Source organism: Sphaerodactylus townsendi, linkage group LG06, assembly GCF_021028975.2.
Source record: "Sphaerodactylus townsendi isolate TG3544 linkage group LG06, MPM_Stown_v2.3, whole genome shotgun sequence".
In the NCBI taxonomy this organism is placed as follows: domain Eukaryota; kingdom Metazoa; phylum Chordata; class Lepidosauria; order Squamata; family Sphaerodactylidae; genus Sphaerodactylus; species Sphaerodactylus townsendi.
This window is the reverse complement of record NC_059430.1, coordinates 39,143,056-39,286,491: the sequence shown is the minus strand read 5'-3', so window position 1 is coordinate 39,286,491 and position 143,436 is coordinate 39,143,056. Positions and strand designations below refer to the sequence as shown.

General features: G+C 43.8%; 4 protein-coding genes across 7 annotated transcripts; all 4 read left to right on the top strand.

Moving 5' to 3' along the window:
- The first annotated feature begins 21,533 nt into the window (after positions 1-21,533).
- Positions 21,534-33,335, top strand: CBX7 (chromobox 7). 2 transcript variants are annotated; one of them, XM_048499206.1, is made up of 6 exons: positions 21,552-22,397; positions 24,263-24,306; positions 28,600-28,665; positions 29,406-29,472; positions 30,653-30,998; positions 31,551-33,335. In XM_048499206.1, exons 1-6 carry the CDS (start codon positions 22,329-22,331, stop codon positions 31,706-31,708), a joined length of 750 nt encoding a protein of 249 aa, XP_048355163.1. In that variant the 5' UTR covers positions 21,552-22,328; the 3' UTR covers positions 31,709-33,335. The 2 variants fall into 2 exon arrangements, with proteins under 2 accessions (XP_048355164.1, XP_048355163.1); XM_048499207.1 differs by lacking the exon at positions 28,600-28,665 and having other exon boundaries at positions 21,534-22,397.
- Positions 33,336-51,047: 17,712 nt separating this feature from the next.
- On the top strand, positions 51,048-72,078 carry CBX6 (chromobox 6). Its single transcript, XM_048500240.1, has 5 exons — positions 51,048-51,484; positions 51,651-51,694; positions 51,924-51,989; positions 52,146-52,212; positions 61,229-72,078. Exons 1-5 carry the CDS (start codon positions 51,416-51,418, stop codon positions 62,201-62,203), a joined length of 1,221 nt encoding a protein of 406 aa, XP_048356197.1. The 5' UTR covers positions 51,048-51,415; the 3' UTR covers positions 62,204-72,078.
- Positions 72,079-84,568: 12,490 nt separating this feature from the next.
- Positions 84,569-119,386, top strand: NPTXR (neuronal pentraxin receptor). The gene is made up of 5 exons (XM_048500241.1): positions 84,569-85,436; positions 107,300-107,516; positions 110,076-110,320; positions 111,692-111,871; positions 113,640-119,386. The coding sequence occupies exons 1-5, from the start codon at positions 84,810-84,812 to the stop codon at positions 113,862-113,864; spliced, it is 1,494 nt and encodes a 497-aa protein (XP_048356198.1). The 5' UTR covers positions 84,569-84,809; the 3' UTR covers positions 113,865-119,386.
- A 9,531-nt stretch (positions 119,387-128,917) lies between these two features.
- Positions 128,918-141,048, top strand: DNAL4 (dynein axonemal light chain 4). 3 transcript variants are annotated; one of them, XM_048501886.1, is made up of 4 exons: positions 128,918-129,011; positions 134,624-134,814; positions 137,366-137,449; positions 140,019-141,048. In XM_048501886.1, the coding sequence occupies exons 2-4, from the start codon at positions 134,743-134,745 to the stop codon at positions 140,181-140,183; spliced, it is 321 nt and encodes a 106-aa protein (XP_048357843.1). In that variant the 5' UTR covers positions 128,918-129,011; positions 134,624-134,742; the 3' UTR covers positions 140,184-141,048. The 3 variants fall into 3 exon arrangements, with proteins under 3 accessions (XP_048357843.1, XP_048357841.1, XP_048357842.1); XM_048501884.1 differs by having other exon boundaries at positions 134,624-134,856; XM_048501885.1 differs by having other exon boundaries at positions 128,931-129,011; positions 134,630-134,856.
- The last annotated feature ends 2,388 nt before the right edge of the window (positions 141,049-143,436 follow it).

Below are 143,436 nucleotides of genomic sequence, written 5' to 3'. Positions count from 1 at the left end.
GAGAAAATGGCAGCTTTGGAGGGTGCAGCCTATGACATCATACCCCATTTAAGTTCCTCCCTTCCCCAAACCCTGCATTTCCTAGCCCAGAGTTGGCAATGGCAATCCTACCCCCCACCGTCGACTCTGCCGCGTCACCCCAGCACAGCTTCCACAAACCTTCCTCAGTGAGGAAGGGCTGCGGAGGCCACACTGGAGTGGCAGAGTCCGAGCAAGGAATCTTCTTTCTTTCTTTCTTTCTTTCTTTCTTTCTTTCTTTCTTTCTTTCTTTCTTTCTTTCTTTCTTTCTTTCTTTCTTTCTTTCTTTCTTTCTTTCTTTCTTTCTTTTTCTTTCTTTCTTCTCTCCATTTCTCTTCATTCCCTCCCTCCCTTCCTCCCTGTTGAAACAACTAGGGTGGCTCAGCACCCACTCTCTGTCCAGTCTCCCTTGCCCCACTGTGGAGGCCATGCTGGGGCAGCAGACACCAGGGGGCACAATTTCAATGTTTGCCCCAGGCGCCATCTTCTGTAGCTGTGCCCCTGCTGAGAGCTGGAGAAAGTCCAGGCAGGACTGAGTAGCTGTGGAGAGGGCTAGATCCCAGCAGCCTGACTACAGTCCGTCTCAAGGGAGTCCATGAAGGAAGCTGCTACACTGAAATGCAGGTGTTCAGTATTGAAGAATAAAGTTTGTTTGGATCTGAAGAAAAATGAGTCATTCTTTCACTTGGGAAGCAGGTGCCTAAGGCTTAACTATATTAACCAGTCCCAAGTATCCTGACACTGTTATTGTTACCTTGCAATTTGTCTGGCAGTGCTTTGCCCTGGTATGTCCAACCAAAGCCAAGTAAACAGCTCAGAGAAGACAAAGAACAAAGGAAGCGTTGGGCGATGGCTGCCTAGCAAGGTTTGGCAGTTTTAAGCACCACTAGATTCTCACAGGGGTAATTATTTTTTCAAAATTAACCATTAGTCCAGAAGTACTCTGAAGACTGTGATTAATTTCCAGTGGAAGAAAGCATTTGTATCCCTAGGTTAATGCCAGCTAATGTACTATAGGTTTTCCAGGCAAAACACAATGATGATCTATGTACCTTTGCAGATAGACACGGAATGAACAGAGCTAACACTGATTTTGGTTACTAAATGCAATAAGAGGCTGTAGGAAGGACAATGCTACCCCAGCCCTACAAGCTGCCTCTAGCCCACTTCTGGTTAGCCCCTTTGGCCACATGTGGGTTTTTTCCTCCATGGGCTGTCCAGAAAGCCTGGCCAGAGGCGTATCTAGGGAAAACGTCGCCTGGTGCAAAATCTGATTGTTCCAACCACACACCCACCCCCCTGGGCCTTCCCCCACTACAACCAAACAACTTTTTTGCACCAGGTAATCCGTTGTGACTGTCAGCCCCCTTGGCCTCCATAGGAGGGGCCAGTTCCACCCCACTGACCTTTTCTCGGGTGTTGTTTGACCTGTCCCTGCTCCCAGTGTTGGGGGGAGCTTTCAGAGGGGTGAATCTTCTTGACCCACAGCTTGGCTTTGTGATAAGTTGGCTATCCCTATCAGGAACGTAGGTATAGATTTTTTTAATGGGGGGTTTGGGGGCGTGGCCTCCCCAAGCCCCACCCCAGCCTCAGTACCTATAAAAGCAGCTCTCTGAGGCCAGGGATGGGAGTCTTCTGCCCTGCTCCCCTGCCCCCCACCACTGGCTGGGGGGTTGAACCTGAGAAACCCCCCCTTACCTGTGTCCTTGGTCCCTATCCCCTCGCCCTCCTCACCTCTCTTCTGCAACATCTTCCCCTCCTCCAAAACCTTTACCTGTGTCTGCTGGTTCCTTCTTTGCTGTCTTCCTCCTCTCCTTCCTCTCTACTTGGCTCTTTCTCTCCTCTGTCTCTCCTTCCTTCTCCTTGCACACACCCACCACCTGTGCTTCCAACCATCCTCCTTTTATCCCTGCCACTGCCCCACCTGACTCGTATCAGGCCCGCCCTCCAGTCATTGCTCCGCCGCCTCTCTGTTCTCCTTGTCCGGCTTGTTGCTGTGCCGGCTGGGCTCCTCTGGGCCCCATCTCTTTCTGGCTTAGGCTGGGGGTCCTGCAAGGAGCCCAACCCCTCCTACAGAGCTGCCACATCGAGCTGCGGTGCTCCTGGCCTCTCCTTCCTCTTGCCTGGGCCCTCTGTTCTCGCTGGGGCTGTCTCAGGGCTTGCCACGACTGCCACGCTGGTCTCCGGGGCAGGCTGGGTTGCTCCTCTTGGTAGTGGGTGTCTCTGGCTCCTCTCCTCCTCTGGCGGTGGGCCTTGCAGGGGCCCCAGGGCTGGGTGGCTGCTCCCAGCCCTGGAAACCAGGGGAGGAGGGGGTGGGGGTGATTTTCCACCCCATGTGACTAAACGGCTGCTGCCCAGGGACATTTGACCCCATATGTCCCCCTGGGTGGTACGCCCCTGAGCCTGGCCCGCCCACTCCCAAACCATGCAGGGCTGGGTAGGATTGACTTTGCATAGTAGGCAGGTGCAATGGAAGAATCACCATACTCTTGATTTTGTAACAGCAATATTGAGAAACTAAATGGCATTTCTGGTTGAACTGTTGGTTACACCAATAGCAGCAAGAACTAGACTGACTTTATTCAGGATAAAAATTTCCTTGTGAATTTAATCATAATTATGAAATTCAGGTTCTGTGGAATATTTTTTTCTTGGTCTTGAACTGCTGTAGCCTGTTGGGCCAGTCTCTTTCTCAGTGTATCTACCTCAGAGGGTTGTTGCTGTGAGGATAGTATGGTGGGGAAGAACCGAATACACTGTCCTGAACTCCTTGGGAAAAGGGCAGGATAATAACAGATGGATGGATGGATAGCTCCTGATAAAGGTCCTAGCAGAGGCTCAGAGTTAATAGCCCTCTACCATAGTAAAGGATTGAGCTCTGGTGAATGAATGGAAGGCCCAAAAAACGGGTTGTTGGAGGGAACCAAACTAAAACCAAGATCCCAAAGAGGTTAGAGCAAGAGGGGTTAATCTGTGACACTTCCTTGGCTCAGGATCAGCGAGACTTCAGAATCAAGCAACCAGCCAGATGGCTGTAGAGCAGGAACAAGGGCAGAGCCTGGGAATTCAGCGTGTGTAGGTGGGGTAGAAAGAGAACAGAACAAAATCTGTGGCACGAATTCAAAGGAAAAACTGAGGTCTAAAAATTAAGGTCTGTAAAACTCAGTGGGCAATTTTAAACTAAAGAGGCCACCTACATGTGGAGAAAACTAGGAATGTGTGTTGCATCTGAAGTGCCTTGCACTAGTCAGATGTCAGGGTTTGACCTGAACAGCTCCAGTTTTTATTTCCTCCCTCTGTCCCACCCCCATCCTAGGGAACTTTTTGTTCACACTTCAATTCTACTGAAGAGGAACAAGTTTCCTGGCAAACATTTAGCAACTACTGGAAGTAGGGGTGGGTAGCGTGGTGGCCAAGTTTGCAGATGACACCAAATTATGTAGGGTGGTGAGAACCATAAAGGATTGCGAAGAGCTCCAAGCGGACCTTGATAAATTAGGTGAGTGGGCTAAGAAATGGCAAATGCAGTTCAATGTAGCAAAATGTAAAGTGATGCACATAGGGGCAAAAAATCCAAACTTCACATACACGCTACAAGGGTCAGTGCTATCAGTCACAGACCAGGAAAGGGATTTGGGCGTCTTAGTTGATAGTTCCATGGGAATGTCACGGCACGGCAGCCGTGAAAAAGGCAAACTCTATGCTGGGGTTAATTAGGAAAGGAGTTGATAATAAAACTGCAAGGATTGTCATACCCTTATATAAAGCCGTGGTGTGACTGCGCTTGGAGTACTGTGTTCAGTTCTGGTCGCCACATCTCAAAAAGAATATCGAAGAGATAGAAAAAGTTCAAAGAAGGGCAACGAGGATGATTGAGGGACTGGAGCATCTTCCTTATGAGGAGAAGCTGCAGTGTTTGGGACTCTTTCGTTTGGAGAGGAGACGTCTGAGGGGGGATATGATTGAAGTCTATAAAATTATGCATGGGGTAGAAAATGTTGACAGAGAGAAATTTTTCTCTCTTTCTCACAATACTAGAACCAAGGGGCATTCATTGAAAATGCTGGGGGGAAGAATTAGGACTAATAAAAGGAAACACTTTTTCACGCAACGTGTGATTGGTGTTTGGAATATGCTGCCACAGGAGGTGGTGATGGCCACTAACCTGGATAGCTTTAAAAAAAGGCTTGGACAGATTTATGGAGGAGAAGTCAATCTATGGCTACCAATCTTGATCCTCCTTGATCTGAGATTGCAAATGCCTTAGCAGACCAGGTGCTCAGGAGCAGCAGCAACAGAAGGCCATTGCTTTCACATCCTACATGTGAGCTCCCAAAGGCACCTGGTGGGCCACTGTGAGTAGCAGAGTGCTGGACTAGATGGACTCTGGTCTGATCCAGCAGGCTAGTTCTTGTGTTCTTATGTTCTTGACTACAGGCTCAATTTTATTACATCTGGATTGTGTGTGACATTACACATCTAGGAGCATAGAAAGTGCCTGGGTTGTCACCTAATGTTGCTCATACCAGTCCCATGGTCCTTATCACTCATATTAATGGACCAGGGATTATCTACAACTGAAGTTGTATTCAGACAGCACAATAAACCATGTTTTTATCAAATCTTAGTGAACAGTGACTACTGAATGCAGATCACCTTAACAAGCCAGGTGTTTGTTGGCTGGCACCAAACCAGGATTTCAAAATAAAGTTTGAAGTTAGTTGAACCAGAGTTTGTAATTGTGGTTTGTTGGAATGCTGGAACTCATGAACAGCCACTGTTTGATGTGGAACCATCTCACAACTACTTGAGTGCAATAGGAAGATGCCCTTTTTGTTGGGAGGCAAGAGCCAAACAAATCTGAGCTTATCTGTAAACTAGGATTTGTTATGTCTGGTAGACTAAATAGAGTTGCAAACAGTTTAAACAAACTACAGTTTATCATCTCATCCAAATACCTTCTGAATGTTTATTGTGCTGATTTAATCAACCAACTTCTTTTTTTCACTGATAGTCCCTTATTCTTTTTCAAACTTCAAACTTAGCAAGTTTCTCATGTAGACAGGCACTGGTGGAACTAGGAGGGCCAGAAGGGGCAGATGACCCAGATGCCATTCGCCTGGATCACATGGAGTGCATTTTGGCCCCCTGCCCCTTGGCTAAACTCCCCCTGCCCTCCTGCCAAATTCCTCCCACTGCTGCCCCCGCAACCCCCCCCCCAAACCTTTTTTCCTTTTCTGAGCAGTGGCAGCCAGTAACACACTGGGGGTTGAGTTAAGGCTAGAGAAGCCTCCCCCCCCCCCCCAGTGTGTTGCCAGCCAGTGCCACTTGGAGGAGAAAAAAATTAGCGGGTTTAATTTTTTTGCAGTGGGGGAGTTTGGGGGGGGGGAGTTAGGCGGTGGGGCTGGGTGCCGTTTTGTGGCAGTGCACCACTCCATCTAGATACTGATCATGCTGAGAGCTTTTTAGTGATTTTAAAGATTTCTCTGCCGGATATTAATTTCTATCGATCCATTTGTCATCCAACAATTTCTCATCATGATGAATCTCTTCCCCTAATTATGTTGCCAAACTTGCTCTTCTCCATTTCCCCCACAAGATTATCTTCCCACCGCTTCTTCCTCAGACACCTGCAGTCTCGTTTGAAGGTTATGGGATGCAGTGAGGCATCCACAAAGACGTGTTGGAACGTGGAGGGGAATGAAAAGAGATGGAATCTACCTGTCAATTACTGTGATAAAGTATGATGAAAAAAAACCCAGTTTAATACTTAATGCACATAGACACGCAGCCAAGAATTTGGCAGTCTGAGGACCAGCTGCTTCCTACACAAATAGAAGGCATGCACGATGCATGAAAAGAGAATATTTTAACACCTCCATTTATTAGACAAGTAGGGAAACAAGATCATTTCCCCATTTTCAAAGTATCACGATTTTGCTCATGTGTACAGATCAAACCTTTTTTCCCCAGTCATTTACAGGACTGGAGGTCAAGTGACTCAGGATGAGACTGACAGAAGAAATGCTGATCCAATAAACAATAGCAAATGGAAGGCAGAGCAAGAACAAAAAACAGGACTGCAGAGAAGGAGACATTTAAGTTTGAGGGATCATGTGTATATTTATGAGGCGCGGGAGCCAAAATAAAGAGTTAAGTAATGGCTTTGAGGCAGATCAAGGCCAGATGAAAGGGCTGTGTGGGGGCCCTCTGCTAAGTCAGGATTCCCACCCAACCACCCAGCCCTTTTATGTATTCACCCTTTCTATCCACGCAGTCATAGATGGGCCTATGCGTTCATAGGCATGCAGCTGCCCACAAACACCCAGTTTTATACTCTTACGAAAACACCTACAGCTTGACACTCCTGAACTGAACACCCGCTCTGCATTAACACATCCCTTGCCACTGTCAGCAACTCACACCAATCATGTCATTCAAACAGCATGGGGAAAACCTAGCCACACACTCCCCTCGAGATTAGGGGGAGCTGCCGTATGGATCTTTCCAGTCTGGACGATTTGTGATTGTGTTGTCTGAACAAAGACACTGGGAACATAAAGGTTGGCAATAAAGGAAGAAACATGGATAGCGGAGTTTTTCTGTGACAGCAAGTTGCTTCCCAGAATTCCTAAGGTTCAATGTGTCTGTTTTTCAGTGGCAGTGTACTAAAGGGGGTGGTGGTGGTTAATCCTAAAGAAGTCTATGCAGAAATCCAGTCTAATTCAGTGGAGCTTACTCTCAAGAAACTGTCCTAAGAAAGTATTGGATTTGGAGAATTTATTTGCACTGCAAACAATACCCCCTTTGCAAGAGAAGAGTTGCAAACTCCACCCTGGCCTATTATGCATGTTCTACTCCCCCACACAGCGGCTCACTTTGCAGTGGAGGGTCCCAAGGGCTTTCTGTGCTTCACAGATTGCCCCTGCTGGAAAGCAAGCCAAGTGGAGTCACCATTTGGCCGGCCCACTGCTGATTTCCTCATTCACTTCGGCTCCCCCTGCCTCCCCCTGCCTCCTCTACCTTTGCAGGTGATTAGGAGGGCTTCTTTTTAACACTAAGCACAGGGACACTATTAGAGATATCCAAATAATGATTTCCTGTGTTAGATCTAGCATTATTTTGATCGATCTAATACGGTGCATGTGCTTTTAAAAAAGGCCTTTTTGATCGTCTACAAAGGTGGAAGTAGAGGCAGAGGCAGGGGGGAGCCAAAAATCTCAAAGGGAGGAATAACACAGGGCTATTTCTTTTGTCTTCCCTGTGAAGCAGGGAGAAAAGTCGCTCTTTGCCTGCTCTCACGAACAGCAGAGATTATTGGATCTGCTCTGCTGTGTGTGTGGGGGCGGGGGGCAGCGGGAGGCATCCATAACAGAAACTCTGCCATGAAGAGAATCTACCTTTTTTGTGGGGCAGAGCACCTATGTATAATAAGCCTCCTTCTCACTTGGGTCTGCTTCTCTGAGAAGAACACCTTCACGGATGATTGTGTGAAGCTAAGTTCAAAGAGAGAAGAGTGGCAAAAATATAAGTATGTTGATTTTAAAAAATGGTCTACAAGGTGATCACTCAATAGTAAGCTTCTAGAAATGACAAAAAACAGATAGAAAAAGAAATCCCATCAAAAATCAAGCTGATCAGGACTTATTATGATCCAGAAGAACGAGAGTGGTTAAATGCCAGTTAAAGGGGAAAGGTGTATGTATGGGAGAAAAGAGCCAGTTCAACTCTCTAAAAATTTAGAGAATCCATTTGTATCCCCTTTCTTTCCTTTCTTTCAGGGAGCTCAGGGCAAGTGGAATCCTGTCAGGGGAGATTTGTGGCAGAGTGGGATTTCCCCATGATTTTTCATGGTTTGCCCAGCTTGTTACTTCTAAAGATGTAAGCCAATGTTTTCCTAAGAACAGCGCAGGAAACAGCAAGGAAAGAACAGCAGTCTTCAAAGGACAAGAGTTGCCATCTTTTTTTTGCTAGTGAGGCTCATGTGCTTTGAACAGCTGCTATATTGGCAGAAATTCATTAGCTGAAGCTTGCTTCAACACTATACGTTGGACTGGGGCATCATCAGTATGCAGATGACACCCACTTATATCTGATGATGGATGGTCGGCCAGGTACTGCCCCAGATGCTTTAGGAGCTGCAATGGAATGAATGAGAGTCGATTAAGTTAAATTAAGATGGAGGTCATGTGGGTGAACTGAGGAGAATTAGATGGGGTGGGCAAACTGCCAGCTCTTGATGGTGTGCAATTGACTGGTGCACCAACCATCAGGAGCTTAGGTATGCTCCTGGACTCCTTTTTGACGATGGAGGCAGAGGTGGGATCCAGCAGGTTCTCACAGGTTCCCGAGAGTAGGTTACTAATTATTTGTGTGTGCCGGGAGGGGGTTACTAATGGTGATTTTGCCACGTGATTTTTGCCTTAGTTACGCCCCTCCTCTCCGCAGTAGCGCGCAGAACTTGAAGCAGTCTAGAAGGAGGTGCACCAGCGTGCGTGGCAGCCTGCGCCTGCGTGCATTTGTTTCCCGCCCAAGGACTGGCGCAGTGGCTGCGTCCTTGCCACAGCCCCGCCCAGGAAAGCCCGCCCCCGCCCCCGTCGTGCCCCGCCCAGCCCCATTGGCGCTACGCCACAGTTTGAATCCCACCACTGTGGGAACCTGTTACTAAAATTTTTGGATCCCACCGCTGGATGGAGGCCCAGGTGACACACACTACTCACAAGGCATTTTACCATCTGCACCAGGCAAAGCAGTTGGCCCCCTATTTGTCCCAGTCTGACCTAGCCAAAGTGATCCATGCAACAGGAATCTAGCTTGGACTACTGTAACTCACTTTTTGCAGGGCTACCCTTGGGATTGCTCTGGAAACTCCAACTGATCCAGAATGCAGTAGCGAGAGTCCTCACAGGGATCTCATGGTGGGTCCGTATTCAACCAGTGCTCTGCCAGCTGCACTGGCTCCAGGTAGAGTACCGAATCAAGCTCAAGGTCTTAGTACTGATGTACGAGGCCCTAAACTGTCTGAGGGCTGCATAGCTACAGGATAGCCTCCTGGCATATCCCCTGGAGATTGCTGAGCTCAGCAAATGGATACTTGTTGGAAGTCCCTGGCCCTAGAGAGATCCAAGTAGCTTTGACCAGGGCTTTTTTAGCCCTGGACCCAACCTGGTGGGACACTCTGACAAGCGTGTTCCAGGCCTTGTGGAATCTATTACAGTTCTAAAGGGCCTGCAAGACAAACATATGGTTGAGGAAGCTACAGTTGTCCCATCTGGCATCCCCCATCTATCTACCCATGTATCCTATGTCAATCCTTTCCATCTTGGGTCCCCCCCCCCCTATTTATGGGTTATACTGTTGTTATCTCCTCAGGATTTATTTTGTCACCATCTGGAATTATTTGTCAATTGTTCTATGCACGACGAGGGCGTGGCCAGACATTCCAGGGGACGGGGCATTCCTGGGTGGGGCTGTGGCAAGGACGCAGGGCGTGCGCGCCCCAGGTGCAGTTCCCCTTCGCCCTGCCTCTAGATTCAAATAATGACTGTTTAAAGTATTTTAAAAAGCAATATACCAAAAGGTAGTGTATTATTTCTTTTTTATATAATTATATTGATTGATTTTAAATAATAACATAAGGAGAGAAACCAAAAACTGTTTACCATTGTTAACATATTACAAACATATCTAAGAAAATGAAAAATCTTTACTTATAATACTTTCCCAACCTTTATAACAATGATAAAAAAATAGAATTACTATATATTGTATTATTTCATACAGTTCATACACATGTGGGGGGTGCCATGGGGGGCAGGGGGGCCGCAGGGGGCCCTGGGGGCGATTTTGCATCCCCCACTTGACGAGATTTGTTGTACCCAGGGACAGAGATTACCCCCTTGTCCCTAGTGGAGTTAACCATTAACAACCGGTTGTCCAAACTGAGAAAATTTTAGTAACTGGTTCTACCGAATAGGTGTGAATAGGCTGCATCCCACCTCTGGACTTCTCCAATCATCATACAGAGACTAACATATATTCATGCATTGTCTGAATAAGCCCCAAACCACTTCTACTAGGAAAAAAAATCCACAGCTTCTCAGAGCTGTAGCTCTTTTCCAGCCATGGACCTTTTCATACTCTATGACATAAAATTTTCACACGGGTGCCAGAGGTGGCCCTCGGAGCCCTCTCTGTGGGCACGCACACACAAAGTTCATCATGTGGGGGTGGAAAATCACCCCCCACACACACACACACATCTAGGCTGGCCTGGACCACTGAGCACAACATGCGCGCACCGTGGTGAGCAGGGAGAACTTGGCTGGTGGGCCTGGTGCCTGTGCTCCGGGTGGCTGCTGCCTGAGGGGGGGGGGGGCGCAGAGGAGGCAGAGATGTTAGAGAGGCACAGAGCGGTGTGCACGGGACTTGCTGGAGGCTAGAGCAGGCTGGCCCCTGCTCGAGCAGGTGGAGTGGAGGAAGAGGGAGCCAACCGGTTTTTTCTAAACTGAAACCTCAGCATTCAGGTTAAACTGCCAGGTTAGCACTTTGCGATAAATAAGTGAGGTTTGGGTTGCAATTTGGGCACTCGGTCTCAAAAAGGTTCTCCATCACTGGCCCTTTCCCCACTTTCCTTAAGCCCCACGCTACTCTCCTAAAGTAGCGCGGGGTTCAGCTGCCCTCCCCACTTCAGGGGCGGCGAGAATGCAGCCGCCCCGACACTGCTTCTCTCGTGCCCCCTCGACGTGCGGAATTTCTGGCGCCTTTTCAAATGGCGCCTTTCAACGACCCCGCACAGAGCGCGGGGTCGTGGGGAAGCCGGGGCGCGCACCAGGAATTGCACGTGCCAGGAATTGCCCGCAGCAACCCTCGGGCAAAGGTGAGTGGGGAAAGGGCCACTGCCCTATGTGAAAAATCAAAATGATAACCTTCTCCTCTCCTCTTTATATATATATATATAAAAATCACCCAAGTCCTTGGATGCAGAAAAATTGCACCCACTCTGGAATCTTCCTCCTGAAGCAACTACTACCCAACGAACAATGAAATGCATGTTTCATTTACAGAGGTACAAAGTGCCATCTAGTGGGTAACAAAATTAAGTTGTTTAGCATCAGATACAATTCCATTTTTAATGTCAAGAAATAATCTCAACATAGGTTTGCATTCTATAAGTCAGGATGCAGCTGGGATCTGTGTTGCAGTTGGTCATGGGCTGAAATATTTACATGAATAGTCTGTCTGCATTTAGTACACCCCTGCCAACTCATGCCAACTCATGTCAGACAAGCATGGCAAATAGGACTTCAGTCACAGACTGAACTACTCACAGGCCTGTCATATCCATTCCAGGAATAAGAACCAGGATATCAGAACCAGCATATCAGAAGGCATGAAGATAGGAATGGGAGAACTTCCAGTAGGTGAGGTTATAACAACTAATAGAGGCAGGAGTCAGTGGAGACCAAAGGAAGGCAGCAATTTTCAGCATTATGTACTCCTTTACATTAAGTTGGGCAGGTAACGGAATTTCTGCATATGCAGTTTGTCAATTCATGGTACTTCAGAAGATCAAAAAACACTTGCAAAGAGGTTTAAAGCACTAGTGTTGCACAGCAGTTCAACTTGGATCTGAGACACCCAAGTTCTAATGCCTACTCTGCCATGAAAGCTTGGTCGGTGACTTTGGGCCTGCAAGGACAGTTATAGGCAACACACTGTCAGTCTAACCTACCACAAAGGGGTGTTGTTACTAATATCTGATTAAACATAAGTTCACTGGCGTAATGCCCATTGGGCAAGGTGGGCAGCTGCCCAGGGCATCACCTTGTGGGGGGCATCAAAATGCTGGGTTCGTTTTTGGGTATTTTAGTGGTTTTCCATTTTTGGCCTGCAGGGGGCGCAGTTTTTAGGCTAGCGGCACCAAAATTTCGGCGTATCATCAGGAGACTGTCCTTATGCTACCCCCCAAGTTTGGTGAGAGTTTGTTCAGGGAGTCCAAAGTTATGGACTCCCAGGTACTCCTATCCCCATTGTTTCCACTGGGATCTAATAGAGATAGTTTGAGGGTCCATAACTTTGGACCCCTGAACCAAACTGCACCAAACTTGGGGGGTATCATTAGGGCAGTTTCCTGATGAGGTCTGAAAGTTTTGAGACTGTGCCTTCAGAAATGTGCGCCTCCTACAGCCTCGCAACCCCATTGACAGCAATGCAGAAAACCTTACAATGCAAAACAAAAGATTCTGCAAAGTACCCTAGGATGTTCCTGCAGGGGTGCATTTGATGTAGTTGTATTGGCACCTGTACCAGGGTATCATCTGGAGATGATGGCCCCCCCAGAGTTTGGTGCAGTTTGGTTCAGGGGGGCCAAAGTTATGGACCCTCAAAACTGTAGCCCCCATCTCCTATTGGAAACAGAAATTTTGGTGCTGATATGTCTAAAAATGCACCCCCTGCAGGCACCAATGTCCTGGTGCAAAAAATTTTTGTCGTGGTGGAGTGGTCGCCCATGGGGGGGGGGCATCCAACTCAGGTTTTGCCCAGGGCTACAGTTTGCCCAGGGCTGCCTCGTTACGCCCCTGCATAAGTTGCACCTTCCAAAATCCCCTCTTCTAAAAAAATTAAGATACAGCTGTCTTAAAACATCAAAAACCTGACCACCTTTGAGTTAGCCACAGAGAGATGCAGAGGTTTTGAAACACAGACAAAATAAAGCAGTTGATTTTATTGCTGCTGATTTTCTTGATTTTATTGGCGTTATTCGATTTGTTTTTTCTTTTTAGTTGTAATTTATTGTTTTCCTGTTTGGCATGTACACTGCTCTGAGCCCTCAAATTATTCAATTTGGTAAATTGAATAAATAATAATAACATCATTATGAGGACCAGCAGTGGCATAGTGGTTAAGAGCAGGTGTACTCTAATCTGGAGGAACCGAGTTTGATTTCCTGCTCTGTTGCTTGTGCTGTGGAGGCTTCTCTGAGGAATTCAGATTAGCCTGTGCACTCCAACACACCAGCTGGGTGACCTTGGGCTAGTCACAGTTGTTCTGAGCTCTCTCAGCCCCGCCTAACTCACAGGGTGTTTGTTGTGAGGGGGAAAGGAGTTTGTGAGCCCCTTTGAGTCTCCTTACAGGAGAGAAAGGGGGGGGGGATATAATTCCAAGTCTTCTTCTTCTTTTCTTCTTCTTCTATGAATTAGTAGCACACCTGTGCAGATAAGAGTCAAGGCGAGTGCTAAAGGCACCTGAAGACCAGCAATTTTTTTTTCAACCCTGGTGGGGTCCAACAACTGCACTGACATGTCATTAATAGCAACAAATACTTTAGCAAGGTTAACAAACAGGAAAACTTCAACTAAGAAGGGTGGGAGATAATAATTGGATTCTACGGAGCAACTCTTAAGGATTTTTTACGCTTATCAGTAAAGCAGTAAGAATGCCTTGGTGCCAGGACCTTCTTTTTCAGTGCTCTCTTTATTAAGAGTCAATATTATTCAAAGACCCTTCTTTTGGCTTCAGTCTGTTAGTATGACTTCCTTGCTCCAACATCTGTAATCCCCACCGTGCCCTTCCTGCTCTCACAGGTCTGCTCCTGGCTACAATTTGCTCACGGCCAAACTAGATAAATCTGACACGAGTCAAATTCCTAGCAGACAGATGTTATGTTGGGAAACTAACGTTCCCAATCTACCAGGGCCCAGGTCAACTTGGAAGCTGACAGTGTCGGGCTCCAGCTTTCCCTCCCATGCCCCATTCTAGAGCCAGTGGCTGTGGAGGAAATCCTATTTGTCTCACTAAGCAGCTCCTTGCAACAGGGCAAATTCTGTCTCCAAATAGCTTCTTGCCCATGACCCCCTTGATGTTTCATTGGGGTGTTTTACTAGTACACCCTTCTGTAATCATCCTGTTGAATGTGGGTAGCAGCTGGGAGCAGCTCCTCCTCTGAATGGAATTTCAGGAAACCTCAGACCTGCCGTTTTCTATCAGACTCCATGCTTCACTGGGCACAGCAATTTGCCTCTGACAGCCTAGGAAGTGCAAGGCCCCTGAGGCAGACAGGTGCACAGCAGACCCTCACTGGGAAGATCTTCTTCTGTTGGTTCCTGCAGATGATGGGCAAGACTGATGCTAAAGGAAACCAGTCAGACCTATGCTTTGTACAAAGGAAGGCTACGTCATTCCAAAATGTGTCACTCGCTATTACCTACTTATTATTTCAATATTTATTTTTAATGTTGTAAGCTGCCCAGACTACCCTGAATAAAGGAGGTAGAGAAATCTAATAATTAAATTAGTGCTTGCCAAAGATACCAAAGTGTTGCCAGCCAGAGGAAAAGTTAATAATGTAGTGGAAAAAGAAATTGTATCCTGCAAGAACAATGAATGCCATAGCACAAAGGGGATAGCTCTTTTTTGCTAGAGCGGGTATTGCCAATAGCAGAAACTAAACAGCAATGGTGAAGAAAAAGGAGGAAGAGTTTGGATTTATATTCCAATTTTCTCAATTGTAAGGTGTCAAAGTGGCTTACAAACGCCTTCCCTTCCCCTCCCCACAATGCACACCTTGTGAAGTAGGTGGGGCTGAGAGTTCTGAGAGAACTGACCCAGCAAACTTCATATAGAGGAGTGTGGAAACACACCTGTTTTGTCAGATTAGAGTCTACCACCCATGTGGAGGAGTGGGGAATGAAACCCAGTCTCCAAATTAGAGTCCACTGCTATTAACCACTGTATTATGCTGGCGCTTAATGGTTGAGGGCCCATGAGGGGAAACAAATAAAGGTGAGGTCAGTAGATTCCCACAGGAGATCAGGTCACTCCCTCAGCAGCTACACCACAGCTCATTACCCAGAACAACCCTCTAGGAAACAGCAGCTGATCATTATGTATGACCAGACTCACATAACATCAGGGAACTTTTCACTGCCAAACATTGTGGGGCTCGCTTCTGTTAGCAATTGCGACAGGAAGAGGGTCTTCAACCTTTCCTCCCATGTTTTCTCAAGCTGAAACAGCTGTGGGGAAGAGACTTGCTTGCCCCACCTTGGGCTCCACATGTATTGCCTGCAACACATGGAGCCCCAGTGTAGAGCAACTGGTTATCCTGCAACTGTTTCAGCTCAAAAAACTGTGTGGGGAGGAAAGTTCAAGACCTCCCTCATTCCATGCCACATTCATGAGCAGAAACCAGCAGTTGGGAATGAGAGTTGTCTGATGTTGTGCGGACCAAGAGTTGAGCAACTCTGACCACACTAACCCATCACATTTAGTTGAGCCCTAAGAGTGCCAGACCCTTGCATACATCAGGGATTAGAGTGTGATCCCACTTTGGGAAAGAAAAGTCACAACAAATGAATGCTTGGGTTGGTGGAGAATAATTACAGGGAAAGTAGGGGAAATGAATAGTTTGACAACAATGTCATCCAAATCCCCCAGAATAAATGAGTAGACAAATGACGGCCTTCATTCAGAAAAAGTCTAGTCTGGGTATGCTCTTTAATTCGGGGGTCAGCAACCTGTTATAATTAAAGAGTCTGCCCATGTGGAAATTTAGAGTAAGAGGCCAACAGAGAGCCAGTATAAGAAAGTTCATTTGCATAAGAAAGCTAATACCATTTAACATTCCCGATAATTGGTGAATAACAATCACCAGAGTGGTAAACTTTAACTGCAGTCAAAGCTCTGCTTACAGTCTGAGTTTGATCCTGACAGGAAGTCAGTTTCAGGTAGCCGGTTCAAGGTTGACTCAGCCTTCCATCCTTCTGAAGTTGGTAAAATGAGTACCCAACTTGCTAGGGGCAAAGCATAGATGACTGGGGAAGGCAATGGCAATCACCCCATAAACACAGTCTGCCTAGCAAACATTGTGATGTGACCTCACCCCTGGTTCAGTAATGACCTGGTGCTTGCACAGGGGACTACCTTTACCTTGTAATAATCCTTAACCTTCCTGTAGCCCAGACAATAGCTCTTGTGATTCCTTTCTTAGGAACTGGTTCACAGCAAGTCAAACAACAAGTACCCTGCATGATAGTTTTACTAGTGTACTAGCCTCATTCTGAGTATGATTTGCACTTGGATTTCTAGCAGCTGTTCACCTGTATCGCTTCCTGTCCTACACAGCATCTCTAAGAAGTTCTTCAGTCCCATAAAAAAACCTTTGCCTGCCATTTCCTTTACATACTGGTTATTCTGCCTCACGTCTATCCCTTAAGGATTTGATTTTTCTCTTTTTAAAGAGCCATATTTGGTCATACAGTCATAGGATGCAGACTTCTACTGTCATTAAAAGGTTAATTCATTCACACTTTTTATTGATTAGTAAAGGAGGTAAAGATCAAAGGCCACATTTGAGTATTTTTTAAATCTATGTTTTATATTAACTTTGGAAGACTCAGAAAAGCAAAGTGTTGGATGTCGGTCATAGTTCTAAAGAGTACTTATTAATTAGTAAATTATCTCATATTTTCTACTAGGTTTGCTAGGCCTCAGCCACTGAGCCATTGGCAGGGACTGGAGGGGCACTGATCTCCCTGTTTCAAGTGATTGTTTCGTTCTAGCTCATCTCCTAATGCTGGCTCACTGATCCCATGTGTTTGTTTCACTTTAACACTGTCCTTATTATCTGTTTTTTTCCTCCTTTGTTATACATTTATTGAGGAGATATATATCCTAAGCTAGGATTTTAAAAAATGAAAATACAGATGACATTTAAAAAAAACTAAACTACTGTAATACATTTTACATTGGTTTCCCTTGAAGTCAGTTTGGAGACTCCAGTTGTTACAGAATGCCACAGTTTGATTATCAAGAACAGGGCAGAATATGGATATTATGCATATGGACACTCTACTGTCACTCCTCCCAACAGTTACTGGGCTCAATTTAAGGTACTGACTATCACTTACAAAGCCTTCCATGCCTTTGGTCCCTCATACCTGCAAGACCACTTCTCTCCCTATGCTCCACCATGTCAAATTTGCTCATTTAAGCAGGGTCCTCTGCAGGTGCCATCCTGCAAATGGGAAAGATCAACAACTGCCCACACATGTGTGCTTTTTATGTGTGTCCCACACCTTAAAGAATGGGCTGCTTGAGGAAGACAGGAGGGGTCCAATACATTTGGCACTCCACAAACTGAATTGTTCAGGAGAATATTTTTATAAAGGTAATAGGGCTATGTTACACAGAAAAATACAGGAAGGTGCCTTTGTCAAAGAATGGAACTGTGGACTAGACAACTAGGTATATAGGTATCATTTATTGCAGTATGTATTCTCTTGGTCTTGTGGCATTGCATTTCTACTTATATAATATCATTTTCTACGTTCTTTAACATGCCAAGTTTAATACTTTGCTTTATTTCACAAGTCTTTTTCTTTCAGATTGCTGCCATCCTAATTCTACTGCATTGTTTACCAGATGTCTCATCCTGTTGACTGCACTGACTTATATCATGTAATCCACCTTATTATTTATTTTAAAAATTATACCCTGTATTTCTGCCCAGATTTGGGTCACCAAGGCAATAATCAGATTAAAAACATACACAATAAAAACACAAATTTAACACCATTAAAACCACCAAAACACATCATTAACACACTTAAAATACACATAAAGCAACACAGCAACCCCTCCAGACTTCACTGGTAGCAAAAGCTGCTTCAGGACAGTTCACGGGAATATTCCTTTACTGGCAATAATGGGGGTAGGGGACAGATGGTAACATGCCATGCCCTTGAGGGAAAGCTACCTTCCTCCACCCACAGGTCAGGAACTCATGCTACTGTTGTTACATCAAGTACAAAAAGGGCAATAAATTACATTAGCTGAGGAGGAAACAAGCGCCAATTTTTATGTTCCAGCTGCAATCTAGAAATTGCTGTAAACCCTCCTATCTGGCAAAGAGCCCACAAACAGTCATAAACGTTACAGCTACTCAGCAAAGGGAACACTTCCAAAACCCTGGAGTTTTCATACCAGCAACAGATTTCTAGCAGCATTATGTGCAAGTAGAAGAGCCCTCGGCACAATGGGAAGGAATCTGTACAGTGAACAGTTGCCATATAACATTACAGATACTACCCAGAGCAATCGCCACACCAAACGGTTTTTAGCAGCTGCCCCCTAATAATGTTCAAATTGGCCTGGAGAGGTGCACCTACCGGTTGGGAATGGAAAGAGTGCCATCTGGTGGACGCCGCAGCTTTTCACTGAATGCAGCTTTGAACTGGTGCCAGGACAGCTCATTACAAGAAAAGATTAACAGCAGCTATCAGCAGCTGTAGCACAATTATTTCTTCGGGTGCTTTCAAACTTGATGTCCACAGAGAGGCTTGCTCAGTTTTGCTGAGGGTGCTATCTACTCTGAATGCTGCTGCAACCGGTCCAGGGTGTATTGAGTCATTGATGCATCCTACATTGTGTTGCACTCAGCTTAACCAGCTGTGTTACATTTCAGTGGACTTTCATTATTAGGTTGGTTACAAAGATCCCGACGCTTCAGGATGAGTTCTTTCTGAGCCTGAGCAGCATGCTTTTCCTTCTCCCAAAGAAAAGCAGGTGTTTGAGTTAGAGAGGTCGGATCTAACAGATGGAGGCTCAAACCCCCACTTTGCCATGGAAGCTCACTGGATAACCTTGGGTTGGTCATTTTCTCTCAGCTTAACCCCCCCCCCCCTCCAAACAGGATTGCTGTTGTGAGGATAAAATGGAAGAGGGGGAAAATATTGTTATAAGTTACTCTGTCCCCCACTGGGAAGAAAAGCAAGGCAAATCTGCCTAAAATACCCCCCAGGAACCCAAAGAGAGCTGGTGTAGTGGTTAAAGTGTTTGACTAGGACCTGGGAAATCCAGGCTCAAATCCCCACTCACACCGCGGAAGCTTGATGGTGACCTTGAGCCAGTCACACACTCTCAGCCCTGGCCAGTATTAAGATTGGAGACCTCCAAGGAATACCAGGAACTGATGCGGAGGTAGGCAATGGCAAACCATCTCCAAAAGGTTCTTGCCATGAAAACCCTAAGGGATCACCATAACTCAGCTGGGGACTGGATGGCAAAAAAACAGGAGGAGATAAAGTTCCCTCAAGCATGAACAAAGTACATCCCAAGACCATGGTCTTTATGTGCCTGAATATAATATGGATTCAGCCCTGTGCTTGTGTCTAGGTTTGATACTGCATTGCTTGAATAGTCCCCTAAGATGAGGGAGAACAGGCACTCACACAGCTGAGGAAGGGCAGCTTAGCTCAGAGAAGGTCCAGGCTGGCTGCTATGCCTACAAGGGACCTCTTTCTCTCTCTCATATACACATCTCTCTAAAAGCACTTGCAAAATGGCATCTCTCCAAAACCCCATTATTCAAAGATAGCACAGCATGTAGTAGCATAGCATGCACACACACAATACATTAACATTTCACAACTATCACTAACATAGTCCTATGCAATGTTCAACAATCACTGCTATAACCTCACCCCAAACGAAAGCCTGGTTCCAAGTCAGGGGAAAAATTGCTAAGTAAATGCTCAGAGAACTACCTGAGGCCAAACAAAAAAGATCATGTGGATTTCTCAATTAAAAATTGCCCTTGAGCAAGTGAGGGGAGGGAACCAAATATAAGCTGCAGCCCAGTGAACGTACAGGAAGGCAGAATCTTGAGAAATAATGGACCAATGGGAATATGGAAGGAGATGGGCTTTTTTCAAAGTTCCAATATAAACAACACAACACAAGGGGTGTTGGGGTGGGGGGGACGGGACATTACTCTCATTTCCAACCAATGTTATCCAAAGTAGATTTTACCTTTGTAGTCAGGCTCTTAATAATGGCCATAACATGGCTTATACTTAAATGCTGTATATTTTCTCCCTCTTGTCCCCGACTGCAGGAACAATCGAGGGTAGATAATTGGGTTATCACTTTTGCACTTGTAACCCCCATGCTCAGAATAGGTTGACCCAGAAAGGGGTGGAGACTCAAAGCAGCAGGAGGCTGCAGAGCTCCTGTCGTTTGGAGGAGACAAGGCTACCCGACTCGGACCTTGATTTGTATAAGCCCTTAACACTTTGTTAAGGTAACCACAATGTTGTTGGGAACTAGTGGGAAGGTGGTTGTTTATTTTTGCTATGTTGTAAATGTTGGAGTTCATTGTTTCAGGGTTTTTGTGGTTGTAATGGGTGAGAGTTCTGGAAACCTTCATCATGTTGAATCCTGTTCATCAAGCCCTTGGAGCAGGGGTCCCCAAACTAAGGCCCGGGGGCCAAATGTGGCCCCCTGAAGGCATTTATCCGGCCCGCCAGGCATGACGGCGATGGCTCCATTCATGTGCAGTGGGGGCTCAAGGGAGAGGAGGAACCGGCCCCAACGGCTGTTGATTGCAGTTACATGATGGCACCCCCAAATCTCCATGAATTTTCTGACCCAGAGTTGGAAACCTTACATGTGGCAACGCCTGCTCCGCCCTTCCCTCTCGGCTACTCCATGTGTTGCTCTCAGGCTTTCTGTTCCGCCTCACTCCCATTGGCATCAGCCAGGCTGGTGAATCGCTCGCTGGCTGCTAGGGAGGAAAGAACCCAGGAAGATACCTGATCCTGGGTTAGATGGAATGTTTCATTGGGAAAGTTCTGCTTTTTTTTTTTACAGGGGAAGGTATTCCACAGCCTCCCCAACAATATTTGGAGCCCACCCTGTACTTGACATATTTTGGTCACTGTTCTAAAAATAGACCATGACAGAAAGGCTGAAAGGTGAAATCTTTACAATCATTTGTGGATAGGAATTTGTTCATAGTTTTTTTTAGTCCGGCCCTCCAACAGTCTGAGGGACAGTGAACTGGCCCCCTGTTTAAAAAGTTTGGGGACCCCTGCCTTGGAGTCTTCAGGAGCCAACCCACTTGCAAAGAAGAATTGGACTTGGCAATATCAGTAGACTGTAAATATAAGGACTTGAACATGCAACTTAATAGGACTGTAATGTGTTAAATGTTAAAAGTGGTATTTGTTAAGAAAGTAAACCATTTTGTTTTAAATTTAGTTTCTTTGAAACTCCAAGTACTGCCCCACAGAACTCACAAGCTGAGGTTACACACTCAACTGAGAAATTCTGAAAGTACAGATAGAAAACCATCACCTGATGAATTTGTGCCCAACACTTAGCCCTGCCAGAAAAGCAAAGATCTTGCGGTCCCGATAGCAGAAATAATTTCTGAATCTGATAGGTTCAGAAATAAATGGCGATTCGACTGGAGCTTGGGAGAACTGCATTTAGGCAGGGAAGGGACCTTGGTACACTACATCACCAGACAGTCCACCTTCCAAAGCTGTCACTTGCTCCAGAAGCGGAATAAATGTTTTAAAAACGAGTAAGCAATTTGTGAAGTTTGGAGTTGTAATTCTGGGGCTCTCCAGCCTCCACCTGGAGGTTGGCAAGCTTAAGCCCAGAACTCACGTCACCAGGTGTCACGGCAACATACAGACGTGCGCCCACGGAGCAGAGAAATGAAGATCGCGCCCTGCTGTGTGCAGGGGCGCCGGAATGCGAAGGCCTTGCATGAGAATGCTGCACACGATGTCCCGTTTCTGCTCAACTGCGCTGTCTCCCAGCCCCCTCCCACACTGCAAACCCCTCCGGGAAGAGGGTGCGCACAACCGAACCCCGCTAGAGCCCTTGTGCATCGCCGCCCTGCGTGTTTCCTCGCCCAGGAGGCCCGCTTCCCTCCCTTCGCAGCTCAGCGCGTAAAATCTTGCTGCGCGCTCCAGGGCTGATGCGTCCTGCGCCACCCGAGCCGGGGCTGCGAAAGGACCGGGCCGCTCCAGCAGCGCCTCCGCCCTCCGGCGCCCCGCAGTTGCTCCTAGTCCTAAATCAAACTGGGTTTTATTTTTGCCTTTATGAAGCGGGGGCTTGGGAGAGGGGGGGAGGTAAAGGTCCAGGCCCCGGGCCGGCTTCGCGCTCCTCGCGCCAAATAAAGCCGCTGCGGAGCACTGGAGCAGGTTGCTTGCCTCGGGAGGAGGAGGAGCCGCCGGGCCAGGTCTCGGGGCCGGCCGGGCGCTCGCGCGAGGGGGGCGGGGGCTCTCGCTCGCCGGGGAAAATGTTGCGCAGGTTCTAAAGTGGAACGGCGGCGGCGGCGTGACTGAGCGCGCGAGGGGCGTGTGTGTGTGCGTGTGCGCGAGGCAGAGTAAGCCCGAGCGAGCGTTGCAATAACAGCGGCGCAAAAAAAAAAAAAAAAACACCCGAAGAGTCCGCGGCACGCAGACGGACCCCGCGCTGAATCTGGGAACGGCCGCCTCCTCATTTCTCCCTGTATGGAGCTTTCCGCTATCGGGGAGCAGGTGTTTGCGGTGGAGAGCATCAGGAAGAAGCGCATAAGGAAGGTGGGTTTTGCTTTCTACCCCGCTTACGTTTCCTCTCTCAGGCTTGAAGCAGAGGTGTGGGAGGGGGCTCCGTTCTTTTCCTGAATGCTATCTGAGGTGTTCATCTGGGTATCCCAAAAAGGAGCACGTGGGCAGCTCCAAGCCTTGTTAGGGGGAAGTATGCAGGGACTACCTGCCCCATCTTCATTCCCCTCGGATCCTGTAAGAAACCTATCATCCCATAGCCTTCCCCCTCCATGCTACCACCATGCCGTGGTGCGAGTAGGGGGCGTGGTAGGTCGTAGCATCTTCCTGCCGGCAGGGGGCGGCAGTGGAGCCTCTCAACCTGAAGCCCTTGGAAGGCATGTGTAGGCTTGGCTGTCATGCTCCACAAGAGGCTTGAGAACGCACAGATAGTTATTATGCTAGCAGGTGATGGAGATCACGTTAGTATGTGACCAAATGTTGTATAACCTCCTCAAGATTCTTGAAATATGTTGATGTGGTAGTGAGTTGCAGGGGGTTTGCTTTGTAGTAAGGACAGCCAAGATCACAGAGAAGCTGACTTGCCCTGTAGGAACGTGGACTTGGTGCTCCAGAGGTTGCTACCTTGGCATGGTAAGAGAAGAGAGTTAAATGTGTGAGTTAAATTGGGAGATGTGCAACTTTAAAAGCCCCTTTCCATCAAGTGGAACTGTTTTCCCGCTTCTGCTCCTTAAAGTCACAGTGAATGTGGAAAAGAAAAATATGAATTATGTATATTAGAAGCTAGGTTAACTTTAGATAAATGGAGGCACCAAAGACATTAACACATTTTTGTTGGATACTGAAAGATCCATGTTTTCTTCCATTGTCTAACATTAATTTTTTGTCTGCCCTTATTAAGCCATAAATGTTGGGCGCACAGTTTTAATGTTTCATTTGCCTTTTGGATTGGAGCAGGGCTGAATAATAATATAGCCCCTTCATAAACATCAGCTAACCCATTGTTTGTGGTGGAAAATGCAGCTATTCATCTCCTTGCAAGGGAGTTCTTCAACTTGGACATGGAAGAGAAACACTTAATTTTCAGTCTGGTGACTCACATTCTCCTGAAATGTAAAATTGTACATATCAGCAGGGTAGTGGTGATGGAACAGCCGAGTATCTACAACTGTCCCAAGATCCTCTGTGCCTTTATGAAGCAACTTTTCCCTGATTTTAGAAATGTACACATTTCCATCCAGGAAATGCAGAAGAAGGCATCACTCTAAACATGCTGTGGATGATAATTATGGTTTAGCTACCTTAAAGTGGCATCTTAAGATGAGTTAAACCTTTCACTTCAGTTGACTGGAAAGGATACAGCTCTGCCTAGGATGTGATTGTTGAGTCCAGTATGTCCTTGTTGTTGTAGCTTTGCCCTGCTTTGCTTTAGAAGTTGCTGTTGCAGAACCAGATTGTAGCGTTGCTTCCTGCTAGTTAAAAACACTCATTCCCTAACCTTACTGGTTTGTTGGAAGGCTTCCCCACTGTGCCTTCCTTACTTCTCTGGGAATGATGAGATATGAAGCCACTGCAGCAGGAGCATCTTAAAGAGAGATGTTTTGTTAGAACCATCCCAAGGATTATTGCTGTTGTTAATCAGTCCTTCTTGTCATGCATGTGAATGTAGATAATTTCTTTGGGACTGTTTGGAAAAGGATCTGGAGGAAGAATGTATATTTCTGCACATAGAATTTAGGGGCTCAGTTCATTGAGGGAGAGGTTTCCATTTTGAAATGTTAGGAAGTGGGTGATTAATGTGATTGGCTACAGAAGCGCATGTTCTGCAGGTCTAGCCATTTCGCCTTTCTGTTGTGGGACTTGGTCAGTTGTTGATCATGTTTCTCTTCCTTTTTCTGTAGGGTAAAGTGGAGTACCTGGTGAAATGGAAAGGATGGCCCCCCAAGTAAGTTTTGGGGTATATATGCCAGCATGCTTGTGTTGATGATCTGTTTTCCATGTTCTGTATTTTCTGTGGCCCCCAGTGCTTTAAGGAACACTGCTTTTTATGTGTTCTCTCCCTTCCTTGTCCAAAAAAACAAGTAATTGTGTTCAGATAATAGAATCTGATTTCTTAAAGTTCCTCTTAAAACATTTGTCCTCGAGGCATTGTGGAAATGTAATTAGTTGATGAGCAAGATATTCTTTTTCTGCCTGGAACTCTAGGCATTTAAACTTTACCCCCACCCTCCAACCCCAAGTTTACTTCTGCACTGCTCCTGCTGAACCTGATATTAGTCTCCCTGAGCCTTTTGGACATATCCAAATACTCTGTGATTGCTCTATTAGAGTAACAGTTTTGGAACTACAGCATTGTGGAGCAATGGACCTCCAGCATCATACCGATATATTTTTAGCTGTGGTTCTCTTCTGTTTTCCCCATCCAAACTTTGGCTCAGGCAGAATCCACCCCCCCCCCCACCTCTTTCTTTTAAAGAGCAGAGGGGTTTAACTTGCAAGTTCAGTGGGGCATCCGACGTTGCTTAAACATCCACAGGATTTCAGCTTTGTGTTCGTAGCTACTAAACGCCCTCACTGGAGGTCACTGCATTTCATTAGGGAGTGAGCATGCCCTGCCTCTGCAGTCTCTACTAGGGTGAAAGATTAATATCGTTGTGAAGTCATTACTATATATTTCTGCCTCTCTAAAGAAAGCATTCCTGCTAATCTAGGCACACTGCCATCTGCGTTCTTCTGTCCCCATGGATTGCGCTGCAGCTATAGTGGCACATTTTAATACAGAAAGGGTCTGAAAGCTTGGTTACTTTGAATCCCGCCCTGGAGTTGTAGGCAAAGATCTGCAAGGTTAGAACAGTCTAAACCAACCTTCCTGTTCACACTCCGCCCTGCTCATCTGTGCCAGGAGTGTTTTTGTCCTTGGGAAAAGGAAGTGAGGCCTCCTGGCTTCACATTCTCTTAGCTATATGTACTGGGTTAATAACTGTGATATTGTCTTGCTCATCAGCTAAGCACTTCCTGCAAGAGGGTTTCAAGTTCAATTTTGGTATGATTACAAGTATGATCATTTTGATCTCCTCTAGGGAGTAAATACTGCACTGTTGTTTCTTAGGGCTTGTATCCCAATTCATATTATTCTTCAGAAATACTGCACTGTTCCAGTGCACAATGACATTAAAGTTTATCTTATCTTAAGTGCTCAGAAACATACCTGCCATCAGTTTGCTTGTTTTATTCCCCTTTTATTCCTTGCCCCAGTTAAAAATCCTCAAATTACAAGTAAGAGGTCTCAACTTCCTGCTTTCCTAGACATACCACAATAAACTAGAAGTGTTCCTAAAGCCTGGCTGTTGTGTTGCTTTAGAGCTCTTCTCTCTGGATTGGCGATAGTATTTAAAAAATGACTGGGCAGGTATATGTAATGTTCTGTTTGTGTCCTGCCCCTATACTTTCTGTCCATGGTTTCTATATATTTAGCAGACCCCTAACAAGGTTCATCATAGCGTATCATTGCTGCCCTTGATTTCAGACACATTTCTTAATTCATTCTCCGTCTTGATTTGTGTGGTTATCCAACTTGTGTCTGTGTCCACCCTTTCTTGATTTCCTCCCCAATTATTCTGCTTTCTCCTCTTGAGGAAGCAGGGCAAAATGGTCCCTTGCTGGAGAGCTGCTTGGCTTCGACTTTTCTTTTTCTCTTCCCTTCCTCTCCACCAACCCTTCTGGGTGCCTTTCCAAAAACCTGCCTGCAGGCCCCACCCAGCAGAGCTGGGAGCCAGGGATTTGAAGGGTTATGGCTCCGAGTCAGCTGCTAGCTTGTTTACAACTTGGGTTTGAAGGAGGAGAGGGAGGGGAAAGGAGGGAGGAGACCACGTGACCCATGTTTTCCAGAATGCGTGGTCTGCAGATCTGCTGTAGTCTGGCCTCTATGTGTTTGTGCGTTGTGTGTGTGTATCTGCGTATAGCGGGAGCGGCACTGTTTTTCTGTATGCAGTGTTTTCTCACTGCAGTCGAGCTAGAAGCTGAGCTGCAGAGGAATGGGCAACACCCACAGGGCATGGGTTTTTTTAAAAATTCTAATAAATTCCCTGTCCTTCTCTCCTCCTTATGCTCTTTCCCCAAGAGACTCTCGGCCTCCCTTTCACTCACTGCCTAAAACAGAAACCAAAATCCACTGCGGCAGGAAGGTAGAAAAGAAAAACACCATTTGCTCAATTCTTGTTTTTTGCTTGGATAACTTATATCTGTTGCCACATTAGGCAGAATGAAAAGGGGGGAGGGAGCGTGCCCATGAGAGGGCAGGATTGAGGGACCGTGGAAGCTGCCTAAGAATTAATAACAATGAAGCTGTGGCTATTTATAACCTTCCCCTGAGAGCGGGATATGAAAGGCAGCTTCTTTGAATAAGTGTACAATTTGCAGGGCAGTCCTAAACTGAGCCGCACCCGTCAAAGCCCATGGGCCTTAGGTTGCCCCGCAGATATCAAACCTAATATTTACTAAGCCTCAGGGCATGTTTAAAAATTTGCATTCATCCTCATGGGAGGCAAATCATTCCCATTTTATAGATGAAATGCTGAGGCAGTCACATGCCCAAGGCTATCCAATAAGCCCTGTGCTGTGTTGGTACTTGAGCGCAGACTAGATCTACAGACACTTATTAGTTTGTTAAAAATCATCAACCCAATGATTCATGATTTAGTAATAAGAAATGATTTAGTATTTTTGCTACAGAAGTCGTTCTTCTCTAGGATTTGATTTTTTTTCTTAAAGCATTGGCAGTATCTGTGCAGGAATCCAATTCTCAGAATTCTCCTTCCCAAAAGGCTAATGCTTGCTCTTTTTTCCCTGTAAATTTCTACATGGGCTTTTTCCCCTCTGGTGCATAGTTGTATAATTGCTGTATATTTACACTTGAACACACCGTGGCCAACTTTCCAAAGCTACTTTCAGAGAGGATTATTGTCTCTTTTCTGACTAATTCCCTTTTTATATTCTTTTTTGCACCCAACGTCTGTATTAACATATGTTAAAAAACCCTATGTGTATAGTTAATGAAAAAAAATCTTACAGAAACTCTGTTTAGATGTGACAATTGCAGTACATTCTTATGTAGAGTTATATTAGTCTAAGCCCACTGAATTCAATGGCTAAGACTACAGCAACTGCAAAGGATTGCATGGTTGAAGTGTTGGAGCTCAATTTGCTGATCAAGCTCTCATTGTCACCTGTGAACATCATCTTCAAGAAGCTGCATGTCTGTTGATACCTTTTGTAGGTCTTCAGATCAATACCAAACATTCAGACTCTGTTAACATTCTTTCTAAAACTCTTCACCAGTCAATTCCTAATTTATAGATATTGAAGATACTTGGAAAGTTGACCCTGCGTTTATCCCTCTCTTAGCTAAATGTCAACGTCCTATTTTCAGTAAATGGACAAGCTTGCTGAGAAAGCCAGTCTCTTGATGAGGAATCCGGGCTATGCTTTGTAGAAGCATCTTGGAGGGGCCAGAGAGGAGTGTTTTCATTCCTCTACATTGCATACAGTCATGATTACACATGTACCAAAAAGCTCTCATAATTGACAGTGTGGTGACCAGCAGGAGGCTGCAGATCTCTTGCTATTTCTGTACTGCATTTGGATTAGGGCTGTTCACACAATAAAAAGAATATTTGTCAGCCAGGCCACTAAACTACAGTGAAGCTGCATAAGTGAATACATAGGGATAAAACATGTTTTTGCTTCCGCATGAAGCGTCAGTTTAGAAGAGATGTAGGTCAAGAATAGAATGATAAATTTGATGTTCAGGAATGATGAGAACTCTGTTTCTGACTATGACGTTTTTTATCCTACTCATCCTCTGAGGACCTTGTGGGGATGTATATTGTTTTCTTCACCTATTTTATCTTTGCCATGACCCTGGGAGTTAGGTTAGGGTGTGAAATAATAGCTGGCTTGAGGTTACCAAATATGGTTCACAGCTGAATGAGGATTTCACCCTGGACCTCCCCAGTTCTAGTCCGGCTCAGCACCATGCTGGTTTTTGTTTGATCCTCTCATTTCACGTTTATTATTTTGGAAAAAGAGCATCAAGGCTAAAATTAAGAGTGCCCAGCTGCAGACTGGGTTGTGGTCTTCAGCTGATGTGGGAATAGGTGCCGGAATGTTGGCAATGCTAGTGGAGGCCCACTTTACTGGAAATTATTTATGATAGATTTCTTTTAATGTTCTCTGTTAGATACAGCACGTGGGAACCAGAGGATCACATTCTTGACCCTCGCCTGGTGATGGCTTATGAAGAGAAGTAAGAGTGTTTCCTCTTTTTCTCTTTGGGGAAGGTTAAAATAGCTTGCATCCATCAAACAGGTCTAATTGGGCTGTATTAGCACATAGATTTCTTTCCTACCTTGCCAAGGGCTGAATGACTTGTTATGCGAAGTATTCTATAGAGCAGACTCCTGGTTGAATTGAGATCCTTGCACTGTGGTTTAATTATCTGGGATCTTAGCCTAGCTTGTTCCCAGTGGCTCACTGACTTGCACATAAAAGGAACAATGATCCTATTCCTGGCTGCCTGGAAATTTTACTGGGGAGGTACGGACATTGCTATCTGATATCTTCCCAATCATACATAGTTGGAAGAAATGGTTACAATCACGTCCTTCTCTTGCCATTGCTCAACCTCTGAACTCTGTTCCATTGGCTTCAAATTGTGGACAGTGAGGAGATGTTAATGTGGTGATGTTGTGTCATGCTACTATCCTCCCAGTTACACATTCCTAGGAGATATAGTGTGAGGCATAATTTAGTTTGGTGGTTCTGTTTGCCCTTAATATGTGCTTTCGTCCTAAAATACCAGTACTTTATACCTTGTAATGACAGTGAGCATTCACTATACATGGTCTTGATCCTCTTTGTGAAAGGATCTTTTGAGCTTGATGTAAATGGTTAGGAGGCATTCATATAGTAGGTTTTAGGACTACCCTTGTGAATATACCCTGCTTGTTAACAAATGAAATCTCTAGATATCTTCTGTATTCTCAGGGAAGAACGAGAACGTGCCTCAGGTTACAGGAAGAGAGGCCCAAAACCGAAGCGCCTGTTGCTGCAGGTAACTATTGTTTGATGCCCTTTCTCATGCCCCACAGTAGATCCAATATTAGATATTGAAATGTGGTTTTCAGAACAGCAATTGCTTTCTGTAACCAAGCTCTGTCTTGGTGGGGTCTGAGTGTAGAACTGTGAATACATTTTTCTGCATTGGCATACATGATTAAGGCCAGCACTTATCTGCAATGATGTAGTGAGGGTGGTATGAGGGGGGGGGGGCTAGAGCCCTGGGCACCACTTGGGAGGCTCCCATGAGGGCGCATTTCCCCCCTCACAGCTGGACTCTCCCCCCCAAACTCCCTGTGGAAATCGGGTTAAGGGCGCAGTTAAAAGCAGGCCAGCAGGGCTTGCCCTGCCCCCAAACTTCGCATGGAGTTCAGGAGCAGGGCTGGTCCGTTTGATGCTGGGCTCAGCTCACCCGGGTCCAGCTTTGAGCCTGCAGTTTAAAGCTGGACCTGGGTGAGCTGAGCCCAGCATCAAATGGGCCTGCCCCACTGGCCAACATTTAACTGCGGCCCTTCCCTGAACTCCGCAGGGAGTTTGGAGGCAGGGCGCAGCTGTGAGGTGGTGGGTGCAGTTGTAAAGGAGGAGGTGGCACCCAGGGTGAGCCATTGGCCTTGCCCTGGGTGCCATTTTACACAGCCTACCCCCCACCCCCGGCTTATCTGCTTGTGTCAGTTCTCTGTTAGGGACTTTGCTTCCATTCAGATAATTCTTAAAATAATTTTTCATCTTGAGCTGTAAAACACACTGAACTAGTCCTTACATCAGGGTGGGTAAATTATGGTCCACGGCCCACATCTGGTCAAAGCAAGCTTTTCCTCCAACCATCAAGATGTTGGAGTAATGGACTAATGCTCCTGAAACTTGTTTAATACTTCAAGAGCACCTGAAGACCAATTGAGTAGGAGAAAGGACCACATCTGGGTTTCCTCCCACTTTTGAAGGCTCAAAGTTGGACATTGGCTCTTTCCATTTCTGGTGTTGCCGGTGCTGGAAACAGAAGTGTCAGTGTTCGACTCAGAGCTCTCTGAAGTGAACAGAGATCTTGCTGTGGCCTTCAGGATGAAAAAATTCCTCACCCCTGCCTAGGAAGATGTTGACCTAAGCCACTGCAGGTGTTTTTATATGCCCAGATACATCCTGGACTTTCTATGCTTTTTCCCCCTCCCTGTTTGCAGAGGCTGTATAGTATGGACTTGAGGAGTGCACACAAAGGAAAAGAGAAACTCTGCTTTTCTCTGTCACGGAGGTTTGGGGGAGGAGGAAACAACTTGGCAGGGACCAAGGGAGGGCAGGCAGAGCTTTCTGAGAAGAGGGTGGAAGGAGGGGTGCTGCCTTTCCCTCTTCGGAAGCAGAACAAGAACCAGAAGTACTTGCGCCTTTCACGGAAGAAGTTCACCCGCATGTCAAGCCTGGAGAACCGAAATCGCCGCCGGGAGTTTTTCTTGAAGGAACCAATGGCACTAGAGGACAGGCAGACCCCCAGTGACTGGGAGGAGACCACACAACCTGCCAACAAAGAGGGTAAGGCTTGATAACATAACCAGCTGTGGAGAGGGGAAATTTGTGCCATTACTAAAGAACTGGACAGCGCTCAAATTCTGTGCTGAGCCCCTTTCAAGGTCCCTAAAGGTTCTCGCTGCATGTTGACCCACCTGCCCTTGTCCCTTCCACCCTCCTCCCTTCAGCAGCTGTCAGTGGCATTCCCCACCTTTCAGGGTTTAATTATTGTCTCTCCTGAAGCTGGAAAAGAGGTTGGGCCTGCCAGGCAGCTTATTGTTCAAATGTAACTCAGTGGATCATTCCTGGTATGTGAGTATACCCATCCAGGTTAGGTGGAGCTTCTGAAGCAGCAGGTGCGTTGTACGAGTGGTCAGAATGTCCTTGCCACCTCTTCAATTCTCTTCCCTTCTTTTTTTCTGTATGTCCTTGCCCTGGTGTTGACTGTGCTAAATTAGGGGTGGTAAATTAGGGCCGCCTTTGTCAAGTGAGCAGGGGAAAGAAGCTTCAACAGGCAGTGGCTTCAGAGTTATCTCCCCTCCCTTCTCATATGTTGTTTCTTTCCTCTTCCCACAGTGAGCTCTGATACAGCAGAAGGCTCCCTTTCATGGAGCCCAGCCCAGCCCCCAAATGAAGTAACAGTGACGGACATCACAGCAAACTCCATTACTGTGACTTTCAGAGAAGCACAAATGGCAGAGGGATTCTTCCGAGATCGGAGCATCCAGTTTTGAAACTCCATTTTTATTTAATAATTTTCTGTTTTTCACATTTGGGGAATTCCCCTCTCCCTCCTATGTTTCTAATCAGAGGGTTTTTTTCTCCTTTATGGCAGGTGATTTAAATATATTCTGTAACAAAATCCGAAAATTTTCCTTCACAGATGTTTACAGAGGATTTTGATTTTGACTGTTGATGCCTCGTTGACTTAATTTTTTCCTGCTCCTCTTTCAAGTACTCAAAAACGACAAAAAAGGCAGTGTGGGGGTGCCTGTGTGTGTGTTTTTTTCTTCATTTGTTACTATAGATATATATATAGAGAGAAAGATTATATAGATATATTACTTGTCTGTTACTGCTTTGTGCGTTTTGGAAACTGAAGCTCTTTTCATTGGCAAAGATCTTTATTGCAGTGTACTGGAGAAGACGGTCCACTCCTTATATCAATAATGGTGAATCAGTGATTGAAATGAGACAATGCAAGTCCAGAAATAGGAAAGAGGCCAAATATCTCTCTATGCTCTTCTATATTTTCATAGTATATTTTTCTTTGTCAGACTACTTCCCTGGTCAGTTCCTTTCCCACAGATATTTGTGGACCCTTCTGCTTCAGGCAAGTGGTCCTTGTTCGATGCTTCCTCCCTTATTAGTACTGTAACTTGATGTGGCCTGCAAGTGTCCGTAGTGCTTCCACAAATGTTGCAGTTTGGAAAGTACGCATAGTTATCCTGGTTTGCTTGGTTGTGCACTCAGTGGGAACGCCTACATTGGTGCTTTCCCCACTCATGGTTTCTTATAAACAGGAATGCAAAAAGCTGTATGGCGCCGACTAGGTGCATTCATGCTGCCCCTTGCTCACCCTGTGTGTGGACCAGTGTTTTTCAAACTCTTCTTAGGAAACTTATGGTTTCTTGGAAGATTAGCAGGAGTTTCTCAGTGTTTGCTATTACCACCTGTCTCTGCAATGCACAAGCTAAAGAGTTTGTTGTGGAATGTCTTGATGGCTGTACTTGGGTTATGTGGAACCACAGTGAGGCTTGACAACGCAGGCTGTTGCGCTTTCAGAGTTTATAGCGTGCTGCATAATCATTTGCCACACCCAAGAGTTCTACAACAGACATGTAGTTTCTCATAGCTGAATGTGAAAAGGGTTCTCTTTGAGCATAAAGTTTGAAATCCGCTTGTGTAGGCTGTCAATTCAGTAATGTGTATCAGTATGCTGGAAGATAGAGGTCCACAGTGCAGTATGGAGTATGGGTGTTGGATACACATTAGAAAATTACATAGTGGACACCTGAAAATGAGCTGGCATACATGATACCTAAAGAAAATAATATATTATCTCCGCCAGCCGGCTAATGGAATAATGATGTCTAAATATTGAGCCACTACAGGTAGCAGGTAATGACTGATGGCTTTACGTATCTTTTTCCTTTTCTCTTTGAATTCTTAAGCTTTGACTAAAGGTAAAATTGTTCAGCAGCTGTAATTTTTGTGTGTGTAAATAATTGGAAGATTTTTGTGCTTAGGTGGCTGCTTCTTCAACCTGTTCTGCTTGGACATATCTTCCCACTGTGACTGTGATGGTGTGTATACAACTAAGAATTATTGGAAATCATCTTAGTCAGGAATCTCTCCTTTTTTAAAAAAAATGCCTGGCTCAAGATGAACAAGAAACAGGACATGTTCAAGTGCTGAGAACATTGCTATTGAGTTTTATTGTGGGAGGGGGATATTCATGAAATTTGCTTTATGCATCTGTGAGAGTCACCGCTCTTTTTTATGGGATGGAACTGGGGAGGTAGGATTGAGACACTTTTTGTGGGGGCAGAAGAACTTTAGCTGTTGGCTGAGAGCATAGACATGGGCCATGGCTTGAAATGGACACTGGCCAATTTATCCTATCTGGTCAAAGTAAGGAGTCAGAAATAATGGCAGAAGTGGAGTGTGATTATGAAAGATTTGTAAACTTCTGGTTCAGATTGACCCTTGAAGGAATATGCTTTCATTGATGATATTCTGCCAGTTATATTGTAGCCTTGGATACTTTAATCTTATACTAAGTGAGGGTGTCTTTTCTGTGAAGATCGCAAAATCTTTGCCAAGGAGAACCTGCTTGTAGTTCCATAGAGCCTTGTCTTGCACTTCAATGCCTTGAAATTTGTGCTGGACATCTTGTGATTTTTAAAAAGGAAATGTTGTATCTTCAATCTGTACAGGTATGTTCTTGTGTATTTGTGCTTCTTTTTAATTTCACTTAATCAGAAACTTCAGAAAACGTATATTCTTATGGAAGTTGCAGGCAAGAAGGTAGGAACAAGGGCTTCAATCCTAACCTTAATTACATGGGTATAAATCCCACAGAAATTAATGGGATTTGCTTCTGAGTAAAATGTTTAGGAATGGGGTACGAAACCAATGGAGCAAATGATGTTGGGATGCATGTTAGACTTCTTCCACTTGTTTTACTGACCTCAGCCTTCTTGCCAATGAAAATTAACTCCCCTCTTGTAAGTGTATGTTTTCTGAAACTATTCTTTTGGAGCATATAAAAGCATAATTTAACATTTTGTGGAGTCCAATCTACTTGCAGTTTTTTTTCTTTTTTGCTGCAAAGTTACAGATCTGGATAAACAATCCAGTTGTTTGATGTGGCCAATTCAGAGACAGTATCTGTCTCTCAAAGAGCAGACATTCTGCTGTAGATTGTCTCCTGCCCCAGTGCCGTGAAGGGGAGCACTGACTTTGCCAAATTGCTGTGCATACTAAAGGTGATTTGATTTCTTGTGGACTGGTTGGATAAAGAGGATTTCTTGAAATCTTTTCTGATAGAATCTGGTATATATCTAAAAGGTTGCAGAAAAGCATGATGTCCGGATTATCTGGATTCCTCACTATAGTGATACATGAAGTTGGCCTAGTGCTGAGCTCCATTAATGAAGAAAACAAGGATTGTTGTTCAGTAGTGTACAACATTTTTTTGCATGCAGAAGATTCTGGGTTCTGTTTTCTGAAATCTCTAGCAGGGGTCTGCAACCTGCATCTCTCCAGATGTTCATGGATTACAATTCCCATCAGCCCTTGCCATCATGGCCAATTGGGATGGCAGTTGCTGGGAAAGACCTTTCTGTGCATTAGACCTTGGAGAGCAGCTGCTAATCAAAGTAGCTAAATCTGTGCTAAAGACCCCTGTATAAGGCAACTTTACACATTCAAGTCGACAAGATATTTCTACCTTTTCTGTTAAAAAAAGTAGAGCCACAGCAAACTTTAAACTTTGTAAAGATTCAGACTCCCCTTCCCAATTAGGATTATGTTGTTAAGTTCTAACTCCCCTCTCCAAAAAAAAGTTAGAGCCACAAAATTCCTTCTGTTTAATTGGCTGGTGTTTCCACTGTGCAGATACTTTCTACAGCTGATTCTTCTGCAGGCATTTTTGCTGTTATGTGTTCACTTGCAGTCTGTTGTGGGTGTTTAGTATATTTATAATTCAGATTCAGCTGAATCAACCCTGGCGGTCAATGGGGTGACAAATGGGGAGCTAGATCACCCCCCCCCCCCAACATCCAAGTATATTTATAATGTCAAGATACTTCATTGAAATGAATAAATGGCCTCATTTTCAAAATATCAGATTCTGTATGAGGATAGAACATGTGTGAAGGATTGTTGATTCTGGGGTTGATCTGCTTGTTCTGAAGCAGTTAGCCAGTGCCAGTGCTTGAAATGCTTCTCTGGGCCATAGCAGCTCCTGCTATTAAAGATGTAATTACAGGGGCCAGCTGAAAAGCTGGCAATAATTAAGAAGCCAGCTGAGTGTGAAGGTTCTGATTCACAAAGATCTCATGATACTTTTCCATATCACAACCACATAGCACAGAATCCCCAACTGCCCCCCTCTTTGTTATCAATTTTGTAGGATTAAAACCCCCCCACTGTAGCTATGATTTCTAATTTTAGCAAGAGTATATAGTTTTCCCATTTTTTTGTCTAGTTAATTTTCAGCACACAGCAGAGAAGTTGTGAAAGGAAACATTTTATTTTGTCACCTGATTTCAGATGTGGTTCTGTTTCTTCCAAGGAGTCATACCTATGCTACAGATGTATGTAATTTTTGCCGTAATCGTAACTTTTCTGGCCAGCTCCCTCAAGAATTCAGGAGCAAGTAGTTTAATGAGGGTGCTGAAAGTGTCTAACTCATCTTTCAGTGAGAGCTATTTTTCCCTGGTCAGAGGGGATGACTGGTAAATCTGTCCAAATCTGATGTTCAGGTATGAACTCATTCTGTCCTGAAACTGTTGTTACATTTGTTTTTTTAATTTTGAAATGTCCTGTTGAGAGCTGATAAGATATAGGCCTTGTGTTCCTGCCGTTGTGTATTGTTAGTAATAATATGTGTTGTATAGAACCTTGTTTTCTCTCCCTTTCAAAGACGGTCATGAATATGAGTCTGAAATTGGAGTATATCTACCAGGTCTGCTTTTAGTGAAATGTACTGTTTCAAAGCAGAATTTAGTCATTTTGATAGTAAAGAAAGAGATGCCAGCATTCATTCATTTTCCCCCTGAATGGGGAAATTAAAGTTCAGTAAAGGTTACAGCTCAAAACTAATAGCAATTCTATTGTCAAATGGTATGAGAAGAAGTTTAAGCCCATTAGCTAAAATCTAAGGCCGCTTCCGCACGGCCCATTAATGGCGCCCTGGGGACGGGATAAACGCCGTCCCCAGGGAGCCATTCGCACAGGCGGCGCTGCTGCAACGCAGCAGTGCCGACCTGACTCCGCTCCCTCTCCCCCAGGGCGGCGTCAAGCCGCCCTGAAAAACAACCCTTTAAAGGGTTGTTTTTCCTTCAACAGCGTGTTCCCGGTGGCGCGGTGCGAACAGCACCGCCGGAAACACGCTGTTTCCCTTCCCCGTTCCACTCACTGTGTCCCCGTCGTCGGCCTGCTGGCCGTCGAAGCCCCGCCCACGCTGTCCTCCGACCCCTGGAGGTCGGAGGGCAGCGTGGGCGGGGCTGCGACGGCTAGCAGGCCGACGACGGGGACACGGTGAGTGGGACGGGGAAGGGGGAAGAGGCGGCTCCGTGCGGAGCCGCCTGCCGGCCTGTCTGGAGGCCGCCCGCATGCTTCCATTCGAACGGCCTCCGCCTCCACGCCGGCGAGAATTCTGCCGGCGTGGCGGCGCCTCCACAGCCGTGCGGAAACAGCCTAATACAGAACTGAGTGGTCACATAGATTGCAGCAGATTGTAAAATGCCCAATTAAATTGAGTAGAAACTGTTGATGTTGTTGATGTACGTAACTCAGTGGCCATAAGATTGACATGGTAACCTGCAGTTACTCCGAGATAGGCTGAGGGATTGCAGAGTGCTGATAGGTCCCAAGAAAATGCTTTCCAAAGCAATGCAACAGGGCTACATTTAAAAAAAAACAACAGATTTTACTAAGGTGAATAGCATATACATCATCCTTATAATTCTAGTGCATGGAATTCTGACAAGGTTTGAAATCCTCTGGTGCGTCTTGAACCCTACAGAGCAGGCACTTTGAGACTGCTGTCTGAAAGGGCCAGCTGGAAGACTGCTCATCTCTGCTAAACTATTGGCCATGGTAATTTCTCTCTCTCTTTCTCTGGCAAGGTACTTGTATCTTTCACAGCTGTATGATGGAAATCAACCTGTGTGACTTTCCTCTTCAGGGCATCTTGCAGGGGGGATAAGCTGCACCTGTTGAACTCTGGAGTGTCAGACAGCTACTAAACTGCTAGGAAAAGGGCTGCTGTTCTAGTTTTAGTATCCTCAATTCTTTATCTTGCAAGAGATATTAGAGGAGTTGTCCTTCTATTTTGCATCCCTTGCTAAATGCCTTACTGTACATATACTGAGTTCTTGATTTTGTTGTGCATTGTTGTGCGTTAATTTTTTTTAATGGCCCTTATCTGTTCCAGTGATTGTTACCATGGCAGGGTCTTAATTATGAGAAGAACCTACATGTGGAATATTTCCCCAAATATATTTTATAGTAAACTGTCACAAGTTCTAGATAGAAATATGTATGCTTGATTTACGAATTGAAGAATGAATTGTTGTATCGTAAAATACATTGAAAGTTTCTGGGAAGAGCCTTCTGTTGACCCCAGAAGGAAGTACCAATGTTTGCTGAAAGCAATCAGTTTACTAGGGCACTTTAGAGAATCTTGATCCTAAATGCATTTTGTAGAAGAAAGCTTCACGTTTAGAAACAGGCCTGTGCATGGGTGGTAAGATGGGGTTTGCCTTGGATTTGCTGCTAATACTCTCTTGAGCTAAAAGTATAATTTTGACTAGTTGACATCAGATGAAGCAAAGACTTACCAGGGGTGGGGGTGGGGCTTATTGTTGGTCAATATGCAATTGCAAAGGAATTGCATGGTCAGGAGGCAGACAGGTTAGTGAGGAAGTGACCAGTTTGGTCTTTTTAAATTGCAGTATTTCTTTAATATACCATTTATCCACATGCAGCACACATGTCATGATAGTAGAGTAGTAAGTAGATAGAGGACTTTTTGCAAAACTTTTGCTATTGTAGTGTGCATATATATGATTAGTAGATTCGTATGGCATAAAATTAAACTGTTGAACAAATTTAGATCACACGAAAAGAGCCCTTTGGTCATGGGATAGTACATTGGAATTAGAAGCTTTTTGACCTCAGACTGCTACAGAATTGAATTAATTTCTTTCCATATCTAGTAATACCTTTGTTATACTATCAGGGAGTGAATTGCTTTGCTTTGGGGAAAGTATGGCATTGTTATGTAGGTAATGTTTCAGACTTTCAGATCTGCAGTTCCCAAGCACATAGGAACTATATAAAGTTATGCTGGAGTAATTAGTCTAAAGCCAGTATTCTTTGAAAGAACTGTGCAACGCTTACAACAAATGAACTCATTTTTAAAAGAATGCTGAGCAGTTCTTTCTATGAGCCTTGTGTTCACACCATAATAGCTAGTTTTGCCTTGGACCTGGGGATCTTTTAGGATTATGTTGGATTGTGATGTATGTAAGGAGAAGGAATGTATAAAAATTATGCATGTTATTTCATTGACTTTAGTGGACTTGGTAGGGTCAAGCAGCTTATGATTGCACTATAAGCATATGGATGCTATATGTGTGTAGTATTCCCTGATAACTTGTATCAGAGAGAATTTGAGATTATTAATATTTCATGTGGCCACTGAATATATTGTGGGGAAGCACTGGCTTTAATCTATACAGGGAAGAACAGTGAATGGGGTACAGAAAAACAAAACGATGTAATGCTAGGAATGGGAAAATATTTCCCACGTACAACATGCTGCCCAGTCCTATGCATGTTTACTCAGAAATATGTCCCACTGTATTCAAGTGGGGCTTACACCTAGGTAAGGATCTATAGGATTGCAGACTTGGAAGTACAGTGTGCAACAGTACAGGCTGGAAGAATTTCCTCTGTATGCTCTGCAATCTGTTATATTCCAGGAACATGTTGTCTCAATGTGTGTCTTTGAGTCATAGGAAAGAGAAAGTAGGGAAATGTAGAGGTGGCACCCGAGTTCATTTTAGGAAGAGTTGGCTTTACAGTTTTTCTTTATGCAGTCTTGTTAACACTCTTCAGAAATGAATCTGCCTAGATGCAAAATGAATGGTGAATCAAAAAGTAAGTACAGAACAATAGACAGTTTGATACCTTGCTTGGCAATAGTGGGACAATAAGGTGGTGACAGCATCTGTAAAGAAACAGATGTGAGCTTTCCTTCCTTAATGGAAATGAATTCCCTTGGAAAAGGCAGCCCTTCTCTTTCTTATGTGATGTCTGAGAGTGTAGACGCAGTGTAAGTTCTCTGGTTCAAACAAAGTTTCACAAAGTAAGTATAGTCCCAAAACAAAATGACATCAGGAATCCGAACGTGGACTTTTTGCTTGCACAGAGAGACACTACCTAGCAGTTTCTCATAAAGAAGGGGAGAAAATGTAACTTCCCCATATTGTGGTTTCTGGCTTGCTTGATGACGACGGAATTCAGTTCTGGCCTGAAGCTGGGGAAGTAACAGAAATGGGTGGGGGTGGAACCAGGGTCCTTCGATAAAGCGGAGAGAAATGTAGAGGTAGTACCAAAGTTCATAGAAATTAAAGAGATTGTCCACCTAAGAATTTTTTTAAACTATTCTTATTTGACCAAAGCACTTCTAAGGCTATGTTGATACTGTTGTAGAATGAGTTATCATGTGACCAACATGAAAAGTGACAACATAGCTCCAGACCTAACACCACTGCTGTACCAGTGGGTGCATGTGCTGGTGGTGCAGATGGTATGAGCTGGCTGTGCATTTGGCTGGCCACTGTTTGCATATTTGCACTAATCCACACCATTTAAAAAATCTGTGGAAATGAACACAAAATGCTATTTTTCCCTCTTGCCATTCTAAAATTCTCTTCTTGAAACCGACAACATTTGGACAGTGTTGTGGGTTTCAAGAAGAGGACTTCAGAATTGTATTCTATTCTAGAAGAGAAATCTTCTGTCCTTCCCAATGATGATCTCATTGCACGAGCAATAAGTCATTTTTTACACAAATCCTTTTGGCCTTGGTCAAGGTGCAGCGTCAAGCACCTCTTTCACCGACATGTATTGCGTCTTTTCAGAGTACCCCCTTTCCCTAGCTGGGGGTGGCCAACCTATGGCACTCCAGATGTTCATGGACTACAATTCCCATCAGCCCCTGCCAGCATGGCCAAAGGGGCTGATGGGAATTGTAGTCCATGATCATATGGTGCGCCATAGGTTGGCCGCCCTAAATTGCACTTTAATATCATATTAAGGCTATGGGTCTAAAGCACTCATGAGTCGGATGGAAGAAATGTTTCACCTATTTCTTAAGGACTGTTGAATTCTTTAATGGGGAGGATGGACTGTCCTATAAGTAGGAAAATACTATGAAATTAAGGATTTAAAAATAAAATAAAATGGGGCATTAAAATTGTTGAATGAAGTATAAGAAGGATTATTTAGTGCCAAGTATCTACCACTGAGGAAGCCCAGGTTACGTTAACTGGGATTTGAGCTGTGGTCTTCCTCCTTTCCTGTTTGCACTGCTTGTTTTTGTGAGGACACCAGTCTGAATTAACTGCTTGGTGATGGGTTATTATTTTCTTTGGGAATGGAATTGGGCAGGATCGTTGTGATGGGTGGGAAAAAGAAACATATTTGGGGTGTTGCTTTTTAATTTTTCTTCTCCTTATTGGCATGTTATCTGAGTTGGTATCTTCTGGACATGGTGTCCAAGTTGTGTTTGCACATGAACGCTTCCTTTGCACAGAATGAGCTTCTAGGGTTTTTTTGTACAGACTAACTGAATGTATTTGGGGAGGGGGAGGGTGCGAGGGAGCAAATAGATTCCAAACAAAATGTCAAAAAAAGTTTTAATGCCTTTTTTTGAGTGTTTGCTGCAAACAGAGATTGTAATACAAATGAGTGGGCCAGAGCAAGTTCTAATTGACGCAATGTGCAGCTTTATTTTTGTACTGATCATGGTTTAAAAGACTGTACAGCATCTATTTATGTAGATGATTTATGTGGTCAATGTTACAAAACAAGATTATAAAAATATTAAATGAGAACTGACATTTAACTAAAGTTCTTCTTCCTGTCTTTATTTTGACCCTTTTTGTTCTCTGTTCTGTTGACTCGGTTTCCTGGACGCAACCAATTATTTCCTCTGTGTGTGTATGTATATATGTATGTAATTGCCACTCAATTCAACATCTTGAGGAATTATGTGTACAGATTACTTGGAGCCATATTAAAGTCCCTAGGTGTAGAGAAACAGTAGCAGGATTTGAAAGCTAAAAGAAAATAGCAGAATGTTAGATGTCTTTTTTCTTTCCTACTGTGTATACTGCTTTAGGAGAATCACACAAGCATACCTGAAAACTGCTTTTGGGAGACTAACTATGCAATCCTAAGAACCATTGAATAGACCCAAATGGAGTTAAAAAGTTCATTCAAGAAAACTAGAGCATTGGTTCAAGCATATAAGAAATGCAGTTCCTTCAGCCGCACAAAAAACCTTTTGGAAGTTAAGAAGGGCTGAAAAGTAACCTGTGGTGCAGCTATGGAGACATGTTCAAAAGTAATGTCAGAAGTCCAGTTGAGGGCATGTAAGCCCCAAAAAGACTCAAGTTGTTCTTTGGATTGTGACCCTGATCTCTGTACCTTCCAAATGGAAAAGCTTGATGGAATAAAAGATTTAACGGATGTTAAAAGAAAATGACTCCAGTAGGACCTTAAAGACTAACAGAAATTATTCCATGCAGGAGCTTTCATAATAAACTATTTCTTTCTGGTTTATATTGGAATAAGTTCTGTTTGTCTGTAAGGTGCTAATGGACTCTGGCTTTATTTTGCTTCTACAAACTAATGCAGCTATCCATCTGGAATAATTATAATGGGTGTTAAGTGGCTTGAGGCCACAGACTAGCTGTCTGAACTCATCTCCGCCTAATGTAACATGTGAACAGCAATATGGAAACATACGCTAAAATGGTAATAATGTGCCTGATGTAATATTAAACAAGCAGGTTCTAAATATAGGTTGTGTCTCCTGAACACATCATTTTGATGAAAGTTAATTCAGATTTGCCATCCTGCCAGGTCCTTCTCTGGATCCCCAGTGGCAGAAGTAAAATAGGTATGAACCAGGGCCTCTTCTGTTGTGGCACCCAGGCTCTGGAACTTGCTCAGTGCTAGCAAAAACATTTTTATTCTCCTGAGCCTTTTCATAGGTCACCCTGTCATGGAGATTTTGATGGACACTTCTTATCCCTCGGTTCTCTGATGGAGGTTCTATGTGTTGGTGAAATACATTCTTATGATTTTCTGTGGAGGAGGAAGGAGGTTAATGCTGTATTTCTGGTTTATCATGGTCTGTTTTTCATATTCTGCTGCTTTGGTTGTTGGTTGGGTTTTTGTGTTTAATATTCTGTTTAAAACTGAAAATGCAATAAATCCATTGTCAGCCACCTTGTAGATTTGTACCTAGTCCAGGATGGAACCTTTTTAAATAATTCAGATTTAATAGAGATGGTCTGAAAGTTTGCCATGTTATCAACAGGATATCCTTAGGTCTACTATGTAGTTAACCACATAGTGCGAGTGTGATGCATGAAACTTATTTGAATGAGGAAGTATGATAGAAGAAATGTGCTGTTTTTAAAGCAGAGATATCTGCAGTATCAGTCTACTGGAACAAGGCAACTAGCATGCCAAGAAATGCTGCAGAAGTTATGTAGTCAGATAATCTCAAGCAGCTGCAGTCCACACTTGAGGCTAAAGCTTTGGAAGCAATTAACCTTTATATTAATAGGATCTGGATTTCTCTGTCATCTGCTAATTTTGCCTCTTGATCTCCAGATGCTCCTAAACAGGCATATTACTCAAAAACACTGCAGTGTGGCCAGCCAGATGTGTCTGGGCGATAACACAATGGTGATAGCTTTTGCTCTGCGGTTTCCCACCACTACCACTGCATCAGGAATTCTGAGGGAGCCAGTCTGACCAGGTGCTGTTTAGCTGCCATGACTAATAGACCTACCCTCTATTAATTTCTGTAATCCTCCTCAGACTCCCTCTAAGCTAGTGGCCGTATCTAAATAGAACTTTCTGCTGAAACCTCTTCAAAATGGTACTGTTGTCTTTTTGTCACAAAAATTATTTTTTAAACCCAAGTCTATTCATAACCAAAGCAAGAACTGTGTCCCAAGACAAACAAGGGCTTTTTAAATTCATGGGTAGGAAATACATATAGGTAACGTATAGTCTCCCCATACACAGCAATGTATATTATCTGTATGTACTTAGTGGTGTCCCTTCCCCTCACTTCAGATTACTCTTATACTCCCTTTCAACTTGCAAGATGTGTCATAATAACCAATCTTTCCCAGAGCTTCACAGTATCTCTTTTTCTGCCCCAGCAATAAACTCCACCCTTCCTCATGCTTGCTGCTCTTAAGAGCTACCTACCCTTATTTCGTGGAATCACTCACAAGAATACTTTTCATGTAGATACATCTTAAAATCAGACTCTTAATATAACTTAGACTCAATCAAGGATTCAGCAGAGTGAAGGGATAGAATTCTGACATTGTAGAACACCCCAAACGGCTCCAAATGGGGGATGCTATTTTATAAAATATGCCCCAAGATGGAGGACAGGTTTCCTGCTTTAAAGAAGGCATGTCCCTATTTAGGAAACTATGGAAGATTTCTTCCAGACTTTACAACTTTAAGCCAATTCAAAGGTATATGAAATAGTCTTGCACAAAAAACCTTAATGAGTGCTAAAATTGAGCAGTTTAGCTCTGCCAATCCATTTTTATCTTGAACTTCCTTTAATTTTGCAAATGACCCTCATTTGTGTACGCACCATTTGTAATGTCTCACGTGGTACATGTGGGGCAGAAAAACCTGTTGCTTTTATTTCTAGGGAAAAGGAATTACTTGATATTGTTTCTGATGTGGTTAGATTTCATGAATGTTTATAGATCAAACACCCCTAAAGGAAATACTGAGACCCACAGTAGGAATTCCTTCTCTAGTAACAACAACAACTATGATGCTGAATTGGGTCTTTGCTTTTTGGCTGCCTGTCAGTATAATAAGGTTTATTGGAAAACATACCTACCAATGTGGTCATGATAACTCGATGGAAGAGACCATCTCCCCATACTTGGGTTTAGGCTGTGTTTTCCAAATAATTTGCTAGTTAGAGCTAAAAAATTGTCTCTGAATCCCCGGGAGCTAAAATAATGCAACATAATCTAGCAGTGAAATCATTTAATGTGGCAGGTGCACACCTTCAGTGCTATCTAGTCAGAAAAACTTAATTTTCTCTAGGCAATGAATGTCTGATCTGAGGATGACAGGTGATAATTAAAACAAAATACAAGACAGAAAGCTAGGAGAATGGCATGACCAACATCAAGGAAAAGTAGGGGGGGAGTTGATGTCCATGATAGAAATTAATGTAATATATGAAATTCCCCTGCCTCCCCTACCTTGTGTAAGCCATGCGTTACAATGTGCTGTGCATCCTTGGAAAAGGCTACAGGTAGATTTCACTTCAAAAAAACAATTGACTTTGGTTGTCATTAATACTTTTCTAGATGCCTCAAGAAGTCCTGTTGAACACACCCTCGTGAAAAATGGCAGAAGTGCTTTGCCCTGTGTTTGTCTTTTACAGACTAACTATTTGTGGTGGTAGTTTCTTATATGTGTAAAGTGCCATCAAATGGCTTCTGACTTATGGTGACCCAATGAATTAATGAGCTCTAAAACATCCTATCATTAATAGCCGTGCTCAGATCTTGCCAACTGAGGGCCACGGCTCCTTTGAGTGAGTCAATTCATATCTTCACTGAGTTAATCCATCTCTTTTCCTGCTGCCTTCAGTTCTTCATAACATCATTGTGTTTTCCAACAAGTCTTCTCATAATGTGACCAAAGTACAGTGTGGGGAAACAAATCCAGTTCTTCAGATTAGAGTCCACCTGCTCTTAACCACGCTGGCTCTCAAGCTGCAATAGCCTCCTATTTTGAAAAACTAAACAACTTCAGTTAGCACAAAACCAAATATTTTTTTAGAAGGAGCAGTCTACAGCAGCTATACCCATGCTCTTAAAATAAATGGAACTGCTAACTACATGACAAGCTACTTATTTAAAATACACAAGCAAAGGGATTGAGCGCTTTGTTTTACAAAATTTATGTCCAGCCTTTTCTGCCTTGCTGAGGCAAACCAAAGTTGCCAAAATCACATCTTAAATATATGAAAACCATTATGAAACACTCTTCTACGCAGCCGCTTGTGGAGTATGTTGCAGTAATCTAATCTAGATGTAAGCAGAACATGAACTACAATGGTGAGATCTTTTTTGCCCCAGGAAAGGTCACAGCTGGCTAATAAGTCAGCAGTGGTAAAAAGCACTCCAGGCTGCAGCTGTCACCTGCTTATTCGGCAGGAAACTTGAATTCAAGAGTACCATCAGACTACAGATCTATTCCTTTAAGGGGAGTGCAACTCCATCCGAAATCTTAACTTCCAGATCAAATCTGCTCACCAGCAGCATTTCTGCTTTATTGGGATTAAGCTTCAGTTTATTAGCTCGCATCCACTCCAAACTGTATGCAGGCACCAGTTCAAGGTTTCTACAGTCTCGCTGGGATCAGCAGGAAGCTGGGATGTAGCTACAGAAAATGTTACCCAAGGCTAGAACTGAAATTGCGCCCTCCCACCCTCACCAGACTCCACTGCCCCAGCCTGACCTCCACAATGGAGGGCAGTGGAGTTGCGTGTGCGTCCGCCAAGCTACCTTAATTGTTCTAACTGGAAGGAAAGAGAAATAATGCGTAGGAAGAGAAAGAAAGAAAAAGAATGGAGGGAATAAAGAAAGTAGGGAAGGACAAAAGAAAAAGGAGGGAATAGAAAGAAAGGAGGAAAAGAAGAGAAAGGAGGGAAGGAAGGAAGGAAGAGAAAGAATAGAGGGAAGGGGGAGAGAGAGAAAGGCCTTTGAGGTATTCCCCCATCCTCCCCCCCCAAAGGAAAGGCCTGAGCCCAGCTCCATTTGACTCAATTCTAACAGCTCCCCGTGCCTTCAATCACCAGGCACTTTCCAAAGGGTTGGCATGTTCAGTACCCAGAGCCTTCTTGCCACTTCCACCCTCTGGCCCGGGGTGAGTTTCAGCCTAGTGGCAGGGGCTCCACCCCCTCACCTTGCTTTTAGTGCACCTGCTGCCTGGGTCCACTGCTGACCGCCTGTACGCTCTGCTGCTTCCACTCTCCAGTTCAGCATGAGCTTCAGGCTAGTGGTGACAGCTCCACCTCCTCACCTCACTCTTGGGGCGCCTGCTGCCTGCGCCTACCATTAATCCCCAGCATGACTGGCCAAGCTGAAGGTAGGCCAGCAGTGGCTGCACTGTGGGCGAGTAGGTAGTGATGGGAGGGAGCCAGCAGTGCACAAAACAGGCGCCTGTATGCCTCTACCCCATTCAGTTGCTGAGTCCTGTGGCTGCAGCTTGGCTCACTGCTGTGCCCTCCCCTTGGGGCATCAGCAGAGGTTGGTAGGAGCAGCGGCTAGCAGTGCGGGGTGGGGTGCCAGAGGAGGAGGAGGCGACAGCAGGGACTGCAATGCTTAAGTGCCTTGCTCCTGGGGTTGGGAGGGAGTGGGGCTGGCAGCCAAATGTGCCCCCCCCCCAGTTGCACCCAGGGCTTGCACCCCTTCTGTTCCTCTTTACAGCACCTATGGCAGGAAGAATGAAACAGAGCAGAGTGAAACAACCCTGCCCCAATCTCTGGATGACCTCACCCAACAGTTTCATGTAGATATTGTAGAGCATAGGAGACCAAGAGCCTGAGCAACAGACCCCCACCTTCTGAAACCTACCCTTCAGGTGAGGCTGGAATCATTTCTAAACTCTGTCTCTGTAACAAACACTTCTGTTAAAATAAAAGCTACATCTGTAAGATATGACTTCTTGATGGTTATGCCTATGATGTGTGTACTGTAGCTAGCAAAAAGTTGCCGGCTTGTCTTGTTGAATAAGTGTACTCATTGGATTCCTAATAGAGTTAACCTGAAATTTCATATTCACTTTGAAAGCTTTATATGGAGACTTCATTCTACAGACATGAAACCTTTATATGATAATAGAGACTTCATTCTACAGATATGGGAGTTCCATCAACAAGGTATATCTCTGTGGTCTGGAAATTAACTTTGGGACAAAAGATAAGAGAGCTGCAGCTACATTCTATAACACTGGGTTTCTGGGGACAGGTGGACTGCAGTTATTGGTTAACATGGCTGATTTCTACTCTTCTGTTCCTGTCCTTTCATTTTGCCATTTGATGTGTTACTATTTGATGAAATGATAAAAAAATGATGTTAGACAAATATACCAAAGGATATCAATAGGAACATATAACATATTTGTATTTTAAAGGGCTTACAATTTTTAACTGATCCAGATTTAGCAAGTTAAGACAACAGCTATGTGTTCTCAATGGCTGTCCAAAGCTCTGGAGCGTGCCCACATACACACTTATTGGCTTGAGGCCTTATTCTAAATGCGCACATTAGCTGTAATCTAAATATCTTAAAATACACAGGTAATGTTGATAGCTGCCTTTAGATTGGCTACAATTCAAGGACTTGTACATTTTTGTGTTCTATGTAGCATTCAGCATAATTATTGTTAAATTGAAACCCTGTTATGTATCTATGTCCCAATAATACAAATATTCCAAAGAATGGAGACAAAAGTTGGTAAGACCTGCTGTTTATTTACTTCTTTGTTAGCCTCTTTCTCGTTGAGACTTCAAGTGGATTACAGAGTTATAAAAGACAATGCAATATACTGCATACTATGTATACTTCAAACTGTGAGCAATACAATAAAACTGAATTATACAAATTAAAGAACAATGAAATAGAAACAATAAAATACAGTTCACAATTCAATATAGTGCATACTATGTATACTTCAAACTATGAGCAATGCAATAAAACTGAATTATACAAATTAAAGAACGATGAAATAGAAACAATAAAATACAGTGCACAAACTGGACTTTACAGAGAACCAAGACCCAAAAAGCTGGATTTTGCATTTACAGGACATTCAGCAAATAAAAAGGCTGCCTGACAATTGCAAAGGTAATTAAAATTATTATGTATATAGAAAATGCCCTCCTGCAGAATTATTTTAATATACCCCTATGAACTATATGCAAATACCCTCTTGAATAGTTCTGTTTTGCACATTTTGTGAAATGACAGAGGTGTGGGATCCTTTTGTCTGATAGGCAGTTCCACAAGATGGTCACTACAGACAAAGACTAAGAACATGCTTTGCTCAGGTAAGTGAAGCTGTTTCCCTGGATTAAACTGAGATGCAGTCTTGTAGATAAGTGAGTCCTGGGCCTTGAAGGGGTTTGTATTTAGTAGGTGATAATGACCAGTACTTAGAACTGAACTGGTAATTGATGGAACAACTGTGGAAGAGATATAATATGCATACTCTGCCTGGATCCTGGTGGTAAACATATTCTGTGCCAGCTGAAGCTTCTAAGTAGTCTTCAAGGACAGCCTCATGTAGAACACTTTATAATAGTGTAACCTTGAGGATACCAGGGTACGGATCTATTCTTTATTCAGATGGATGAATCTTGCTACATCCCCATTTCAGTTTTTTTCCCCAACTCAGGACAGAATTTCAATGTGTGAATAATTTACACTTTGTTTCACTTATACTCCTGAGATGTCTTTGTGGAACTGAGCAGGTGACAGCCAAGGATATGGAGTGAGAGAGAAGAGAAATAACTGATTGTATCTATTCCCTATCAATGAAATGTCATAACAGTTTAAAATTCTATAGTAGCAACCTAGCTTCATTAAAAAGTAATTATAAGCTGTAGTGTCACACAAGTATTCAGTATATCAAGTGAGTTCAGTTTGACAGGTTGGGTGGGGAGAGAGTTTAAAAATAAAATAGAATTCACAGTGGGGGGGGGGGTTGTGCTTTGGAATGTTATTTGCAAAGCATACATTTTTGGACCTAGTTTGAAATGTGGAATATTTTCCAGATTTGTATTTAAGGGGCCATAGTGCTCATTTATTGTTTGGCATTTTACTTTTTTGATTTATTCTATGAATTCATTAAGTGAACCTATGAAGTCTGAAAAAAATGAAATAAGTTAAAATGACTAGAAAGCAAAATACAAGTAGTGGAAATTAGCAGAAACCATTTAAGACCAATATTTATGATTAGCAATAACATGAATCTGGTTAACTGGAACACATGTCAGGTACATTATTAGCTTTTGTAACATCTAGTACTAAATCCAAAGGGTGTGGGGAGCTGGCATTTCGGTCCCAGAGAGAGTGAAAAGCAGGATAAGATAATACAGTGAAAGCATGTCAAATTTAACTATCCAGTGTTCTCTAATTCAACGGGAGCAAAACTCTGTTACATCTGACTGACAGTAGTGTGTGCAAAACACAGTTTACACATTTAGCTGTGAGTTTCTCAGTGATACCATGCGACATATACGCCTGTGAATCAGCATATACTAATGAGTTCTTTAGAAACAGATTATGCTAAACTAATGGTTAGGGATTCTCCACACCCCCAAGTCAGGATGCACCTGCATTGTACCCACCTATGTATGGAGTAGGTCTGAACATCCCTTTAGATATCATTTGGTGAATTTACATGATCAGGATAGTGTTCATCTTAAAACTCCACAGCGTCACCTATGCAAACATGATTTGTGAAGTTCCAAAAACATGCTTTTCAGATAACAGAAGTTGAGAGCAAACCGCGGTACTTCTCACAAGAACTGGTTATGAAAGCATTCGTAACTTGTGAACCTCAATATTTAGCATTCCATTTCTTTCATTTCCCTGCTATGTCATCCATTATTGTTGTCTGATGTGCTGCAGCTGGCCTTATTTTGTTTCTCTGCACCACTGTGAATTTTCCCATATATGCCTTTCCTCTTTTACTTATGAGGCTGCCCAACATAAACACCCAGCAGGCTGAATTTGAATCAGGTGAACGATGAGTCTGACAGGTTCGACTGATGTAAAACAACAACAACAAATTGTAACAAAAGTAGGACTCTAGTTCTTTTGCTGGCTGATGTGCAACGTTTTTCAAAGTTCTGGATGGCTTGAAAAGTTTCCCTTTCCTTTGAAAGCAAGCAAGTAAGTTCTAAATCTTGGGTCAGATTCTCTCGCTCACTCAAAAAGCCCACCTCAAGGATCAAAACGTGCAGAGAACAGACAAGGCCGCCCATCAAATACTACTCAGGAGCAGAACGAAAAATGCGATTCAAATCTTTGCGGAATTGGACTGGACATGAACTCGTTTCCAAAAAAGGCAATTGTGCCGATTTTGTCATGTTTCCAGAAAGCTACTCGAGCACCTATTTCTAATGTAATTTATCATTATTCTTTTAATTGCCCTTCTACTCAGGACCCTACAGTTTATGGGCTGCTCCGGCTCTCCTGGCGCAGGAGGGGGAGCATGAGGCAGGCGGAGAAGCATAAGGCAGATATGCCTATAATTGGAAGAATGGGGGGGAGGGGGGGATAGCGGGAAGCTTTTGCAGGGGAAAGAGGAGGGGGCACTACGGCCCCGCCTGCAGACACCGTGTACTTTCCAGTCCTCGCGCTCCGCACGTCCGAACCAGCCTCCCCTCCCTCCTTGCATGCGCGCAGCCCCTTTAAGAGTCCGCGCCTGCGCCTTGCCTCTGTCCCCCGATGAGAATGGGGGGGAGGGCAGAGCCTTGGCAACGGCATTTGCAAAAAAAAGGGAGGCGCGAGGGAGCGCCGGTGTCGTCACAGTCCCCCCCCCCCTCCCCAACAGTAAGGGCGCGAGCTCTGGAAGGGTTAGACGTCTCTTTTCCCTCCATGCGCGCCCACGTACGCACCTCCACAGGCACACGAGAGCGCGCTTCCGCCCCCTCTGCGCGCGGGTTCGCGGGAGCCGTTCCAGCGCCCCGAGCCGCTTGTCGCGGGAGTAGCCAAAGACGCTCCGTCCGTCCGTCAGCCCCACACCCGAACGGGCGGCCCTGAGGAGGGGGGAAGGAAAGAAGGAGCGGCGGCGGCGGGATTATTATGGGCTGTGGGTGCTGAGCAAAGATGGAGCTGTCTGCTGTGGGCGAGAGAGTCTTCGCGGCCGAATCCATCATCAAGCGGCGGATCCGAAAGGTGAGCGGGGCGGCCAGGCGAGGGCCCGGGCCGGGCTTGGCTGGAGGGTTGCAGCTATTGCCACCTCGCTAACCTATTTCTTTCCCCCCCCCCTCCCCCGGTCCTTTGCCTTTTGGCTCTTCTCTTCTCCCCCAACCCCTCCCGCTCAATTTCCCGTATTTTGCAGGGACGCATTGAATACCTGGTGAAATGGAAAGGCTGGGCTATCAAGTGAGTTATCCTGGTGCCTGACTCTCTGTATGTATGTATGAAGCCCCATTCCCGCCTCCTGGGCCTCTTGCTGGGCTAATGCTATGCGTCCCTTCTTTGGGTGTACAGACAAACAGTGCCAGTAGGGGTTCTTTCTGTCTCTCTCCCACCCACCCCACTCCTCAGCATGTATTAATTTCTGTCTCTTTTTCGCCTGTGTTTGTAACTGTGTGTATCTGTATCTTGGCAGGTACAGCACTTGGGAGCCTGAAGAGAACATCCTTGATTCCCGTCTGATTGCAGCTTTTGAGCAAAAGTGAGTTTAAGGTTATCACTGGAAAACAAAAGGAGGAATAATTAAAAGTTGTTGCAAGTTTACTTGCCAGGACTAAGAGGCTAAAGTGCTCGTTTGACAAGTTAAATCTGGTATCCTTTTCTGTCTAAAAGTAGTTTTTTTTCCTTTCCCCCAAAGGGAACGTGAACGTGAACTATATGGGCCTAAGAAGAGAGGACCCAAGCCTAAAACTTTTCTGCTGAAGGTAATTCTTAGTTGAATAGTTTGGCCCCCTCTAGATTTTTGCAGGGGCAGTTTAAGTTTCTAAAGAAAACAAACACAAATAGTGAAAAGAAATCAAGGAAAAGAGAATGAATAGAAATAAATTTGTTGTGCTGTTTTAGGGGTATGTGTGACAAAGTATACTTCAACATAGGGGGAGCTACGTCATCCTGAGATATCCTGGTTCTTTGCTCTGTATAGGATTGCACCATTAATCTCTTCTTCTTTTTTGGTCTTTCTTTTTCCTTCATTGTAATTAAGAGTAAAATGAATTCCAGCTAACGTCCATCAGAGGCATGGGGGGGGGGGGGAATAGCACCCGGGGCAACACCTGCTCCAGGTTTCCCTCTACACACACACCTTAGCCGACGGGAGCCTGCCACAGGCCGCCCCTTGGTCCGGCCCTGCCAGGCTGCTTCTTCAGCCGGCGGAGCCTCCACTAGCTGAAGGAGCAGCCTGGCAGGGCAGGGCTGAAGTGAATGGTGTGGGAGTGATTCTCTGCCCTCCACGTGACCAACTGGTATGCGCCCAGGGACATGTGACCCCACATGTCTCTGTGAACGCTCCACCCCGTGTACACTGCACTATGTTTCTGAATGATATTGTGGTTCCAGATCTGTGTCTTTGAAATCCACTCTTAATTTCTGCATCACTTCAGAAAGGCAGACTGGCATAGACAAATAGCAAACAAATAACAAATATAAGCATGATATCAATCCCTGTGATCACTGAGGGTGATTCTGTACAGACATAACGGGTTCAGAGGTGCAGAAAAAAAAAACATGGAGAAGTTTCCACAGAACTTGCCCCCCAAAGCTTCTAACCTGTTATGGAACCGGTTGGCTGGACCTAGGTTAAATGAAAGTCACTAAATTAGCAACTTTTTTCTTTAACCCGGGTTTCAGCCACTTCCTGCTTGCCTGCGTGAACTGTGGCGAGCAGGAAGTGTTCTATTTCCCCCCTTCCGTCCATCAGTATGGTGGATACTCCAGGCATCCCCCATTAGAGTGGATTCTCTAGGTGGCTGCCATTTTGTGCCGGTAAGTGGGTGTGTGAGATTCTCAGGAGAGGAATTCTTGGTTGGGGGGATTCTCAGATGTGTGGTTTGCAGGGAAACACAGCATTCCCTGTGCGAACCATGCAGCATCCTTACACTGGGATCCCAGCGATTCTGGATGGCCCCTGCACCAGCTGTGCAAATGGCAACATGGGTCCATTTAACCCTTCTGTGTTGCCTGTACAGAACAGGCCAGAGTCCTGCTTTCGAAAAAGTAGCTTAGTTTAAGACAGTGATGGCGAACCTTTTCGAGATCAAGTGCCCAAACTGCAACCCAAAACCCACTTATTTATCGCAAAGTGCCAACACAGCAATTTAACCCGAATACTAAGGTTTTAGTTTAGAAAAAACGGTTGGCTCCAAGACATGCATTACTCGGGAGTAAGCTTGGTGGTAGTCAGTGGCTTTGCTTTGAAGCAACCGTGCAACTCTTCCAATGGATGAATCACGACCCTAGGAGGGTTTACTCAGAAGCAAGTCCTATTGCCAGCAACCGAGCTTACTCCCAGGTAAAGGATTGCGCTTTAGTTCTTTGCTTGAAAATCAGTGGGGTTTAACAGCATTTAACAGGGTTACCTATCACGCCCCCACATGACGAACTCTGTGCACGCATGCCCACAGAGAGGGCTCTTGAGTGCCACCTCTGGCACCCGTGCCGTAGGTTCGCCACCACTGGTTTAAGATATAGTGGCTGCTATTTAGATTTGCTTTTATGTATTCACAGATTGTCAGAATCCCTATGAAGAATTCTGCTTCTTGTGACAAAGTAAAATACGGTTGTGTGAATTGTTTGGGCTGAACTGTTTTCTTGCTCTAAAAATAGGTCAGAACTTTACTATCCTCCTTCAGTAGGCCTTATTCAAAACCTTGGTTAGCTAGTGCCTGTGCAGAGCTTTGAAGGTAGACTCTGCCAACTAGTAATATTCAGAGTGTTACTGGATGGTGTAAACAGGTTTACCAGTGTGACAGAGCTGGGGAACATGAAAAAGCTACAGACTGTAACTGAATCATCCAGAGTCTCCTAATACCAATTGTGATCTTATCCACTTCCTCCAAAAATAAACATTCTGAACCAGGCAAACCAAAAGCTGCTGTGATTGCCACTTGGGTTTCTAATGCTGAACTAATTTTTCTTGGCAAAAATATCAAAGTTTGTATGTAAATTCTTTCCTAATTTTGCCAAGCTGATAGTTGCTATATGAGAGATGGAGTATGTTCCATTTCTGCTTCATGTGCCACTAATATTGCTTTCAGTTCCTGTAACACCAGAACATCTTAGTGATCTAAATTTCAGAAGCATGGGCAGAAATATGACCCTTGGATGGTTTGCAGAGCTGGCATTTAAATCAAGACTTTTGTCAGATTGAAAAGTAAGACTCTCCTTCCCAAGACAGATCTTCAGCATAGAATTAAAATAGCTCATTGCTGTTTTTCAGGACTGGAAAAATACTGTCTGCTTGAGTTCCTAGTAACTTTGAATTATTCAAATGCTCTTCTTAGTGAAAAGCTTAATATATATATCCAGGAGTTGCAAAGATATCTGTGTCTAAGATGTGATTCTTAAGTAAATGGTCTGATGATGAGTTGATTTGACTCTCAAACTATGTGGATATTTCTTACAGGTTGAGAATATTTTGCTTTTTCTTACAAATAAAACTGGGCAGAGCTTACCATCCCTTAGTTAAACACTGGTACACCTCTAAGAATGATATAAAATTGCTTTGAGTGGTGGATCCTGCCCACGAGTCACCCATCCCTACATTAATTAATGTAGTTTTCCATTATCAGTATAGTCATAGTAGTTGGTACATACTAGAGAGAGAGAGATCCAGTGGATAATTTGCAGAAGATTAACCAAAGAGATTATAGAAGTAAACTATTTGCAGCTTGAATTAGTTGTCATCCTGCACAGATTCTTGCTTGCAGCAGACTCCATAAGAAGTGTGTGGCTTGTCTGGCCTATGGTTATAGTAGTAGAGCAAGCCAATCCTATTTCTGTAACTGATAGCCTGGGCATGGTTTTAAACCTTTGTCACCAGTCTCTTGTTGTTGAAACTATGAGCTCTTACCTTTCCATTGACTCATACACCACTACTCTGGGCTAGAATGGCAACACTTCAAATACTTTCCAGTTCTATGCTATGTCTTTGCTCAGAGTCTGTACCCAGCCAGCCTTTTGTACCCTTCTAGATTCAGCAGAACACATTAGCAGGCAGCTATCATCTAGTAAACTCACAGTCCAAAATATCATTGAAGTAGGGAGAGCGGAAACTAAAATACTGTTAAGTCCATTGGCATGATCATTTTACTTTTCTTTTTACTCCTTTGTCTTCTGTTGTTTAGGCACAAAATGAGAAGCCACTTCAGTAAACTCTAATTTCATGTGTCAGCTCTTGGCTTACCTGTGCTTTTCTGTATGCAACAGGAGTCTTTGGGTTCCAAAGAATTTGACTCTGGGTTCACCATGAAAATAATAATTGCAGAAACAGGTAGATGTGAACTAGGAAGTGTTAATCAAGTGATTGGCAGCAAGCAAAGTTTTCTGCACTCACTAGGGAATTTCCCATTTGTAGCTTGCAAGATCTAGCTTGTAGTCTGCAAAGAAACAGGGGGAAGGGCTGCATGCCTTGACAATTGAAGCTTTTCCTCTTCGTTTAAAATCAGCTTTGCTTTTCATATCTCATAATTCCTTAACTGCAATTATACTTTTAGAACTTGCATTATCTCTCTCTGGGGCATTTCTTTCTTCCCAAGCAAGAGAAATAATTCAGAAGCAAGACAGCCCAACTGTGGTAGAAACCCAAAATGGGGAGAATGGATGATTTAGCTGGCAGCACAATTTTCAAGGGGAATCATGCAGACCCACTGCATTGATATAGTACTTAAAGTGTCAGGCTAGGATCTAGGAGATCTCAGTTTGAATCCCTACTGTACCATGTATAATTGCTGGGTGACCCTGAGCCAGTCAGCTTAATCTATGTTTCAGGGTTGTTCATTTTCATTTCACTTTAACCTTTAATGACATATAATTTCAGGGTTGTTGTTTGGATAAATTAGAAGAGAGAAGAACAAAACTGTAAGCCATTTTGAGTTTCTACTAAGGCAAAAAGTAAGGTATAAATATGCATTTAAAAATTCTTCCCCTTGTATATTATTTCTCTCAGATACTTTGCAGGAGTGATAGACAGTTAATTAGTTTAAAAACATGTTGTATACATGTATGCATAGTATGTTACTTTTAGATATAACTTCTAGGAAAATTGATTTTCTACTTGTGTAAAGAGGGTGGGCTGACCATGTTGATAACTGACAATCAGCCGCCACCCTGCATGTTTCAGGACTGACTTCAGCTGGAACTGCTTGTCAGATAAAATTGAAAATAGTTCTCAGGGCAATAAGTAAGCTGGAGGAGAGACAAAGAGAGAACACCAGCTATGGAATCTGAGCAGAAAGCATCCCTAGTTATCCCTGATGTCTCAGTCACTATCTACTTAGGAGTTTATTTTCTGAATTATTAGCAGCATTTCATTATTAGTGTGTATATGTGGTGTGTGAAAAAGGAGAATGGTACAGATAGGAGCTTCTAACAAAAGACCTGACTGTATAGCTCATGGGCAGCAAAGTGGGTTTTTTTCGTCTTTAGCAGTTGCATATCTAGGTCCATAAGTGGCTTTACTAAAGTGGCAGTTGCTGAATTAATAATCAATGGTGTATAAAACCACAGCACAGAGTTCCTCTGAACCCACAAAGATAAAGACAGAGCTTCTGGTCTGGTGAAATTTGTGAAATTCACAGAGAGAATACAGCAAAGCAACCCAAAGTTTCCACTTAAAAAAAACTCCACTAAGATGTACAAGCAGTTGAATCTCCAGTGAAAGGAACCCGTTTCTTTGCAGTGGTTATATTTCTTGTGAACTGCTTTTGGAAACCTATTCTTAAAAAAAACAGCATAGAAAACAGAGAAGCACCCAGATGTCTGCAGTTGGAGCAAGTTGTGATCACATTCACATTGTTTAATATTTGTTTCCTGGTCCAATGGGGTTTTGGTATAAACACAAATGTAGATGAACTGCTTGATGAATGAATATGCCCAGGTCTCCATTATACAAAAAATATACAAAAAATCTCTTGTTGACTTGTGGGGCTTCTTATGTAGGATGTTAGTGATATGAGGCTGTAACATTAAGTGTTGAATCAAAGGGAGAGCAAGTTGGATGTAGAATTGTTCTTTAGCATACTTAGGCTGAAAATCACCAACTGAAGGATTTCTGTCAGCAAATGTGACTACTCCTTCCTGCTACTGTGGCTTAAATGCCCCTTGAAATGCTGTCCTTGTGGGTGAGGGGCTTCAGGAACTACACAAGGAAGGATTCAAAGACTAGCCACAGGACAACAGAATTGGGAAACCCCCTCCTCCCCTTGCTTGCCTGTGTGAAAACAATGGGGGGGGCCTCCCTTGCACCCCTGAGGTGTCATAGAGTGCAGATATAATTGTTCTTTAGAACACCAAGGGAAACACTGTGTAAAAGGACGATATTAAGTGTAGTCATTAAAAAAAACAAATACAGTTGTTTAAACTAAAGCTGTAGATTGAGAGTTTGATTCTGTTTGCATTTATGGAGAAAAGTAAGGGAAAAATTGGGATGGAACAGAGCAATTTCTTGCTGTTCTTACATTGGGCACCAGATGGTGGAAAATGCTTGTTGAGTTTAATTGGACTGAGAAATGATGGTAGTTGTACTGATCACACTGAATATGTTTGGGGCTTAGGTTTAGAAGGATCATCATGATTAGTGGATGATCATGTTCCTAGATCATTACTCAGTGCAAAAGTAATAAGAATTGGAAGGAAACCCTTGTCCTGCAATGAAGTCAAGCTTAGAAATTTCTGCTTGTGTTTTCTGCTTGGGCCTCCCTTTAAGACAGGGGTCTTCAAACTATGGCCCTCCAGATGTTCATGGACTACAATTCCCATCAGCCCCTGCCAGCATGGACAAGTAGTAGGGCTCATGGGAATTGTAGTCTATGAACATCTGGAGGGCCATAGTTTGAAGACCCCTGCTTTGAGACTTTCAAAAGCTGCACTTAGTACAAAACATGGCAGCTAGATTATGGCTCAATCTGCACATGCAGAATAATGCACTTTCAAACTGCTTTCAGTGCTCTTTGAAGCTGTGTGGAATAGCAAAATCCACTTGCAAACAGTTGTGAAAGTGGTTTGAAAACACATTATTTTGCGTGTGCGGAAGGGCTTTTGTTACCCAGTGACCTGAGGCAATCAAATAGAGCCCATAGCTGGTTTTCTGAACCAGTCCTCAGTTTGAGCTATGCCCTGGTTCATACATTTACCAGGACTCAATCACTGTGTTCCACCACACATCGTCTGCAAGAGAGATGGTTGTGCAGAGAGTCCACTTGTGTGGGGAGTCCCCAAAAAGGGAACAAGGAAGAATATAAAAGTAGGACTGTTAATGTGGGGCTTCATCTTGCTTTGAAGCTATCTACATAGGCTCTTGTGCGTTCTCTGCCATACAGTTGGTGGTCTAGTCTCCAGTGAATATATGAGTCAAGACCATGTGATTCAGTGTATAGAGGTTTCGTGCTACTTTCTTTTACACTTGAGCCCATCTTTAGTTACTTCAACAACACTCTGGATTTAAGCAAGATTTTCCTGACCAGCTTATGTTTGCTGTCAGATCTGATAACATTTTGAGAAGAAGAATGTTGGGAACCTTTAACTACATTTGCCATTGGACTCGAGCCTTCACAGCTGTGTAGGTCATGTAGTCCATAATTTTGCCCTCAATTTGTAAAAAATTTCCAGCAATTAGCCTGCTCCATATTGTGGCCCTGACCTGGATGTCCCAGGATAGCCCAGTCTTGTCAGATCTCAGAAGCTAAGCAGGGTCAGGCCTGATCAGAACTTGGAAGGGAGACCTCGCAAGGGTTGCTGCACCAAAGCAGGCCATGGCAAACTGCCTCTGAATGTCTCTTGCCTTGAAAACCCTATGGAGTCGCCATAGGGCATCTGTGACTTGCTGGCACTTTTCACCACCCTACTATAGCCACCTTCACCATGAAGATCAAATGCACACAGCTGCACACCTTCTTGATTATAGCAAAATGGCAACTGAGCAAGAGAGTGGTGAGAGAGGCCTGCCTGATATTCCCTGAATGGGAGTTGCATCTGATCAATTTTGGCTGCCTCAAGCCATTTATCCTCTGGCATGGCAAAAGATGTGTTTCCCCCCCTGTTCCATTCACAACCATGTCCCTCCTCCCTTGGTTCTTTTGCTTTCAGAGTGTTGCCCGTTGTTTGTTTGTTTGTTTTAAAACACCACATAGCTGTTTATAACAGCATGTAATGATAGTGTAACCCTCAGTTGCTAAATGTGGGTCTGGGCTGAACTGTTTTAGACTCAGAAAAACCTATATGATCATCTGCTCTGGAAAAACTTCTACATACAGAAACAAGCATGTTGGGGGGTGGGGACTCATCTAGAACCATCCTCCTTGACATCAGTTTTTCTTTGTGGAAGGAATTGTTTGCAAAGGATGGTTACCGCATGAGTTCTGCCTCCCTCCTAAAGTGATAAAGCCCAGCCTTGGGTTTTTAACTCTTTGTTGAAAACTGAACCTGAGTAATAAGTATTATCATTCCTGCAGCCCTGTTTAGTCACTTTAAGTAAATCTTCCACATGTATGGGGTTTGTCAGAGTGAAAAAATTCCTGAGAACTTGATAACTGTTCCATTTGTTATGGCTCAAAAGTATAACTTCTTTCTTTATTGTGGTATTTGCTAAGTACTCTACCATGTAATTGAATGCTCTAATAGTTGTGAAGGAAGGTCATTCTTCAAAACATCAGCAACATTATTAGTGTTCAGAATAAGCAAAAATTGCCATAGCGTGAAGTGCCTTGCTTTGAATCAGACCTGTGGTGCATCAAGGGCAGTATTGTCTACTCCAAGTGGCAGCAGCCCCCCAGTGTCTCAGGTGGAGGTCTTTCACATCAGCTACCACCTGGTCCTTTTAACTGGAGATGCCGGGGATGAAATCTGCATGCCGAGCAGATGTTCTGCCTCTGAGCCACAATCCCTTCCCGTCTCACCACGGTTTGAGAAGCACGTGTCCAAGTAGTTGTTTTTAAATAATTGGAGTTGTCAAGTTTCACACGCACCCACACACTTGTACCAAAAGTCAACCTCTGAGGGTGCAAAACTGTACAGCTTGGAGCAGAAATATTCTGTTAGATGAATGCAATGCTGCTTTTCGATCTGGCATACACAACAAACAGTCTACAGTTCCTAGCTGTTGTACACTGAAGTATTAAATGTCTCAGTGACGATGCCAGGGTGACCTTTGTTAAGTCTCTCTTCTTCATTAATGTTGTTCTTAACCAAGCTCAATAACTTTCCTAACAGGTTTTTGTTTGGAGAGATGTAGAGATGTTTGGAGTTTGTAGAGATGTTTGAGAGATGTTATGAAATACTGTAAGCTTTTTGCTCATTCCTGTGAAAGATTTCCCTAAGCTACTCTACCTAACAATATTTCCTTTGAGAAATGCACCAGGTGATGTAACTGCATTCACCTCAGCATCTGAATAGCACAATGTACTGAGAAAAATACCTGTATTTTAAATAGCTACTCTTTTAAGTTTTCATGTGGCTTATAAATGAAGCTTGAGTAGATTCTAACATGCTATACCCGTGGTGGCGAACCTTTGGCACTCCAGATGTTATGGACTACAATTCCCACCAGCCCCTGCCAGCAGGGCTGATGGGAATTGTAGTCCATAACATCTGGAGTGCCAAAGGTTCGCCACCACTGTGCTATACAGTACTATGCTAGTGTAATGCTCCACGTATTAATTGAAGTGTATATTCTCATCCTTTATTCCAGCTTAACTTATTCTTGACCTCACTTTCTCCCACCCACTGCAGGCTCGGGCCCAGGCCGACGCCCTACACATTGGGGATGTACATTTTTCTGTCAAGCCTAGCTCCAGCACATCCTCGCCCAAACTCCATTCCAGTGCTGCAGTACATCGGCTCAAGAAGGACATTCGGCGATGCCACCGTATGTCTCGGCGCCCTTTGCCTCGCCCAGACCCCCAGAATGCTGGGGGGATGGGTGGGGGCACTGGCATGCGCCCTCCTGTCTCCCCTTTCTCAGAGACTGTCCGTATTATCAACCGCAAGGTGAAGCCTCGTGAACCCAAGCGCAGCCGCATCATTCTAAATTTGAAGGTTATTGATAAGGGTGGAAAAGCTGTAAATGGGGGAGGAGGCTTGGCTCGGTCTAAGATCCCATCACGAAACCGCGTGATCGGCAAGAGCAAGAAGTTTAGCGAGAGCATGCTCCGCAACCAGATTCGCCACATGAAATTTGGAAACTTCCCTCTGTACAGCAAGCCATCGGCTCCAACCCCATCTCTTGAGGGGAAAGCAGAGGCGGGAAGCTCCCAAGGTGCCTCTTGTGGGCTCATGGGTTCCACCGCTTATGATGCCCGCAGTTCCAGCTCCTCTGACTGCCCCTCGCCAGCTCCGCATTCCTCATCTGACCCAGATGATTCCCCACCAAAGCTGCTTCCTGAGACACTAAGCCCTGCCATTCCCGACTGGCGCGAGTCGGAAGTCCTTGACCTGTCAATCCCACCTGAGTCAGCAGCCACCAGCAAGCTGTCTCCTTCTGGAGGTGGCGGTGGGGGTCACATGCCCTCATCTCCCTCCTCTTCTGATCCAGAGCAGGAGGCGGGTGATTGGCGCCCTGAAATGTCCCCTTGCTCTAATGTGGTGGTCACTGATGTCACCAGCAACCTCCTGACAGTCACCATCAAGGAATTCTGCAATGCTGAAGATTTCGAGAAGGTGGCTGCTGCTGCTGGAGGAGGGGGAGGGGGAGGCAGCAGCAAGTGAGAGACTGCGTTTCTCTTTCAGTGGGTTGGGGGGAATGGGTCAGAGAGGCTCAGCTGCAAAGTCATGCATGGTATGAATGCCTATTTTCTCCTTTCCTCCTTCTTGTCCCCTCTCTCTTTCTCTTTCTCTGTCTCTTTCTTTCTCTCTCTCTCTCTGGAATTTCAGATGGTTGTGGAGGAACTGGAATGGATATGTTTGAAATTCTATAGTGACATAGCTGCTGAGGGTTATGGTGGGACATGGCGGTTTCCCTTTTGGTCTTAAAGAATTATTGTCACATTAAAATGGAACTTGGAAAATTGGAACTTAGGTGGGTGGGGTATGTTAGGAGGAAAATAAATTTTCCACCTGATTGAATTGAACAAGAGAGAAATTCTTCAGGCGAACACCCTGACGGGATCTGTGTTGCCTGTGTTCCTCCTTCCTGCAGTTTGACCCCTGTCAGCTTTCTCTCATAACTTTGGTAAAATCTCATTGGATGAACTGTGGTGGGAGGAGGAGGTTTGCAAGAAGGGGAGGTGAGACAGTTGATTGTTGGGGTTGGTCTGGGGTGGCTTCAGAACTTCTGTGGGTGTGCATGTTCTCAGTGTGGGTGTGCCAGTAGGCTCTTCCACCTTGCGTATATAGAGGTGCTAACTTGGTAATTGTGGTGGCACTTTGATACAGCCTGGGCATTCCCCTCCTCTTGCCCCACCCTGTCAATCCTGCACACTGTTATTTGTCAAACTGGAGTTTCTTCAGCCTTATTGAGGTATCAGTCTTGGCCCAGATCTTCTTCCATTGTTCCTTCTGCCTCCTTGTTCTGTGGCATGTGGGTCCCCTTCTTGAAACTTGCTAACTCAAAAAAGCTGTTTTATTATGCAGGAGAGATGGACATGCTGTGCAGTGGTGCCGGCCCAGTAAGATGAGATCTACTCTTATTTTGCATTGACTTAATACCATTGTCCTTGCTGTGGGATGGGCAAAAAACAAACAAACCCTGCTTACTTTTGTCTTTCCCACCTATATCTCTCTGCAGGAGTTTTAGAAGTGCATTCACATCTGCAGTCCCCAGGATCTCAAATGCCTCTACAATTGCCAACCAAAGGTGCTAAGAACCTGTTGTAAAATCTTACTCTATCTCTTGGATCCTGTGTGTGTGTGTGCGTGCGTTTGTGTGACTATGCTGTGTACGTTAACCTCTCCCATCCGCTTCTCCATGACACCCTGCTTTTCATGTATTCACTCTGATGGAAATTTAACACCCTGTCTGGAAAGCAGGCGATCATGTGTCTACTTTTGTTCTCTCCCTACTATCGTTCATAGGGTGTTAATAACTATAAATTCATGTATTAGTGTCCAAGATTCTACTGCGGAAGTAAAATCATTTCTGCAAACATGTACATCACGGTCTATCTGTCATCTTATAATGTTCGAGTCTTGTTAGAAATGTCCCTTCCCATCCCATGTGCTTCTGTGCCATTAGTGGTGTGTGTGTGAGAGAGAGAGAGTGTGTGTACACTGTTACCTGTTTTGCTGTTTGTGAGCTTTGCTGTGCTGTGGGCAGAAAGTGTGTTTATATGTGAGTGTGCATATGAGAGAGAAAAAACTCTGAAGGGCTTGTCTGCACGTTATGCTGTCTATGAGACTAAATTCATTTTTCCTGTTGGCATCTCTGTCCGGTATTCTTATTTGAACGTTCTTCTTTTCAAGGGCTTGCTTAATGTGTGGTGTTTAATTTTATTTTATTTTTACATTTAATTAATTATTTATCCATACCATGTAAAGGCTGGTGCTGCAAAATGTTGTGGCTTATGCTTTTTGATCTATTGATAGACAAGTTTTCTTTACAAAAAAACCCCAATGCGGTGCAGTAACAATTCAATATCTTGCATTGTGAGGGCATCCACCCCTGAAAAAGGTGCCCCGTCATTCCTCGTGGACTCTGCAAAGTTCTGTTTGATTATCTCTGTGCTTTAAAAAGAAGCCAGACCTTTGCTAAGAACAGGATTTAGAGGCAATGCGGTAAAATTGTATCCATTATTTCAAACAAGATGCCTACCAGAAGCAAAATGTGTAATGTTGCAAATGTGTCTCTGGCGGCTTGAATGTAGTCAGTACCTAAGATGTGTGATTTGAGATGTCGTTATTCTTTTGCCGTACCATGCAACACTTTTTGTCTTTTATTTTAAGTATTTCAGAACCAGTAAAATCTATAGGATGTACAGGGTTAATACCTACACACTTCTGTTAATTTGTGAGTCCAAGGCTTTCTGTAATTCCACAAGTGCATGCATTGGAATAGCCGCTTGTTGTTTTTTGTAGACTCCGTGAGACAGGCTGTATCGTTGCTTTGCCTCAGAGTTGGGAGGCTTTTTTATGGGAGTTTATTTTAATGGCTGTAGCTTCAAAGGTGGGTGGGCTTGGGCTGGGATGAGGGTAGAGATGTATAATGGGAGAATGAGCAGGGAGACTTGTATTAAAGAGAATACTTTAAAGGAGAAAAAATAGAGGAATTATTTTATGAAGCCGCAAGAAAAGAACTATTATACTGGGTGTGTGCATACTAGTCAGTCGTATAAAGATTGATCAGTATGTTTGGCTCTTTGTTTTGTTTTGAAGTTTGACTGGTATTTGGAGAAATAGATGGGCAATATTAAAGGGAATTCTAATAGGAAACTCTTCCAATATTTTAGCACATGTTCTCTTGGCAGATCCTCCTCCCCCACTTTCCCCTGGTCTCTTTGGTTCTGTGAGTTTCTGCAGAGCTGGGCTTTTGCCTTCCTTTGAGATGATCGACTAGTCCTTCAGAAGCATATAATAAGGAGCCTCCAAGATTGGGCTCCAAGATCTTTTTTTTCCTTCCTGGAAGACTGTAGTAGCTATGAAACTAAGATGGGCACAGCCTTCATGTAGCTAGTAGTTGTCATGTGCTGATTCAGTCAGGTCTGACACTTCCAGAGGTTTATCTGGAAGCACCCAGAAGATTTTTTTTCCCAAGGAAGAGAAAAGTCAGTAGGAAACTCTTTCATTAACCAACCTTGGCATGTTGCTGATGTGGCATCAGCTGAGGAGAGTAGAATTCCTGTCTTCATGGAAATGCACCAGTAAGGGTTGTGGGTCCACAGAGATGTGGAACGTTTACCTAGCCCCAAGAGTTGTTTTGGTGCAAAGGCAAGTCTGCTATTCTGGTGGTGTCTTTGGCCAGTTATTTGGTATTAACAGCCCCCCCTATTTTTCCTTTACAAGTTTTTTACTACCAAGATTGTACCAACCAGGCAGTTCACCTTCTTCCCAGAGGCTTGAATGTTCTCCCCTGAAATAGAAGAATCTCTCTTGTGGGGTTCAGTATGTGCAACCTGTGGAATGTACAGTTGTTTTTTCAGGGTGATGAAAGCCTTACAAACTTTTCTGCACCCTCCTTGGGTATACAGTCTCCCAAGAGTCAGTTGAGTTGCTCATTCCTGTTAACTGCAGCAGCAAGCCTAGTCCCCTACTCAATCGAACCACTAGAGGGTGACAACGAATTACTGTTACTACTCAGTGTTGTGGGTGCTGACCAATTGCCTAGCATTTTTGGGAATGTTCTCTTCACAAAAACAGGATACGGTACAACTCTCAAACTCTTCATTCCAAGGTGGCATGTAAAATAGGAAAACCAGGGGAGAATATTCTTTGTGACTGTGCCATGTGTGTTCTTTTGATTCTTTGAGGAGTGTTTGAGGGAAGGGGGGTGGGGAGGGAGAGAGAAAAAAGAGAAAAGACTAGTTTTACAAAGTAAGAGGGTTTTTTAAAAGAAAAGGTAATGAGATTTTTACTGATGGAGGATAGAGAATTTAAAAATATAAATGCAGTGATTGCACAAACTGTAGTGATTTTAGCTGGTCCTTTAAAGAAGAAAAGTATTTTTAGTATTTGTGTGTGGTAGAGTGGTGTTCAGATCATTTGAAATGGGTAAGAAAAGAGCAAAGAAGAGCAGCAGTTACTGATCTAAGGAGGCAAAGTCCATATCTTAGGGGAAACATTTTCTCTTCCCTTTTCCCCACACTAATATTGGGGTGGGTAAAGTCTGGGGGTGGGGGAATCCCATGTTCCTTCAATGCTATGATGGAACCAGAGTTGAGCCTCATTCTGACAAAGTTGTTCACATGTGTAGTACAAGATATTTTATCTTTTATAGGAAGTTGAGACTCCAGACTTCAAGGTTATTTGCAAAGGTAAGGCCTACTAAACTGAATGGGACGTTGTGATTTTGGGTTTTTCAGCACCAAATGAGTATCCTAAACATTTATGGAGTGAAAGAAACCCGGAAGCTGACAGATGTTGCCTGTTTTGCTGACAGGTTCACTTCAGTGCATACAAAGGTTGGTGTCTGTGAAATACAACAAGCACCAAATTCATTCTACATCTTTCTAATCCGTTTGATCCAGAAAGCTTTCGCCAGTATTGAGTCATTCTTGAAAATAGCAAACGCAGAAGTAACATGGGCAGTTTCAACTGCTTTTATTCTGGTACATGAAAGGACATGCAAAAGGAAGGTAAAAAGACTGATGGAGGTTAAGCAGGTCAGGTGTGTGATTAGGGTTTTAGAGGTAGGAGCACCATGAAATGTGGAAAATAGGGTGATGAGGCGTCTTACCACAATCTGCAGTTTCCCATATACCTACCTGTGTACAGGATTGGTTGACATTCTTCCTCCTAAACCAAATAAGGCATGCTCAAGTATTAGTGTGCACAGCTAGTAGCAGAAATGGGGGGAAATTCTCTCTGGCATCACCCTGTACTGTCTTGGTAATGGTGAAGTTCAGCTTTGAGAACTGAGCCGATATCATCAACCAAGGTGTTCATTTTCACAGCTGAGTATCAATGACAGATCTCTAGAGAGTGACACTCTTGCACCTGTTCTGCATCAGCTTTTGGGGCAATAGAGGAGCATTGTCCTGTTTGTTAGACACACCGGGACAAGAGGAGTGAAGTGCATGCCAAAACTATCTTTAGTGGAGCAAAGTTGTGTTCTGCCACACTGAGGATAGTGTGTAATGTTTGTGGAAAGCCGTCCTGTTTCTCTTGCATGCAGAATAGCATCTTTGCTTTCATGCTCTTCATTTCTTGTTGCCCATGGGAAAGCAAAATTGAAAAGAAAGCTTGACATCTTTTTTTAACGAAGAAAAGTAATAGATTAACTTTTTTAGAATGGTTAATCTACCCCATGAGTGTGTCCTCCTTTCATTGTATAGTGAATGGGGCCCCACTCTTGGGGAATGTTTGCTTTCACACCTCGCCAGTTGGACTGTGCTCCCATTCCTCAGTCCTGTTAGTCATAGTAGGTTCTGCCTCCTATACATGGAGCAGGCAGTGATGGTGAGACCTGTGAACAAGATTGATGTATGATTCTGAGTGGGACACTGACATTCAGTGACACCCATCTCTGGAGGACCCCTCTGCTTTGTCTGGTGAAGACGATGCGTAACTCTACCTCTGTTGCAAAAAGGGTGCTAACTGAGCTGAGTCTTCCCAGTTAACAAGGCCCCATTTTTTTTGGCCTCTTATATTTATGAGCAGCTAAGTGCAACATTCTTTGCTGTCTGCTGTCTGTGTAGGCTGCAGTCGTGTGAGTGAACAACTCCCTCTTTGGGCAACAGATTTGAAAAGAAAACCCACACAGGATGAGAGAATTTCTCATGCTCCAAATACCACCTCCACTGTGCTTCTGGTGATGAATCGTTAAAGAGTTTTGGAGCGAATTGGGAAGAGGTCCTAGCAGTGTTCCCGTTAGGGAACTAGAATAAGCCTGGAATGGGTTTCCTGCTGTGTAGTCAAGAATCCCTCTGTGTGAGCTGTCGCGTCCCTCTTGCCCCTTGCCCCCCGAGGCCTTGCACTGTTTTGCCTGGGGTACTCTGTGCTCCAGTGTTGCTTGCTGTGCTGCTTTTTTGACTGTTCACTAATTGTGCAAGAGCTGGGATCTTTCTTTTATATATGTACTGTGTGTATATATCAATAATCCTCCACTTAACCTGCCCACAGTGTTTTGTATTAAATCAAGGCCACAAACACAATCCTAATGCTGGGAGTAGGAATGCCTCACTGCAATGATCCGCAAACTACTTAGCTTCCCTTCATCTCTCCCATTTCCGCTGGTAAGATATGGCTCGTGGGGAGGGCTTGCTGCCGTTCTTCTGAACAGCTCTAGTTGCGTTCATTGTCTGTTCTCTGTTCCCTCTTCACCTTGTATCTTCACCAACATAAACTTTTCTCTGAGGTTTAAGATTTGAGGACCCACAAAAATAGAGCTTAGAGTGAACGTGGTCCTTCCCCATATGGTTTCCTCTAAATGTATCCTAACCTCAAATCCCCAGCCACTTAATTCCTTACTACACCCAAGAGACCTAGTGTTCCTTATTGACTCAGACTTCTTTTTTTATAAAAATTGTTGGTTATATGCATATCACATTAAGAGTAGGGTTCGGGAGCCTGAGTTCAAATTCCCATTCAGCTGTACAGCAAACTGGGCTTCCGCAGGCGAGTCATTCTGATTCCAGTCCAGGTCACATGGTTGTTATGGGAGTAAAAATGAAGGAAAGGCAGGCCGTGTATACTGCCCTGAGCTCTTTGGTGGAAGTGCAAGATAAAAAGGTAGACAGTACCCTGTGGAAGGGCAAGGTGGCATCTGGGCAGTGCCTTTTGCTTCTTCCAAGGACTTGGAGAAGCAGATTGGATTGTCTAGAGCTGGGGTACCCCACTTTAGCGCTCTGGCAGGGGTGTCCAACTCTGGCCATTGGCCGTGCTGGCAGGGGCTGATGGGAATTGTAATCCATGAACATCTGGAGGACCAGAGTTGAACACCCCTAACCTAGATTAAGCAAATATAATTAGCACCGTGAAAGCATTTTGCAGATTTTGGATTACTGTAAACTGGTGCAGTTTCTTTTTTTCTAAAGCACAGAATGCACTTAACAGAAGAATCTTGTGGCATCTTGAAGTTTCAGGTTTATTGAAGCATAAGATTTTAATGGACCCCAGCTCACTTTGACAGATGCATGAAATTGACCCTCTTTAGCAGAATGTATGCACAGTAGAGGGACAGAAGGAATGGGCAGTGTGGTTAAAAGGCTGTGGAATGTAGTAGTTTGATTGATCTTCACAAAACTCAAAGATATATAAGATAAATGCAGTGGTAATTCACAACAGTTGTAGTTGGTGATAACATTAAATACATTTCATGGCCTTTAATCTCCACTGTTCACTGTTTTCCTCTCTTCTGTGTATTCTAAGCATCCATTTCAGAGTGGGCTCTAGACTGAAAGCTTACGACTTAAAAAACCTGCTTTTCTGTAGAACTAATGAGCCTCCTTTTTTGTATTTTGCTGCAACAGATTAACACTGTTACTCCATTGAGATCTGTAAGAATACATGCAGTAATTGGATCTGATACATTTCAAGAAACAGTAACTTGTTTTTAGAGCAGCTTCAGTACACAAGAGAACTTGACAGAGTATTGGCTGGTGGTCCCTTTACGTTCATTCTCTGTCTCCATTGGTGGCTGTTGCTGGACGTTGCAGAGGATCTGGGTGGCTGCAGTGCTCTTAACAATTCACATTGTGACCTAGGTCAGCTTCCACAACTTGAATATGCAAAGATCACCTGGGGCTTAAATAAGTCCCTGTTTTTTCTTTTTTCTTTTTTGATGTCATGGGACTATATCATTGCTTTTTCTGTTCCTCAAACTGAGTGAGTGGGAAGAGATGTGCTTCTCTTTGGCCACACATTTCCCCTTCTCTAGAGCAAAAGATGAAGCCTTATAAGGCTCCCAGCAGTTCTGTTGACAAGGGATATGTCCTCAAGATTCTCTGCATTCTGACAATAATTTCTTTCCAGTTTTATACTTTTTCCTGACAGATGGTCCATCTTTAGCATTAGCCCCCAAGGGAATACTGGTGTCATTTGAACAAGCACTCTGTTCTCTACTTGTGAAGAAGGTTGTCTTTCTCCTTCACTTTTTCACTAGCATTCAGCTGAGCTAGACGAAAAGGGTATATAAAGTTCTGTAATGGGAGAGGCTTTTGTGTGGTATCAAATGGGTAGGGTGAAGAAATCAGGGATAATGATAGAGTAAAAGACATCTGAAAGGGCTTTCTTTAGCATCAAACAATAAAGGATGTTTGGTAGGTGAAAATATCTCCAGGTTATTTAAAATAATTTCTTTGGTTGGATTTAATTGGATCCTGATTCCAAAGTATAAAATCCCACCTCTCTGTTGCATAGCACTTAAAAATATAAGCACATGCTTTAATTTAGCACTCTTGTACTGGGGCCTTCAGCATGAACTGCTTTGCCATTGTAAGCAAGGTCTTTCTGCCCCCTCTGTTAGTAACCCTCGCTATGGCCAGTGTTAGCTCCAGCCTCTCAAAAAGCAAACCATTCCAAGTTATATTTCCAGGCACAAAAATAGCTTATAGGAATTTTTCTGTGTCATTAAGTAGCATAGCAGAGAATCTCTAAAGGTGAGAGTGATACTACTGAGGTTCTCAAGGGTTTGGTAGCCATTTCTTTATTCTTTTGTTGGGATTACAACCCTATCCTGACAATGCAATAGCATTGGGAAGCTTTCTAGTGTTGGTTGTGTAGTAATAGGGAAGCAGCCATCAGTTCTGTAACAATGGGGCTTTCCCACTAATCATCTTCTTAGTGGTGAATTAAAAAATGGCTAACCTTCGAAGGCTGCTATAAGCATCACACAAAGCCAGGAACTGACTTCCCTGTGGTGTTCATAGGCCTTGATCCATAGTAAGGTAAATGTCTTTTTAACCCACTGTCGTCGTAGCCATTTTGATTCTGCAGGGAATTTTTCTCTCTTTAACACCTGAAATGCAAAGATTGGGAGAAACCAATGCAGATGGTTAAAAAAAGGTGACAGGATTTGTAGATGTTTTCTGAAATGAATGCCACAAGGAAAGCGATGAAAGAAAGTTGGAAACTTAAGAGCGTCACGCTTGCTTCACGATGACTGCTGTCACTACCCTTAAGCAATTTTATAGATATATTTCAAGGGTGAAGTTTCTGGTGCTTTTTTAAAAAAAAAAACAAATCCTGCAGTTTTATAACCAAAATGACTAAATGTGCTGCATTCTTCTGTCCTTTCTCTTGAAGTCTCTCATCTTTACACAAGCAATTGCAAGAAGGTATAGATTTGATGCTTGATGCTTACTTGTGTTCACCCTTGCACTTGCCCGTGCCGGACCTCAGCTTTGCCAAAACTGATGCTGCTGTAACAGAGAACAGGTAAACTTGTGACTTGTGTACCATATGAGGGCTTTCAAACCTGATTGTGGCACTCGCTTTGGCCTTACAGAACTACAAATATTTGAGTGCTCTTAAATGTAAGCCTGCGTGTTAGTTTTTGCAAAGTTGAGGCCCTGTGCTGAATTTGTAAAACGATGAGCTGAAGTTATGTTCTCCACTCTTGGTGGACAGAATAGACTTTTAAAGAAAAGCAAATAGCTAAATATGTATCTGGTAACTTTTTATTTTGGAGAAAAATGCATTTAATGAAATAATTGTGCACGAATGAAGTATTATCTATTTTTTTGTCTTGTAATTCTTCAATTTTAAATATAGTATTTTGCGTTTGCTTGGTTGCTTTTGAAAATCCAGTTCTCAGCTGGCTAAACTGTCTAGAATGGGCGGGGATGGGAAGCTCAGTAGGACGGGTGATTGAATCGCCCCTCCGGGTGGCATTTCCAATGGAAAAGTGGCTTGCTCCAGGTTTTGTGGGGGTTTGTGCTAATTACTCTCGTATTCTTGTACATTTTGTTTCTTCTGCTGCTCTTGAATATTGTATCAATGCCAGAAATGGGGAGTTAAAAAGATGAACCCCAATAAAAATGTTACATTCCAAAGCTTCTTGACTGCATTTTGTGTTTGGATCCTTTTGATGTGTAAAAACAAGTGACCAGATGTGGATGTCATTTGCCTTGGAGTGAACTATGATATATCACTTGATGTCACTCTTTTGGCACACTTCATGAAAGAGGCCATATCAGAGCAAGAGGGCTGCAACACCTACATGCTCTTGCCTCAATGTGGAGCTCTCAAGCATGGCACAAGTGAGCACATAGCTCACGAGTAAGAGTGCCTTATTCACATCAGGAGCAAGCATTGTTTTCGTTCTCCATAATTTGAAATAAAAAACTACATCTCACTTAGCTTTGTGTTTGCAAGTCTTGTTGTCTTCCAACCTGGATCAGGAACATCCATCTTTCCCTTTGATGTTGTTATGTTCAGCTCTAAGGAGTATTTTGAGAGCTAAATACACTTCAAGGGAAAGACACAGGCACAGTATCCTTCAGCAGATTTCTGTGCCACAGTTGTTATTGTGATTTGGCAACATACACACCTGTTCGTTGTGTTCCCTGTTCTTGGCAGCAATTCTTGTGCTTTACACTCCAAACATTTTAATATTTTGAACTTCTTGGAAGAAGGGCATAGCATAATTGTCAAGTCACATGATCTGATCCTGAAAAAATTTAGTCCTTGATTTCCATATGAAAAATCCAAAGAACAATGTTGGCTCTATTTTTATTGGTATGTATAGTATCTTTTATGTTATTTCCCTCATTTGCCACCATTTTTAACATGTGTTATTGACATACCTTGTAATTTGCCCCCAGGATAGTTAAAAAAGAATAACTGTTTGCATAGCCAAGTTATTCAATGCAAGTGCCTTCTCTGGCAAAGACATGAATGTTTCAAGTTAGAAGAGTATTGCTCAGGTGATATTAGCAATCTTTGGTTGTCAGTTGCAGGGTATGTATTTGAAAATGTCAGTCAATACAGGGTAGTTCAGTATTTCCAAAGAAAAAACTTTAAAAACCAAATGCTTATTTAAATAGGAGATGTAGAATTAAAAGTGCAAACAGCAGCCTTGCTTGCTGGCATACAAAATCATCAGCTTTAAAGAGAAGAAAATGGAGGGGAAATGGGGGCCATGGGTTGGAAGCCACTGAGATGATTTGTGGGGCACAAATTGTGCTGAGAGACTAAGACATCAAGTTGGATCCTACAAGATTTCAGTTTGTTCCAAGGAGAAGTGAACAGTTTCTCCTGATTTTATGCTCTTCATTGTGGCCCCTGTGCCACCTACTATGTTGCCACTATGTTCTCCTGAAAATGAACACATAACACAACCATGGAGAGGGCCAATAGCAGGTAGTGGGAGAATGCAAAAAAATCATCTGCTGGTAAAGGACAGTCATAGAGAAAGACAGACAAATCTTCTTGGGAAGAAAGTTCAAAGTTTTTGTGCCACAATCAAGAAGGCCTGTTCTTAGATTGCCACTCATCTAGCCTCAGACGGCAAGGGGACCTCAAGCAGGGCCTCCAAAGCTGACCAGAATGAATGGATAGGTTTACACAGGAGTAAGGAGTCGGGTATGTTGGCTGTACCCTGCTTTTCTCTTCCTTTAAGGAGTCTCAAATTGGCTTACAAGCACCTTCCCTTTCTCTCCCCACAACAGACACCTTGTGTGGCAGGTGGGGCTGAGTGAGTTCTGTGACTTGCCCAAGGTCACCCAGGAGGCTTCTTATGAAGAAGTGAGGAAAACAGGCCTGATTCACTGGATTAGTGTCCACCACTCATGCAGAGGAGTAGAGAATCAAATCCAGTTCTCCAGATTAGCATTTACTGCTCTTAACCACTACACAACACTGGTTCTTTAGACTGGAATGCTATGGACCGTACAACCCATTCAAGTCAGTGTTCTGGATATCATATTCTGTACCAACCGTAGCTTCCAGGCGCACTTGAAGGGCAGCATCATATGGAGTGCATTGCAGTAATCTAATCTAGTAATCGTGCACAACAGCAGCAAGGACTTTCCTGCTCAAGAAGGTCTGCGACTGGCTCACCAGTGAAGTTGATGAAGGGCACCCTTGATCAGTGCTTCCACCTGTTTATCCAACAGGAGGTCCAGGTCCTTTGCAGGGAGTACAGCCTAATCTGGAATGAGAAACCTCCCAATTTTTAGGTCAACCCCCCTCCCCCCAAAATCTCTGGATTAGGTTTCAACTTGTTTGCAGATTGTAAGCAAGTGGTATCTTAGAATGCTGCAAATTCAATGAAGCTAATTTACTAAGGTCGTTCACAGTGATACACAAGATTGCAGCTAGTTGCAGTCCTATCTAAATTTAACCTGGTACATGCCCAATGATTTAAATGGATTTAGACATAGTAACTCTGCATTGGATTATACTGAGTCTTTTAGAAATCTTTCTTGCTGGTCAGGCATAGAGACCTTCACTGGTATGCAGTGGCATAGCACCGAGGGTGAGGGTGGTGTGCGATGCACCGGGCGCACACTGGGGTGGGGGCGGCGCGGGGCACACGCGTGTCCCAGGCACACTTTCCCCTCGCTCCGGCCCTGCTGGTATGCTTGCCTTATTTTCAAGACCTCATCTACATTTCTCTGTTCTTGCTCCTCTGAATAACAAATGATTTGTCAAGGCAAGAAGATAAAATCCACTATGTATTCCTCAAAGATGAGTTAAATAGGAACGGGAGGGACCTTTGCAAAAATATGGAAGTTCTCTTGAGTAACTGAGCCATTAGCATGCTCTATTCATCTGAAATAAATCAATCATATGATTGCCCAGACACATCAGAAAATAAGCTGGGCAAAATGTACTCAAATCTTGTTGTAAAAATGAACTCACTGGTTGGCCTTATGTAAACCACTACTCCTCACCCATCTTTTGTAATAAGGATCTAACATAAACATGCTCTACATCAGATGTAACCAAATTTTTTTTGGCCTGAATGCTGGAAAAAAGGACCACCTACCTGTAAAGATGATTCTCCAGGAAACAAAGATGAAGAAGATCGAGGCTGACCAGACGTACTGGGGAATAGTCAGAACCCCAGCCCTGCCACTAGCAGCTTGCAGGTCACCTGGTCCTGCTTCCAGGCTCCCTCAGTTGTCTGGATGGAAAAATGATGTCAAGTTGCAACCAAATTACAGTGACCCCAGCAAGGGATCTTCAAGCCAGAAAGAAGCAGAGGTGGTTTGCCATTGTGTTCCTTTGCAGAGCCTTCCTTAGTTGGCTTCCATCCATGAACCAACCATGGAAGCAGCCAAAGCCCTCCTCCTGCTAAGAGGTGCCATAACAGCAAGATACTGCTCCACACAAAAGGGATGCCTCTTAGAGTTTTTTGGGGTTCCATCTTATGTGTCAAGGTGGTTGGCAGTTAAACTTCCCCTGGCCCTAAGGTATGCCTGGCTGGACAATGGGACTTGCCAGTTTCCATTGTGTCACTTTGAAGTGATTTAATCAATGCTCCAAGCGGACTATTCATTATCCTACCTGCACCCGTCCTAGCAATCAATCTGTATTCAAGAGAATAGGCCAGGCATTCTCTTAGGTTCTTAGGATTCACTGGGACATTCCTGTCATTTTGATGGAACCCTGAAAAAGCAATCAGTTCTTTGGCGTCTGGTTTCCTGCCAGCTTACCTCATACTAGCTTAGGACCCATTTGGAGGTATAAATATTGGTCTTTTGGGCATCATAGAGTGTGTGTTCTGGATCCATTCGGGTACCCCCACTTATGTGTGGGCTGTTTCCTTACCTTCTGGAAATGCTGGCCATTTTCAGCACTGGAAGTCGCTCCAGGACAGATAACTGTCACCCATCCCTGAAGGCCTATCCAACTTCCCCCCTTTTCCCTCTTAGTCACCCCTTGCCTGTTTTGTGTGTGTGCTCATTACCTAAAACGTACTCCTTGTTTTCAATCATTATTAATAAAACACCATTTGTTAATTGTACAACTGCCTGTTCATTTGAGGGTTTTCACCTAGTGTTATCCTAGCATACACAGATCATTGATCCCAGTTACCACTCTTGCTCTGTCTCCACAGCTAATTTCCCCAATTAAAGCAGAGACTGCTTACCTAGAGTAACAACCCTGCTTAGCTTATGAAAGTTCACACGACTGGGCTATACCTCAGTGCCTTCCCATCAGCCTAATAGTCTGAGCAAAATGACCTGGTGGCCTGTCATTTGATTGCCTAACTTCCATTCCATATGAAAACCCTCAAAGTGTGAAGGCTTTGTCCTCCACTCAGATTGATGAATTGATATAAAGAGATCCACCACCCGTAAACAGCCTTAAATTTGGGTATGGGATATGTCCCCATTTCCCACTATAATTTGTTCCAAACTAGGGTGGATGTATATAAACTTGTTAGGCTTATTAAATTGAAGGGTTTTTTTCGGCAAGGAAACCCCAATTCATTTAGGCCCTTTTAAATCCAAGGCCCCTTCCACACATGCAGAGTGATGCACTTTCAATCCACTTTCAATGCACTTTGCAGCTGGATTTTACTGTGTGGAATAACAAAATCCACTTGCAAACAATTGTGGAAGTGGATTGAAAGTGCATTATTCTGCATGTGCAGAACGGGCCCAAGTTGTCATTCATTCCAATTGTTAACAACCTGAACATACAAACTTTTGAGACATTAGAATTTAGAGATATAGAGCAGAAAATAAGAACCAGTTCTATCCCCTCTCAGCACAAGACAGAAAAATTATATGTCAGCTAGCAGAAGATCTGCAAATTATAATTAAAGAAGCTGATAAAGGAGGTAGGTAGTAATTTTAAATACCACTGACTGCTATCAAGAGATCAATAGACAACTTGATGATTTCCATTATTATCAGAAAATTTCGGGGGAGCCTACCAACCATATAACAATATTATAAAGATCACCACTGAAGAAACTAGAGTCATGTACATAATTTCAGACAATACTTCTAAGTTCCTCATGTGTGAATATCTGAGAATCCCTATGTTTTATATATTGCCCAAAGTGCACAAACCAGGATTTCCTCCAGCTGAAAACCCAGTTATTTTGGACTGCTGCTCAAATTTGTCTCTAAAATGCATATGTGTATTAAAGACACTAGACGCTTTACTGAACAAATGGAAGACCATTCAATTTAAAAATGACTCACCATCTGAATGATGTCATAAAACCACACAGGGGACATAAATGAGCTCACATTTTCAAAGAAACTACTACCAACATTTCTTCAAAATATCCACCTGCAGCATTTGGGATGAAGTGGAGAGTAGCCTGAATAAGAAAAGTAGCAAATATTGAGTTGGATCTTATGACTTCCACTAACGGAGGAGATTGCCTGTGGAAGAAAGGGAGGGGGCTGTGCCTCAGTGATAGAGCATCTACTTAGCATCCAGAGGGCTGCAGGTTCAATCCTCAGCAGCTTCCGATGGAAGGACCATGAAGTAGATGATGTGAAAGACCCCCTCCTGAGACCCTGGTGAGCCACTGCCAGTTTGAGTGGAGAGCACTCCACTCAACCTTGGTGGACCAGTGGTCTGATTCAGGATACAACAGGCTCAAGAAGGCACCAGTGGAAAAGAGTAGTAAGATCCAACTCACTGGTGATAGGCTACAAACCCTCTGAAACCAGTTTACCAGTTCTTTTATACTGAACAGCATGACCAAGATAAGACTTAAAGAAATGTATGCATTACCCTGCCAGCTTCTGGGCCTGCCTGTAATTATTTCTAAGCAACTGAAGCCACCTTAAAAATATAAAGTCTACAGTATAGTGTTTTTTTTAAGCAGTCCTTGGATTACAGACAGCTATGTTGGTCTCTCCCTGTAGATATCTGCAGAGTAACATCCCTTTATTTTTTTGATCTGTCAACTTAACATCTTCTCTCTAGATATGTTAAGCATGTTTTAAAAATGGTTCTTTTATCCTGTGGGTGTTGCTGAAGTGCATCGTAAGCACCTCCACAGTGGGAGATGAGGCCAGCAAATTTTCTTACCCTGCAGCTGAGAGGTGGTGGTTAGAATTCTGCATAAAGAGGATTGTAAATATTTATTTAAAGGAACAGCAGTATAGTAGAATACATTACAAAGTAAACAGGAGCAATTACTTTGAAAACAAAACTCTCTAAATATAGATTTGGTTCCAGGGCAGCTCAGTATATATGGATATTCACATCACAGAGCTGAGCCAAAGGGGGAGAAAACAGGAATGGTTCAGTCTTTATGCAGATGGTCATTCCTTACAGATGACTTGTTTTCCCCATATCCAGTCACCTTAATAAAGAGCTGGTTTCAAGAGTACTTTTCTTGACAGATAAGAAATATTTTATGTTGTGACCCACCCTGAGCCCTGCAGGGATAGGGCGGGATATAAATGAGAGAGAGAGAGAGAGAGAGAGAGAGAGAGAGAGAGAGAGAGAGAGAGAAACACATGTCTCTCTTCCATTGATATCTGTGGGTGATGCTTAGCCATGATTAATTCCATGCAGACTTCCTTAGGGAGGATGACTGACGTACTTCTTTTTACTATAAGGCAGAAGTTATGCCAATGCATACCACACAACCACAGCTTGAATAATGCAAGATGCATTGAATACCACAGAGAGACTGGGTTAAAAAAATTCAGTCCTCTGTGAATTATTTGCTGTGTCTAAATGTATCCTGAAAATCCGTATGACCGGGGGGGGGGGGGGGATCTGTTTTGAAATGAATCACCTCTTTCTCTGTGTTCTGAAAAGCATCACAGAGAAATGACTACTACCCAACTGAATGTCAAGAACCTCCAGGAAAGAACAGTCTGGATTTCACAGAATTCAGAACTGGGAATGAGTTTCAGTGGAGCTGCTTTTCATTTGAGGAGCCATCGGTTTGCTCATGAAAGCCCTAACCAATATTTTTCAAAACATCCAATGATTGATCAATTGATTCAAAATGTTTATATACCACCTTTTCGTCTGACTCAGAGCAGTTTACAAATCACATTGAAAACATAACCCTTTAAAAACAACAAATTATAACTCCAGATAATCTTCCTTCCCTCACCCAGCCAAAAGGACTGCAGTTTATTCCCCATTGAGAGCCTTGGCAAATGAAATGGAATGACAGATTCTGAAAGATGAAACTTCCCTCGCCTCCTCAAACAGCCCTTTCCACAAAGCTGGAGCAACAGTGGAGAAGGCCTGAGCTCTGGCTGACGAGAGATGTATCACCTCAAGTGGGGGAACACGCTGTAGTCTGGAGGCATCAGTGCACCTACAAAGCTTTACTGCAGAGCTGTGCATATTGTGTGATAAACTGCACATGGCAAGTGTGCCACTGCAAAAGGGAACATGCACGGTCAGGGCAATGTAGTATTACATTTTATTCATATAGAAATTTCCCTCTTATCGTCCAGCTCATTGTTTTTTCGAGATGCTTACATACCCTAAAAAAATACCTGATGCATGCCACAAGGGCTTGCTACAGCCCAAATAAGTCTTGTGGCACTCTGAAGTAAAACGAATTGATTATGGCTTAAGTTTTCATGAGCCAGAGTCTGCTTCAACTGATAGCTGATAAAATGATTTTGTTTTTGGCTGCAACACATGAAATGACTATAATAAACCAGTCTGTGACAGAAGGGTACTGAAGGGTAAAGGAAGCATTGGTTGTCAATGGAGTACCAAGTTAGGTTCAAAGTTTTGGTTTTAATCTTTAAAGCCCTAAGTGATCTCACATTTACAGCCCTCATATTTACAGCCCTCATATTTACAGGACCACCTCTCCAAATACACTCTCAAGAGAGCACTCCGCTCTATGGACAACAACTTGCTGGTGGTCCCTGGCCCAAAAAGTGTCCAGCTGTCTTCAACTAGGACCAGAGCATTTTCAACTCTTCCTCCAGCCTAGTGGAATGTTTTGTCAAATGAGACCAGAGCCCTGTGGGACATGGTACAGTTCCACAGGGGCTATTCCACCAGTCCTATGGTTAAGGACAGCAACAGTATTTCCAACAGAGATGGTCTCCCTGTCCTTTCCCTGATCCCCTTCCTTGTCTCTTCCCTTCTTTCCCTTCCTTCCCTTCATGTTTCCTATCCCCCTCAATTAATTAGTTTTAGCACCATTGTGGTGGCACGCCAAGGACTGATGTTTCAATCCAGGTAATTGTTGTAAGACACCCTGAGACTGCCATGAGGAAGGGCAGCCAATCAATCAGTCAGTCAGTCAGTCAGTCAGTCAGTCAGTCAGCATAAACAATTAGCATAAACAATCAGTTTATGCTGACTGATCTAGCTGTGTGGTAAAGCAATCAGAGCATGACATGAAACAGGAACTCAGGTCCACTCTAGCTTGTGCCCTTCTGCAGCAGGTTTGTCATGAAATGTGTAAATCACTTGGGAGACAAATTACCTGAAAATTTTGGAAGGAGGAGGAAAAGTGACTCCATGATACTGTCCTAAAATGGAATTATAGCCTTTAGCTGTGGCTAGACAAAATGGGTGAAGTGCAAGAAGAGAACAAATTTCCTTGGGGCTTGCAATGGCTGGATGTTGGCTTTATAGATCTTTGTATAATTTCTGCTATTTAACTTATTTAAAACATTTTTGCCCTGTGCTTTCCATTGGAAAAAAAAATCACAAGACAGCCTAAGTGTTCTGTAATGAAGAAGGCTGTAAATTCTAATCTTTGAAACCTGTGAGTATTCTAATCTTTGAAACGTATGTGTATTTCCTGGAGGGGTAAATGTAAACGGCAGGTGTGGATGATTTATATGGGGGAAAACAGTGCTGAAAAAGAAGAAACCTGCCACAACTTCTCCTATCCTATTTAGAATCCCATTCCAGCTGCTTTGAAACCTTTAAAAAAATAAACAATTAGATCATCAATTTCCAACATCCTTTTCTGATTTATGGGCTCAACCTATGATGAAATGGGAAAAGGTAGATGGGGAGACTTTTTGGTTAGTACAAATGACCTTGGGGGAAACTTCCTTTGTTTTTAAAGAGCTGAAGAGGGCCCAGTTCAGAATGATTTTAGCTTCTTGGCATGCAGAAGATCCCATGTTCCACCCCAACATCTCCAATTAAAAGGATTAGGTAGTAGGTGATATGAAAACCCCATTTGAGATCCTAAAGAGCAACTTCACAGCCTCTAGGCTTCTCATTAGAATCTTTGGCTATGTTGCCTGCCAAAGAAAGTATCCAAACCCTGGAGTTGAGACTATACGATCAGGAATATCAGAACCTAATTAGTGATGCCAACAGGCCTTGCTCTATTCTTAGGAATCCCCCATAGTGCAGCTAGCATGGCCAAACATTTATACCAATTAACTCTGCCCAACAGCCTCAGAGCACTGTCACTCGCAAGACGTAATGTTTTACCATCAGCAGTTATGCTAGGGAGATGTTCAAAAATTCCCTATCAGGAAAGAACATGTGCTTGCCATGCAAACCATGTAGAAACTGTTGGTCGTGTACTTTTATAGTGTCCTTTTTACACCACAGGCATTCCTTGTTAACCTCTTCTTTGGTCAACAAAGATGGATTTATGGACCAACAGAAAATCTGCCTGTTACTAAATAACAAGTCCTGTAACTGAAAAGATCACAAGATTCTGACATTTTGTTATGAAACAACATTCACAATTGAATGCAAGAGCCTGATTGAATGCAAGAGCTCACCGAACAACTGATTCTTGGTTCAAACCACACTGAAACAATATTGTATTTTAAATTATATAGTTTTCTTATTTTGTTACTATATTATTTATTGTTTTGTATAATACACTTTTTTACAATGCCAATAAAAGGTATGTGGATATTGGATATTAACTTAACAGTTTGAGCAGACAGGATGGAAAGAGTTACTTTAAGAGAGGTTAAAGGTCTACACTTGCCATTGTGATGTTGGACTTTCTGTGAACAAAAGCCTGATTCCCTGTGTTACTGATGTGTTTTTGAAACTCCCCTCAGTTTTAAAGCGGTATGAGAAACAGAAATTTAAAACCCCTTTGACAGGCAGAACTAGTTAAACAGTTCTAGCTTTTGCTGGTCTCCCCCCCCCCCCCCCACAAATACTGCTATTAACTAACAGTGCTATATCTTCAAAAACAATCAATGATGATATATTGTGAGACACAACACTTTCAAATAAGCAGAAGCTGGGGAAAAAGCAGGTGGGGGCGAAAACAGAATGTAGTAATGACAAGTGACTTTATTGACTGATTAGAGGCAAACTCAGGCCATGACAAAGAGTCAAATTCTACATACAATAATTGATTATGTCTTGGAGCAGATAGCCATGCTCCCACAGGGCAATGGTTTTCCAAGTACTTTTCATTGCCACAGAACTCACAGTGTCAATGGAACATCAACATAGCAGTTTCCCCCATACTTTCCTTGCCCCAGCCTCCTACATTTACCATTTCCCTCCACCAGCAGAAGGATTTTTCAGAGTTTTTTTTAAATCAGCAGAAATCAGCTATAGCATTATAACACTCCGCATTCCTAACCTTTGTTTTAAAGTAAGCATCTGCCTTTGCAGATACATAAAGGGAAAGGAATATCTCTGCAATGAAAAGGAATAGAAACTTTTAAAAGATAGCTGGCAATTCTGAAGAACTTGCAGGTCGTTATAATACTATGGCAGTATGGGAATTGCTGGTTGTTTTGTTTTTTTAGTTTTTTCAAGCCTAAGAACTCCTTTCAGTGGTGGTGGGGGTAGCAACTGTGGAGCTGAGATAAGGAAATTGGTGTTGATGTGGGCGGAACCTTCAGAATTGTAACCCTTTTCATCCATATGACATGCAAACGCGCACTCTGGAATTGTTTCAAAACCAGGATACCAAATCAGGTTTGGGGGAAAACACAGCAAAGCAGAAGAATACACAGAAGTGGACAATTGGAGGTTGATATAATATGAATGCTTCAAAAGCTCTGCTCTGATTATTATGCTAAACCACAGCAAAACCTCCATGTGGAAGCAGTAATGGAGCCACCTGGACAACAGGAGAAGCTTAATATAATACTAAGAGGTACTCTCCAAGATCTGATATCAGATGGAAACATTGTAAAACTGCTTGGAAACAGTGATCACATTTCTAATACATACAGGTAAATATGAAATTGCCATCCCTCATCCTATGAAATCATATAATTATAAAGTCTTATGATTTCTAGATTGGGGGAGATGTGTTCCTGAAAGCTATTCCTTTCAATTAGAAAGGTCAGATCCATTCAGAAAGCTAGGAAACCATTTTTAACAACTGAAATAGAGAGGATCTAATAAAATTTATACCACAGTTTAGAAGAAAGGGTGCAAACAAGTTCAAAAGGATGCCAGCATAATTAAGTAGCTGGACTGAGCCTTTCAAAAGGGTTAATATTTCCTACAGGAAAAGAAGTCTAAAATCACCAACACCAAGAACCATCAGGTAAAATTTTAAAATAAAGACAAGAATATGAACAATAAACTGCAAAATATGTAATAGATAAAAATGTAAGTACACCCAGAACACAATATCAGCCAGAGATGTAAAATAGACTTTTAAATAGCAATGGTGTAAAAGTGTCAAAGATGAGACAAGAGAAATTGTAGAGAAGCTGAATGAATAGCAACACTTCACTGCATAAGATGTTGGAGAGAGATTCACCTCTGAACTTACTGCACTTACTGAAGAACTGTGAGACAGGTGACACATTTGAGAACTGAAAAGTAATTGACTAGCTAACAGGGAACATGTCACTAGCACCAAATGGCATTCGCCCAAGAAATCTTCAAGATTCTGAAAAGGACATCGGTAGGTGTTTAATAGAAATATTCAATTATTGCAAAACTCAGCCTCTTCAATGGAAGACTGGAAAGTATGGTAGCCATAATACCAGTTTTTTAAAAGAAGATCCAGTGAGAGGATCCTGGAATATTACAACCTAACCTCTGCCCTAGCCCAATCTCTTCAGATTTAAGAAGCTAAGTACAGTCAGCTCTGATTAGTATTTGAATTGGAGACCACAGACCAGACAGCAGGCAAAGGCAAACCACCTCTGTCCATCTCTTTGCCTTGAACCCCCTATGGGGTCACCATAAGTCAGTTATAAGCTGATGGCATATTCCACCACCATCAACTTATGCCCTAGGAAACTGGAGAGCATTGTTAATGATAGAATGGTTACCCATATAGAAGATTTGTTTGCTAGAGAAGGGATCACTTTGAAACCAACTGATAATTAATGTTAGCTCACAGGGTTTTCTCATCATCGGCTGATTACTTCCTGGACTGTCGTGGTGCTGCCTTTGCATCTGAATTTGATGGAAAGTAATTCCAGCAATTCTGGGGAAATCCCTTTAGAAAAAAAGAAAAGAAATTCTCCGTTGATACAACAGGAACAGTCTGCTTCTCGCCTTTCCCTCTGAAAGTGCTTGGTCCTGTGGAAATTGACACGAGAGAGCGGCTTCTTCAAGGCAGTACATAAGCGTTGACTCCCTTTCTGGTGCACAAAGGGTTACGGAGAAGGAGTTGGAGGGGCCCAGAGGGGAAGAGTCAGTGACGTTCCAGTTTTCTCTCTCCAATCAAGATATAATCAACAGCCCTGGTTCAAGAAGCAGAAGGAAGCAAGGGCTTCTCCAAGCAACCTTTCCTCTCCCTTTCTTAGGGCATTTTCTCCCCCACCTCGTGCAGCTTTCCCCCTCCCCCTTTTTTCCTCCCCTCCCACTACTGGGGTGTCGATTTCTCGTGGCCTGTGTCCCCCTGGAAGCTGCCACCCTGAAGTTTCTGGTGGTGCTCCTGGCCGCAGGAATGCTGGCATTCCTTGGTGCAATTATTTGCATCATCGCGAGCATCCATCCTGCGACCAGCAATGCTAGAGCTCTCCAAGGTACCGACAATGGCTCCAATGCCGCGGCTGCAGCCCTACTGCCCGCCTCTGGAGCCGCCGACAAAACCTTGGGAGCTCTCCATGGTGCTGGAGAAAGCACCTACGGGGGCTTCTCGACAGGCGCCCAAGACTCTTTGTTGGACCTACTGGCCAGCGCCCGGCCTCAGCAGCACCAACAGCTCTTCAGCCGCTTCCTGTGCACCCCGCTGACTGTCGAGTGTCCCTCCGAGGGAAGCCCGCAGGGGGACAGTCCTGGGGCAGCTGCCAACGAAGAGCTTTTCTTCCTCCAGAGCACGGCTGAGCAGCTAAGGCAGACAGCACAGAAACAAAAAGACCAGATCCTCATTGATCAGAAGACCATCCGGGAGCTGACCACCAAGCTCAGCCGGTGTGAGAATGGACTTGAACTTAGTTTCCAGGACAGTGCCTCGGTTTGGGGCGTCCCGCAGCACGACACCATGGGCGATCTCCCCTGGGATTCGCCTGCCATGATTCAGGAGCTAGAAGAGGCTGTCAAGACGCTGAAGGACAGGATCGACAAGATAGAGGTAAAAAAGAAAAAGCAACTCTAAAACACCTCCTTTTACCTGTCACAAACCAGTTCACTGTAACTTTTCTGCCACTTTACCCACTTCATAATTTGTTTTGTTTAAGGCTTGTGCATGTTATCTTTTGCCCCCAATTGCTACAGCCAAAAGGGAAGTGTGACTGTATTATTAGGGACTGACAAGTCTGTTTCTAAGCTGTGATAAGCAGGATGGAATTCCATCTCTAGCCTCCTCCTGCTAAATAAATTAACTTTAGGACAAACACTGCGAAAAAGAAATGATGGGTACACACAATCTTGGTTTCATAGGTGGATTTTTCTCTCTTTCTCCTTCAGCACTACTTTTCCTTTCCTGTGCCTCCCCCCCCCCCTCCCCTTCATTGCTGGAGCATTTTAAAGGCATTTTAATAATTCATGTAATTAAATGTAATTATATCAAAGATGTAATATGTTCTGATAACCAGCCCTAAGCAGGCCAGATGTGGCTGGGTCTAGTTCTGAGATTGCTGGGTGGAGGATGACTGTCTGTATATATGGAAATGGAGAAGGAGGGGAAACAGTTAGCTGACAGGTTGGGTACATTTGTATGTGTTGCATTCCCTCATGTTCTTTTAGTGCACCTCTTCATGCTTTATCACAAACAGTGATTATTACAAGAATCACTTAGGCAAAGAAATGGGCATGTTTGCAGATGCAGAGGCAGAAAAATGGAGACTGCAAGGCAAACAGACACGTGGTTACCCTAACCTCCTTCTCTCCAACCTTTCCCTTGTTCCCAAGCAATATAAAATCATTCCTTAGAGGACATTTTATTTCTAGTCAAGTTTTAATGAACTCTCAGGAGCTTTGATCTCTCTTATTAAAAGGCGATATATTATGCCATGGGAAGAGGGAGGAGTCATTTATATATACCCATTTAGAGTTTCTGATATTGGAACAATCTTATAACATCTAATTTCAGGTTTAAGGCATATAAATTCCACTTACAGCACCAAACAGGTCTACTCAGAGCTCTACTCAGGTCTATTCAAAGGGGCTTACTCTCAGGAAGTGTTTTCAGGATGACACTGTTAAAGAGCTCTACTTGGTATGTGCATGTTATTCAATTGAATGTATGGCCAGAAAAGTGTCCTTAGCATTGCACAGTTAGTTTTCCTTTGAACCTATTGCTGCTTTAGCGCCTCACACGGGTTGCCTCATTATCTGTGTTACTAGAACCATTAAAAATATATATTTTTGTGCAAAGCAGCCTCTTCAGCTGTTGATACTTCCATCAATTTCTCATGGCGATAAAGGGGACATAATTAGTTCTTGGGCCAGCATTCAGTCATTCTGGGGAAAAAAATTCTGCACAGACTTGTTCCTGTGAGGGTATCTATTAAAATGTAATACATGTCATTACCCCAATAGAGGCTTCTGCATGCCAAATGAAATGCACAAATGCTAGTTGCCTCTGGCACAACTAATATTTTTATCTTAATATATAATGTCATTTAAGCGAAGCAAGAGATAATTTCACATCCACACAGAAACATAACCCGAGGGCCATTCCTTCCCCTTCTCTGAAGAATTATATTTTCTTACCACATATTTTAGAATCCTTTTTACAGATTCCTGACTGATTAGAAATGGATGAAAGCAAACCTGACACAAAGGGAAGGAGGCATGGCTGGGGTTCCCCTTGAGGTATCTGCGTCTGCTTTTTGCTGTTTAAGAAACAGGGAGATTTAAGCTGTGACCCTAAGGATATTTTCCTGGGAGTAAGCCCCAATGATTAAAATGCGACTTACATCCACATAGCCCTGCTTAGAACTGCTGCCTTAAAGTAAAATCTCTCACAAAAAGTACTCCAGTCTAAGCTCACTGAAATCAAGAAGTAACTCTGCATAAATTGTGCTGTTATACTCAATTTTTGCCCTCAGTAATCATTAACAGCCATTGAGACGGTGCTGTGTCCTCCCTTTTCACCAATAGTATGGTAAAAACCTAGGCCCACCCAAATAACTGGAAATCCCTGAGCAATTGTGATACTGAGACCTCAAGCAGCTGAGTTGATAAGTAGGGAGATTTCAGCTTAATGCACTGAAGCCAGATCTCTTCCAGTCTTAATGCAAAAAACAGCAGGCCTGCTTGTTTATTTCTTTGTTGTATCTATCTGATTTGCAAACCAAAGTTTCAGAAAACTTTCTTTTGTAAATCTACATGTTCCGAGTTTCAGTTTCATATTCATTTCTATAATCAGAACTTTTTCGCTGATAAAATGAACCAAAGTTGGCATTGACATCACCAATAAACACACACACATATTACATCATTTTATGTATTATTTGATAGGAATCAGAAATGGGGAGGGCAGTTATTTTTTAAAAAAAGAATTGGGGAGGGCAGCTTACAAAGGCATACCATTTAAAAATCTTACTGTGACCGTCTGTGGGAAGGGACCATGGCTCAGTACTAAAGCATCTGCTTGACATACAGAAATTCCCAGGTTCAATTCCCGGCAACTCCAGTTTGAAAAAAAAAAGATGTGGAAGTTCACTGCCTGTGACTCTGGAGAGTTGCTACAGTCTGAGTAGACAATTCCAGTCTTGATGGACCAACAGTCTGATTTGGAATAAGGCAGCATCATGGGTTCATGTGTGTTTGCAAAATTCTGAGAAGTATTTTGTCTGCTTATACAACAGAAAGTAAGATTGTTTTATGTATTTGCTCCACTTACAGTCTGCCTTTCTCACTGACGCTCTAAGTGGATTACACTCTAAGTGGCACCCAACCTTGGTTGGGAAAGGGCGGGATATAAATCCAATAAAACAAATAAAATAAAAATTGAAAACAATGCAGTAAGAATTGTCCAATACATGCTGCCACCAGTGTAACAAAACTGCATTACAAAATTAGAAAACAGCAAACCAAAAACACTATAATACATATGGAATTACAAAATTAGAGAAACATTGCAGCAACATAATATATATGAATAACAAAGAAGTAAAAGTTGCCCACAATGTCATAGACATTAATATGATTTCAATTCCATTTGTAAAAAGGCCTTCCTAATCCATTGTTTTATACCTATTACAAAATGACAGAAGTGTAGCAGTCTTCCTGACCTCCGCAGGTAGAGGCACGAGAGAGGAAGCTTGACTGCCAGAGTGGTGTAGTGGTTAAGAGCAAGTGGATTCTAATCTGGAGAACCAGGTTTGATTCCTCACTCCTCCACCTGAGTTGCGGGGGCTTATCTGGTGAACCAGAAGTGTTTCCGCACTCCTGCATTCCTGCTGGGTGACCTTGAGCTAGTCACAGTTCTTTGGAACTCTCTCAGCCCCACCTACCTCACAAGGTGTCTGTTGTGGGAGAGGAAGGGAAAGCAGCTTGTAAGTCACCCTGAGTCTCCTTACAGGACAGAAAGGTGGGGAATAAATCCAAACTCTCTTCTTCTTGGGAACAGGCAGCCTTTGCATGGTGGCACTTTTAGAAGGCTTTACTCGATAAGCAAAGCTCCTGCAGGGGACCCCTTCCCCTGGAAACACAAAAGCTGAACAACAGAATTGACAGACAATTTTTTAAAAAATTAATATCCTCCAAATAATAGATATAGTGAAAAGGAATGATCCCATCAAGTCAACAGGAGAGTCCAGCACATGCTTAGCTATTGCCTACTGATGATCAGATTAACAGTGGCTGATCCTAATGCTCGAACTGTTCATACTTCTCCAAACACTGAAAACAAACTAGGGATCGCCTAGATTTCATCACATATAAATAAATCACATATTTAACAATGACATGCCTTTATTTGTTATGAGGGTCAGATATGACAAGCATGACTAGGTTGGGCTCCTGGTAGGAGGGGTGGCTGCCTCAGCTGGTGAGTCCACAGCCAGGGCACAGCGAGGGGCAGGGGGCTTGCCTCAGCTTGGCTTGTGGGCCAGATAAGCCCTCTCAAGAGGACAGATTCAACTCCAGGCCATATGTTTTACACACCTGTCTTAAACAAAGTAATGGAGAACAGGTTCATGATGGCTAAATGGAATCCTTATTTTCAGAAGAGGTGGATTTCTCAATATCAGTTGCTGAAAGCAATAATGGGGGAATGCTCACAGGCATTTTGTCGTTTTGTTGGCCACTGGAGGAAGCAGGATGCTAGACTAGATGAATCCTTGGTTTGACGTAGTAGAGCTTTTCTCATCCTCTCAAATGTAACAATACTCAGAACACATATCTTTTTAGAATGTTTTGGTTGTAATATGGATGATACTTAACTGAGGAGAGGAAAACAATGTCCGCCACCGTGACTCTCTTAGAGGAAGGGAAGGGTTTAAAATGTGGTAGATTAATATTTATCAACAGGAAGAGGGGCTTGATCTGTTTCCTTAACCATCTTATATTCACAGTGTCATCCTAAGCAGAGTTACACACTTCCAAGTCTGTTGAAGTTAAAGGGTTTAGAAGGGTGTACCTCTGCTTAGGAGTGCACACTCTACCTCTTATGTTGTTGACTGAGCAATCCTCCCACAATGTCTCTTCCTTCATCTTTTTGCTCCTTCTTAAGAACTTCTTGGCCCTTAGACTTAGAAGGATAAAGGCAACATCCTCATGAGGACAACTGATGGTTTAGAATATAATGGCGAAAGAAGAAATGTAACCTTTTAAAAGGCATCTTGCCCCCTTTCAGTAAACAATCAAACCAATACAATTTTTTTTACTGTTTGCACATTCACTTCTTGATCATTTGGTTTCTTGTTGATCTTCATATTTGTTATGCTTTCAAGATCAGCAATTATTATTGGATTTAGAAAAGAAAATCTCTTCGATTGAAATTAGCAGGATTTCCAAGTGCTTAACTTTGAACGGCTTTTGCCTGCAGACCTTTGATGTACATGTTGACATGGGTTTAGAGAGCATCTGTCGATTCTGCAGAAGTTTTGAGAAAGGATTTCAGAGAAGATTATTGGTGTAATCTGCAGTGTATTATGATTGTGTGGCAGAGGAGGATTTTTGGATAGCTTATAAAATACTTTACAGAGGTTATATCCTAATTCATTTGCAGATGTTTTAGTGTTGATGGTCTCAATCCCAGTTCAGGGGGCCGTTAAAGGTAGTTGCAGCTATATCTGTCAGAACTGAATCTTGATCACAATTGAGCAAGAATTGGTCATGGTGCAGCAAACAGCACATTACATTTCTAGTTCTTGCCCCTTGCTTTATTTTTACTGAAGACAGCTGGGAAAAGAAAGAAGCAGCTGGAGCTGGGTGTGTGTGTGTGTGAGAAATCTGGGGCTGTTTGTGGGAGAATAGAGCCTCAGACACAGAAGTTATATTCTGCTGGTGATCTTTGCACCCATGGAAGTACTGTACTGAATCCAGTCCTGTGGTTTGGCTAGTACTGGGGGACGAAATGGAATAAGACATGCAGCCCAACCTGCCGCCTACCGGTATGTACTCTGAAGAAAATCCTTGGGAGTTTCCTTAGTCATTGTTTCCTCCCTTCCTTAAATGTATGGCATACATTCTTCACCCAGCTGAGCTTCCAATTCATTGTGTCTGACTTCAGCTGGGCTGTGCCCACAATGGGTAGCATTTTAGTATTCGTTATGATAGTCAAGGGAGCAGCAGTGGCGTAGTGGTTAAGAGCAGGTGCACTCTAATCTGGAGGAACCGGGTTTGATTCCCCGCTCTGCCGCTTCAACTGTGGAGGTTTATATGGGGAATTCAGATTAGCCTGTGCACTTCCACACACGCCAGCTGGGTGACCTTGAGCCAGAGGTGGGATCCAGCAGGTTCTCACCAGTTCCCGAGAGTGGGTTACTAATTATTTGTGTGTGCCGAGAGGGGGTTACTAATTGGGTCTGCTTTTCCATTAGAAATTCCATTAGGTCCAAAAATCATAAAGTCCTGTTGTTCCCTATGTGGCTGGTTAGCGAAGGTAGAAAACAGGATCATTCTCCCTGTTGGGCTGTTTTAAAAACATGTTTTAGCAATATGGTAAAGTTCCTTGTTTCAGGAAAGTATCCTTTTGATTTCTAGAAACAAAACTAAGTATTTGAAAGTATTAAGTATTTGACAGGCAGTCAGTTAGAGGAGAAGTAGTTGTTTCTGTTGGCGGCAGACGATAGGACTTGCTATAATGAGTTTAAATTATGGACAGAAAGATACCAGCTGGAAATTAGGAACTTTTTTTTACAGTAAGAGTTTTTTACAGTAACAGAGAAATGATTAATGCCCTGCCCCCGGAATGCCCGGCCATGCCCCTGTCGTGCCCCGCCGAGCCCCATTGGCGCTATGCCACTGTTTGAATCCCACCACCATGGGAACCTGTTACTAAAATTTTTGGATCCCACCACTGCCTTGAGCTAGTCACAGCTTTTCAAAGCTCTCTCAGCCCCACCCACCTCATAGGGTGTTTGTTGTGAGGAGGGAAGGGCAAGGAGATTGTAAGCCCCTTTGAGTCTCCTACAGGAGAGAAAGGGGGGATATAAATCCAAACTCCTCTTCTTCCCCCTCATCCTCTTCCTCCTCCTCTTCTTCTTCTTCTTCCTCTTCCTCTTCCCCCTCCAGCATATATTCAGCAAATATTCGACACATTTGCCCTGCAGGTCCAACCTTTTCTGGTGGTGTTCTCACAATGCTATCTTCTGGCCAGAGTCTGGTTCTGGCCCTCAGGCCAAGTCCCTGCTGAATGTCCCTTGGCTCAGGATCTCCTATGGCAGTGATGGGGAACCTATGGCACGGGTGCCAGAGGTGGCACTTGGAGCCCTTTCTGTGGGCACGCACACACAGAGTTCGTCATGTGGGGGGTGGAAAATCACACACACACACCCCACACACATCTAGGCTGGCCTGGGCCACTGAGCATGACACTGAGCAGGGAGGACTCAGCTGGCAGGCCTGGTGCCTGTGCTCCAGGTGGCTGCTGCCCGAGGTGGGGGGGGGGGCGCAGAGGAGGCAGAGAAGCTAGAGAGGCACAGAGCGGTGCGTGCAGAACTTGCTGGAGGCTAGAGCAGGCTGGCCCCTGCTCGAGCGGGTGGGGCGGAGGAAAAGGGAGTCAACCAGTTTTTTCTAAACTAAAACCTCAGCATTCAGGTTAAATTGCCGGTTGGCACTTTGCGATAAATAAGTGGGGTTTGGGTTGCAATTTGGGCACTCGGTCTCAAAAAGCTTTACCATCACTGTCCTATGGGCTTGGCTCCTGAAGCAGCTAGTAGACTGCTGTGTGTTCCTTGGGCTGCGATATCACGCATCAGGGGGAATAAAGGTTTGGTCAGAGCAATGATACCAGGATCCAGGCTAGTTTTTCCAAGAATCTACAGTATCAATTCCATCCATAGTCATGGTGCATGGACATAACTCAATTTAATCCCCTTTTAAAGGATTAATTTAAATGCCTGATTTCTCTAATTTTCAGAAATAAAATTAATTATTTTTCTGGTCTACAAAGTCCATTCAGCCTTTGCACTGGTGTTTACAGGAGATCCTTGCTGAATGCCCTTCCCTACTTATGACATCCTGAACTTGTGTTTTCTCATTTATGAAGAACTTGATGATAGGTGGGAGGATTTTGAGATCACCTATATAACAATACATTGTCTTTTTGTACACATAGCATTGTACAATGTCCAAAGTGGTTTGTGTTGTCTCAGGAATCTTTAGATGAACTGTGCAAGATAGGTCAGCATTATTATCTGCAGATGGAATCTTTGGAACCATGATTAAGAGACACTGGTTTACCTCAAGCTATGCTGGCAGGGGTTGATGGGATTTGTAGTCCATGAACATCTGGTGAGCCGCAGGTTGCAGACGCGTGAGCTAGACAATGACAATACACAAGAAGCTGACTTCTGCTGAGTTAGACCTTTGGTCGATCAAGGTCACTATTGTCCACTCTGACCAGCAGTGGCTTCCCAAGGACTCAGATGGGAGTCCAGCATAGCACCTCCAACATGATCCATTTTAACAGGAGAGGCCAAGGATTGAACCTGAGTTTTTCTGTATGCAAGCAGAAGCTCCATTACCGAGCGCTGGCTGCTTCCATCACAGCGGCTCCTTGAGGATTCTCTGCAAATGAGTTCACAGCCAAAGTGAGATTTTAACTTGGCTGAGGGGCTTTATTTTCTTAGCTTCCATGCTCTGCCAGCAACTCTGACATGTAGTGTCTACTTCAGCTGTCCAGGGATTGTCTGCAGAGACAGGACACATCCTGTCACTCTCAGAGGCCAATTCCACACATGCAGAATAATGCACTTTCAATGCACTTTGCAGTTGGATTTTATTGTGCGAAATAGCAAAATCCACTTGCCAACAATTGTGAAAGTGGATTGAAAGTGCATTATTCTGCACGTGCGGAAGGGGCTAGAGTCATCCACACAAAGCCAATAATGTTCCCTGCAAATGCATTAAGCATACTAGAGACAGTCCTCTTCAATTTAGTAAGTGAATGAAAATATGTTGAAGGCCGTCGGAGGACAATGAGTGAGGCAGATTTTCTCTGATGTCTTCTCATCAACAGGCGGTTTTTGATCACCTTACATAAATGCGTGTGATTGTTTGACAAAAGGGAAGAAATTAGTTTTAAAAATCAAATGGACTCTTGCATGGCAAAAGTGCCGCCCTCCGCCTTGATTACTCCAGACGCTGACATTTCACATGATTAATATCACCTGGCAGATTTCAATCTTCTTGACAACAGCCAAGAAAAATTAGCAAGCCTCCACACCCCACCCTCGCATTAACAGATGGGAAATGGTGAGCTCACCAAGCAGCTTTTTAAGACGCACAGTGAACATTTTTTTCTCCCCCACCATCCAATATCTCTGATAAATACCACCCACCCCATTTTACTTTTATTAAGATAGTTCACTACTGAGAAAGAAAGAATTCAAGTTCATTAGATCTGGAGAGGCTGAATTCCTGGGCAATTTACAGAAGAGCCCCAGTAGAGAGTCAAACACCTCACATGTGCAGGCCCCCTTTAGGTGCAAAATCTCACTATCTTTGGTTTGCTTTGAGAATTTTGCCTTCAAACATCACTCAACCTCTAGGCAATTTTGCTGGCTTCACAACAGAGCTCAGTCTACCTTTGCCTGGAATGCTCAGCTTTACAAATGAGCTACCCATCGGGAACACAAGGGAAACTGCTAGCAGTATATTGCAGTTGCCGCTTTGTCATCTAAAGGGAGAAGAGTCCCCACTCTCCTACAGGGGGGATTTTCTGGCAGTCCATCCTTACAGAAAGAAGAATGTAGCCGTGGACAGTGATATCTCTGGATTGCCTTTCCTGGTCGTAGCCAGAGCTTCACATTCCCCCAGCAGAAGCCAAGGAAGAATCTATGCTTTGCCTGCAGAAGGCTGCATGCTCAATATCTGGCATCTCCAGAGGAAAAGCATCTCATGTAGCAAAGCTAGGAAGAACACTTGCCCCCATTTACTGACAGTGACTGCCAGTCGGGGTAGAACCAATGCATTAGATCGAAGGCAGTGGCTGTATCTGTTTATACTGGTGGTGCAAAAAAAAGTTTCTTGCTCTGAAGGATTGAGGATAGGATTGCAGTTGTTTGGAGCAGCAGCGGCATAGTGGTTAAGAGCTCGTGTATCTAATCTGGAGGAACCGGGTTTGATTCCCCACTCTGCCGCTTGAGCTGTCGATGCTTATCTGGGGAATTCAGATTAGCCTGTGCACTCCAACACATGCCACCTTAGGCTAGTCACAGCTTTTCGGAGCTCTCTCAGCCCCACCCACCTCACAGGATGTTTGTTTTGAGGGGGGAAGGGCAAGGAGATTGTAAGCCCCTTTGAGTCTCCAACAGGAGAGAAAGGGGGGATATAAATCCAAACTTCTTCTTGGTGAAATCTCATGATGGGTGAAAGGGGCCAATCAAATTTTTGTCCCACCACAGTTCTATAACTCTTGCTCCTTTTCTAAAACAAGCAAGCATGCAATGAATGATGCAGGAAAAAGGACATGTAATTTACACAGAACACAATTTTTCCCCCCTTTTCCAAGCAGAATTTTTATTGTTCCATTACACAGCGTTCACAGGCCTAGTCACAGTCGGCTGAATCTAGCAGAGGTAACAGCATCATGAAATAAAGAAAAACAGATTCATCGAAATAGGTCTTTGCTCAGCTGCACTAACTGCAACTTCTTTGGGATCTGTGGAATACTCATGCGGCCCTTTCTCTTGATCCAGAGATACAGCAAAGCATCAATTTCCCCTCTCCTCACCCTAAAGAAATGAGAAGGGAATGTTGTACTCTGTCTTCTCACAAACTGTGCAGAAATGTGGCAGGCTTTCATGAGTATAGTTGCAGGGGAGAAACTTGCTGGTTTAATTACAAATCTGTGGATCTGGGGCTAACTGCCAGTGTATTTAGTTGAGCTCCTCTGTTTGGGGGACTTTATCCTCCTGCTGAGTAGACCCTTGTTTGTGCATGCAGTGAGACAAGCTGAATGTGAAAACCTATGTTCACAAGCTTGTAACTCACAGTGGACAAGGGTCTTTGATTAAGATCAGCCCTACTGTCAGATATACAGTGGAACTTCGCTGTTTGCCGGTAATTCGTCCGGAGATGGCCAGCAAACACTGAAAATGGCGTACTCTGCGGCACGCCATTTGCGTACGTGCAATGCCATTTGCGCTTGCACAGCAGCGTTTGCGTAGCCTTGGAAGCTGACGGAAACCGAGACTTCCGACTACTTCTGAGTGTGAAAGACGGCGCCCGGCAATTGGTGATCTCCAAAATCGGTGATAACCGAAGGAGTCGATTTCCGAGGTACCACTGTACTGAGATGATTCAGTTGCTATTAAAATTTGGAACAGAAGAAGAGCGAGTGAAACAGTGAATGATAAAATGGATCAGTAACTTTGGATACAATATTCAAATAGTTCAGTGAGAGGATATGTGGTTAAATTTACATTGTTCCAGACTTAAGGAAAATTTTTATAAAATTGTGTTATCATTCTATTTATCACTGGAGAGATTAGTAAAAATTAATACAAATGTTCTGAATGTGTGTCAGAAATGTGAAAATTGTGGAGAGTCTTTTTTACCATTTATGGTGAACTTGTAATGAAGCCCCCCCCCCCCCCCAATTTGATCACGGATACATTTAATAATTCAGAAAATTTTAAACACTAATATGCATCTGAAACTAGAGGCTTATCTTTTGGGTCTTACCGACAGATAGTCTGAAAAAAAGATGTGGAATTTTATTTTTAAATAGGACATTGGCAGCAAGAATGATTTTATGCACAAACATGGAAAATGTCACCTGTATCTACGACAGAAGAATAGTTTTTGAAGATACTGGAATGTGCTGAGATGGCTAAACTTCTTTGATTAGAGAAAAGAAGTTATCTAAGTTTATTAACAATAACTGGAAATTCCTGATTGACTTTCTAAGGATTAAGAAAATTGGCCTAATAGAGAAAAGTGTGATTCCTATTTAATTAGCAATAATAATTAAGAATGAGCTTAATTATATTATATATTTGTAATTAGAGAGCAAGTGGTACATTTTTAATTGCTCTATTTGGCACAGAAGAAATCAGGAACCCACCCTTTTTTTAACCTTATATGTATAGTTTAGACTGAGATAGCCATCTCAAAAAGGCAGGTTTGGGGTGTCATCAATGGGTAGGAGACTGTATGGTTTGTGTGGAAGTCAGTATCCGAGGGCCCTACAAACAGACAAAGCTGACTTTGGTCTCAGGGAAACAGGAAAAGTTGGTGCATGCTTCTTGCTGGTGATCACCAAGGAAAAGTCCTCTCTGGTGGCATAATAGGAACACTTGGTGTGTAGGCGCTACACGCCTCATTTCTCTTGTTGGCGGCATGAGAGCCAGGACTGTAATCCCTAACAATGAGAGGGGTGGAGACGAGAGAGAAAGGAAGGGAAAAGGAAGGCAACTGATCTTTCAGGGAGCTGGGATTTCATCTAGAAAGGGTAACAAAAGGGAAAAAGTTAGAAAAAGATAAATTCCCAAAACAGAGGCGATTGGCAAGAAAGATTTTAACAAATCCTTTCATATTCAACACAGGCCAGATTGTCTTGACGCTAACAATGGCGGCAAAAGTGAAACCCTTTTTTCTATTAACAGATGGAGTCGCACATGAAAATAGGGATGTGACATTTAAATCCAGTACTAGAACAATCAAAGAGGGCAGCAGACAGTAGGGACTGCACCTTTTGTCAAAAGCAACTAGACCCAACAGATCAGAAAAACCTCCCAGAAGTCATTTGGCAACATCAATTGCAACACAAAGGGCCCACCCCGCCAGCGTGCACCGCCATTGAACAGCCACGCACACACACAAAAAGGCTTTATCAGAACTATTGCTCCCCTCTTCTCTGTCCCCAGTAGGGGAAATGACTTTTCATCTTTTCTTTTCATCCATTTTCTTTGATTACCGAGACCTCCTAATTTCCTCTTTTTAATGTGAATAGCTCCATTCTCTGCCCACATTTTATTTGAACAGGCTCCATTCTCTAACATGCCTATCCCGTGGGGAAAGTCCAGACATAAATGGGAGTGTGTGAATTGAGACCTGGAAAGATCTCCCTACTGGCTGGCTGGTTTAAACACAATGCGGAACATTCTTCCAAGGGAACAACGTGACACGAGAAAAATTAAAACTAGAACAGTGCAGTTCACAAACAGAACGGATGCAGAGAAAAATCTCGCCAGGAGGGAGAAGTGACCTAGTAGGTTCCTTCCGTCATTAAAACCCAGTTCAATCATTGTAATTGCCATTAAAAGTTTCTTTTTTTCTCTCTCTGCAGGGGAATGTGGCAGATAAACCCCCAGGGCTTCATTTCTTCCAAAGCCTTTTAATGTTGATTCATCTCTTCTTGGAAAGGGCCTCATCCAAGCACTCTTTCCCATGCACAGTGTGTTCCATGCCAAACGATGCCCACAAAAATGAAAGGTGGAACTTCCATCATTTTGAAAAAGAAATTATTATGATTCATAATTAGGGCTCCTGTTATCGGAGTGCTTGCTGGCTTCTAGAGACTTGAAGGCAAAACTCACCCACATCTCATTGGTCCAGGAACAATGTTGCTCTTCATCACAGTAAGGTCTGGTCTGATTGTCTTGTGGTATCATCCAGCCCTTGACTGAAGAGCTTGTTCTTTTAGTGACATACCCGATACACAAAGAGAGTAGGTACTCTGTGGGTGATGAACGGACCAATGTCCTTTGCTTTCTTAACGTTTAGGACTGTGAGTGGCTCATCCACTATAATCAGTGCAAATACTTGCTCATGAGTGGTTGGCATGTGTGATAGGCAGTAGAACGCTGGAATAGTGGACTTATGTGCAGTTCTCTAGTTACTTGTTAATACGTCACATGTATCCAGTGTGAATCTTGATAAGATAAATAAACAAGGAACACAAGGATCTTAAGTAAAAGCTCTTTCACGTTACTAGTGGATGACTCTGTACATGGACAGAAATGTCCAGGAGACAGTGACTGTTGTGGTTCCAAGTTACTGCAACCACCTGTCAAAAGGCTCCTTCTAGATCTCTCCGCACCGCTGAGTACCCATGTACTTACCCCTCAATTTCTATGACAGTACTTGTCTTCTTCACACAGCAGAAAGAACCAAGCTTCTGCTGCAAGAAGAAGCGACCTGATGCTCTAGGAAAGAATTAAGTGGATGGCAGCAATGAAAGAAAAAAGTTTGTGGATGACTGTAGCAGTTTGCCAGAAACCAGAAGTGCAACAGTCATCTGGTAGCTGCCGGTGAGGTGGCCGTTCATGTATGTACCTTTCTAGAAAACAGACTAAAGATTTCAACTTTCAATTGTGTTGTCGTCATGGACATTCAGGCTCTCTGTTCAAAGATACTGAACGATTACCAACACAAGGAATACTTGCAGCTCTGCACACTGCATTATTCAGGAGGCATGCGGTAGTATCATATGGGGCAGTGATGGTGAACCTTTTCGAGACCGAGTGCCCAAACTGCAACCCAAAACCCACTTATTTATCGCAAAGTGCCAACACGACAATTTAACCTGAATACTGAGGTTTTAGTTTAGACAAAATGGTTGGCTTCGAGGCGCATCTTACCTGGGAGTAAACTTGGTAGTAGTTGGTGGCTTTGCTTTGAAGCAACCGTGCAACGCTTTGAACGGGTGAATCACGACCCTAAGAGGGTTTACTCAGAAGCAAGCCCCATTGCCAGCAACCGAGCTTACTCCCAGGTAAAGGAGTAAGCATAGGCACTAGCCCTCCCAGCCAAGTCCTACCTGCTTGCCGCGGTGCGCGCACATCATGCCCAGCGGCCCAGGCCAGCCTAGATGGGGGGCCCGATTTTCTGCCCCTCCCACGACGACTTCTGTGCACGTGTGCCCACAGAGAGGGCTCTGAGTGCCACCTCTGGCACACATGCCATAGGTTCGCCACCACTGATATAGGGGATGGGCCATGGCTCAGAGCATCTATTTGGCATGCGGAAGGTCCCTGGTTCAATCTCCAGCATATCCAGTTCAAAGGAGCAGGTAGTAGGTGAGGTGAAAGACCTCTGCCTGAGACCATGGAAAGCTGCTGCCAGCCTGAGTAGGCAATACTGACTTTGATGGACCAATGGTCTGATTCAGGAGAAAGCCGCTTCATGTGCCTGTCCATGTGAATGTGTCTGCACCTTCCTCCCTGGGGAAGCTTGTATTCCTCAATGTTCTGGAGCAGCAGGAAGATTTTTCTGTTCCAAATAACATTTGTGATGGTGTGACAGATGGCTTCAGCTTTTGCAGCAATGTTATTTTATGATGATCATTCTGTTTAAATTCTTTACTGAGACCCAATATGAGATAGATTGTGAAGGCAGCCACTCCCCTCAGTTTGCAAGATCTGAGCAAAGCTGTTAAGGATCGGATGTTCTGGAGGGCATTGATTTTTAGGGCCCTCATAAGGCAGAAGCGACTTCACAACACTTAACACACTCAATATGCACTGAAGGGAGAAAAACAGGTTAGAAATTAAAGAAATGTGACCACCTTTACTTGGGCCCAAAGCCTGATTGGAAGGCTCATGATATAGCTGCCTTGCAGAAGGTAAGCAGATACAGGTCTGATGGCTGGATGAGTGACCGCTTGAGAACTCTATGGATGCCACCTTGACTTCCATAATGGGAAAAAGTTGGGATGCATCATGCAATTGTAATTAATACATATTCAACAGTTGCAACCCATATAGTGAATCCTAGGCAGAGTTCCATCCTTCAAAAACCACTGAAGCGTGCTCAGAATGGTGCTATAAGATCCATTTGTTGTGCAGTGCACAATAAAGGAGATTTAGAAAGTTTTGCTGGGAAAGCAAGGCAGGCATAAAACCACCCTTTATAGGATAGGAAAGGAGGAAGTCAGTGACAGCAACATAGAATGGTGACTGAGGGATCTAAATTACAGACCCCGTGGATAGAGAAGTGGAAAAGTTAAACATGGTTGCTCCTTGTATTGTCGAAGGCTTTCACGGCCGGAATCACTTGGGTGCTGTGTGGTTTCCGGGCTGTATGGCCGTGTTCTAGCAGCATTCTCTCCTGACGTTTCGCCTGCATCTGTGGCTGGCAGCTGGAGCCTGGTTATTTCGATGCTGGCTTGCATTCGTGGTTGGCATTTCATTTATGTTGTGGGGAGCCTGGTTGTATGGTAGCTCTAGTATTTTCCCGATGTTGCCATCTGTGGCTGGCATTTTCATGCCAGCCACAGATGCAGGCAAAACGTCAGGAGAGAATGCTGCTAGAACACAGCCATACAGCCCGGAAACCACACAGCACCCAAATGGTTGCTCCTGTCAGTCAGTTCTATCTAGCTTGTTTTTCGCCCTCGTGGCTCAGTTCACTAGAGCTGGGCACCCTCAAATACCTGCTCTGTGTAATTAAGCTGTGATAATCCTGAGGTCTTAAGTGCCGTGACTCACCTCAAGCTGTTTTAAGGTCAAGAACGTTTGTTTCACTTTAAAGAGCCTGTGCTGTATATACATATTTTTAATTTTAAATAAATGCAGGATGCCATGTGGGAGAAATGGAACTGGGGTGAGGAACAGACGGGATTTTTTGGGAAGATGGCGATAGAAACAGATTTTAAAAAGAAGCCCAATGCTGTTTTGCCCATGTTCATATCTTAGATGGAGTCTGGAAGCTCAGAAAATAGGACATAGATTGAAACAGAAGTACTTGATGCCGTTTTTCACCAAAACAAGATCCACATGCCTTTCCTGAAACTCCCAAGGAAGGAGAGGGTTTGAATCATTTTCCAGCTGGGAGGCATTTGCTTTCTTTTTGCCTTCTTAAACAATTCAATCCCAGTACTACAAAAAAAGCAGCTTCATGTACATTTCTGTAGCGATGCATTCAGAAGGACAAGGCCTGCTGGGTCACAGGTAAGAGCAATCCACCCACCGCCCATAAAACTTCATAGGTGAATGCAATGAATAGCTACAAGATGAGCAACTGCAGAAGTCGTCTTGAGAGCCACAAGAGCACCTCCTCCAAAGACCCAGAGTGGCTTGAATCAATAGGCTTGTTTCTTTAGAGGAGCTCTTGGCCATAAAGAGTGAGTTCAGCCCAGGGTCACAGAGGGCATGGGGTCCCTAAGCCTTTTATTCCTCAGTTCTCTCCTTCCACCCAGGGCGGCAAAAGGGCTAGGGCTGGCCCTGGCCATCATCATTATCCCTAGCTAATGGCCCGTGAAATGTCCCCAGTGGGATGATAGGGAAGGGAACGGCCTCTTCTCACTGTCCAGCCCCTCCTCCTCACTCTCTCCCCATCCTTCTCCTGCCCTCAGCTCACCTCTTCTCCTCCTTATATCTTCATCACAATCTCCTCCTCCTGCCCTCCCTGTTACCTCCAGCGCTCTAAGACACAGCTGGGAAAGGAAGAAAGGCACTGCTGCTGCTCTGACAAATTTCCGGGCTGCCTCTTCATACAAAGCCTTCCCCCCCACCCCCAACCTTTCTGCTCAGCCCAGAGCAGTACATTGGGCAAAGATGGACCCTCTTCTTCAGCAGATACCTGCCCAACCGTCCGGTGTGGGTGTGGGTGTGGGTGTGGGTGTGGGTGTGTGGGTGGACCTGCAGGCACAGCATTCACTGCCTAAAGGATTGGCTCCTGCGGAAAATTCCCACTTGCCCTAGAGCTCTTGCGCAAGCAGAGATACATGAAAAAGACTGCAGTAGCTGCTTGTGTTGTCCAGTTTGCTGTATTCTTATTTGGTTTCCTCTTATGCAAAATCTTGTGCGAAGAATTTCAGAGCACAGCTGTGTATAGAGAGGAAAGCGCAAGACATTGTACAAGATCTTGTGCAAGCAGAACTGGGCACTGTCCATTTCCTTTTCCACTTACACATGAATGGATCCAAGCCATGGTCTCCTTTCCCCCAAGCCAATCTCCTATATCAGTCACACTGTAGTGTGAACTGAGCAGAACTAGGCAGATGTATTCATTTAGAATATTTTTATCCTGCTTGTCTCCTATCCTGGGGATTCTAAGTGGCCTACTGAATAAAATTAATGTAAAGGTACAGTTTACACAAGCATATACCCAGTGGTGGGATCCAAAATTTTTTATAACAGGTTCCGAAGGTGGTGGGATTCAAACAGTGGCGCCACCGCACACACACACCTCCAGTCCCTATTGGGCAGGGAGGTTGCTTTAGTAACCCCTTCTCGGCACTCAGAAAAAATTAGTAACCACTTCTAGAGAAGTGGTGAGAACTGGTTGGATCCCACCTCTGCTTATACCCCCACAAGCCATCAATAATACAAACTTCAAGCAGGCAACCAGCCACAAGGATGTCCCAGTTTGTTGGTGGCTTTGCCAGTATGGTATGCAGAGAGCTACAGGCGGCAAGAGAAAAGGAGGGACAAACACTCAGCCAAGTCTTGTATTTCAGCTATCTTGATGTTGGTGAAAAGTCACAGCTGACTTATGGCGACCCTGAAGAGTTTAAGCCAAGAGACATTCGGAGATGGTTTGCCATTGCCTGCCTCTGTGAGGGCTGAGATAGTTCTGAGAGAACCATGATTGGTCTAAGGTCACCTGGCAGGCTTCATGTGGAGGAGTGGTGGAAAGTGCCATCAAGTCACAGCCAATTTATAACAACCCCTTGGTTTTTCAAGGCAACTGTTGTTTTGAGGTGGTTTGCCTTTGCCTGCCTCTGTGTAGCAACCCTGGTATTCCTTGGTGTTATCCCATCCAAAGTTAGTTATTACTAGTTGCCATACTGTAGACACTGCTGAGATGATGATAAGTCCAATGAGAAAAAGGACATCAAATTAAGCTCACCCTCTAGATATACCTTAGGGCCACAGTTCTCAAAATACAAGTCAGTCCTCTCTAAGGAAACACAGAGGGCTAATATCACATTTTATCATAGTGTACTATTGCACAAAGAAGTTATATTAGAAATAATGGAATAAACCAAAAAATCACAGTTAAAAAACCTAGTCACTTAACGCCTGGGGTATGTTTTTGCACTAAGTATCAATGGTTTGGGGGATGAGGAATGGTATAGTATAGTCCAGGGGTGGCCAACCAATGACGCTCCAGATGGCCAATTGGTCATGCTGGCAGGGGCTGATGGGAATTGTAGTCCATGAACATGTGGAGTGCCATAGATTGGCCACCCCTGGATAGTCTGATCTTGTAAGAACTTGGAAGATGCTAGGGCAGTAATCAGAAGGGAGACCTCCAAGGAAGACTCTGCAGAGGAAGGCAATGACAAACCACTTCTGCTTAATCACTTTCCTTGAAAAAAACCATCAGGGGTACTCTACATACACATTAATGGTTTAGTTTGTTAATTAAAATATCCTCCTGTCTGCTGGCTCAAGGTGGATTACAAAATCCAATATCCACTGGCATCACATCAACTGAGCGAGGTGAGCATAAACAGCAATCAAATAAAACAATTATACACAGCAACTGCAACGATGACGTTTTCAGATCTTCCATGATCAAAAATCCTTTGAAACAGCTTTTCCCAACCTCCAAAAATGGGTTAGTGTGAAAACTTTCCTAACTTCTTCAAGGAGGCCATTCCACATGGCTGGAACGATAGCCAAGAACAGCTATGTTTAGACTTGATATAGGAGACAGTCAGGTGAGAGATCCATGAGAATCTAAGTTGGTGTACAGGTTCATTCCAGGAGCAATGGCTCTTCAGATATGTGGGTTTGAGATTCTGGAAGGTTTTTTAAAGGCAATCACCTTGAATAGAACATGGAAGCAAATAGGCACCAATGAAGGTGTCTGAAGATTAGAGTGACAACACTTTCAGGCTTTCAGATATCGTAAGACAGATCCAAAAGTAGACAGAAGTCCCTCACTAATAGCAGCCAGCCCTCTGTATGACTTAGTGTTGTTTGACTCTCCTGGGGCACTGAACAGCAGGCAGTCTTGCCGTGTTCAGAAAAGATAAACAACAACATAATGAGCCAACCCTGTGGGTTCTCCTCCATCACCTGTCCAAAATGACCAGAAACTTATAGGTGCTGCCTGGGCCATTTCTGCCACTCATGCTGTAGATTCATCACCCACAGTTTAGTCCAGCTTACTGTCTGAGTATATAGGACTGGATATTTGCCTCTTTAGAATGTTTCTCTCTGACATTTCCAAAAACTTGTCCAAGGTTTCCAAAGGTTTCCAAAAACAAGTTCCAAAAACTTGTTATAACTTTTGTTGTTGTTTTATTGTACTGTGAACATGTTCAAAAATTCCTGCCTTAGAATCAGAATAGAGCAGTCCAAGAATTTGAAATAATATGAGAATATCTTTGGTTGACAAGAATGCATTCCAAGGGCTGCCATGGACCAAAACACATCTTACTGTGACATGCCTCTGAAGATGCCAGCAATAAACACGGACAAAACGTTATGAGCTAAAACTACCAGGCTACGGCCACATACCTCCCCAACTCACTCACGGAACAGTTCTCGAAGGGTTTTTTTTTTAAAGCAACACTTTAAAAAATTAGGCATCCAGCAAACATTTGGTTGCGTAAACATGCAAGCCATTTGGGAAAATAACAAACAAAACAAAGTCACCCACCAGTTGGACAGCTCACCTGAAGCAAAGGCCAAAAAGGCTGAACATATGCTGCAGGAGGATTACAAGCAGGGAATTGCAGAGCACACAGAAAAACCTGCCTCTGATCCTGTTTGCAGCTATGGCTGTACACAGGCTCTGCTCTTGAAATCAGAGAACGGGGAGACCAAACAAGAATCCTTTAACCCATTGATTTGCTCTTGCAGAGAAGCATCCTGGCAGGATTGGCTGACCATAGGAGACGGTTCCAAGGGCTTGCCTGCTGTTGTGGGTTCTTCCCGCCTCTGCTGTGTAATACCTGATGTGACCTCAGTGCAGAGCCTCTGCAGAGCTAAGAGGATTACAGAACCATTATGTCCAAATGGCAGACTTTGCCTCAAAGTGGCAGGAAAGAGGCCCACGTTATTGCTCTTCTTCAGGCATTGTTAGGAGGAAATGATAAACTAATTTGCATCCACAACCACTCAGGTTTTCACAGGAAATCTGAGAATGGCATTATTAAAACAAATAAGAGGGTTCTAGATCAACTCGAACCTGAACTGTACCTAGATGCTAAACGCAGGCTGTCATACTTTGGTCTCATAATGAGAAGACCAGAGTCGCTGGAAAATATAATAACGCTAGCAAAAGCTGAAAGCAGCAAGAAAGGAGGATGATCCAACATGAGACAGATTGACTATGGAAAAAGGAAGCCATGACCCTCAGTTGGCCAGACCTGAGGAAGGCTGTTAACGATAGGATGCTTTAAAGGACATTGATTCATAGGGTCACCATGAGTCAGAAGCAACCTGATGGCACTTACACACACACACACACACACACACACACTGACTTTCCCCATGTTTAATGTTAAGAGGACAAAAAGGTTGTAAAGAGCAAAATTAGACATGCATGAACATAAGGTCAGACATATTCTTTAAAATGGCAGTTACTGGGCATATTCAGGAAATGGTTGATAAAGGAAACCTGCCAGCACCAGGTTCATGGGAATAAGGTGTGCAGCTTCGATACAGGTCCCGGCAGCACTGAAATCCTCCTGAGGGTCAGTCTGGAAACCATAAGAAGAACCTTGCTGGGTCAGACCAGTGGTCCATCTCGTCCAGCATCCAGTCTCACACAGTGGCCAAACAATTAAACTGGAGGGTCATCAACACAGCATAGAGGCTAAGGCCTTACCTCAATTTTGTCTTTTAGTACTGGTATTGCCTCTGATTATGGAGGTTCATTGCCTCTGATTATGGAGGTTCACAATGGCTAGTGGTCACTGAGGGACCTATCCTCCATGAATTTAAAAGCCATCTATTCTGGTGAGCTAACTACAGGCCAAGGTCTGAGGTGACAAATCCATATAAGGGTGGGGCAAAGCAAGAAAGCAGGATGCAATCAGCTAGAAGAGTTTTCAGGTCAACAGGAAAGCTGCCAGGCAAGGAAAGGGGCGGGGCATCAAGGAGCCAGAAGAAGCCTGGCAGGCAATACTTGAGGAGAGCCCCACAAACAAGCCCAGAGTCTAGCTGTTGTCAATTTCTCAGGCCTGATCCAAGAAAATTAACCGCTAAATAAGGTTAGGAGGAATATGGGCTGCCTGGGTTGGTGATGGAGCCATGTTGAGGTCTGCGAGGACCTTCCTTACTCCACTCCACCCAAGTGGAATCCACGTATGCTCTTGGTTTGAGTTTTGGGTGATCCTGAGAGAACTTTCTGAGCTTCATCTTGGTAATTCAACCAGCTATGCCTAGATACTTTGTGGTGTGGTAGTTTAAAAAATCTCATGCCTTTCCCCCTTCTCTTTGTTTACTATCTTTTCCATGAACATAGCAGGAGGCCCCAGCACGAATAAATGCTACCTCTGCCCCAGTGCCAGCCCAAGAAACAATCCACACCAAGATGGAGGAGCTGGAGGAACAGATTCTCTCCAAGATTTTGGCTCTGGAAAAAGAACGTGCATCCACTGGCCACGTGAATGATCACCAGCAGCAAGAAGTAGACAAGGAGCTGGATGCTCTCCAAAACCGGGTGGCAAACCTGGAACACGGTCAGTTCTAGCAAAGGAGGGAACAGAACCTGAGGGTCCAAATGTCAGTCTGTATTTCTTTTCATGAATTTTTATTTATTTGGGCACTTTCAGATGGAAGAATGTCAACCATACTGAATTGTTCCATATGATCGCATCAATAGTTTGAATCCGCAGATTGATTGCTGTTCTCTTAGAGCCAAACTAGGGTCGTTTCCCCACTTCTAAAATGGAGGTCAATACCTACCGGTTTGGTTTGCTGCGGGACCTTTTGAGCGCGGGCTCATGGTCCCCACCGCAGCTCTGCCCCCTTGGTCCAACGAACGCGGCAGCTGCGCAGCAGCCAGGCAGGACTCCCCACGCTCCGCTGCTGCGTTGTGCTGGGGCGGGAATTTTTTTAATGTTGAAAAGGACGAATCAATGTCTCCACGTTTTGCCGAGGAATCCACATCTATTTGAGTACACACAATATGCGTCTATGCCCATGTGCGCTCAAAATGACGTGCAGACGTGGATTTCTAGCGTTAAAACAAAAAATACAAAAACAGGCTGCGTGCGCATCGCACACACCCTTCCATTTCCTAATTGGACGGGTGGCTCTACATCACCAGCAGCGGCGGGAAACTCAAACCCGGAGTCATCCCCGGGCTTCCCCACTCCCCCACGCTTGGCACAGGGTTTTCAAAAAGGTGCTCGACCATCCAGGAGCAGAAATGATGCGCGCTGAGGGGGAAGGAGAGCGGCAGAATCGGGGTCTCTGTGTTGTCACCACTGAGGTAGTGGGGAATGCAGCAGGCCCCCGGATTACTTGCCGCGAGTAGCGCACAACAAATGGTGAGTGGGGAAACAACCTAGATGTTTACTTTTGTAAAAAAAAGTTGGGTTCAGGTTCTCCAAAAGCCCACACCAACTGCAGGAATGGCTATTAAAAAATCAAGCAGCTTATTTGGTTTCAGAATACTACCCAGAACCTGTGCAGGTGTTTCTCAGCCTGTTGTCCTCTGTACGTGTGACCTGTACATGTTTTCATGGAACATGTAGCTCCCCCCATGCCCAGCAGAGGTCTTTCATATCACCTGCTAGGTGACTCTTTTAATCAAGGACAGGTAGCATTTCTCACAAATACAGATAAGCCAGCAGGTGGGGCTAGCAAACACAATCAAAGCTTTTGATCCCACAACAACCAGAGCTGAGCTGAGACTATTTACAGGAGTTAGTACCAGCAGCTGTAGCACTGGCCTGGAGTCTACAGGTGCTTGCAGCCTGTCTAGTATTCTGTGAAGTCTTGAGGTGAATCTTGGTCCTCTACTGCCTTGTGGCCAGAGGCCCTAGATGGCCAGCCATCTGAGTGGAGTGTCCCTGACCTAGGCTTTTTTGACTTCTCTGCTCCTGGGGACCACTGTGGAGTCCCTGACAATAGGCAGTTGGTTCCTCAGCCCTCTGTCAGCCTGCTTTCCATTCATGGGCCACACCTGGGCTTCTGGCCCAAGAGCCGCAGCTGGCTGCACATCACCTAACAGCCCCTTAGACTCAGAGGGCCCCTTGGGATTTGCCAGGGTTTTGACTTCTGCAGGATAAGTGATCATGTCACACTTACCTTCCAAAGAGGACTCATCAAGGCCAGCCTTGACACCGGTGATACCAGGACTGAACCACAACCTTGTACTTGCAAAGCAGATTTTCTGCCCTTGAGCCATAACCCCTATTCAAACCTCAGGCTTCTGCTGGCCTCCCCAAGAACCGGGATTTATCCTGCTGATGGTCACTGAGCAAGGTTGGGAGCAGGCAGGTTCTAGAGCTGGATCTAGCACAGGGGTAGGGAACCTGCGGCTCTCCAGATGTTCAGGAACTACAATTCCCATCAGCCTCTATCAGCATGGCCAATTGGCCATGCTGGTAGGGGCTGATGGGAATTGTAGTTCCTGAACATCTGGAGAGCCGCAGGTTCCCTACCCCTGATCTAGCAGATGAGGGTCATGATGGCCTTATCCAGTTGATCCAGGAGGCTGCCTTTCCAGGCCTCAGTTTAAGTAGGGTGGTACCTAACTGAACCTTGCTGTATTGCCAACAGGTGCTGGAATTCCTAAGGCAGCTCTGCACATCAGCCAGGATTCTCAGTGTACAAGTGTAACTCTACCCGGTGCTGGCATGTAGCCAGACTGTCATTTGGCCTCCCCTGTGGCACTTTAGTCCAGGCCTTCTACTGCCAGCATTCCTGAGGTTTGGGAGAGGGTCCTAGGGATACTATAGGGCTGGCCCCAAGTCCTGCATGGCAGAGGCCTCCTGACTGTCTCAGGGGCTGCTAGCGATGTCTCCCTCGCAGGCTCTGGCAGGGCAGCCTCTGGGGCTGAAGAGGTGTTCTTTAGCTCTGCAGCAGCAGGCGCTTCCTGGCCCTCTTCAGACACTGACCATGGTTTCTCTCCTAAGGATTCCATGTCAGAATGTGTTGGAAGGGGTCATGACAACCTGCCCCCCAGAGACTGAATTATGTTCTGCGCCACAAAGCGTATGTTGTAATAAACCAGTTATTTACCAGGTTAGCCACCTTTCTTGACCCCAATTTCTCTGTTATGCACACAGAAACAACAACTTTCACCCCTCCAGATGCCTTCAAAGTCACCATCCCTGTACGCAACAATTATATGTATGCCCGGATGAAGAAGAGCTTGCCTGAGCTTTATGCCTTCACCGTCTGCATGTGGCTGAAAGCCAGGGGTCCAGCAGGGGTGGGCACCCCTTTCTCCTACTCAGTACCTAGTCAGTCCAATGAGCTCGTATTGTTGGAGTGGGGCACTAATCCCATGGAGCTGATAATTAATGACAAGGTAAGGAAGGGTGAGATCTTGGCATGGACCCCTTAACCATCTTGGATTCTCTCTTCTGGACGTTTTCCAGCTCTGCAATAGCCTATTGGAGATATCGCAAGCAGAACAGTATTCCAAATGTGGTTGCACCATTGCTCTGTACAAAGCCATTACAATATTGGCTGTTTTACTCTCAGCCCATTACCTAACATTTCCTAGCACGAAGTTTGCCTTTTTCACTGCCGCTGCATGCTGAGTCAACATTTTCCTTGAAATCTCCAGGAGAAGGAAGAAGAAGTAGCTGAGATAGTCTTCTTCAGTGGTGCCCCCGCTGCAGACAGAAGCCTTCTTGTGCTGGTGGCAAGGAAGCATTAGATCCCACACTAGGTTATTTATACATTTCACTATGTGCCCTTCTCATAGAGAGTATACTTTAAAAAGGGAACTGATCTGTAGTGCAGATTCCTACCTATTCTAGAGACATCCAGTCTTTTTGAGCCTGTGAGCCCATTTGGAATTCTAATACAGTATGATGAGCGCAGCAACAAAATGGCCACCACAAAATGGTTGCTGCAGGAGGCGCAGCTAGCCACAGAACGATTGCTGCAGATTAACCTCAGGAACACAGTGCAGATCTTTGTGCTGTGGCAGCTGCTGCCCCCGAAGCAACATTTGAAAAGATTTGCATAGCCAATTAAATCTCCAGTAGTCAATCAGGAGCCTTGCTGGGCAAAAGCCTTACCGCACCCCACCATTTGGCAAATGTCAGAAAAGGTGTTGGCTGGTGCCTGGCAGCCATGGGTACCACAGTGGGGACCCCTGATCTACTGCAACTAGAAAGGACTTTCCAAAGACTCAGTCAGAAGTATTCCCCTGCTCTCTGGCCTGAGATTCTTTGAACAGGAGATGCTACATATTGAACCAAAGACTTCTATATCTGGAACACATCATCTACCACTGAGTTATGCCCCATCCCTGACAATAGCACAGATCTTAACTTTCTCTTGGCAAGGGGATTTGATCCCACAACTCCATAAGCAAAGAACAGGCCTGCTTATTCCAGTAAGTCACAAGTGCTTCCTTTCTCCTCCTTTCAGAATCTCTCTACATATATAATATTCCTGATAGTGCATTACGTGGAAATACATTGTCTCTGTGTCTTCTTCCCACTTCCTTTCACCTTTTGCACTGGCATCCATGGGAAAGAACTGCCTTGTGAGCTTCTGTGTGTGGTGGTGATATTAGCAGCTGCTGTGGTGTGCTGCTGTGGTGGTGGTGATATTAGCAGCGAGCAGAAAGCGTCAACAAGGGATGATTCCAAAACGTGAGTTGTGCTACATGCTGTAAGAGAAAAGTGTTTCCATAACACAATTGTTCTGTTTTGTTGTAAAGGTGACTCAGCTGCCCATGAGTCTGAAGGTGGGGACGTGGCACCACATCTGCATAACCTGGATCACACGGGATGGCATATGGTCGGCATATCAAGATGGAGTAGAGCGTGGGGGCAGTGAAAATCTGGCCTCCTGGCATACTGTCAAACCTCATGGGGTCATTATCCTGGGTCAGGAGCAGGTAGGTCTAACTTCTTGTTCTCATGGAAATAGTGAACCTGGGCACCTTTCAGGGAACCCAGCTGGACCTTGTGGGGCATTTTTCAATCACAATGGAGCAGAATTTCTCCACAGTTATATGGGAATGGGACACTCCCTATTCACATGCTTATCAAGTCACATGTACGATCTTTCAAACAGAAAGCCACACAACAGCTTCTCTCCTGGATCTAACACAGACACATTATATACAGTAATGTGGTTCTCAAAATAGATGATCCCGCATAGAAACTTCCCAAATTCTTGTTGCATTTCAGTGAAAAATCTGGACATGAGGAAAGCAGTGGTAGGGCCAAAAAAATTGTTCATATCACTCTGGACTTTGTGTATATCTTGTGTCTCAAAACTACTTAGACAGGACAGTGACTCAAATCTCTGAGGTTATGGAAACCAATAAAAAGCTGCCGCTAAGAAGCTGCAATAAAGCATGCCAGGGTCATGATGCAGGAATGGTTGCAACTCAGTGGTGAAGGACGTGCTTGGCATACAAAAGGTTTATTCTCTGGTATCTCTGGCGAAAAGATCTGAGGCTGGAAAGGCTTCTCCTTGAGACCTCGCAGCTGATGATACTGGGATGGATGAACCAAATATCTTATTCAGTATACCCTGAAGCATCTTCAGTGTTGGCCATATTTCTGAAAGGAACTACTCCAGTCTTGTATATCTTTGGCACTGTGATGTATTGGCCAGGCATTGGTTGCTCCAGTATTTGATTTGTACAGCAAGTAGAGTCTCGTGTCATGTGACTCCTTGGTTGCTTCTTCTACCGTGTTCAGTTCTGTCCATCTTTGCAACATCTCCCCCTAATTACAGTCTGACATGACCCTCTCCATTTCGTTGGGTCATAAGAAAGAGCCAGCTGGATCAGACCAGAGTCCATCTAGTCCAGCACTCTGCTGCTCGCAGTGGCCCACCAGGTGCCTTTGGGAGCTCACATGCAGGATGTGAAAGCAATGGCCTTCTGCTGCTGCTGCTGCCGCTGCTGCCGCTGCTGCTGCTGCTGCTGCTGCTGCTGAGCACCTGGTCTGCTAAGGCATTTGCAATCTCAGATCAAAGAGGATGAAGATTGGTAGCCATAGATTGACTTCTCCTCCATAAATCTGTCCAAGCCCTTCGCCATACTTTTGTTCATTTGTTAGCTTTTCCTATAGAGTTAACATTACTTTTTATTTTGATGTAAGGAAGACCCACTGCTCCAGAGCTTGGAAACCCAACCGCTATATTTGTTAATTTATTCCAAAGTCGTATTCCACCTATCCACCAGGTTGATCTATCGGATGGTTTGCAAGAAGTAGAGAACAACACCAGGGCTGCTCCTACCACATAGTGGTAGTTATGGAAGGGAACCATAGAGATATAAAACTTAAAGCATTTCCACTTATGAACAACACATTATAGTTCCCAAACTGAGCAAATGCTTTGTATTTAGCAACATAATGTGTTTTGCTGCTTAATCTCAGGAATTTTCTCATTATGATTTGAAACCAGGGAAAAACTCCCATGACTCCCTTCATGTTCCTTCTAGAAAGGATACAGTGGGAAATAAGATAACGGCTGTCTTCCATTACTTTATTTTCTCTCTTGCTTTTCCTCCCCTTCCAATGTTTTTCCATCTGCATCTCATCCTTTTATTCACCCTTTTGCTCTTCATGCCCCATTTTGCTCAATTTCCTTGAAATCTTCTCCTCGTTCCTTCCATTCATCCTTCCCTTCCAATATTATGCCCACAGGATACGCTGGGTGGGCGCTTTGATGCCACTCAGGCCTTTGTCGGTGAAATTGCTCAGTTCAACTTGTGGGATCATGTCTTGACGCCAGCAGAGATCCTGGGTCTGGCCAACTGCACCAGCCACCTGCAAGGGAACGTCATCCAGTGGGATGAAAAACTGGTCGAGGTCCATGGAGGGGCAGTCAAGAAGAGCTTCGAAGTGTGTGAAGAAAGGAAGAAGGCGTGAGAGGTTCTTGCCGCCACCAAAAGAAAAGAGCATAGAAGCTACTGCCACTTCTTTCAGCTTACATCAAGAATGAGGCAGCAAAGGGTTCTCCTGACTATTCAGAAACATCTTGAATTCTGAATTGGTCTGCAGAATGGGTGTATGTGTGTGTGTGTGTGTGTGTGTGTGTGTGTGTGTGTGTGTGTGTGTGTGTGTGTGTGTGTGTGTGTGTGTGTGTGTGTGTTTGTGTGTGTGTGTGTGTGTGTGTGAGAGAGAGAGAGAGAGAGAGAGAGAGAGTGTGCATGTGTGCAAAGGATAAGGGTAACCTTCTGAACTTAATGAAATTGTGACACTGTGTTTTTCATTGTTTCAGTAAAACCTTCTGATTTGTACATCTGAATGGAAAAGGCCCTCCACCAAGAAAGCTGGGGTGATAAGAGGGTGATAGCCATATTTCAACAACTGGCCAGGAGTACTGTAGAGAATGGGAAGTTGTTGGTGGAACTGTTATCGCCAACATTTTGCTTCTTTCACATTTTGTCCGATACCTTTTGACTCTGATTGGGATTTGCTGGAGTTTTAGAACCTATAGGATGGTGGCATTTGCCCAGAAGAAGCCATGGATAGTCTAGGAATACACAAGCCTATATTCTTGTAGTCTTTGCATGCTTCCACCAGGAATGTCCCCCAGAATCCTCCACCTTCTGTACTCCATACCCTCAAGTAGGTAATGAAGCCAAGGGATTCCTTCATTCCACCAGAGCTTACATACTAGATTATCTGTATCACCATGATCTGATCCAGCATTCCATTCCAGATGAGTGTGTGAATTGCCACATGCTCCTGCAGTTCTGTTGATTTTCATTGAGCACATGATTCCAAATTCTTTTTGTCAGTATTTTTAAAGACAGAATTTGTGAGGCTCATTTTTAAAGAAGGGAAGCAGACTATGCTGACATTTCTGCTCAATCATTTTTCCCCCACAGGCCTTCTTCCCTATCACTTGCATGCCTCTAAGGGCTGATACACAAGCACATGTTCCTTATTTGATATCTCATGCTGGTGATGCATTGAACACATGAACTGAGTGTGATGTGATACCAGCATAATATGAAACCCCTCTCTGTTCTGTGATGGGCGCTAAACACGTTTATCAAACACCATTTGATAATTCAACCGTCCAGTGACGGCCATGCATATGTCAGTCAGCCTTGACTTTACAGAAATTCTGAAAGAGATAATGTCATAAGATCCAATTCATTTTCTAGGTACTGCTAGTTTAAAAGAATAGTGGGAAACAATGGCAGGAACTGCAAATAGGTCCTTGACCAGGAAGGTACTCTGCCTTTTGTACATGTTCCAGGTTCCTTCCAAGATGAAATATCATGGGGACATGATAGCTCCTGGGCCTGTACTTGAGGCAGAATGAATCTTAACATGAGTTTCTGTCACAAGACACTAGGCTTTCCAGCTGACAACTAAGCTCATAGCTCTGTGTTACTTCTCCCACCCCAGTTAATCAAACTAGAAGAATGTTAATAGTCCAAATGACACCCTTTGAAGTTTCTCATTTGGACTTTAGCTAAGGTAATTTTCATAAACAGTCTCATGCATGTTTATGGTGCATTAACAAAGTATCAGATTTGGAAGTGAATGCCAGAAGATGTATGTTACTGACCTGTTGCACAATTACCATGAATCCTCTTTCCAAAGCAGCAGATGCTTAGTTTTATTTCCTAAGAACTCTACTGGATCAAACCAAAGATCCATCCAATCCAGCATCCTGTTTCCTGCAAAGACCAGCTGGATGTCCCTGAGACACTCACAAGCGAGGCACAAAGGCAAGAGCCCTTTATTGCTCCTCTCAGTAGTACACATATTTCAAAGGTCTGAAGGTCACAACGTAGTTTGCACATCGTGCACAATGATGCAAACCACGTTTAACGAGTGTAAAGGCTAGGGAAATGGCATATGGCTTGACAATCTAGGTCTAAGGTGATTTTTCTGCCCTTTTACAAGTTCTGTCAGTCTCACTGCAATGCCGGACAGAGGCACTCCTATGAGGGTGTGTGCTGGCAAACTTATTGGCTACTTGAAACAATATGAGGTCCCATCTCCTTGATACTCATGCTCCCACTTATTCAGCAAAGATTTCTCTTACTTGTTAGCAAAGGTAAGGGAACTGTTTAGTCACATATTTCCTTGGTAATGTCTACTTTTAAGTTCCAGGTCACTGAACACAATGCTTGGCTTTATTGTGAGAATGTCACACATTGCACTTTTAGAGGATTTCAACTTGCAGCGCAAGGCCTGAATGTGATCGTGTGAATGTTTATTTTAACATGTTTGCATCATTCAAGTATGCTTAGCAGAGAGCCAGGATTCTTTGCATCTCCGTGTTGAGTATTGTACTTGATGGCAAAACTAAAGTCAGCAGTCTCATCGTGTGTGGATTGGAGAGCAGTCCAGGAAACCTAAACGTATAGCTCAATCCTATTTATTCTGAAGCAGGTCCCTTTAAATTCAATGGAACTTGCTCCCAAGTGAGTTTGCTTGGAACTGCTCGCTCTCTGACCTGTGTGTCAAGTGCCATCAAGTCGCAGCCAACTTATGGCACCCCAGAAAGGAGCTTTCCAGGCAAGTAAGCAGCAGAGGTGGTTTGCCATTGCCGTTCTCTGCAGAGCTTCCATGGATCATCTCCCATCCATGTCCTGACTCTGCTTAGCTTCTGAGCTCTGATGAGATCAAGCTGTGCTGTGCCACCTTGCATCCTGTCCCGTCCTGACAGTTAGGCATATATTAGGAATTTTTCAATTCACTGTGAACCATGCAATGATCCTCCCAGTTTTCTCTCCCAATCTTCAAAAGGAGTTTAGTTCAATTTCCCCCTCAATTCCATCCGCTTTTGTATGGAGTCTCTTCACTATAATTTCTGCTGTAAGGGAAGGTTAAGTCAAACCTGTTGTGTTTTTTACATGTTTGGGCTGAAGATTTCTTTTGTTTTGGGGTTTGGCATAAGGTGAGTCTTGTTGCATTCTGTGCCAGTAACTATACGCCTCCTCTATGGCTCAAAAAACAATGAAGGAGGTTGTTCTATAACTCAGTCTGAACCATCACCTAAAAAACAGATGGGAACATTTTATGGTTTTTCTATACAGGCAGTAATCAAACTTGTTTATCACTCTCCCTCATCCTACAGAACCCTGGAAATACTGTTCCCTGGGAGGAATCACGATCTTTAACTGAATTCTCAGCACCTCCAGCAAACAATTATTATTACCATTGTCATTAGTTTCATGTATAGTCTGCCTTTCTTGCTGGTACTCAAGGTGGATTACAAATATGATAAATATTCAGTCCATCAGAAAGGGAGCTACACTGTATGATAAAAACATTTTAATTTAACAGGAAAGACTTCTAGTGAAACAGAATAATGCTGTGGGCTGAGTAGATTGACTTCTTGACCTATGACAATGACCATGACTGTCAAACCACCACGGAACTCATATAAATTTGTAGCACAGAATATAATTTAAATACTATTCTGCTCCTCTGAGGAACCAAAAATAATCTATTCCAACCACTTGCCACAAAACAGGGTACCACTTCCACATGCTCACCCCTACACCTTCACATATCAGTTTGAAACTGAATGGGTCTGAGGCAGAACTGAATGCAGATCCAAGCATGGAGTCCTTGGGACGGAATCTGTTTTAATGGTTCCTCGAGTGAAGTACAAAGGGTTTTTGTGACTCTGGAATAAGGTGCAGTGTACCAATTGTATAATCAATCACACCTTACTGCTTAAAAGCTGAGCAGAAGGGAGAAAATGGCCATCCTATTTGCTATTCTACCAGCTGACCAGTCATCTAAAGCAAAATACCCAGGAGTCACAGCCCAAACACCTAAAAAAACAAATCTATTAGGAACTGGGCTTTCATGAAATTGCTTGGCAAAGTAGTGAATCTTTCCCCCTCCTAATCATTCTGATTACTGTATTTGTTGGTTGCATCTGTAGTGTCCCAATATACTCCTTATATGGACCATGTGAATGTAAGTTTGCCAGCTAGACCAGGTGTGGGTGGGGGAATGCTCTGTTCAGTTAATAGAGGTTAAATGCGTGGAAATGGGCAGTTGAAGTTTTTCACGGAATGAAGTCAAATAACATCTGATAATTGCCGGTGGATCAAACTGCTATTGAAGGGTTAACTATAAGGACCTAGTTTTTAAAAATGGCAACCCTATGTAAACACAATTCCTTGGATGACTGGGGCAGCTTGTGTGAGCCAGTCCTTAACACAGGAGTGTCCAACTCTGGTGTTTCAGATGTTCATGGACTACAATTCCCATCAGCCCCTGCTGGCATGGCCAATTGGCCACTGTAGTCCATGAACATCTGAAGTGCCAGAGTTGGACACCTCTGTCTTAACAGGTCAAATTCTGTGACTAGACGCTCTGCCTCTGAAGTAACGTAGCTGTGCCCTCCCCCTGCATATTTTAAGGGGACATGGATTCCAGCCTATAGTAGTCATTCTCTGTCATGCTTTTTAAAATATATGTCGCCCCCCACCCCCGATTTCCCCCAGTTCTGGGCAGTTTCATGCCAGTACAAGGGAGGACAAAAGACTTATGGCAGTATCTACAGGTGCTTCTGTAGTCAAGAAAAACAAAAGGAGGGTTGATACCCGACTTGAATCTCTTTGGGATTTGGGAGGCTAGGGAGGTTTGCAAGCCTTTTGAGTGCCTGATATCACAATGGTTTTGAAACCTGTGAATCCACGGATACATATATGCGAGATATTCCCTAGGGGGATTCTGTGATTGCTTGTGTCATATTCTGCTTCTTCCCCCATATGAAACTTCCTATTTGACATGACTGCTGATACAGTACATTTTTCTGTTCTTTCTCTCTCTGAACAAAACAGGGTGAGGGAAGGTAGAGCAAAGAAAGTTACTTCAGCTCACGCTTGTGACAATTTGAGATCTTCCTCTTAGGACTTCTTCACAGCTTGCACTTTTAAGGGGTGCATGTTACTAAAACCATTTGAAGTGGACAGAAGCATTGTTTCACTATGAATTTAACGCAAAAAGACATTGCGGAGAGTTTTGGGCTTAGCCCAACAGTATTGTCCTCTTGCATTTTCAGTATGTGAAATAAACAGGAACCTGCCTCAAAAGGGTCACAGTAGATACACATCATTTTTTAAATATGTACCCTGGACAAGTGTGGTGTGAAACAGCCCCCAAATTGTCCTACTGCCAAATGGACCAAAACCCCTTCTCAGAGGGAAGAAAATATATCAGTGAGTTAGAAGTTTGAAGTAACCATGTTTGTGCTAACACTGTGATCTTAATACACCAAGACTTGGGGGAAGAATACATTCTCTCTGCGTGAGCTGCTTTCTCACCCTCCCTTCTCTCTCCCTCTTCCTTCTTTTGTACAGCTGCTAAACTGGAATTGACATGTGTGCACACATTTGTGTCATATGTATTTTTCTTTTGTATATTTGATTGTTGACAATAAACTTGGTGTTTCTATTTGATTCTCTTTAGGACATTTGGGAAATTATGTAAGAGACACATAAGAGTTCAAGAGATGTCATAAGCTTGGGCAGGAAGCACACCTAGTATGGCCTAGACATACATACAGTATTCATGAATATATATCATTTTGTTCTCCCACAGAAGTTTTCTTTATACCGCTGTGTAGCTCTTGAAAGGGTTTGGGAGAAAGGCTGAGGGAGGATCTACAAAAATGAAATTATAACTGAGAGGGGATTGAGTAACTTGTGAGGTATAGCAATTGCTGGTACAGTGCCTTCTAAGAACACTGTGCACAGTGATTTTATAGACATGGTATCTAAAGGGTACATTCCATTCACTCCTCCATAAGATGAGGGGGATTCAAAGATGAGGGGGATTCAAAGATGAGGGGGATAGTGCGCAGGAAGCTGAAAGGGAAAATCAAGAGAGTCAAAACTGTCCAGGATGCTTGGAGGTTATTTAAAAACACAGTCATAAAAGCATCAAGCTTGAATGTGTATTCCACTAAGGTTAGAAGGAAAGGCAGCGCCTAATCCAAAAGAAAGCCACCATGGTTAACAAGAGAGGTTGAGGAAATTATCAGAAAAAAGAAAATGTCTTTTAGAAAATGGAAGTCCAGTTTGACTGATGAAGAATATGAGAGGGAACACAAATGGTGGCAAAAGCAAAGAAGCTAGAGATTGGCAGCTATAAGGGAGGCAAAAAAGGATTATGAGGAACGCATGGCTGCGAACATCAAAACCAGCAACAAACAGTTCTTCAAGTACATCAAAAGCAGGAAGCCAGCAAGGGAAGCGGTAGGCCCGTTAGATGACAAAGGAACAAAGGGGTGTGCTAAAAGATGGCAGGGAGATTGCAGAGAAGCTGAATGAATTCTTTGCATCTGTCTTCACTCAAGAGGAGGTGGAGGAACATTCCTGCACCTGAACCAAGAAGAAACTTCTTAGGAGGCTGCCCGATTCTGAGGGAACTAGCCATGATAGTGGTAGACAAGGAAGAAGTTCGGGCAGCCATTGATAAACCAAATGCTACCAAATCCCCTGGCCCAAGATTGCATTCACTCCAAGAGTTCTTAAAGAGGCTCAAGCCATGGAAATTGCTTGATCTTCTCACTTTTAATATGCAACAACTTTATCCACTGAAATCCAGGCTTCCATCCCTGAAGACTGGAGAAGATGGCCAATGTCACACCAATCTTTAAGAAAAGGATCTAGGGGACCGAGAAATTACAGGCCAGTCAGTTTGACATCTGTTCCTGGCAAATTAGTAGAAACTATAATTAAAGATAAAATTATTAAACATGTAGAAAAGCAAGACCTGCTGAGAAAGAGTCAGCATGGCTTTTGCAGAGGCAAATCCTGTCTTACAAACTTACTAGAGTTCTTTGAGGGTATAAACAGGCATGTGGATAAGGGGGAAACCAGTGGACATTGTCTACTTGGATTTCCAAAAGGCTTTTGACAAAGTTCCGACCAGAGACTATTGAGAAAACTCAGCAATGAAGGAATAAGAGGGGAAGTCCTCCTATGGATTAAAAACTGGTTGAGAAACAGGAAGCAAAGAGGGTAAATGGGAAATTCTCACAATGGAGAGATGTAAGGAGTGGTGTCCCCCAAGGATCCGCTTTGGGACCAGTGCTCTTAACCTATTCATAAATGACCTGGAAGTAGGGTGGGTAGCGCAGGCCAAGTTTGCAGATGATACCAAATTATATAGTGTGGTGAGAACCAAGAAGGATTTCATAAGAGCTCCAAGCGGACCTTGATAAATTAGGTGAGTGGGCTAAGAATGGCAAATGCAGTTCAATGTAGCAAAATGCAAAGTGATGCACATAGGGGCAAAAAATCCAAACTTCACATACACACGCTTCCTGCCAGGGTCAGTGCTATCAGTCACAGACCAGGAAAGGGATTTGGGCGTCTTAGTTGATAGTTCCATGGGAATGTCAACTCAATGCATGGCAGCTGTGAAAAGGCAAACTCTATGTTGGGGATACTCAGGAAAGGAATTGAGAATAAAACTGCAAAGATTGTCATGCCCTTATATAAACTGCGGTGCGACGCGCTGATTTGGAGTACTGTGTTCAGTTCCCAGTCGCCACACATCTCAAAAAGGATATTGAAGAGATAGAAAAAGTGCAGAGAAGGACAACGAGGATGATTGAGGGACTGGAGCACCTTCCTTATGAGGAGAGGCTGCAGCGTTTGGGACTCTTTAGCTTGGAGAGGAGACGTCTGAGGGGGGATATGATTGAAGTCTATAAAATTATGCATGGGGTAGAAAATGTTGACAGAGAGAAATTTTTCTCTCTTTCTCACAATACTAGAACCAGGGGGCATACATTGAAAATGCTGGGGGGAAGAATTAGAACTAATAAAAGGAAACACTTCTTCACGCAACGTGTGATTGGTGTTTGGAATATGCTGCCACAGGAGGTGGTGATGGCCACTAACCTGGATAGCTTTAAAAGGGGCTTGGACAGATTTATGGAGGAGAAGTCGCTTTATGGCTACCAATCTTGATCCTCTTGATCTGAGATTGCAAATGCCTTAGCAGACCAGGTGATCGGGAGCAACAGCCGCAGAAGGCCATTGCGTTCACATCCTGCATGTGAGCTCCCAAAGGCACCTGGTGGGCCACTGCGAGTAGCAGAAAGCTGGACTAGATGGACTCTGGTCTGATCCAGCTGGCTTGTTCTTATGTTCTTATGTTCTTAAGTGCCATATTGTTTTGCTATGGCTCTGAGACACTTCGATCAGGTGACTAAACTGTAACACAAAAAGACACGGTTCATCGTCCCAAGACTTATTTTACTTGAAGCCGAAAGAGGATAACCCTTGGAAAAAGTTTGGAAGGTACATATTGGAAAAAAGATCTTGGTCATTTCTGAACAGTCAGTCAAGACCACAAGAGACTCATGAGGCTAATCTCATTAGTTGTCACAGACTGTCAGTTTTGTGGCAGGTGTTCAGCTAAGAGCATAGGATTGTAGCTGAAAGCACTATCACAGCAGGTCTAGGAAACACAGAGATGCTAATTAGTGATAATGGACCAAAGATGACTCTGTCTTCGCCGCATTAACTGAGCCTACACTGATAAAGAATTGTATGCAAACATAGCAGTTAGCTGCTAATGTTGATTAGACTTGAGACTGAGCCCCCTGAAGAATCCCGCTGTGGATGTTTTATCTGTAAAAAGAAATAAACCAGAAAGGGCTCCTCTGTGATACTAAAATCTTCCCAGACGCCAGGTTGGGTGCTGCTGAGACAGGACAAAATGCCACTCTCAAAAAAAGTGTCGTTCTAAGGTTGCCAACTCTGGGTTGGGGAATTCCTGGAGATTTGGGGGTGGTGCCTGTGGAGGGCAGAAGATGGGGAGGGATCTCAGCAAGAATATTATCCCTCAGTGTCTACTCTTTAAGCTGCCCTTTCCTCCAGGGCAGGGGTCTATAACCTGCGGCTCTCCAGATGTTCATGGACTACAATTCCCATCAGCCCCTGCCATATATAAAAAAACCAATTGGCCATGCTGGCAGGGGCTGATGGGATTTGCAGTCCATAAACATCTGGAGAGCCACAGGTTGCAGACCCCTGCTCCAGGGAAACCAACCTTTGTGGTCTGGAGGTCAGAATAACTCCAGACCCCACTTGGAAATTGCCAGCCCTTGGCCACACTGAGAAGCTATAGCTACACATCGTTTAACCAAATAAGTCTGCATTTACATTAACACCACACTTACACTGGAGTATAAATTAATAAAGAAGGGAGAGAAATAAAGGGAAGTGGGTAAGAAAACAGCTTGTGGAAGTTGGGGGAAAGAGAACTAGGAGGGACTGTGGCTCAGTGGTAGACGGCATGCGTTGGATCAATAGTTGGCTTATTTAAATTTTACATTCTGCTTTTCTCCAGATCAACAGGACTCACAGCAGAAAGTACTCTAATTTTGTATAAAGCAGTTTCCTATGTTCAAGGGGAAAGACGCAGAGGGGGAATCTCATAAGGATTTGCAGAAGAATAAAACATTATAGGTGAAAACAAGAAATGGCAAAGTGGAGAGACAAAATGGCAGGGAGCAGATTTTTTGCAGGAAAAGAATGCAAGAGAAGGCAACCAGATCTTGTATCACCATGAAGGAACCTAAAATCAGCTTCTGATCTTCTTCAGCAACACTGTTTTTGTGGCCATGTAAATTCTGTGGTTACCTGACATTCTTCACACCAGAGCCTGGTCACTGCCCACTATGTCTTCACTAAGGAGAAGTCATTGTGATGTGTTGAGGTTATGAGTCAGCAAGCAGTAGGAGGCCTTAAGCTAGAAAAATATTTGCAGAGCACTGGGGAATCTGTGATTTGATAAAGATCAGCAGCTGTTTATGACATAAGATCAGACCTGAAAGCTGAATTTTCATCTTTTGAATATCAGCTCTGTGTCATCTACTTTGTCCTCTCCAATGCTTTGTCTGCACCATCCCAAATCCACAGGTTGGTTTATTGTTGATTGCACACAGATACTTAGCACACTGGATCTGCAACCACATCTAAACACTACACACACAATTGGTTGGTTATCCATTGTCTGCATGCCGGTGGACACCTTCGTGCAACAAATTTGCTATGACATCCCTTCTGTATCATCCTGCATAGTGCCAATTCATCCTGCTCTACATAATCAACATAATTTGCGGTCCTTTCTTCAGAGTTCAAAATCTCAAGTTAGAAGCACCCCCCCTCTTGTTCTAAGCCCCACTGAAGTAAGACATGTTCCACTGTATTCAAAGCGAAATCAAATTCCTAGCAAATAAAACTGGTGCATGTTGGGTTCAGTTACTCGAAACTCAAGGATAATCTATTCTGTTTACATATTTTACTTTGCGTTTCCATCCACAGCTGCACATAACTTAAAATACAACACAGGTTTAAAATCAATGCATGGATGAGACATCACACTGTTGACTTGTAGTCCCTCTCCCTACTTCCATATAGAAGAAGAAGAAGAAAAAGAGTTGGATTTATATCCCCCCTTTCTCTCTTGTAAGGAGACTCAAAGGGGCTTACAAACTCCTTTCCCTTCCCCGCCCCCACAACAAACACCGTGTGAGGTGGGTGGAGCTGAGAAAGCTCCAAAGAACTGTGACTAGCCCAAGGTCACCCAGCTGACATGTGTTGGAGTACACAAGCTAATCTAGTTCACGAGATAAACCTCTGCAGCTCAAGTGGCAGAACGGGGAATCAAACCTGGTTCTCCAGATTAGAGTGCACCTGCTGTTAACCACTACACCACGCTGGCTCTCCTGCATTATTGTATATAGGATCTGCACGGTATCCTTTTCTGGGGTTCAGAACTCCAGGACAAGCCCATTGGCATCATATAGATTATTTGTGTCATTTCAGGGGGAAAAATGGACATGTCTCTTACATAATTCACAGGACTGTATGGATGTAATGGGAATGGGATTAGGAAATATACTATGAATAGGATTGCCAACTCAGGGTAGATGCTGGGGATTTAGGGTACAGCCTGAGGAGGGCTGAGTTTGAAAATGGATGGGACTGCCACAGTGCCATTCAATCCACCCCCAATGCTTCCATTTTCTCCAGGTTATGAATTTGTTCTAGGACCAGAGAAATCATATTTAGGTCCTGATTCTGTATATAAAAAAAGACATCACCATTAGGTAGTTGACACCATATGGTCTCAATCCCATGCCCACTCATTGGTTATCATCACTTCTGTTTGTTGAATAACCAAGAAAAACCAAGCATTCAAGTCAGGTATTGTGGGCTTCAAATGCAAAGATCATTGTTTATTTTACATCATAATAAAATTACAGGGGAAAGGGAAGAAGGAATGGCTGAGATCAAAGAGCCATTTTCCCCAGAAGAATAAAGAGTTCCAAATAAAGAATTTAATTAAAATGCTAAAGTCAAAAAAGGAAAGTTATAAATATGACAAATGTGGGAAGTTTTGCTATCACAATGCTGTCTCCATTTCACAGGAAAAAGAACAGATGATGCAGCATGCCTAACAATGGAAAAAATATTGGATGGAATTTCTAAAGCAAGATTATACAATAGAAAGAAAGATGAGATGGTTGGGACTGAAGCTAAAAAGAGGAAATTAAAACAAGCTCCTTGGGAATGCCAAAAGAGTGTGCATATTATCTTGATTTTAAAAGAAGTAGAACATGAAGCAGAGTAATAGGTCAAGGTTCAGAGGTCATGGGAGTCACACACACAATAAAATGTACTTTGACAAATGAAAATTGAGTGTTGATGAAAATGACAGAAAGACAGGCTGTTTGGAAGATGCTGTAAATAAGATGTAGGAGAGAGCTAGAATAATAAGTACCGGTAGCCAAGCATACAGGAAAGACATACCCAATGCATTGTAATTGATTATCATTTCTGAAATTCAGGGCTACACAGTTTACAATACATGATCTTACCCAGGTTGTTGACTTCTCATCCCAGAACCTCAACACTCTCACTTTGGGTCAGAATTCTTGCAATCCTATTTTGGGGAGAGGAGGAAGTGCAACTTCATTCTTCTCTTTCACCTGTTTTCTCTCAACATCTTAATTCAACTTCACCCATTCTTTAAGGGAGTGTAGTGTTCCCCTAACCTGGATAGTCCGGGCTAGCCTGATCTTGTTAGATCTTGAAAGCGGAACAGGGTCTTATTAGTACTTGGATGGGAGACAACCAAGGAAATCCAGGATTGCTGTGTAGAGGCAGGCAATGGCAAACTACCTCTGAATATCTCTTTCCTTGAAAACCCTATGGGGTCAACACGGCTGCAACATAACAGCCCTTTTCACCAATACTGCTGCCCCTCCCACCCCGTTCTTTTATTTTCTCTTTCTATCAGTTCTCTTGCTATGCTTCCTCCAAAACTCCACTCCACTTTTCTAGTAGCCCTGCCAGAGGAGGAAAAGCAGTCAGTTGTTCAATGACATAGATGCAGGAAGAGACACACTGTTACCCAGAGACAGATAGATGGAAATACAGAACCCAAACTATTTTGCACAGCTAATAGTAGCAAGAAAGGGAGAAAGCATTTCTCCACCATTTAGTTCTGCATTCAACTTACTTATACACTTGCTGGAGACTTCATAAACATCCTATGAAGTGCAGTCGTGATACCCAACTTGCAACTGCACTATGCAATTTTTTTTTATGTTTAAGAAAATACCAGATTCAGCCAACAATAAAGTATGCTTTGACAAGAGGAAGACTGATCTTCAAATGCAGTTTTGGTTATGTGGGGAGTGGGGGTCACTTGCTGTCCATCATGGTAATATTATCTGACTTCCATTGACTTCTTAGCACAACTTCTTAAATGTACTAATGTAAGGACCACCATACTTTTCAGTTATTCCTTCACTTAGAAGGGACATTTGACTAACAGCTGCCTTTTCACAAAAACAGAATGACGTCTTTTCTTCTCCATTATTGTACCTACTGCAGAGGCATTCCTCCCATTGGGCAAAGTGGGCAGTTGCCCTGGGAGCAGCCCTGTGGGGGGTGCAGGTTTGTTTGTGGGATTTTTTGTATTTTCAGTGTTTTTTCCATTTTTGGCCTGCAGAGGGCGCAGTTTTAGGCTAGCAGCACCAAAATTCCAGGGATGTTTTTGGAGACTCTCCTGATGCTATCACCCAGGTTTGGTGAGGTTTGGTTCAGGGAGTCCAGAGTTATGGACTCCCAAAGGGGGTGCCCCATACCCCATTGTTTCCAATGGGAGCTAATAGGAGATGAGGCTACACCTTTGAGGGTCGATAACTTTGGACCCCCTGAACCAAACTTCACCAAACCTGGAAGGTATCATCAGGAGAATCTTTTTACTTCATTACTCACCCAGAGTTTTGTGAAGTTTGGTCCAGGGGGTCCAAAGCTATGGGATCTCCTGCAAAGGGTCCCCATCCTCCATTGTTTCCAATAGGAGCTAACAGAAGATGGGGGCTACACCTTTGAGGATCCATAACTTTGGACCCCCCTGAACCAAACGTCACCTAACCTGGGTAGTATGATCAGGAGAGTCTCCTAAAGATACCCTGAAAGTTTGAGTGCTGCTAGCTTTAACAATTGCACCTCTGCCAGCAGGCACCTCCTGGGCAAATTTTACCCAGATTTTCCTTTTAAAATCCTAACGCCTTTGTTCGACATGGGATTTAAAGGGAGAATCTGGAGGTCCCCAGTTTAAACATTGCAAGTGATGCTGTTTCAGGGTGGGGAGAATCAACCCCAAAATAGCATTTCACTTCCAATGTTGTTTTAACTGGGGACCCCAGATTCTCCCTTTAAAGTTGTAGATTTAAAAGGAGTAATCTGGGCTCCCTTAGCTTAAACACTCATTGAAAAATGATGCTGTTTGGGGGGTGGATTCCAGCATCACTTGTTTTAAACTAGGGAGCCTCCAGATCTCTCCTTTGAAACATTGAAAGTGATGGTGTTTCCCCCAATTGGGGGTGCAGAATACAACACCATAAAATGTTTTCATAGCAGTAATAAAACATTTTGAAAGCATTTTAAAAATGTTTCCAAAAATTATTTCTGATGTGTGCCATTGCTTATTGCTGTGCTCAGATTTGTGAGTTGGGGCATGTTCTATAATGTGATGGTGACTTTGAAACAACCTGGTGTAAAAAATCATTGCTTGGTCACAGTGGGGGAGGGTGGCTGCCCATGGGGGGCGCCAAACTCCAGTTTGCCTAGATACGCCACTGGGAGTAGCTACAAAGGGAGGGTGCGCATTGCATTGGGCACGTGCCTGGGGGGGGCATCAAACTCAGGTTTTGCCCAGGGCTCCAGTTTGCCTAGTTACGCCACTGACCTACTGTCATGAGTGTGATCTGAAATCCTATTCGCACCTTTCACCAGTTTAGCTGCTGAATCCACATTGTGGGTGCGCATGTCTGCAAAAATACACCTCAGTCAGATCAGTGATGGGAATGGGCAAAAATGATGTCAAGGCACTCCTGTTCCCTCTCCTACCCATTTCACTTAAGTATTATAGCACAAAGGGGGAAGGGATTTTGAAAACAATTTAACTCTGCCACCTCCACCACCCCCTCCCCCAAAATCCTGGAGACAGATTCACATGGATGCTCCCCTGAAGCCACTACAAAGAATCCCTTTTTAAACCAGATCAAAACAGTTTATTCTTGATCTAACTGAAAATGCCCAGTGAAATCTTGGTTTAGGGCTTCTACGACGAAAAACTGTAAGATAGGGAAAAAATCAAATTATTCATTATCAATATTCTTGATAAGGATAGCGTTGCCGATGTCACATCTGCAAACCTCACTGCGGCTTTTCAGCGTTGTAAATTATACAGCTGCTGGAACTTCTGAGACTACAATTACAACTTTCCTTACCTGCTACCGCTCAGTCAGCGGGCAAGTGACTAGGCACCTAAACTGACAAACACTAACTCCACCTTCCGACAAGGCCGAAGGACCTCTGCACACAATAGACAACAATCGCAACCTATCCAGTCTTTCATACGCTACTTCCTCGCCCTATAGCTGACAAGTAGGCGGGTCTTCCGGCGTCCGTTGCTAAGACAAGCACGTTTCTCTCCTTAACAACCACTTGGAGGCTGGCGGCCGGGGTCGAGGAGGCGCAGGTGAGATGGAGCAAGAGCGTGGGGGTTTTTCCGGTTACCCCGCATGGGCAGAGCTGCACCCCGTTCCCTCTCAGGCCCAGTGGAGTAAAGCTTTGGGAGCTCCCGGTGGCTGGAGACCCCTCCCGGCACTTCCTTTCCCCCGTGGAGGGGCCGGCAGCCTCGCCGCCTGCCTCTCTCGTAGCTTCACGTCCCCTCACTGGACTGTCCCGGATCAGCCGGGGCCGTTTCTCCCTTTGCCTTGGAGGACGGGCGGACCGGGGATGATCCTGGCACGGTGGTGGTCGCTTGTGGAGCAGCCTCCTTCGCGAAAGGGGCCCAGGGCCGGTCCTCCTATTGCCCCTGCGAACCAGTTCGATGCTCGCCTGTTTCTTGACCTCATTGGGTGTGGGCGCTCTTTCTCGCACTCTTTCCTCTATGTGCCATGTGGAGGTAATGCTGCCCTCCTTTTCAGCGCTCTTGCAAGGGTTGCAACAAGGGGATGCATGTTACTCGACCGTGAAAGGTTTTTTCTTAGGAACGCTGGATGTTAGGCCGAGAGAAGCAGCTTTTCAGAGGAAGCAGGCTGGCCATTATTTAGTTTGTTGTGCTCTTACCACGAATGGGTCGAGAGCTCCATCTGGATTGTCTCTCTGGGAGTGTCCCAAAAAGTGGTTTGCGGCCCTTTATTAAGTTCTGGATTTGAATCAGGATTTTGCACCAGGAATTATTTCCACTGCTAATGTTTTCAGCCTTACACCTGCCTTCTACATGTGCCGATTTAGTTAGTTATCTCTCAAGCATCTGGGATCAGGGCAGGTTAGCAGATGTCACTGTTCAGGAATGAAACTCTGGGTATTCTTATTTCCTCATACTCTGAGGTGTTTTTCTTCTCATGGCTTGAGTGGAACAAGTGGGATCCGCTAAAAGTTTTTCATAGTTGCAGATAGCAATCTGAGGATTCAATAGTGATTCAGAATTAATTAACTAGTGAACTTTTGACATTGCTTCACCAGCACAAGGATTGCAGATCATGAATCATGTACCAGAAGCCATGTGATAGTTATTGACAGCAGACTGTATTCTCGCACTAGCTACATGGGAGTTAGACAGACTATATTCCCAGCATTTCCCAAGAGGTAATGGTAGACAAACCACATAATTGGAGGTTCTCCTTAGCTGCCTCTCAATGTAATTATAAGCTCCAGGTAGATATTTTGTGGTTCTGACAGTACAATCCTAAGCACAGTTACACCCTTTTAGGTCCACTGAAATCAATGGATTCAGTTAAGTGTCACTGTATTTAGGATTGCATTGCGAATAGCATAAATTGAGAACATCATACCTCCTCTTCTCCCCAGTTACAGACTGTTATCAACTGTGCTTATGACAAATATATGCTAACGTATCTTTTTCCTTCAAGCAACGGTCTTGGTATTTCAGTCCTAATACAACTACTTTTCTTTTGTTTTGCTGCACACCCTTCCTGGCATAGCTGCTTTCCAAGTGCCATAGGAACCCCCAAATATCTGTAGCTGAGGTCATAGCTTAGTGTTTGGAGGATCTGTCCACATAGGGTAACATAACCCCAGGAGGGCGAATCCGCTGGCATGGCCCACACAGCTCTCAGGGGTGGATTCGTGCTCCCCCCTTTGGATGGGGCCACACATTAGCCCCCAGGGTTCTGATCATGACACCAATGAGGTCACTGGGTGTCTCTTCTTTCTGTCACTTGGGTGCAATACACCAGATCCCATGCTGCTGCCTCAAGGTTGAAGATGGGGCTAAGGTTTGGAAAGGTCTTAGAAAGCTTAGAGACAGTTAACAGAATAGGAGCAATAACATTTTCAGTAAAAACTACACAGTAAAGGAAAAGGGATGATTCACAGATGTAGGCTTTTTTGCAGGCCAAAAAAACCTGTATAGAAAATACTAGGTTTTCAATATAAAACTACAAATGACACTTCATTATGAAATTATATGCAACAATCTGTGCTTTAATGAAGAATGTCTTACAATGTGTATTAAAAGATTTCTTAACATGAAAACAGAAATATTTCATTCTTACAAATTCTGCTGTGGGGCACTGCTCATTCTTAGTTCAGGCATCTGTTCAGAAAACAATGGGTCAGTAATCTGTCAAAGCTTTGAGGCTTCATAAAGATGCTACAGTTCAGGGGATAGGTGCTCCAGTAGCCTGTAACTGGCTGATTATGCAGGGAACACTTACCTTGGGACTTCTCTCTGCATAGTGGGCTTGCAGAGGACTTGCCTCACGTTTCTCTGTTACCTTGTGAGGAAGCAGCCCAATGCCACATAGCTGCTTCCTGAAGTCTCAACCCTCTCTCTTTTTGGCTTCTCTTAACTCCTCCCATTAACAGCCTTAAAAGCACAGATGCAGAGGTGTGGGGGGGGTGCAAATTGCACCTGGCCACGCCCCCGTGTCCCCCCACTTACCTCTGTTCCTCTCTCCTGCAGCCTGGTGGGAACTAAATTTCCAAGGAGCAAGGTTTCCTGGGAAGTGTAGTTCCCACCAGGCTGCAGGAGAGAGGAACTGAGGGGAAAAGAGAGGAACTAAGGTAAGTGGGGGATGTGGGGGTGGGGGGCAGCGGACGATTTTCTGCCCCCACCAGCATGTGCACAGTGTGCTCCCACCCCCCTATAGCTCTGCCACTGCACAGATGTCACTGATATTCTCTTCCCCGTACACACATGCATTCACACACACACAAACACACTCTCTTGTGCACTGCTGCAATATAGAGGCTTGCTTTTAAAATAGAAGCTTGTCTGAAAGAAAGTGTATAAATGTCCTCCCAATCTTCAGGGTGGGCAGAAGCAAAGCCAGGGAGGTGCACTGGAACCAGAAAGAGACCCTGTTTAATATCGATGTATTGATACATTGTTTAGAAAAGCGGGAAAGAGCTGGCAACAGGGAGGAAGTCCAGGGGGAAGTGTGTTAGCAGGGGGCGGACTGGGGAAGACTAGGTGTGCTGGCTGTGAGCAGAGAGAAGTAGTCTGGGGCAAACCTGTATCCACTGGCAAATCTGCCCACTTTGGCTGTGAAGCAAAATTAAATTCATGTTACGGTAGAAGTGGTCTCACTTGCCTGGAGGGGAATAGAAAGTGAAAGCAGAGCTTGAGGACACACCTCCATACAAGAAATCTTGCAGTGACGCACATTTGCCATCATTGCGCAGCAGATGCCTTGTTCATAATCAGCCATAGTTTTTGAATTAAAAAGTAGCAGACATGCAAGGGAAGGGAGAGGTCCCAGCATCTGGACATGGCCCACCCACCCAAGCAGAGGGAAAGGAAGGGGAGGGAGGGATGTGGCATGCAAGGGGAGGGAGGGGTGGCAAGCAAGGGTGGGGAGGAAGGGGGCCCAGCATCTGGACATGGCCCACCCACCCTAGGGGAGGGAGGAGAAGGGGAGGGAGGGATGTGGCATGGGGTGGCATGCAAGGGAAGGGGAGGGAGGGGTGGCAAGCAAGGGTGGAGAGGAAGGGGGCCCAGCATCTGGGCATGGCCCACCCACCCTAGGGGAGGGAGGAAAAGGGGAGGGAGGGGGTGGCATGCAAGGGAAGGGGAGAGAGGGAGGGGTGGCATGCAAGGGGAGGGAAGGAGGGGTGGCATGGGAGGGAGGGAGGGAATGCAAGGCCATCACATTTGTTGTACAAAATCTTATTTCACAGATCAGAGAGTAGCTGCAGCATCTCGTTGAAATGCTGCTAAGGAGTTTAACCTGAAGTGTTGTTTTAGGTAGATGAGTTGGATAAATTGCGTATCACACAGAGTGCTGTTTTCTGCATCACCTCCAAAAAAGCAGGTTGGAAGTGAGAAATAAAGGCAGCAGAGCTCATGAAAAATGTAGCAGACCCAAGCTACCTCACAAATCACTCTTCCTGAAATGCAAACAAACACTTCCAGTACATCCATTTGCAGTTCTAATACATTGACATCATAACTAATGGAAGCATAAACAAATGGGAAACTCATCCATGCAAGAAATGTTAATAATTAATAACGGTGCTTCTTGTTTACCAGTCTGCAAGATCATTGTAGAAGGCACCTAGTTTTTGTCTTCTGAGAAGAAAGCCTTAGGATTTAATGTTTAAAATGGTTCTGTTTTCCCCTCATTTTATGGCCCACCCTAAATGTTTTATTCTTTCAGTTTGTGGCAAATGTTTAAACATATATACTGGCATAATTTGTGAGGCAGAACCCATAGCCCCAACTAGGCTTCACTTTGTGATTTGTAAACTACACAGTTTGAGTTCTTTATATAGAATATTATATGGTTTAATTATTCAAACTTCTTTTATTTGAAACTCATGATCAACCAGGTTCACTGTGGGAGCTTCATTTGGCATAGTTCTTGTATGGGTTTGTAATGTGAAGAAGTGAACTTTATTTCAGTGGTTTATTTCAGCAGCTTATTCATTGTCGATATTAACATCTTGATGGGTTGCTGCTGTGAATGCACCAGCAGTCACTATAAAGCTGTGGCTTTGTGCTAACTCTCTTCTGACTGCATTTAAACAACTGGGTATATTTGCAGAGGAGTAAAGCATTGAGCCTAAGAGTGTTTAGCAATAATTCAGACTGATAGCAAGATCTCTTTATTTTTTGGCTTGGGTTATAATACTAAGCAGGATGCAAGACTTCTGTGTTCTGCTTTCAGAGATTCAAAACTAGCTTCAATCACATGATTTCTCAAGCAGGAGCAGGTTGAGTCAAGTCATGTGTCCTCAGACCAATCGTGGGGTAGATACAAAAGAAGAGCTAGACCAATCACGTGGAATGCTGAAGTTCTGTCCTTTTCTTGGGGAAAACTTTTAGGACTCGGAGGATAATGATGTCCATCTGCCCCCTATGATGGGGACCCACTGATACCTTAAGCCAGAGAGACTAACAGGAGGGTGAGAAAAGGCAGCAAATGAAGTTTATTTTAAGATGAGGCTTCCATTTCTTGTTTTCATGAAGGTTTCATTTGAATTAAACACTCTTAAGACGTTCAGCAGCTTTGCCAGGAAAGATAGAATCTCTCTGTTGTACCTTCCTGCAGTAATATGATCATTTCTTTTCAAAGTGCTGCAGCACTTAAGGCAACAAGATAAACATTGTCGGCAAAATGAAGCAATAGGAGAACCAGCTGTTGAATGGGTGTCAGAGAAGAGCACATGTGGCTGACCCTTCATGAGTGTTGGGCCCTAAAATGGAGCTTGGATGTTTGAAAATGGCAGTAGGTATAGCAGGTGGGTCAGGGTGATCAGCTGCAGTTCTCACTGTTACTGTTTAGAGCATAGGTATCAAACTCGCGGCCCTCCAGATGTTAAGGTCTACAGTTCCCATCATCCCCTGCCAGCATGATGCTGGCAGGGGATGATAGGAACTGTAGTCCTTAACATCTGGAGGGCCGCGAGTTTGACACCTGTGGTTTAGAGGATGCATAGTACGCTAAAGGGGGACATTATTTAAAAGATTGTAGTTCAAACAGTAATAAAATCCCAGGTGTGTGACTCATTCTTTATACTGAACCTTTTGAAGATTTCAGCTGTGCAATATCCTCAACATTTTGCTCTACATATTGTTGACTGCTTTTCTTTTTGTTCTTTGTTTTTTTCCCCTCAAAGCAACAGAATGCCCTACTTATGCAAAACTGTTTGGCCTGAATTCTAATCATTCCTAGTCTGCATCTGACTGGCTTCCTGCAGGCTGTTTTGCCCCTTCCCAGGGTCACAGTGGACGGGCGATGGCAGACACCGGGGAGGGGAAAAAAGAGGAGGCAGACTATAAGAGACTTCACATGTTCCCGCTGATCAGGGTAAGAATGAGGACAAAGAGGTACGATGAGTTCTTGGCTCAGGTGAGAGAGAGCTCTGTGTTATTTCCTTCTTTTTTATTGGCCCCTTAATGTGGTCATTCTGGGGGTGAAAGATTCTTAATATAGTGGTGAAAAATATGATTTCTTAAGGTTCATGCAGCAATCTTTATCAGAACAGAGCCATAAGGGAGCTGTTTGTTGTTTTACATGGCATTTGCTATCTTTCTTTCAAAGACTGTTCAACACTAGCATGCATAATAATATAATTGAGGTAAAGTAAAAATCTTGGTGGCCAGAACATATTTTAATTGAACAATTTCTGAATGATTTCATGAAAAACATATTGGTGCCACCATGTGTGTCCCATAATGTGTGGCTTTGGTTTGTGGGGCTTTGGTTTGTGGGGTTATTTTTTTTTTTTACCTGGATACTAAATTCCTTGTCAGGGGAAAACAGAAGTCTGAAGCAGCCTTTTGCCTAACTTCTGAAGACAAGCAAAAATCTTAGATCCCAGAAAACATGAGTGGAATGGAGAAAACATGGATCTGTTCCATCTTTGACATCCTCTAGTGTCCCTCTGATAGGAGCTTGGGACCAGTATGGGTTGTACTGTAGGACGTTGCAGATCCAGTGAGAAATCTGTGAAGATCATGGATCCCTCCTTGTGGAACTTGAAGTGCTTGCCTTTATGTAAGGGTTTGTATTCTAGGATCTAGGGTTTGGAGTACATTAGTGAGGGATCCACATGAAAGACGTCAAGATACAGTGTGGCCTTTCCCTGAAGAAGATGTAGGAGAAAACAGAAAGGAGTAAAGTGCTAAAAAGGAGTAGGAAGTATAACCAGAAGGGGGGAAGTCGCTAATGTAGGCAGCAAGAGTACATGCAGGGTAGATGGGGAAAGTAGTGAACACGTGACTAATTATGGAAGAAGTAGCAAGAGGAACTGAAAAAATATTTCAAGGATGCAGCCAAAGAATAGTTGGATTTGTAGAACTGCAGAAAGCAAGAGCAGTAGGGAGAAATCTCTAGAGGTTAGATCCCACAGAAGATTTATGCTGATAGAAGCCATTTTTATCTACAAAGAGTTACTTTTTCAACACCCCCCACCATATGCCCCCTGAAGTTCTGCTTCTAGAGAAAGAGGCCCCCCAGAACAAAGTAGTTGAAGGTCTGCTGCTGGGGGTGGGGGGAGACTGGTGAAAATTGCCTTCTCTGTCATTGCAGAAATCCTCTGAGAGCTAAGACTAGTAGATGTTTACTGGGACGTTGAATTTGAGTAATGAAGAAAGCAGGGTGATCTGAAGCCATTTGGCATCGTCCTAAGGCAGAACAATCCTCATTAACTCTAATTAAGATCCTGGCATTTGCACATCTCCTGGGGTTTTTCTTCTTCCTTTTCTGTGTCCATGCATCTGCTGGCATAGTGCCCTTGTTTTCAGGAATTTAATAACATTTACTATTAGCCACATGGGGAATGGAGTCAGGGATGCTTTTGTCTGTTTTTGGCTCAGTTGTCTCATTATTTAAGTGGTAATAGCTGATATTCCTAGAATCTGATGAAGGATGCAGCCTTATACCTTGCTAGCTAAATTCACGTAGCGATCCTGAGTGGCATGCACATGCAAAATTACCTTGGGCACCACACTAGTAGTCCAGATTCTGTTGTGTTTATTTGAATTAAGTATTTCTAATTTGCATTTCCCAGTGCTCAGCTTATAAAATTCTTTAAAACATGCAAACAGTTAAAATCCATAATTTTAGCAATTCAGTGCAAAACCATCAGGAATATACCATAGTAAGGCACAATTCCTGGAAAGCCTGCTTGTCTGTCTTACTGAGATTCACACAAAAATGGGTGTTGTATAAGTGTCTGAAAGTCCACATAAATGAACTTCTTGAGGGAAACTGTTTCACCACGTTGGGGCACCATGCTAGAAGGCTTGGCTGTTTAGGTCTTAACTTCCTGAAATGAAAGGATCTACAGGGAGTTTGGTTCTGCCCTCCAGTTCATTCTATTGTGGGGTTCTAATTGTGGCCATTCATTTTTTCAGCCCTTTTTAAAATACGTTTTTTTCTGTCTAAGCTCAACTATTAGTTTTACTTTTGAACCATTTAAAACTGCAGCAGATGCCATTTGTTTCAGAATTGTACATCATCTCCAACTCAATTCAGAACAGTTGGGTGGAACAAGATTATGGTGGAGTGACAGAAAGAGGACTCCAGTGAACCCCCTTACTTTGTCTGTCTTGAACAAAATATCTCTGTTCAGTACTGTTTAGTCTTTTGAGATGATTGGAGACATTGTCCACCTTCCATTGCGTAAACAGGCCTCTTAACATTACAAGAATTTGCTAGTTCAGAAAATCTCCTGGAACTCCTGTGTCAGACTTTTACTGAGTTCCCCTCCCCACCCAGGCTTTTTTCCAAGCATGACTACAAGGGAAAGTGGTGTCAAGGTTTAACCAGCTGCTGGCAGAAGGCGCTGCCAGAGTGTGTGCCTTTCTTGCCACTGTCGTGATGCTGTGTTTCTTTTGTGTGTGTTTTCTACCAGCATTCAGACATGCCAGAGGAAATGCGAGTAGAGGCCATGGAGTTGTGTGTTACTGCTTGTGAGAAATATGCCACCAACAATGAGGTATTAGCCAGTGTGCTTTTTACACCATAGTGTCTCCTTTTTATTAGAGCTTTTTAAATGACAAAGACAATAACTACGATTATCCACAAAGAATATACCATTTCTTCTGTGTCAAATATAAACGCAATTACAGATTAACTACTTGCTGCCTAGTTTATAATTATGAAATTATAATTGTTGTTTATTATTACTAATGAAATAAAATTCATACATTTCTCTTTTAGATCCACTGACTTATTTTTCTAGTCCTCTAATTCACAGATCATCAGTTCATTTTTTTCTGTTTTGAGCAAAAAGTGCATCAGGGGTTTCCTTAAATAAGTCCACCAGGGATAAACTTAGATAAGTTCCTTGTTATAATCCAGTGGTTCTCAACCTTCCTAATGCTGCGACCCTTTAATACAGTTCCTCATGTTGTGGTGACCCCCAACCCTAACATTTATCCATTTTACAGATCGAGAACACTGATGCAGAGAGTCTTAGGCGACCCCTGTGAAAGGGTCGTTGAACCCCCAAAGGGGTCCTGACCCCCAGGTTGAGAACCACTGTAAATCAAAGAAGTAAGCTTAGCCATCTCAACCAATTCTAATATCTTCACAAACCATTCTTCTAAAGTGGGTGTCGATGAAGCTTTCCATTTTTGAGCATATATTCTCACTGCTGATGTCATATGTAAAAGTGAAATTCCATCTCTTTTGACAAACTGTTGATAAGACCCACAAAGAAAGCCTCTGATGTCATTTCTGTATTAGCCTTTCTTTCAGGCTCCCTGTTCTTAGACCGAGGTCTTAAACTATAACACTGAAAGATTTAAATAAGACCCATATTTAAAACCTTTTAAATATTTTTCTGCAGCCTCTAAAAATGAGCAACAAAATAAATACATTGAGAGCCAGAGTCTTCTAAGAAGAACTGAACCTACAGCTCTGAAGTTGCTTGAGAGAACATGGACCGTTTATTACTCCATTTTAGCCTCAGTTGGGACACATAAGGGCATTGCAAAAGGATATATACCAAGGAGTCCACTGGGAAAGGGCACTTAAATCTTGAGCGCATAAAGGCTCTACATAATTTTAAAGTAACCAGAGAATCTAAAGAGGAAGGAAGACTACCCTTAGATAGAAAGCCTGGATGAAACAAAGAGCAGGTCCTCAGAGCATCAAAATGAGTGGAACTGCTATCTCTAGCATATATCAATTTAGCCTCAAGGTTTTTTTTTTACTTTGCTTTACAGAAAAGGGGAAAAGCCCCTCCCGTTCAGTTTTACATCTAGTAATCTTGCTACGACATCCGTCACCTCATTAATTGCCAGGGTTGATTCAGCTGATCTGGCAGATTGCATGTTAGTCTTTGAAATGGTCTGGATTATAGAATGTATTTGTATCCAATTTTTTTTCAGCTTTATTACAAGTCTACCATGAATGCTAAAACAACCCTTTATGATGTTCACATTTCCCACACACTTTCTCCGGTCACAAATACGAGTGATGAATCATTTTGTAGTTCTCTTTGAGTTTGAGACTTTAATTTAAGGCCTTTTAATCACATATTTCCCCATTGATCCATTTGAATATTACACCCAAAGTTACTGGCCATGTCTCCGGTTCTTTTTGACCTAGCTGAAAGATAAGGGAGAAGACAAAGGTCACTGCGTTGTTCAAATAAGCATCTGCTCTCTTATGATTCTTTTAAACAAATGATGATGTAACTGGTTGTGCAAGCAATCCCACTTGCTGCTTCCAGTTATTAAATCTCTATTTGATTGAATGCTTAATGGGCACAGAAGTACTTCAGCATTTCTGTGCCTGCTTTGAACAGAAGGGCAGTTTGTCAGTTTTCTGCTTCCTGGGGTGGGATAAAGCAGCAACATGAATCGCAGCCCCTACTTTCAAGCTAGTCTTCCATTTTAGATAGATGTTCTCACTCTTGTGACAGGAACTGTTTGATCTCAGTTTTCCTTTCTTTTTCAAGTGACATGGCGATGGCAGATCCGTAATAGTGAGACCAAGTAAATATCTACTATATTATCTAATCCATACATTTTTCAAACAATAGAGGCTATCCTTATTTTCTTGATGAATATTCCATAATGGGGATGACGTTGTGTTTCACTCCATCTGGAGGCTGGTTGGTTTCTTTAAAAAAGGACGGGAGAAGATGTTTTATGGCTGGAATAGTCTGCCGTGCTGTCAAGGATAGATCCGGGCTGCTGGGGAAAGCTGGTATCTGAGAAGGGGGAGGTAAAGGGACAGCCTTAAGTATGGTTATATGACTGGAAGGTATTTCCACTACATTCTCCACTTAAGCGGATATTCTTAATTCTGTATTACATTACCCCTTTTCAGGGTACCTCTGTTAGCTCCTTGAATCAACATATACTGGAATTATTATGACTAGGAAGACAATCTAAGTATAAATATGCTTCTTTTATATTTTATTAGTCTTTCATACTTTGGCAGCAGGAGTACAATTAGATTAATGGACTGTAGAGCAAATAACACGTCTTAACGTTCTAACTTTTTTTTGCTTCTGTTCCCCTCTTGTTGAATTTTCATTTCCCCTCCTTCAGAGTGCAGCCAAGATGATCAAAGAAACCATGGACAAGAAGTTTGGCTCCTCCTGGCATGTAGTGATTGGTGAAGGTTTTGGTTTTGAGATCACCCATGAGGTGAAGAACCTGCTGTATATGTTTTTTGGAGGCAGCCTAGCGGTTTGTGTTTGGAAGTGCTCCTGACATACTCTGCCTGTGTGCCAGCTTGCTGCAACCGAGAGATTTTTTCAAACTTTTGATTGGGTTTTTTGTACAACTTAAAGGGCAGCTTTATTTTTAATAATAAAATATTGGGCTTTTTTCTTATTTATATACCAGTTTTATCAAAAATATTTAGCGTCTGTGTGCGTGTAAATCTGTTGAGCTACCTAATCCAGCTCATAGGGTTTCTGATTTTACCAATGTGGCTTTTTACCGAGATGATGCAAGAGGAATCAGGGAATGGTGGTTTTTTGAGGGGGTGGATTGTGGGGGCACAGTTTATGAAGCCATACATCCTGGATGGGAAAAGAGGGAAGAATCCTGACCTGCAACCGCCTTCTCCTTGCTGTCTTCCAAACCTTCCTGTTTTCTGGGAGAAGGCCAGGGGGAAAAAAGGCAACTGATTTCTCTGTTCCAGATGACAGTTGCCTGTTTTTGAAAAGCATGCAGTGCCAGCCTTCAGAATCTGACCCGATGGACGGTTGCTAGGATAATTTACCTCCCGCCTCCTCACCACACCTACAGAGCACTGATATAGTTTGTAAAGCGTATGGCACACAAATAAAGACTATTTTACATAGCATGTGGGGTGGGGTGGGGGTGTCATGATGGCAATATGTTGTATCTTGTTTAGAGACGGGTAGTGGGAAGAAGCTCCATCTGAGCTGCCAGTTTTTCAAACTTTTAAGTACAGCTGTACTTCCATTGTGTACAGTTTAATAATGCTTTCGCAAAGGTGTTGATTAACGGAATGACCATAATTGTATTTTGAATATGTCTTCTTTGAATCCAGACTGTGAAAGGGACTTCAGTACTTTTTTTACGATAATAAAGCTTTTAAAATCCATGGGGCATGCCTAAGGATTTCACTTAAATGATGTGTCCATACAGATGGGAAAGAGAGTAAGCTTTCCTTACCTGAGTCAAAGGGGCCTATTATGCTGTGCTAATTTGTGAGGGATGTCTTGGGATCTCAGCGTTTGATTATCCTGTAGTCTCTACAGGGGAGGGGAGGAGGGGCAGTAAAGTGTTTATTCTCTGTATTGTCTCTTCACTTTTCTCTTGAATAGTGGGGAGTGCCATAATTTGAGACAAACTGTTTGACAGCATACCCTGTTTCTCCGAAAATAAGACATCCCCTGAGAATAAGACGTAGTAGAGGTTTTGCTGAAGTGCTAAATATAAAACACCCCCCCAAAGTAAGATGTAGCAAAGTTTTTGTTTGGAAGCATGCCCGTCGAACAGAACACCAGAGCATGCAGCTGTGGAGCGGAAAAATAAGCAGAAGCAGAAGCATTTTATTGTCATTGTGCACGCACAACGAAATTTACAGCAGCATTCCTCGATGCACACAATTTCAGACTCATACATCATACTCATACAATTTCAGACTCATACCCCATCCTCACTTCCCCCTTCCTCCACCCATCCCTACACAGCCCCAAACACATCAACACGAAACCGCGGAGTTTAACATAGCCACAGCTCTAGAGTAGAAGCTGTCTCTAAGCCTCTTTGTCCTAGATTTGATAGTCCTGTATCGCCTACCAGATGGTAGCAAGTTCAAAAGAGAGTGTGCTGGATGAGGACGGGTCCCTCTGGGAATATTTTGGGCTTTTTAGGCTCTCGGGAATTATAGAGTTCTTCTAAGGAGGGAGAGAGGGCAGCTGATAATCAACTTTGTGCAGTAGTGATGATCACCCTTTGGAAGCGCCTTCCTATCTGCCACTGTGCAACTGGAGAACCATACACATATGCAGTAGGTTCAAGACACTCTCTACTTTAGCACAGCGGTAAAAGGACACCAGGAGTTTTCCATCCAGTTGTTGCTTCCCTTAAAAAGTCCTTTCAGATAGCAATACAAGTCTTTGCTGGGCCTTCTTTAACCAATCCGCAGAAAGCAGTCTGCTTATGCCCCAGGTTAAAGTCCTCTTTAATCATAATGCCCAGAAATTTAAAAAAAGAACTAGCCACCCACTCTCTACTTTGATCTCCATTTATAGTCAAGGACTGAATTTCTGAACTATTCCTCTCTATAGTCCAACTATAAGCTCCTTTTGTCTTGTTAGTATTAAGAACCAAGGTTATTTTCCCTGCACCATGAGAGAGCAGTTGAGGGTCCACCTTCACTCCGATAGGCAGACTAAAATCCCTCCAGAGATGAGAGCCCCACCTCTCAACCGCTTGTGTCATCGGCAAAATTTGATATTAATGGTGTTACTATGATAGACAGGAGTACACAATCATATGTATAAAGGAGAAGAACAATAAAGGACCTCAACACACAGCCCTGTGGCATTCCCATATTTTCTAGAGTAAGAACTTTGAGGGAAACCCCGATTTCCCAGAAGTCCTAACTCCCTCTGGGGAACGCCCAGACAAAGAAGTCCCTAATCCACAAACAGATTGAATGTGTGAGAGTCCAAGATCCACAAAGTTTTGTCACCAGTCTTTTTAGCTGTGGCAAGATTGTATTAAATGCAGAACTCAAAGAATCCGCGAAAACAGCATTACGCATTACATAATTCCCTGTTTTTTCCAAATGCTGTCAAAGCAGTTAGTGGAGTACTAATGGCAGTAATGGCGTCCTCCGTGGAAGACTCTGTTTGTCCGATATCTGCTAATCTGATGTTTAATATCAAATGTATCTGGAAGGGAGCTGCAAGAACTAATATGCCCTATGGACCAGTTTTTTTTTCAAAACACTTCATGATGAGTGGGGGGTTAGTGCCACTGGTCTATAATCCTGAAGATTGTCAGCAGGAAGTCTCTTTGGTGAAGTGGAACAATGGATGGAAGCCTTCAAAACAAGATGGGAATGAATTGGACTGGGATAAAGAGATCGTGAATTAAAGATCCCAGTAAAAACACTCCAGCCAGTTGGTTAGCACATTCCTTTAACACCCGACCGGGAATACCATCCGTCCAGCCGCCTTTCCTTGGATCTTCACACAGCCCTCAAAGGAAACTTGCCTCACCTCTATGTTCTTTCCACGGTGAGGTGTGAGCTACAATCACCTAGTGGCTGTATGTCATCACCCTTCCTGATAGACCTGTTCTTCAAAGCGTGGCAAAAGTGATTTTAGCTCCCTCTGCCAGAGGAAGCATCCCCATCTACAGGAATGTCAATGTTTAGTTTATGGTTGGTAATTTGTTGTATTCCACTGCCACCCACCTGCCTCCTCTATGTTGTTGTTAAGCGCATTAAAATAATCCTCAATTTTTCTCTTATAAC

Excerpts from the sequence above, each read along its gene's own strand:
- NPTXR (XM_048500241.1), top strand. The coding sequence starts at position 84,810 with ATGCTGGCATTCCTTGGTGCAATTATTTGCATCATCGCGAGCATCCAT. Across the intron at positions 107,517-110,075 it reads GGTGGCAAACCTGGAACACG|AAACAACAACTTTCACCCCT; the intron begins GTCAGTTCTAGC and ends TTATGCACACAG. Across the intron at positions 111,872-113,639 it reads TTATCCTGGGTCAGGAGCAG|GATACGCTGGGTGGGCGCTT; the intron begins GTAGGTCTAACT and ends TTATGCCCACAG.
- CBX6 (XM_048500240.1), top strand. The coding sequence starts at position 51,416 with ATGGAGCTGTCTGCTGTGGGCGAGAGAGTCTTCGCGGCCGAATCCATC. Across the intron at positions 51,990-52,145 it reads ATTGCAGCTTTTGAGCAAAA|GGAACGTGAACGTGAACTAT; the intron begins GTGAGTTTAAGG and ends TTTCCCCCAAAG. Across the intron at positions 52,213-61,228 it reads CTAAAACTTTTCTGCTGAAG|GCTCGGGCCCAGGCCGACGC; the intron begins GTAATTCTTAGT and ends CACCCACTGCAG.
- DNAL4 (XM_048501884.1), top strand. The coding sequence starts at position 134,743 with ATGGCAGACACCGGGGAGGGGAAAAAAGAGGAGGCAGACTATAAGAGA. Across the intron at positions 134,857-137,365 it reads ACGATGAGTTCTTGGCTCAG|CATTCAGACATGCCAGAGGA; the intron begins GTGAGAGAGAGC and ends GTTTTCTACCAG. Across the intron at positions 137,450-140,018 it reads AATATGCCACCAACAATGAG|AGTGCAGCCAAGATGATCAA; the intron begins GTATTAGCCAGT and ends CCCCTCCTTCAG.
- CBX7 (XM_048499206.1), top strand. The coding sequence starts at position 22,329 with ATGGAGCTTTCCGCTATCGGGGAGCAGGTGTTTGCGGTGGAGAGCATC. Across the intron at positions 29,473-30,652 it reads CGAAGCGCCTGTTGCTGCAG|AGGCTGTATAGTATGGACTT; the intron begins GTAACTATTGTT and ends CCCTGTTTGCAG. Across the intron at positions 30,999-31,550 it reads ACAACCTGCCAACAAAGAGG|TGAGCTCTGATACAGCAGAA; the intron begins GTAAGGCTTGAT and ends CTCTTCCCACAG.